We start from the raw sequence: 121,896 nt of genomic DNA on the forward strand, positions 1-121,896 counted from the left end.
AATTAGGGATGGTGGAATAAATGTTGACCTAGCCAATGATGCACATGCCCCATGCACAAATAAAGAAAACCAACCTATTGTATACCACGCATCTCACAAAACATCTCTCAATTATATTTTTTTCTTTGAGCAGTGAGGCAAAGGCAAACGTATTAATTTTACCAAGTCAATAACATAGAGGCGTATCTCCAATCTAAAACTATTTGCTGGCAAATTTCAAATACACAAATAGGGTAATGCATCTAACTAGTTTTAAATGCTTTGGGAACAACTAAACATTTTCAATATGTTTAATCAATCTGTATAGATATGCCATGACTCACATTTAGGACTTGAACATCGGCCCACTGGCTCAAAGGTAGGGGCACTACACTGCACCAAACTTGTTAACAGTTTGTGATTGTTTCACCGTGATCTTAGTACCACAGCTGATAGGCTTTCTGACAACTTTTTTGCGATTGTTATCCTGCTTTGAGCTGTCAGTGTCTTCCAGTTACTTTTGGAGAAGGGACCTAAAGTGAGAGCTTGAAAACAGTGGGAAAATGCATGACCTATTTGAACACTAACTCCTCACACCAATTGAAAATCTTGGTGCATGTACACACAATCTGTGCATGTGCTAAGGCAATCATCATATTTTCAAAATGTGCCTTTTTTCCCTCCTGTGACCCAGGTTAAAAAGAAAGATCCCAGCTTATCCAACCTCTCCTTATAACTAAAAACCTGCAATTCTGGTAACATGCTTGTACTGCAGCTTCTCCTTTGCCAGTACCCATTCAAAAGATCATCTGCATGTGTGTGCAAAGACACCACAACATACAAGCGGTTATGTTCTTAGGATCCTGAACCCTTCCTGTGGACCTAACTCTCACCCACTCCCTTTCTGTCTCCCAGCTCTGCAAAACTAAGTTTGGCTGCAACCTGGTCAATAGGCAGGTGAGTCTGAACCACTCTGTAGCTTACGTTAAATTTATAAAGAAGCTGCCAGCAAAAAAATCCTTCTTGCCATGTCTTGGTCACATTTACAGCTCACTCCAGACCGGAAGACCTGCCAAAGCAGCAGGAAATGTAAGATGATTTTTGAGAAAATTAACTGCTCGAAAATCTCATCCTTCAGAAGGAAGCGAATGTACAGAAATAAAGAATCGCATATTTGTGTAGGAGATGAGGAGTGAGATGCACATAATGTTAGCAGACAGTAGCTCCCATCACAGCTGGTGGAGATCAGACATTAGTTTGACCGCGTAAAAAACACATTGCTGTAATATTTACAGGAAGAAGTGGGAGGGTCTCTGACACTCAGATATGCATTGAGTATTAATTATCAAACAACTGCAATTTTCACCACTGACTGTTTCTAGCAAAGGCCAAGGAGAAATATTCAGCATTGGGCTAATACTAGAAGTTTGCCTGTTGACCCAGTGATAGAAAATGATAAGCTGTTCAATTTGACAGGGAGAACAAAATAAAGTTAGAACAGTGATCAACTGTTGAAAACATTTAGAGAGATTTAAGTATTCTAGTGCAGGGGTCACAAAACATTCGTCTGTTGACACTGCAAATAGGAGACGGTGAGGACTGCAGATGCTGGAAAGTCAGACTCCTCCATAAAGTGTGGAGCTGGAAACTGGCCAAACAGCATCAGAGGAGCAAGGGAGTCGCACTTCAGGTCGAAAGTTCATTCCATATAGGCACCACCCTCTGTGTGAAAAGGTGGTACCTCAGGTTCCTTTTAAATCTTTCCCCTCTCACTGTAAACCTATGCCCCCTAGTTTTGAACTCCCTTTCCCTAGGGAAAATACCTTTGCTATTCACCTGATCAATGCCTCTCATCATTTTATGAACCTCCATAACATTACCCCTCAACCTCCTATGATCCAGGGAAAAAAAGGTCCCAGCTTATCCAACCTCTCCTTATAACTAAAAACCCCCAATCCTGGTAACAGCCTTGTATTCTTTTTTACACCCTATCCATTTAAATAATATCCTTCCTATAATAGGGCAAACAGACCCATTCCTGATGAAAAGGCTTTTGGCCAGAATGTCGATTATCCTGCTCCTCAGATGCTGCCTGACCTGCTGTGCTTTTCCAGCACCACTCGAACCTTGACTCTAATCTCCAGCACCTGCAGTACCCACTTCCGCCTGTACAAAGTACAGTCAGTTCTACTATAACACCTAGTTCTGTTCTTGTGCAACCCCATGTTATAAGAAAATTGCATATTAGCAGCATCATTTAAACTAATAGGGCCAGAATCGCATTATAACCAATATACACTTCAAAGGTTTGTGCTTTAGAAACAGTATCCCCAATTTGTCAATCGTGTTACAGCAAATTCGCATTAACGAAATGCGCGTTATAGCAGAACGACCTGTATTTAAAGTATGGCCTCACAAATGTCCTGTACAGTTACAACATGATGGCCCAACTCCTGTACTCATATCCTTTATTATGACAGGAACTGGACATTACGTAAGGATGTTGTGCTTCAATTGTTTGGAGCATTGGTGAGATCAGATCTCAAAAAGTGTGAAATTTTGGCCTCCATATTTAAGAAAGGATGTAAATACATTGGTAATGGTTCAGAGAAAATTTACTAGATTGGTTGTCTTATGAAGAAAGATTGGGCAGGTTAGGTTTGTCTTCACTGGAGTATATAAGAGCAAGGGGTGATTTGATTGAAGTTCACAAGATCCAGAATGGTCTTTACAATGTGGATGTGGAAAGAATATTTCTCCATGTGTGTGAGAGACCAGAATTAGGCAAGTTTTAAAATTAGGGGTAACCCATTTTGGATCGAGATGGGGGAATTTTTCTCTCACACGGTTTTGTGACTTTGGAACTCTGTTTCAGAAGTGGTGGAGAAGGGTCAGTGACATGGAACACATTCTGATTATTTGATGCAGTGGGTTTCCACGAGTGTAACCTTCTATTGCTAGATGAACACATGGTATTGAGTATTAGGCAATAAATTGAGGCTTTTAACATGGAGGTACCCAGATTCTTGGTAGGCTGGAGAATCAAAGGTTATCGTTGTCACTGGGAAGACGGAATTCGAACACAAACAGATCAGCATTGATTTTATTAAATGATGGAACAGGCTTGAAGGGTAGAATGGCCTAGTTCTGCCTCTAATTTGAATGTTCCTACTCCATAAGATGATGTGGAGATGCTGGAGTTGGACTGGGGTGGACAAGGTCAAAAATCAAACGACACTGGGTGATAGTCTAACAGGTTTATTTGAAATTGCAAGCTTTTGGAGCTCTGCTCCTTCCACAGGCGTAGTTATTTGTGGTACTATCCAAATTTATTTCTTATTTACTACCTTACACTGAGAAGAACTGTAATGTTGAACTTCTAACTATTTTTTAATTTTTCTACTTTTTACCTAGGTACCTTGTCTCTAAGATGGTGCCTTGAATGACGACGTTGTAATCTTTTCACTGTACTCCCGTATCCCTGTACTTGAGTGCCCATGACAATAATTGGCTAATTCTAATTTGAAGTGCAGACAGCTATTTGGAGCATCACTGACATGCATTTTACAGAGTGCTGCTGCTCTTGTGTGCAAAGTGCTCCCTCTACAGTTGTGGCAAGGAAACTCAAAAATGGTGTTAGTCAGGACACATTGAAGACTACCTGGAAGATGAGACAGCCTGTATTACTCCAAATCAGCTCCTTCTGACTCACTCCAGAGGGAATTCCCTTTCAATGCCCTGACTGGAATATGTTCTGATTATTTGGTGCAGTGGGTTTCTCCTATTGCTACCTTCTCTTGCACTAGGCAATAAAATTTGGCTAGGTGAAAGTGAGGACTGCAGATGCTGGAGATTAGAGTTGAGGTGCTGGAAAAGCACAGCAGGTCAAGCAATATCCAAGAAGCAGGAGAGTCGATGATTTGGGCAAAAGCCCTTCATCAGGAATGACGAAGAGCTTTTGCCCGAAATCCTGCTCTTCGGATGCTGCCTGACATATCGTGCTTTTCCAGCACCACACTCTCGAATAAAATTTGGCTTTCTGCCTAATTTTGGAAAAGCAGGGCAGTGAGTGTCAGGTTGAAGGTTGTGGCGTAAGCTTCTCAAATCACTCATCTGGGGTGCTTCATTCTTTTGATGATTTAAAAGATATATTGGTAGAAGTTTTACAGGTAAGTATATTTGCAAAACAGGCCTTTGCAAAAAATAAAAAGGTATGATTTGAGTAGTAGAGAGACTTAATGATTATAAGTTAAAGTTAAATCATGATAAAATTACAGCTTAAAAGTCTGAATAAGAAGGTCAAATATTTGATGATTAAATATAAATACTTCATCAGTCATCACAACACAGTTTGGATCAATGGGAGCATAACTCTCTGTCTGAAATGATCTGCTTCCCAGATGCAGAAAGGAGTGTCATGCTGGAAGGTAGTGGTTTGTCATTATTTCACTTGAAGATCACAGATTACTGCACAAGCACTTAAGCAGTTAAAGCTTTGCTGAGCCATTTGAAACCCTCCTGTCTGCAGCATATATCCATAAAACACCCCCTATGCAAGTGCTAGAGTGCCCTGCCGTGCAGCCAATGTATCCATGGAAACAAAGAGACGGATGCCAGAGTGAGATTTGATAAATACACAAAAGTTGTAGGGAGCACATGATGCTGCTGCTGCCAAACTACAACAAGACAACTGTCAAGGCTTGAAATTAGATTTGAAGTCATGAAAAGGAACATTTCTGTCGGGACTGCTCTGCTTCTCACCATTGCAAGATGAAGTATTCCAGTTTTTGGTGGGGTGGCCTGAACACTGATAAATCACAGCAACAACAGAACACAATGAGAAAAAAAAAACTAAGCAATATCTGAAGGACTTAAGTGCTACATGGGAACATGATATACAGAAAAACATACCTGAGCTCATCGAGGCTTAGAGTAATAGAATCTCAAAAAGACATCCCGCAAAAATGCAGAGTATTTTAACATAAGTAAAAAATGGAATTACATTTAAGGGGAGCTAAGTAAACACATGAAGGACAGAATAACAGAAAGTTCATGCTGGTGGTATTCGATGAGAAGGACTGGGAGGACTCATGTATAGAATATGAACATTAGCACAGAAATTTGATGAGAATGTCTTGTTCTGTTCGTGTGGACTCAATCCAAGTTGAGGTCTCAGCCAATGTGATCCTGTGACTTTTTTATGCAAAGAACGAGAGATTGCAGCGGTCTGAGATGCAGGGAGATCTGGTGCATGAAGCGCAAGAGATTAGTATGCAGATTCAACAAGTACTTGAAAAAGCAAATAAAATATTATTGTGCATTGTGAGGGGAATTAAATATAATAGCAGGCAGTTTATGGTTCAGTTATAAAGGGAATTGGTGAGACTACATTAAGAATTCTGCATACAGTGGTGGTCTCCTTAGATAAGGAAGGATGCAACTGAAATGGAAGGAGTTTAGAGCAGGTTTACTCGGCTAATACCTGGAATGGCCCGTTATCTTATGAGGAAATGTTGGCTAGGTTAGTTTTGTATCTGTTGGAATGCAGAAGGGTAAGATGTGACTTGATTGAAACATATAAGATCCTGAGGGGTGTTGACAGGATAGATGTAGAAAGGAGGCTTCTTGTGGGAGAATCTGCAACTAGGGTCTTTTGTTACAGGGTTTTACTTGCACAATCATGAGTTTGGCTTCAAGATAGACTGCTCCAGAAGGCAATGTCAAGAGCTGTTTTCAGACTCAGGCTTCTTTTGAACTCTATTTATTACATATTCATTCTAACAACTACTATACAAGGTAACCAGAGATATACCAGGGTGTAGTCTTACTACTACATTATTGAAAGATGATTTGCTACCTGTGCTTCTTTCTTCAGTCCAACTTGAGGCTGCCCACACTGTCCTATTTATTTCCAGTGGGAGCAGCTCCATGATACCATTGCAATGCCCGGGACAATATTTCCTCCAAGGTGCCAACTCATTTGTCTGACCAAGACAAAGATAACAGTGAGAAAATTACCTCAGGACTGAAAACCCTTCAACAACAAAGGGAATACTATTAAAAAATAAAAGTTCACCCATTTAAGACAGAGGTGAGAGATTTATTTCTTACAGAGGGTTAAAAGTCTTCAGAATTCTAAAATGCAAAGTCTGGCAGAGGCAGCGTCTTTGAATATTTCAAGGCAGAGGTAGTTAGATTCTCCGTAAATATTGGTTATTGGAGGTAGGTAGAAATGTGGGTAATCAGATGGGTCACAACCTTATTGAATGGCCAAGTAGGTTCAAACAGCCAAGTGGCATCTTCCTTCTCCTTCTTCGTATGTTTACATATAACATGGCCCAGCAACAAACCAGAAAATAACAGATCTTGGCTGCTGTTGGGCTATCAGAGTCAAAAGTGTGGTGCTGGAAAAGCACAGCAGGTCAGGCAGCATCCGAGGAGCAGGGGAATCGCCGTTTTGGGCAAAAGCCCTTTACCAGAAAAGCACAGTCTGACCTGCTGTGCTTTTCCAGCACCACACTCTCGACTCTAATCTCCAGCAGCTGCAATCCTCGCTTTCGCCTAGTTGGGCTATCGGAATCCCCCTAAACACATAACTCATCTGGAAAACGCAGCAAGTGTGGGAAATCACTCCCGATAATTTTGGAGGTCTCTATAAACTGTGATACATTGGCAGAAGATCAGTAACAAAAATGTTCAGTTACATAATACACTTATGGTGATGCGAATATTGGCAGCAAATTCACTGATACATTTTTAAAGTTACAGATTGTAAGGATGAACACATTATAAACCAGGCTTGATGAACAGAGTTCACAATGTGCTGTCCCAATGGCCTATAGTTTTCACCAAGGTTTCTCTAACTCATCAGGGTGGCACAGTGGCTCAGTGGTTAGCACTGCTGCCTCACAGCACCAGGGAACTGAGTTCGATTCCTGCCTCAGGTGACTGTCTGTGTGGGTTTCCTTCCACAATCCAAGGATGTGCAGCCCTGTTAAATTGCCCATAGTGTTAGGTGCATTAGTCAGGGGTAAATATAGGGTAGGGGAATGGGTCTGGGTGACTTAGTCTTTGGAGGGTTGGTGTGGACTTGTTGGGCCGAAGGGCCTGTTTCCATACTGATTATGGTTAATTACTTACAGTGCGTGGAAACAGGCCTTTTGGCCCAACAGGTCCACACCGACCTGCCGAAGTGCGACCCATTCCCCTACATTTACCCCTTCACCTAACACTACGGGCAATTTAGCATGGACAATTCACCTAACCTGCATGTTTTTGGACTTGTGGGAGGAAACCGGAGCACCCGGAGGAAACCCACGCAGACAACGGGGTTAATGTGCAAACTCCACAGTCAGTCACCTGAGGCAGGAATTGAACCTGGGTCTCTGGAACTGTGAGGCAGCAGTGCTAACCACTGTGCCACTGTGCCGCCCAGTATACCTTCATTCATACAACATTTTTTTCTCCATTCAGATAAAATAGATGGTAATTGAAGAAAAAGCACTACAGATAATGGACACAAAGTATGATGAATCCGATGTGGTTGAAACTGGTATCTTTAAATGCAGGTTAATGATTTTCTTTTATTTTAAAAAGTAAGTAACGCTTGAGCATGTTATGAGATATTTTTGAAATCAGTGGCTCTTGAATTCAGACATTCTGATTAGAAATAGAAACACTTATATTGTGCTATGAAACCTTACTTGAAGAACCTGACCTGAATCCAGCACCTTTAACTGCTCAGCCACTTCACACAAGAACAGCAGTCAGCAAGAAGAGCAGCAGTTTTATCCCTGAATCCAGATGTTCCAGATTATTCGTTAAAAAAATCCCCTTCTGAAATACTTTCCCTTCAGTAATAGATTTGAATTTCTTTCCTTTCAAATCGCCCAATAAGCAGCCATCTGTCTTTTTAGAGTCATACAGCATGGAAACAGAGCCTTCGGTTCAACCGGTCCAGGCCGAACATAATCCCAAACTAAACTAGTCCCCCACCTGCCTGCTCCTGGCCCATATCCATCCTAACCTTTCCTATTCATGGATCTATCCAAATGTTTTTTTAAACATTATAATTGTACCCACATCCACCACTTTCTTAGGAAGTTCATTCCACATGCGAACCACCATTTGTGTAAAACATTTGCTTCTCATGTTGTTTATAATCTCTCTCCTCTCACCTTAAAAATGTGCCCCCAGTCTTGAAATCCCTGTTCTTGGGAAAAGACAACTACCACTAACTCTATCCATACCTCTCTTTATTTTAAAAACTAGTATCAGATCCCCTCTCAACCTTTGATGTTCCAGTGAAAATTGACCCAGTCTATCTTGCCTTTCTTTATAACTCAAACCTTCCATACCAGGCAACATCCTGGTAAATCTCTCCTGCTTGATAATATCCTTCTTATAACTGGGCAACCAGAACAGGACACAGTATTCCAGAAGAGGCCTCATCAATGTCCTGTACAATCTCAACATGACTTCCTAACTGCTATACTCAAAGGACTAAGCAATGAAGGCAAACGTGTCAAACACCATTTTAACCACACTGTTATATGTGATGCAAACTTCAAAGATTTATGTACCTGTACTTCTAGGTCCTTCTGTTCTACAACACTACCCAAAGCCCCACAGTTAATTACATAAGCCATTCCCTTGTTCGTAAATCTTGCATTTATCCAGGTTGAACTCCATCTGCCATTTTTAAGCCTATTGACCCATTTGCTCAAGATCCCTTTGTAATCTTAGAGAATCTTCTTCACTATCTACAATGCCACTAATTTTGGTGTCACCTGCAAACTTACTAACCATGCCTTCTATTTTCTCATCCAAATCGTTTATGTAAATGACAAACAAAAGAAGACCCAGAACTGATCCCTACAGAACAACGTTGGTCATAGGCCTCCAGTCTGAAAAGCAACCCTTCACCATTACCCCCTGTCTCCTGCCATTAAGTCAATTATATATCCAATTGAATCCCATGTAACTGAACTTTACTAATAGTTCAACACGTGGAACCTTGTCAAAAGCTTTCCTAAACCAAATAAACAATATTTACTGCTCTGCCATCATCAATCTTTTTGGTAACTACTCAAAAAACTCAATCAAGTTTGTGAGACATGATTTTCCTCACACAAAATCATGCTATCTTTAATCAATTTTTGCCTCTTTAAATGTCAATAAATCCCATCTTTTAAAATCACGTCCAATAATTTACCCACAACCAAAGTCAGACTCACGGATCTATCGTTCCCCGGGTTCTCCTTATAATTTTTTTAAACAAAGGTACAACAGTGGCCACCCTCCAGTCATTAGGCACCTTACCCGTAGGTAAAGATAATGCAAATATTTCTGCAAGAGGTCTCGTAATTTCCTCTCTTACTTACCCCAACGTTTTGGGATACATTAGATCAGGTCCCAGAAATTTATTCACCGTTATATTCTCTAAGATCTCCCAAATTTCCACTGCTGTAACGTGAACTGATTTAAAACATCAGAGTTTATTTCTCTGCAACATCAGAGTTTATTTCTCTGCATTCCCTGGACTCCACTTCTTTCCCCACTGCAAATACTGATATGAAATATTCATTTAATATCTTTCCCATCTCCTGGGGTTCAACACAAAGATGACCTCCTTAATCTTTAAGAGGTCCTATCCTCTCTAAAGTTACCCTCTTGCTCTTAATGTATTTATAGAATCTCTTTGGATTATCCTTAACCTTATCTGCCAATGCTATCTCATATCCCCTCTATGCCTTCCTGATTTCTCTCTGAAAAATGCCCCAACACTCTTTATATTGATTAAGAGATTCAATTGAACCAAGTTGTCTATATCTAGAATAAGATTCTCTTTTATACTTGACTAGAACTTCAATATCTTTATTCATCCATTGTTCCTTAATCTTACCAGCCTTACCCTTCACTCTAACAGGAACGACATTTCTCTGAACTCTCATCATCACATTATTGAATGCCTCCCACTTGTCTGACATCCCTGACCTGTGAACAGTCTACTCCATTATTGAATGCCTCCCACTTGTCTGACATCCCTGACCTGTGAACAGTCTACTCCATTATTGAATGCCTCCCACTTGTCTGACATCCCTGACCTGTGAACAGTCTACTCCATTATTGAATGCCTCCCACTTGTCTGACATCCCTGACCTGTGAACAGTCTACTCCATTATTGAATGCCTCCCACTTGTCTGACATCCCTGACCTGTGAACAGTCTACTCCATTATTGAATGCCTCCCACTTGTCTGACATCCCTGACCTGTGAACAGTCTACTCCATTATTGAATGCCTCCCACTTGTCTGACATCCCTGACCTGTGAACAGTCTACTCCATTATTGAATGCCTCCCACTTGTCTGACATCCCTGACCTGTGAACAGTCTACTCCATTATTGAATGCCTCCCACTTGTCTGACATCCCTGACCTGTGAACAGTCTACTCCATTATTGAATGCCTCCCACTTGTCTGACATCCCTGACCTGTGAACAGTCTACTCCATTATTGAATGCCTCCCACTTGTCTGACATCCCTGACCTGTGAACAGTCTACTCCATTATTGAATGCCTCCCACTTGTCTGACATCCCTGACCTGTGAACAGTCTACTCCATTATTGAATGCCTCCCACTTGTCTGACATCCCTGACCTGTGAACAGTCTACTCCATTATTGAATGCCTCCCACTTGTCTGACATCCCTGACCTGTGAACAGTCTACTCCATTATTGAATGCCTCCCACTTGTCTGACATCCCTGACCTGTGAACAGTCTACTCCAATCAACTTTTGAAAGGTCTTGCCCCATACCCCTAGCATTTGCCTTACTCTCGTTATAAACTTTAACATTTATAGAAGGCTTATCCTTTTCCATAACCATAGAGTTATGATTGCTAGACCCAAAGTGTTCCCCCACTTTTACTTCAGTCACCTGCCCTGCCTTATTGCCTAAAAGAAGGTCTAATTTTGCTCTTTCGCTAGTAGGAGCATCCACATATTGCCGAGAAGCATTTTCTTGAGCACATTCTTCACCATCCAAACCTTTAAAACTCTGGTAGCCCCAGTCAATGTCTGGAAAATTAAATCCCCCATTATTGTAACCATAATATGCTTACATATATGTGAGATCTCCCTGCATATTTGTTTCTCAATTTCCCTCTTACTTTTGGGGGGCCTATAGTACGATCCCATCAAAGTGAACTTTCCTTTCTTATTTATAATTTCCACCCAGATATTTTTATAGAAGATTTTTCAGAAATATCTTCTCTAGTTACAGCAGTAATGTATTCTTTAATCAAAAATGCCACCACTGTCTCCTTTCTTGCTTCCTTTTCTGTCCTTCCTATAGAATTTAAAACCCAGAACATTGAGCTGCCTGTGTTATCCATCTCTTAGCCTAGTTTCTGTAATAGCTATGATGTCCCAATCCCACGTTTTTAAACCTGGCCTGAGCTCATCAGCTTTCCCTGTAAGACTTCTTGCATTGAAATAAAGGCAATTTAGATCTTCAGTTACTTATACTCTAATTCTCTCTTGTTTTTCTTTTATAATTGACGTGCTCTCCTCACATTCAGAACCTTCCTCATCAATCCTTCTGATTACACTGCTACTTCAAATTCCTTCTCTCACCCTCTCTATCAGTAAAAAGTCTTCCTTAATGAAATGAGCAAATCTCCCTACTAATATATTGGTCCCTTGCCAGTTTAGATTAGACCCATCCTTTTTGAACAGGTCTTTTCTGTCCTAAAAGACATTCCAATTTCCAAAATCCTGAATCCCTGAACAATATACCAGCTCTTCAGCCACTGATTAATCTACTTTAACTTTTGGTTCCTTCCCATGCTTGAGTTTGGCATTGGAAGTTGTGGGAAAAGATCTGCCACCTTGCCTACCCACAGCATGGCCACACAGAAAACAGAAAATCAAACCTGTCCAAACCATACAAAGGAACAGCCAGAATGCTTCAGCATTGATGAAACAGGCTGACCAGGGAAACCAGACCTGACCACAGTCACTCGCAGACCGGGGAATACACTTGCCAAGACAACCTGATAATCAGCGTTCTGGACCCGATAAACACAGCTGTCCCAAAGCCCTAATGCAGTCTTGTATCCCAGTGATAACTAAGCCACACAAAGGACAGGTCAGATGGAGAGACACCAGAATACCCCGCTCACAGGAGAGCAACAATGGAAACGCCTTACTGCCAAGAAAAGAGACATTCTCACCGACCCTCAAAGAGAACTGCTGTCTCCCGATCCCATTAAGAATTGATCGATGCTGCCAGATGCTTCATTGTATCTGCATTCAAGATACAATGATAACTGATAACTGCTTTGCGATTATCACCATCGTAACTTGATTACTTGATGATCAAGACCATTGTATTTTCACTATTTTTAATTAGCATCATTGTACTGTATGCCTAGAAAAGCTGGCTTGATTCTCAGCTCAGGGAAGAGAACCCTTGATCTACCTGTACAGACTGTCAGTTCTGTGTCAGCCTAGTCAATTTCTATTCCAGCCATATGGCTTGTAATAAACAGCTTGTCAATTTCACACGATCTGGCTCTTGTGGTCTCTGACAGAAGTAAGCCAGAAATTATTACTTTTAAAGTTCTATTTTTTAATCTTCCATCTAACCTCTTAAATTCACTCTGTACTGTTTTAATCCTTTCCCTTAAAAATGTTATTCCTTCCAATGCGTACAATAATTACTGGCTTCTCAATCTCATCTTTAACAATATGCTTGAAACATTTAGAGATGTCCTTAATCCTAGCACCTGGAAAGCAATAAGCTATCCTAAATTTATGCTCACTGCCACAGAATCTCCTGTCTATGCCCTTGATGGGAGAGTGCCCAATAACAATAATTATATTAAATTGCTTTTTTAAGCGAATCAATTAACCATAACTCTTTCTGATGAGACTTGCATTTTCTTTCAGCTCTTTATTACAAAATCACAGTTCAAAGTAAATACGAAAACACATCTCAATTCACTTACAGAGACTTAGTCTGTCCTCATCGTTGTTGTAGCCATTCGATTTCAATGATAGAATATTTCATCACTTCAATGATTTTCTGGTCAAGGTCAGCATGTTCAACAATATGTTTCAGCAATATTTTCAGCTTATCACTCACTTTTCTAAGTAAATGTGCACAAGATAACAAGTAATGTTCTTTTCATACAATCCACTGGGAACGCTGTACATTATCAGAAAAAGACCTTGAGATCAGAATCTTGTCTGGTGTTAAAGAAAATCCTCAAACACATTTTCTCACGTCTGAATATGTACGTCTAGATTCCTTTTCAGAGACAATGTACTTCAATTTATCTTGTATTCTTGAAATTTAGACACTGTCTCTGCCTCACATACAGAAATTATGCTGAAATGAGAGGTACACAACTAAAAGACAGTGATGTGTGTTTAGAGGGTAAAAGCCTAATTAGTTTATGCTTCAACTCTCATTTCATCCACTGCCTTGAACGTCAACATTAAAAATCACACAACACCAGGTTACAATCCAACAGGCTTATTTGGAAGCACTAGCTTTCAGACCGCTGCTCCTTCATCAGGTGACTATGGAGCAGGATCATAAGACACAGAATTTATTGCAAAAGATCACAGTGTCATGCAACTGGAATGATATATTGTACAAACCTAGATTGCTGTTAAGTCTTTCATCTTGCAGATTTCAATTCATTAATATGTAAATCCCAGAACTTCTTTTAAATCACATTCTTGAGGTAATGTAAGGTTTTATACAAAACAGATGACATCTCAGCTCAGACAATGCATTAAAGGTGTGAGGTTAGAGTCTATCTGTATCCTAATCTTGAGTCAGACTGGCTCTATTTCCAAAGTAGGAATTTATAACATTTATATAATTCTATGTCTTATGATCCTGCTCTACAGCTACCTGATGAAGGAGCAACGCTCTGAAAGCTAGTACTTCCAAATAAATCTGTTGGACTCTAACCTGGTGTTGAGTGATTTTTAACTTTGTCCACCCCATTCTAACACCAGTACCTCCACATCATTGAACTTCAACATATGTCGTTTTGTTATAACACCAACGAATTTGCTGTAACGCGATTAACGAATTGGGGATGCTGTTTCTCCAGCACAAACTTTTAAAACATGTTTAGGCTGTAATGTCAACACAGCGCCAACACTTTAAGCACTAAAGTGGTTTTTCTATAATGCGGGATTGCACAAGAACACAACCATCACGCTGTTGAAGAATTGACTATATTAGGCAAGAATTGTGTGCCCCATTTTCTTGTGGGCATTTTTATGGCTTGCTGATCCATGAAGTAGCATCACTGAATATAGTGTGGCAACTTTTTAATGGTTTTATTCCCAGTTGAGGCCATTAATAGATAATGTTTTACTTTTTCCCTCACTGTGAGATGACAGCTTATTCATTCACATCTGGCAGCACTTAGAGCTCCTTTCTCTTGCTTGAGAGAATGTTTACAAGATTACCTGTTTCATTCTAAAAAAAGACATATCTTCATACATCACAACAGTAGATGCTAAACAAAAATCACTGATTGATTGCACTCATTTCAGATATTTCTCTGCAGTTTGAATGCAGAGCAAGTTTCTGATTTGGGGTCAAGACAGCATTAATAAATCCTATCACCTTAAAATTGTTGCAAGTGATATTTGCAGATTGTTATTTAATAAGGTATCAAATAAAATGGATTAAACCCTCACAGAAAAGACAAAGAAATGTGATGAAGTGTAATATTGCTAATATTGCTGTCATTAACATTGCCATCAGATATTTCTATTTTTAAGCATAATATAATCCCTTTCTGCCATTTTTAATATTTTCATTATCGTGAGAATCCATAAACCAAAACAAGTTATCTTAAATTTAGGAAATAACTGAACAAGATTTCATCTGCTTATAACTTATGCAAGTATAATAATCTACATAAACATAAATGAACATGAAAATTGACAGCTGCTATGAAACTGTAAATTACATATGGAAGAGAAGAGAGAGATTTCAAAGATATTTTATGCACTCCATTCTCCCTGCCATCAATCTCAGCTCCACAGTTCTTATCAGTTTGGATATTTTTTGTGCAGAATCCAAAGATTAGACTTCAAAGACTAGTGAATTCTGCATAGGCAGCAGTCTCTGTGAAAGCAGAGTTTTGTCCATACAGTTTTCCACACTCTGATCTCTGGTGGATTCTTAATTCTCAGCGGGAATTTCTTCGTCCATATTCCCAATTCCTTCGTCTCCGGCGCATCTGCTCCCAGGAGGACCAGTTCCAAAACCGAACAACCCCATATGGCCTCTTTCTTCAAAGACCGCAATTCCCCCCCAGACGTGATCGACGATGCCCTCCACCGCATCTCCTTCACTTCCCACTCCTCTGCCCTTGACCCCCGCCCCTCCAAACGCCACCAGGACAGAACCCCACTGGTCCTCACCTACCACCCGACAAACCTCCATATACATCATACCATCCGTCGTCATTTCCGCCACCTCCAAATGGACCCCACCACCAGGGATATATTTCCCTCTCCTCCCCTATCAGCGTTCTGAAAAGACCACTCCCTCCGTGACTCCCTCATCAGGTCCACACCCCCCACCAACCCAACCTCCACTCTGGCACCTTCCCCTGCAACTTCAAGAAATGCAAAACTTGCACCCACACCTCCCCCCTTACTTCCCTCCAAGGCCCCAAGGGATCCTTCCATATCCACCACAAATTCACCTGCATCTCCACACACATCATTTATTGCATCCGCTGCACCCGATGTGGCCTCCTCTATGTTGGGGAGACAGGCCGCCTACTTGCGGAACGTTTCAGAGAACACCTCTGGGACACCCGGACCAACCAACCCAACCACCCCGTGGCTCAACACTTCAACTCCCCCTCCCACTCCACCAAGGACATGCAGGTCCTTGGACTCCTCCATTGCCAGACCATAGCAACACGACGGTTGGAGGAAGAGCGCCTCATCTTCCGGCTAGGAACCCTCCAACTACAAGGGATGAACTCGGATTTCTCCAGTTTCCTCATTTCCCCTCCCCCCACCTTGTCTCAGTCAAATCCCTTGAACTCAGCACCGCCTTCCTAACCTGCAATCTTCTTCCTGACCTCTCCGCCCCCACCCCCACTCCGGCCTATCACCCTCACCTTGACCTCCTTCCACCTATCGCATTTCCAACGCCCCTCCCCCAACTCCCTCCTCCCTATCTTTTATCTTAGCCTGCTGGACACACATTCCTCATTCCTGAAGAAGGGCTCATGCCCGAAACGTCGATTCTCCTGCTCCTTGGATGCTGCCTGACCTGCTGCGTTTTTCCAGCAACACATTTTCAGCTCTTAATTCTCAGCTCCCATCACTAGAACTGTCTTTGTCTTCTCATGACATGACTGACTCTGGTCATTCTATGATCTGGAAAGGAATGAAACAGCAGCAGCAGTTCTCAACATAATCTCGGACGGCTCAGAATCCAGTTCTTTGACTTAGCCTCTTGACTGACTCCTCTAATTGTAATTTTTCACTTTCTTCTTTCTCTCTCCACCGAATGCCCCCATACTTTAACTTCCTTCCTGTTGATTTTGCTTCCAGGTCATGGGGTTTGCCTAGATTGTATGTCAAATGAAGTAGTATTTATCATTCAAAAATTAAAATCAATCCATTTACAAATGATAGAAACATTTAAAAAGTCCTTTTCAATTGTTAAAAAAAATCACAGTCCCCAAATGATTTAAAGTTATTAAAAATCTTCCTGTTGCTACTGCTTTTGAATCAAAGGCTACTACATTTTTCATACGTTGTATAGTTTTGAAATATTTTTCAGAGGATACAAAATGACATATTTACGTTCTCAACCAGCTAAATTTGATTGTTACATGCTTGAAACAACAATGGATTTTGGTATTTACTTCTAATATAATAATATATACATATACAACTTAGTTCAGACATTCTTGCAGTTCCATCTCCCTAAATCATACTTATTCATTCTACTGGGTGACATAATAACAGTAAGCTACTGACAGTCAGCAATTCTGCTTTATAACGGTTCTCTTAAAAAAGTATTCTTCTCAGTTAAAAATATCAGCTTCTTGTGTGTATTGATTATATCAAGCTTGTAATTGATCAGCAGATGCCTTGTAAGAGATAGGAACTCACTAATTGGAGAAACGACTCAATTGTAATCGCACTGTGCGATATTAGCGCAAAATGTCAAAGTATTCCTATGAATCATTTAGTGGATGGACCATGTTAACAATAGCATAAGGTCATTCATTTCAAATAATTAATTTCTTAAAATGGTGGACAAAGAAATACCAAGAATATGCAAATACAAGAGGAATTAATCGAATTGTGTTAATAATGAACAGATTTGTTCATATCTTGTCAGTATGCAGAGACCTGCTCAGATTCCAAATGTGGATGACCTTCAGTAAACCTAATAATTGAACTAAGGCAGGAACTGTGAATGTCATTTCTTATAAATGGAAGATTGCAATTTTTTTTCAAATTTCTCAAAGATGTACAGTGTAACAGCTATTGTGTTTAAATTTCTATTTCCACTATTTGACGTTATCAACCAATTAGGGTTGTTCAAGTTACATTCAATCAATTCTCTTTTTTTAACATAGAGCTACCTAGAAAGGTGCTCCATTATATAAAGTCCTTCAGCTTGAATGTAGTAGTTGTTCAGATAATAATAACACTGCAATTACATCACAATTGTAACTTTGTTCTTTAGCTTTGGGTACAAAATCCATTAGAAATGACATTCAGTGCTTGATTAACTTAAATGAACAAGACACATTACATGAACTTCACTCAAGGCTCATTAGACAGCACCTCCCAAACTCATGACCTCTATCAGCCAGAAGGACAGGGACAGTAGATATATGGGGACACCTCTACCCGCAAAGTTCCCTCAAAGCAACTCACCATCCCGACTTTCAAGTGTATCGCCATTCCTTCAATGACACTGGATCAAACCCCTGGGCCTCTGATGGTATTTTGGCTGTACCTGCAGCAAATGAACACCATCTCAAGAGCAAGTAGGTCGAAACAATAAATGCTAGCATACCAGAAACACCCATTTTCAATGGATTAATGAAAGAAAACAATCCTTCCCAGAATTAGTCGTCACTCAGCTTATAACCCAGGTAATGTAGAGATTCAAGTATTCAGTCTATTATAATATAAAAGCAAGCAGTGATCAATTTCTGCAATTTACACTAACGTTTATCAGTTTCAAAAAAGCTGATTGGATAGTTTAATAAAAATCTCAATTCTTAAATGGTATGCAGCAAAATAAATTACATGATGAGCTACATTAATATTTGAATCTGGATAACTTGCTTGTCGATGATATTAACATCATTCTCAAGTTGATTAGAGGAATTCAGTATTAAAACTAGCCTAATTAAATGTCAATATCTCACTTTTTAACCTTATTAATAGTGAATTTAGGTATCAGCCACAGCATAAATTTAGATGTAGGTTGGCATTAACCTTTGATAAGGCGACTTTCTTGAAGTTATTTAGAAAGAAAGAAGAGTCTTCTCAAACTGGCAGTTGTGAGCCAGTACATTTTTTTGGAAACATATTTTATTAATCCTATTTCAGTTTATGTTTACTTCAAAGAAAATATAATTGTGTGTAAAAGATGTTTCCGTCTCTTCAGCTTCCCAAGCTCCCTGACTGATCATCAGAATCACTCTAAACATGAACTTGAAGCCTTCTGCAGCTGAAAGAATTCAGATTAATGTACTATTGAAAGCTACAGATGTGGCATGAGATGGCTATAGCTGTAGTAATCACAGTTTAATGGTATTAGTGCTCTTAAACTTCTCAACAACATGAATAAATGTGATTGGAACTTAGGAACGAGCACTTAAAGTAATTTAAAATTTGGATCATTTAGCATTTACGGTTCACGAAAAGGATTACCCAACTCAGTAAAGTCCTCAAGATAGTGGGGGAAATTTGGTGTGTAGTGATCTTTGGGTGTGTGATTTGCGAGGTGGGACGTGCTTATGCTGCTTATGAATAGCGTATAGTTTGATCCCATATATATATTTATTTTATTCATTCATTCATGGGCATTGATGGCTAGGCCAGTATTTATTGCCCATCTGTAATTACTCAGAGGGCAGTCAAGAGTCAATCACATTGCTATGGGTCTGGAGTCATAGATAAGCAGACCAGGTAAGGATGGCAGTTTCCTTCCCTAAAGGACATTAGTAAACATGAATGGGCTTTTCCTGACAATCAGGAATGGATTCATGCTCAATTCCAGATTTTTATTGAATTCAAATTCTACCATCTGCTGTGGTTGATTCGAACCTGGGTCACCAGAATATTACCTGGGTCTCTGCATTAGCAGTCCAGCTATAATACCACCGCTTCCCCTTTACAACCATACTTCCATGGTTACAATCTAGACCAAGCATGTGTCACACTGCTGACTGCTTTTGTATTCAACTGAGAGCTGAGCAATGTTTGCGCATTTTATACTATATAGCAATACTTTCTGTTCTTAAAGATAGTCTGTCCCCCTTAAAGGAAAAATACACTGAAATCTGTGGTTCTGAATGCTATTGTTGCAATTCTAATCGAGGAAAGATGAACATCAAAGCAGAAGGAGCACTCCAGAGTCATAGTAGAAGTACTGAAAGCTTTAGAGGTGGAAATGGATAGGAGGAAGAACACTAGGATTCTGCAGAAAACTATCAGTCTTCAAGAACAACCTTCAGAAAGGATTGGTAACAAGTTGCCAATGAGGTTGTGTTTCAGCATATGGAACCACGTACCAGGCATAAACACCACAATAATCCTAATGAGCGCATACAGATACTCAAGGGTAGTAAATAGATGATCACAAAGTATATTCAACCCATCACAGCACCATCCTTTATTCTGTGTCATACACCTGGCAACATCCCACCCTAATCCATTGCTCACCCAACACCAGTTTCTCTCACTCAGGTCTAACATGGGGTGGCACAGGTTCGAGTCCAGCTACTGTCTGTGTGGAGTTTGCACATTGTCCCTGTATCTGCATGGGTTTTCTCCCACAGTCAGGTGAATTGGCCATGCTAAGTTGCCCATAGTGTAAGGTGCATTAGTCGGAGGGAAATGGGTCTGGGTGGGTTACTCTTCAGAGGGTCGGTGTGGACTGGTTGGGCTGAAGGGCCTGTTTCCACACTCTAGCGAATCTAATCTAAACTAAACATCCAAATACATCACCGCATCCTCAATGCTGCCAGCTTACATATTTGTTGATTCCAAAATTCTTTACTTATTCAGCTGTGATAGACAGGTAATGCTATACAATCTCTAGTATTCTGCACTCTCTTTCTCATGCTGTTGCAGAAAATTGATAAAAATGTAGAAATAACCCAGCAGAAGAAATACTCTATATTTACAGAGTCGAGCCATGAAAATATTATAGAAAGGGTTTACAGGCAATTACTCTGCAGCGGTCATTAGCATTTTGAGGGATGGGGTAACTGTGGTTACTGTTTGGGATATTTCTGATGTTAATGCTTGGTGCACCACCTTGCCTCCTGCAGCTCTGCTAATTGCTTACTGGAGGAAGAAAGGCTCATCTCCTGCCTTGGGACCCTCCAACCACACAGGATCAATGTTGATTTCACCAGTATCCTCATTTCCCTACCTCATCCCACATCTAATTCTCCAACTTGGCACCGCCCTCTTGGACTGTCCTACCTTTCCATCTTTCTTCCCACCTATCGCCTCCACCCTCCGCTCCAGCCTATTACTTTAACCCCCACTTCCATCTACCTATCGCATTTCCAGCTTCTTCCCCCCACTCCGTCCCGTTTAGCTGTCAGCCCCTTGCCCCCCACCCCGTTCCCATTTCCTGATGAGGAGCTTATGCTCAAAACATTGACTCTACTGCTCCTCGGATGCTGCCTGACCGGCTGTGCTTTTCTAGCACTACATGTTTCGACTCTGATCTCCAGCATCTGCAGTCCTCACTTTTCTCCTTATACAACTAGGAACCCCTATCCATTCCTGCTTGTCATCCTCTGTCAAATCCAACGCTGAGGAGCACTGAATGCAATTGTAGTATGCAAAAGAAGCTCACCTCAGAGTAGAAGTTGCAGCTTTCACAGCACGTTCTCCAGTAACATCGGTTCCATTTGAGTGAGGTAAATCCATCTCATAATCTAGGTGGTTGCTTTTCATTACAGGCTCTTAAATATCAACTAATTTTCTAATTTCATTCGAACAACTAACATATCGTGTATCCTCAGATAAAATAATCTTGGACAGCAATTTTAAATGGGTGAGAAACAACTAGTAAAACAGACACCGAAATAAAACCATAAATTGCTGGAATGCTCAACCGATGAGGCTGAACCTGCGGAGAGAGAAACAAAAGTGAAAAACTCAGGCCAATGACCTTGCATCAATAAAGGGAAAACATTATAGCTATACAGTTTTAATTTTGAATCATGGAAAGGAGTAGAGGAGGAGGAATAGGATCAATGAAAGAATGAAGACAGAAAAGATTAAATGACAGAAGGGATAAAGATGCAGGGAAGGTAGGATGTGATGCGACGACAAACAAATAATGGGTTTCGAGACAGTGTAAATGGAAACAGCAGAGTTATTAACAACAGCTACAGTCTGGAAAAGATTGGGACTGTAATTATAACCTGAAATTGTTTAACTCATTACTGGAAGGCTGTAAAAATCTTAACTGAAAGATGAGATGCTGTTCACCAAGTTTTTATCATGTCTCAGGGGATATTTAAGAGGGTAAAGATTAGAGACATCCGAATGGGAGCAGGGTGGAGGATTAAAATAACAAGAGAGCAGAAACCTGGGCCCAAACTGTAGACTGAACATAAGTACTCTTCAAAGCAAATACATTGCTGCTTCACTTACAATTCATTTCTGAGGCCCTCGAAGGTGGGAAGGAAGGAGATTAAGGTTAACAGGAAGGTGCTCTGTGAAGGGGAGAGGCTCCTGGGAAAGTTTGAAAAATGGTCCCATCAGAATGCTAAAAGAAGCACAGAGGGAGAAAGATACGGTTGTTCGTGAAATCACATTACATGTAATGGCTATGACAGAGGGTGATCTATTGTATACAGAGCCCGGCAAGATGGAAGGCAAGGTCGAGGGAATTTTGATCATATTTCTGAGATACAGGAGAAGGGAGGAGAGCAAAAGTGCAGGAAATGGCCTATGCATGTTGGGAATCCTGCCAGTCATGGACCACAAGCTGTTTAATGCAAACTTAGAAAGTTCGAGGTTCACGAGCAGCCTAATACTCACATGTTTAAACCACATTGTGATCAAAGTTCAGCAATAACATATGCTGGGAAGCGCACTTATTTAACAACAATTTGTGGTAAGTAAAATATGCAGTGGCTTATTTGCATCTGCAAAGCTCTTTTCCTTCATAATTTTGGCCCCAAATCCTGGAATACCCTTCCTTAAACTCCTCTGTCTCTCTGCTACTCATTTCCCTTTATTGGACACCTCATGGTCATTTCCATATATGATTAGATTAGGTTAGATTCCCTACAGTGTGGAAGCAGGCCCTTCAGCCCAACAAGTCCACCCAGACCCTATTCCCCTCTGACTAATGCACCTAACACGACAGGCAATTTAGCATCACCAATCCACCTGACCTGCACATCTTCGGACTGTGAGGGGAAACCAGAGCACCTGGAGGAAACCCATGCAGACATAGGGAGAATGTGCAAACTTAGGACCCTGGCGCTGTGAGGCAGCAGTGCTAACCGCTGAGCCATTGTGCTGCCCCATATGGCTTGGTTTCATAATATTCCTGTAAAACACCTTTTAATTTTTATTGTTAAAAGCACTATGCTAACTAGGTTAGCATGAAGTTAGGTAAATTAGGTAAGCACGAAGTTGTTGTTAAGTTGGTCTTAACTTACAGGGAACTTAGTACCCATGATTTCTAACCACAGGTTTTGTGCAAATAGCCTTTCTAATGATAGGTTAAAACACAACTATAAATCTGTTGGATTTTCAAAGGTTGTTTTATAGACAGAGCCAGCCAAAGATTGTCTTGTTTATTTTAAACTTGCCACTTTAAATCTTACAGAATATTGGCCCGATTTACTTGAAGTTATATCATGACACAGACTACTTACTAAGCTTTTAATATACGACCAAAATCCATCATTAGCTCTTCTGTAGAGACAAAGACAGTGCCACTGTGGTGTCAGTTGTTGCTCTATTCAGTTAGTTAAAATTTAATTAACTGGAATATCAATAAAGTGCTGAATGTTAGAAAGCACCAAGGACAAGTGACTATGCAGTAAGATAATGGAATATAATTGATTTCAATACAACAAGCTTTAGTTCATACTGAGAGTCTATGGTTTAGATCAAACAGTTCTTGCTGCTATTTTGCTTGGTCATGGAAAATGTAATGATTTACTCTGTAGTACATGAAACAAAAAAGTAAGCAATTCCTTATTCCCAATGTTGTATAAATACAAAAGGAACATGAGTTAGATTCAGGGTAATTTAAGTACTTACTTATTACAAACAGACTACGATCACTTTACATGAAGTTGGAATTTAAGAGCATTAAATTGATAATCTGTGCCAGTATGCATGAGATCATATTAAAGTAATTTTATCGCAAAGTAATATTATTGCAATTTTCGTAACATTAAACAATGATTAAACCCAAATGAAACCAGAAAATTAGACAACAGGTGCTGGCCAGAAAACAAATCTTAAAGAAAAAAGATAAAAGAAGCAGTCTAAAGGATGATTTGGATTCCTGTTAGGAATCTGAGAATTGAAAATCTACACTTAATGCTTAAAATTACTGAGAATGGAGTCAAAAATTGTTTTGCCTGATTTGAAAATCTAACCGAACAAAGTGGAAAAAAGATCATTAGACCTTAATGCTATAACGTCTTGACAAGTACTATTATGACTGTGTGTGTGGCACATTTGTCAGAAGAACAATATGTAGATTTGGAAACTGTTAAAATAAATTCAATGCGCATGAGCTCGGCTCTGAAGATGATTGTTTAAAATGAATAAACCTAAATAGGCATTTGTAAGATTTGGAAGAGAAAAGAAGAATTATAAGATCAGTTGTTTTGATTAGTTTGAAATATTTGAAAAAATTTGAAAAATTAGGGAAAGCATGTCTTGTTAGATTTCAGAAATAGCATTCCTGCAAACCTAAAAACTTATCTGGACGAGCATGAAATTTCAAAGATTCAAGAAGCAGTAGTTCAGGCAGATAATTGTGATAGTCACACAAACATAAGAACATAGGGATCGGAGTTGGTTATTCAGCTCATCAAGACTGTCCTGCCATTCAATATGACTGTGGTGACAGATAACATCAATTCTGTTTACCACACTATCCCATAACTGTGTATGGCACTTGTAATCAGATATCTATCGATTTCTACCTTAAACATAATCAAAGACTGAGCTTCCAAGACCTCTGTGGTAGAAAATTTCAAAGGTTCATAACCTTTTGAGTGAAGAAGAGTCTTCTAATCTTGGACTGAAGTGGCATCCCCTTTATTATTCTTGCTATATAAGTGTGTTCCCTGCTTCTAGACTCCCTATCTCAAGAAAATATCTTAACTGCATCAACCCTGTCTATATTTTAAAATATTTTATAAATCTCAATGAGATTACCTCTCATTCTTCAAAACTCCAGAGAATAGAGGCCCAGTTTGTCCACTCTCACTTCATAGGTCAGTTCCGCCATCCCAGGGACAGGACTGGTGAACCATCACTGTAATAATAATTCCTGAGGTAAGGATACCAAAACTGCACACAGTGTACCAGATGTGATCTAACCAAGCTCCTATACAATTGAAGAAAGATTTCACTACCCCTTACTCAAATCCTTTTGCAATGATGTTTACATTCCATTAACCTTCCTAATACCTTGCTGCATCTGCATGTTAGCCTTCAGTGATTTGTCAACATCTAGGTTCCTTTGTATATCTCCACTTTCCAAACTCTTACAACTTAAGAACTGTTTTCCTACCAAAACAGATAACCTCCCATTTTTCCACATTATACTCCACCTGCAATGTTCATGCCCATTCATTAACCCTGTCCAAATCTTTATGAGTTGCTTTGCATCTTCCTCATAAAACCCATCCCTACTTAGCTTTCTAGCCCCTACAAATTTGGAAATAATACATTTGGTTCCCAACTTATAGAAACTCTATAGTATGGAAGCAGGCCAGCACCCTATTGAGTCCACACCACTCCTTCATACCCACCCTTCTACCCTATATTTCCCACAGTTAATTCACCTAACCTGCACACTATGGGCAATTTAGTAAGGCCAATCCACCTAACCTGCACACCCCTGGACACTATGGGAAATTTAGCACGGCCAATCCACCTAACCTGCATATCTCTGGACAGTGGGAGGAAACCAGAGTACCTGGAGGAAACCCATGCATAGGGAGAACATGCAAACTTCACACAGACAGTCACCTGAGGATGGAATCATACCCCGGTCTCTGGTGCTGAGAGACAGCAGTGCTAACCACTGAGCTACCAGGCCACCCATTGATATCAAAATAATATAAATCATTGATATCTTTGTGAACAGTTGGAGCCCCAAGTACTGAACCATGCCATACCCCACTAGTGGCAGTCTACTAATGAGAGAATGGCCCATTTAATCCTAAATTAAAAATCACACAACACCAAGTTATAGTCCAACAGGTTAATTTGCAAGCACTAGCATCTCCAAACCATTTGGTCCTGTTCTCTATTTTCTGGCTGTCAGCTCATCATTAATCCATGCCAGGACATTACCTTTTATTCCATGTACTTTAATTTTTCTAACCAACCTGCTGTGGTGGACTTTAAGATGGGAAGAGAAAGATTTAAAACGGGGAAAATGTTTTCACACAGAGGTTGTTTTGTGTGTGGAGTGAACTGCCTGGAGAAGTGATAGAAGCAGATATAGTTACAACATTTAAAAGATATTTAAACAGGTACATGAATAGGAAATATTTAAAGGGACATGGATCAAATGCAGGCAAATGGGACCGGTTTAGTTTGGGAAACTGAGTTAGTATGGACAATTTGGAGCGAAGGGTCTGTTTCCATGCTGTATAACTCTTTGACTCAATGACTCAATTTTCCATTCACAAATTCATTCTCACTGTGCTCAATCAATCATTATCAACAAGGTGGCTATTTATCCCATCCTTTATATGAGACTCTGTCATTTGCCCTACTACTCATGTAAGGTTAGTAGGTCTGTGGTTTCTTGTTTTCTCTTTCACTCCCTTCTTAAATTGTGGGATGACATTTGCTACTTTGCAATCTGCGGGACTCATTCAAGAAGCAATAGAAATTTTGAAGATAACCACCAATGTATCAACTATCTCTCTCGCCACCTCCTTCAACACTACAGGATGCATACCATTAGGTACTGAGGATTTATCAATTTTCAGCCACATTAATTTCTCCAGTACAAATCTCTTACTGATAATAATTTCCTTCAACTTCTTATTCTTCCTCGTCATTTGGATCTCTAGTTCTGGGAGATTTCTAGAATTGTGCTCAGTGTAAACAGACACAAGTTAATCATTTCACTTCTCTATCACTTCTCAACCACTCATTGTAAACTATCCTGACTCTGTCTGTATCAAACCTACATTTGTTTTGACCAAGTGCTTCCTGTTTATATACATATTGATCAGTTTTTACAGTCCATTTCTATTTTTTGTTGTTAGATTGCATTTAAATTCTATTTTTCTTTTCCTTATCAATTCTCAGTCCCCCTTTATTGCATTCAGTTAACCTCCCAATCCCCAGAATTACTGCTATTTCTAGTGACTTTATAAGCCTTTTCTTTTAATCTTATAGGATTTTGAATATATATTTTGTACAGAAATCGTCAGAAGGCATTGGGTAAAATGCCAACTAATGGGTTTGGCAGCAAAGAGGAAGGCCATAGAACAAAAACTGCAGAGACAACATGGATACAAAGTTGGTTGAGTGAGAGAGTTTAGTCAAACAATTATAGTTCAGATTGGAAGAAGGTATGCAAAAGAGGTATTTCCCAGGAGTAGTTTCATCTCTTGACATTAATATACTTACATTGGAGATGTAAACTTGTGTGTGCCAAGCACAATTTTAAAATTCCAGATGACACTGACTTGAAAGCACTGCAAATTGTAAGGAACACCGTGATAGTGAAACCAGTTGAATGGGTTGCATGTAGCAGATGAAATTTACTGCAGAGAAATGTGAAGTGATACATTTTGACAAGTAGATTGAGGAGATACTAAACAAAACAGTATAATTCTGTAGGGGGTGCAGGAACAGAGAGATCTAGGGATACAAACGCTGATCCTCGAAGGTGACAAGTTAGGTTGGAAATGTGGTTAAAAATGCAAATAAGCCCTGGATTAATGAACAGAGGCAGAGGATACAAATGCAAGGAAATAACAATTTATATCTGAGCAGAGCAGGGCTAGAGAAAGACACTTAGAAGAGTGGTTGAGAATCAGGGAGCGCAGATATAAGATGATTGATAACAGAACCAAAGCTGAAATCTTTTTTTAAATAGAGTAGGTGTTTTGGTCTGAAATGCACTCTTTGAAAGGATGGGTAGATGCACACTAAATTATGGCTTTCAAAACATAATCAGACCAGCACCTTGAGAAATAAAATCTTCAAGTTATGGAGATAGAGAGGGAAATCGGTCTAGCTGAATTACTCTTACATGGAGTTGTGGTCTGGACTGACTCATTGATTGCCTGTGTTGCAATGATAACACAAGCTGTTATTAAAAAGAAGCCATCCTTTCCACCATATGATCATAAACCATCATATTTAGTGAGTCAAGTCTGACATTTGCTTATAATTCCTGTTAAGCAAAACTCAAAAACTTTTATTCACTTGTGGGATGTGGATGTTGCTGGCTGGGCCAGCATTTATTGTCTGAGAAGGTGGTGAGCTGCCTTCCTGAATCACTGCAGTCCTGGCACCGTAAGGAATCTGCAATGCTGTTAGGGCATGAATTTCAGGATTTTGACTCAGTGACACTGAAGGAATAGTGACATACTTTCAAGTCAGGATAGTGAATGACTTAGAGAGGTACTTGCAGCTGGTGCTGTTCCCATGTATCTGCTGCCCTTGTCCTATATGGAAGTGGTCATGGGTTTGAAAAGTGAAGTCTAAGGAGCTTTGGTGATGTTTTGCAGTGCATCTTACGCACTGAACACTGCTTCTACTGAACGTTGATGGTGGAGGGAGCAGATGTTATTCCAAATAAATGGGCTGTTTTGTTCTGGATAGTGTCAAGCTTCTTGAATGTTGTTGGAGCTGCACTCATCCAGGAAACTGGATGGCTTTCTTGGCTTGACCCTATATGTGATGGTCAAGCTTTGGGAAGTCAGGAGGTGAGTTACTCACCACAATATTTCTAGCATCTGACCTGCTCTTGCAGCCAATGTATTTACATCGCCAATCCAGTTGAGTTTCTGCTCAGTGGTAATCTCCAGTTATGTTGACAGTTGGGAATTCAGTCATGGTAATGCCATTGAATGTCAAGGGAGGTATTTGGCTTGAATCTAACTGGAGATGATCATTTCCTGACATTTGTTTGGCGCAAATGTCACTTGCCACTTTTCTGCCCAAACCTGAAAATTGTCCAGGTCTCACTGATTTTGAACATTCCATGCTGTACATCTCTTTGACTGCTTCACGGTATGAGAAGTTGTGAATGGTGCTGAATATTATGCAATCATTGGCAAACATCCCCATTACTGACCTAATGATAGCAGAAATGTCATTGATGAAGCAGCTGAAGATGGTTGGGCTAGGACACTACCCTGAGGAACTCATGCAGAGATGTCCTGGAGCTGAGATGACTGACCTCCAACAACCACAACCATCCTCCTTTGTGCCAGGTTTGAAACTAAGCAGTGGAGAGATTTTCCCCAAGACCCATTAACTCCAGTTTTGCGAGGGCTTTTTGATTCCACATATGGTCAAATATGGCCTTGATATCAAGGGCAGTCACACTCACTTCACCTCTGATTTTTGTGTAAAGGAGATATCCTGGCAATTTTCCACACTGTTGGGTAGACGCTAGAGTTGTAGCTGAACTGGAACAACTTGGCTAAGGGTGCAACAAGTTCTGGAATAGAATAGTGTTCAGTAGTATTACCAGAATGTCAGGACCCATATCTATGGTTTTTGCAGTATCCATTGCCTCCAGCCATTTCTTGATATCACATGGAGTGAATTGAATTGGCTGAAGAATTGCTGTTGTCCTCTGGAGGAGGCCGTGATCAATTATCCACACAGCATTTCTGGTTAAAATTTGCTGCAAATGCTTCATCCTTATCTTGTGCACTGATGTGCTGGAATCCCCTATAATTGAGGATAGGGATATTTGTGAAGCCTCCTCCTCCAGTGAGTTGTTTAATTGACCACCACCATTCACAACTGGATGATGCACTTGATCTGATCCATTAGTCATGGGATCGCTTAGCTCTATCACTTGCTGCTTCTGCTCTTTCATACTCAATTAGTCCTGTTTGGTAGCTTCAGATTGGCACCTAAGTTTTAGGTATACACAATGCTGTTCCTGGCATGGCAGGGTCGATGGTAGTGTCAGGTATATGGCAGGCTGTAAGTTTACAAATTGCTTTGCATTGCAATTTGGCTGTAGTCTTTCATGGATGCCCAGGCTTGAGTATTTTAAGTCTGTCCCATTTAGCACATTGATAGTGCCACAAACATGAAGAAAGAAACTCTCAATGTAAAGGTAGGACTTCTGTCTCCACCAGGTTGTGCAGCGGTCACTCTTACTGTTTATTGGCATTGTGTTATACCTATTTCTAAGACTCATCAGTCATGACTAAGCTTATACATTTATTTTACTTAGTCCCGATTCCATCTTCCAAGCATGGTCTCCAGGATCAGTCTCTCTGTTGCTTCTGAAGCACTTTCTCAAGTGTATACAGAACAGATGGTTTATTTTAAAAATATCTGGGCAAGATTTTTTTAAAAAAACATTGTTTTACTGATGGGTTCATTGTCTATAACTAATTGTTCCTGCAAAGATGGAGGCGATTCATGTTTTATCAACTGATGCCTTTTGGGTCATTAGAGACTGATTAAATAGAGAAAATATATATAAGGCAACCCCATTGCACTGGGTGTAGATCAGTAAGCTTCATCTATCAGCAGTTGGGAGAGAGCACATCCCCTAAGACACTACCTGAAAGAGTTTGTATATCTGGGAATTCGGACACACTGGGCGTTCAGTGCAGAGGGGTAGCAGTGCTTTTCCCTTGTTACTTCTTTGGTTTGTAGTTTGGAAGATAGTCTTTGTGGCTTATAGTGCGTAAGGACTATATTCCATAATTACGAGGACCAAGCACCAGGCTCTACATTAATTGAAATGACTTTATATAAAGCAATTTCTAAAAGGTTTAATTTGGAGGAGTAAGTTATGGTAAGAGACTTTAAAGATTTGATGTGCTTGTTTTGCTCGATTTGAGAAGACAGGCACAGTTAAAGAGCCTGTGTGAATGCAAGTGCAGCTCCTGGAAGCCCAGGTTTGGACACTGTGGAGCATCGACAAGGTGGAGAATAACATGGATAGCATGTAACAGAGGTAATTACATCACATAATAAGACTCCACAGGTTGGAAGGGAATAGGTGACCACCAATGCGAGCAAAATGTTTGGGAATGCAATACAGGCTTCTCCACTGACTATTGTCTTGCAAAACAAATATACCACTTTGAATACTGCTGGGATAATAGCCCAAGTATCTCAGAGGAAAGCAGCAACAGCCAAATTCATTGCACCATGATTGCCTCTGCTACATAAAGGAGGAAGGAATGAGTTGGGAATGCAAGAGTAATTGGGTATTCATTTGTAAGGGGTATGAATAAGCTTTTCTGTGGCTGCAAATGTGATTCCAGGATTGTACGTTACCTCCCTGATGTTAGGTTAAAGGATGTCTCATAGTTGACAAAGTAGATAGGCAGGAGGCTGGAAGAACACAGCAAGCCAGGCAGCATCAAGAAGTGCAGAAGTCAACGTTTCAGGTGTAACCCTTCTTCTGGACTGGGGGTGGATGTGGGGGGAGCTGCAGTTAAAGGGGGCGGCAGGGGCAGGGTGGTGGAGTGGGGATAGGTGAAGACAGGAAGAGGGTACCACCTGGAGTAAGTGAAGACTGCAGATGATGGAGATCAGAGCTGAAAATGCATCACTGGAAAAGCGCAGCAGGTCAGGCAGCATCCAAGGAGCAGGAGAATCGACGTTTCGGGCATAAGCCCTTCTTCAGGAACCACCTGGGTAATCAATAGGAGGAATGAATTTGGTTGGTGGCAGGGAGCAGTGGAAGGACGGGGAGGGAATTAGGGGATGGTAAGGGAAGTTTTGCAATTGGAGAACTCAAAATGTTGAGTCTTTCAGGCTGTAGTCTGCCCAGGTGGAAGAGGAGGTGTTTTCCTCCAACTTGTGGTTTGATTCGTTGTGGCAACGGAGGAGTCCAAGGATGGTCATGTCAGAAAGGGAGTGGGAAGGGGATTTGAAATGGCCGGCAACTGGGAGGTCTGGTTGGCCCCTGTAGACCTGGCTGTGATGCTCGGTGAGCCGTTCCCTAGATTTATGTTTGGTGCACCCGATGTAGAGAAGACCACTAGACAAAGGACATTTTGGATGGGGAGGGTAAACAGCTAGTAGCTGTGGTACAAACTGGTACCAACAACATAGGTTTAAACCTAAAGTCTCAGGTCCTAAAAGCAGAATATAAGGAGTTAGGAACTAAGTTAAAAAAAAGGATCTCAAAAGATAGTGCTTTTAGGATTACTATCATTCCACATGCTGTGCAGCATGGTGGCACAGTAGTTAGCACTGCAGAATCACAGCACCAGGGACCCAGCTCAGATTCCAGTTTTGGCCGACTGTATGGAGTTTACAAATTCTCCCTGTGTTTGCATGGGTTTCTGCTGTGTGCTCCAGTTTCCTCCCATAGTTCAAAGATGCGTAGGTTAGGTGAATTACCTATGGTAAACGTGGGGTTATAGGTACACGTGGGGTCTTGATCTGTGTGGGATGCTCTTTGGAGGGTCAGTGCAGACTTGATGGACCAAATGGTCTCTTTCTGCACTGTAGGATTTTATGATTCTATAAAATAGCAGGACATATATTAGATGAATATGTGGCTGAAGTGATGGCGCGATGGGGAGGATTTCAGATTCCTTGGATACTGGGACAGTAAAAACTGAATAGGTTACACTTAGGCAGGAGTGAAACTGATGCCCCACGGGCAGTATTTGCTGGAGGTGGGAGGCTTTAAACTAAAATGGCAGGGGGATGAGAATCTTTGCAATGAGTCAGAGGATGGGGAATCAAGGACAACAACAAATGACAGATAGGAGAATAAGTGATAGGCAGAGACATCAATTTGCCCAAATAGCTTAGGAAGAAAAACTGGATGTTAGGGAGTGAAACCCATGCATTTATGTTATTTTAAAATAGCATTTGTCATTGTCATGTGAATCTCATCATATCAGTGCTGATATGGAGGTGACTTTATGTAACATGGAAAATGAAAAGAAAAGAAAACGTATTTGCCACTGACATTTTTCTCTCAAAATTTACTTCCGGTTTTCACTTCCAACTGACATATTAAAATACCAACCACAAAACATACAAATGTGATTCAATGTTTTACTTTAATATAAAATGCGTTGCACATGAAAATTCCAGAAGCATTTGTATAAAAAGTTATTAAAAAAACCTCAACAGAACAGTGTTATACATATTTACCTAGTATCTTTTTACACAACCCAAAACCTAAATTGCACCTGGTGACTTTTTACATAATAAACATTCCCAAATGGAACAAAAATATCAGAAACAAAGTTTCATCTAATTACAAGCATTCACAGAAAAAAAAATCACATTTTTCACTATGAATAATCATATGTACACAGCTATAAGCAGGTCTCACTTTAAGCTAACATTTGCCAATCCAGGGACCTGAGAGACTTAACACAATATCTACATAGTTAATTCCTGTATAAGTTTGGCCTTGCTTCTCCCACAATTTAAAAACAAAGATAGCTGAATCATCAGAGTACATGAGCATAATCATTCAGCATTAAACAATTACATGAAATGGGGTCACTTTCAATTAGAATCTGTGGCCAGCAAATATTTAAAAATTGTAAGTTCCAGATTTTGTTTTGTGATTATTGCACCTTTCAAGTGTTAGTGCAGCGTAATCAGAAATGTCCCTTAAAATAGTGGCATACTGGGAAATAATGTAAAACCACAGGAAGTATTATAACCCACTTGTCTGTTGGGTCTGCTCAAAATATCTTCAAAATGTCACTCAGTGGACTAATGGGTACACCTGACAATCCGTGCTGGGCAAAATGCACATCAGAGAACTTGGTTAGTTTAGAAGACCGATACGGAAGATGGAATCAGATTTTCATAATTGACCACACAGATAGATAGCGGTAAAGAATGATGTGAAGAAACAAAGATATGAAAAGTATCATTCTACTAAGAATTTGTTGGAAGCTTTCAAGAGTTATTAAAAATACTTTGTTTTGTATTAGCACCACACATCCCCAAATTTTCTTTTTTCTCTGCTGATTTACTTTAGTTTCTTCAAAACAGTGGTTGATAGAGGTAATATTCTGTTCTGGGTGTAGGTTTGCTCGCTGAGCTGGAAGGCTCGTTTTCAGACATTTCATCACCATACCAGGTAACATCTTCAGTGGGTCTCTAAATGAAGCTACCTTCAACCGGAGGCTCACTGATGTTACCTAGTATGGTGCTGAAATGTCTGGAAATGAACCTTCCAGCTTAGTGAGCAAACCTACATCCAGAACCTCCACCTGAGCTACAAATCTTCTCAAAACTCACTAACATTCTGTTATATTTCGCAAGCGCTGCTCTTATGGGTCTAGACAGTAGAATTGGTAATGCACAAAAATATTTTTAACTAGATTCACTGAACATTGACCAGCAGCAGGTAAAGAATATAGAGGCCAACAGATCTTTTTATTTGAAGAGCTACAAAACTTGGAACTGTCTCATACTGAACAAGGCAACACATTTTTCCACTGACAAATACATATGTCAGAAAGCCATGACATGGAGGTGCCAGTGTTGGACTGGGTAGGATAAGGTCAGAAGTCACACGATACCAGATTATAGTCCAACAGATTTATTTGAAATCACAAGCTTTTGGAGAGGTGCGTTCTGAAAGCTTGCGTTTTAAATAAACTTGTTAGACTACAACCTGATATTGTGACTTCTGACTTTGTGAAGAAGGGGTGTGGGTGAAATCCCTTTTCACCTAGAATAGATGGGTTGTGAAAAGTGTTGAGGTGAAAATTTTAAGACGACTGAATTTACTGCTGTGTGCTGGCCAGCTGAAATCATTCTCAGGAAGTCTGAGGGCATTAAAGACATTCTTTAGGACTGAAAAGGCAAATAACAACAAAACAAATAACACTGCACGTTAATGTGGTAAACAAACAGTAAATTGCAGACAAAATGGTCAATTATTCTAAGAGCACATGACTAAGGTAAAAGAGGAAAAAATCTCACAGAATGGTAATGAGGTTTGAAATTATTTCCCAGTATGAAGACAAGTATATTAACTGGCTATTACTTAATGACTAATCTTGCTGTTAGATTGCCAAAAATTATTTTAGTATTGTAGTTATAGTGAAAGACCAGGGAAGCAGAACAAATTGGACAACTTCATTCAAAGAATCATCACTGGCACAATGGGATGACCGACCTTTTGTGTTGTAATTCTACTACTGCTTTAGATCCTAATGGGGAAAGATATGATTTACAATCAACCCAAAATAGGGGATAGGTGAAACTGAAAAAAGTAGGCTAGTATTGAGCTTCAGCACATTAGATTCAGCTGCACAACTGTTCTTGTTCTTGTTCAAAGACAAAGTGAAGAATACAATTTGATATAGCATTGCTCTGCCTTGTTCTGGCTAAGAATGACCTGTTATAAGAATGCATGTTACTGCCATACTCAGTATTGTTTAAGCTACAAACTAAAACATTGGAGGAATAGATAAGATTTAAAAGACTGCAAATACTGGCTAACCAAAATAAAATCAAGAAATGGCAGAATTATACAGCAGGTCTTCAGCATTTGAAAAAATTTTTTTTTAATGTAAAAGCATTTACAGTTTTTATTTCAGGAGTGTGATTCAATTAAGGGCTACAATTAAGCTTTTCCTGCTTTGGAGTTAAAAAGCACCTGACTTTCAACATTTAGCCATTTTAAACATTTTAAAAATGCAATCAAGTGCTTGCACTCATCATTCAAAGCAGGCTTGGAACCTACAATTTAAAAGTTTACTGCAACAAATTGAACTTTTCATAGAAATAAAAATGTTTTATTATAATGAATATGGTCAGATCTTTTTAGTTTTAGGCACAAATTCAAAAACAAATCTAAGGAAAAGTGGAATATAAAATGTTTAAAACAAAAAAACGTCTGGCTTGGGGATACACAATACATTATACTGTAAATGTATCCTTATACACAGGTAAATTACAGCATCACAACTCCAGGATGCATCAAAACTTGCTTCCCATCTCTCTAATAAGGTAAGTTTTTGGTGGAAGGGAAGGGACTAGATTTAATACTAATGTCATATTCAAAACTGTTAATACAGACATTGGTTTAATTATCAAATATAGTATGGTGTAACAGTTTATTACTTCCAAGTGAAAACACCATTTTTGAATATTAGTTTCCCCAATAGTGATCACTTCTGGTTGACAACTACTTTCATTTCACGAACCTACTAGATACAATTCTCACGGATTCTGTATTTCACAATTTAATCTTTCACAAAAAGTCTCAAGTTCCTTTATGCAGTTGCTTGCCTCAGGAGGGATTGGTTCAGTTACTGATGCCTTCCACGTATGTAGGGCCTCCATGGCTCCTTTAGGGTTACTAGGAGCCAGGTCATAAACTGCATAAACTGCTGCTAACTGTACAGGCCATGGAACACCTGAAAACATAGTAATCAGAAACCATGATCACAAACTGTTCAATATAAAACATAGAAAACCTAGTCTCTGTTCAAAATATCCGGTACAGAACAGATTTTCTTCCTTCCAGAATTAGCAACGGCAACTTTGAACAAGATCATTTTCCCGCATTTCATGCTGTAAAACAAAGTCCTGTTAAAGATTAATTAGATGCAGGCACAGAGCATCCAGATACTCCATCAGTTCTACCAAAGGTTGGCTTCAGCACTGTTCAGTCTTACATTCTTTATTAAATCAAATTTAATTTCTAGGTGGTGAAAAGATCTTCCTATTACTTCCCAGCTTTCGATGAACTAGTTTTGATAATTTAAGAACAAAAAAAGGAAACTGAACGTAAGAGCAACAGCAGCAAGGTATCTGACCTAGCCAGCATGCTTTGCAAGTCCAAAAGATTATGGCTTATCTAATTGTGGCCGAGACTCTTGCCTGACTCCATAACTCTTGATTTCTTTGTAGATTAAAAATCCATGCAACATAACCTAAATCTATCATCTCCTCTGGTGTACAGAATTCCAGATTAACAGCCCTGTGAGAAAATACATTTCTCCTCTCAATCTTAAAAATGGGAGATCCCTTTTTTGAAGCAATGCCACGTGGTTCTAGGTTCCCCCAAAAGAGAGAATAAACTTTCAGCATCTACCCTATTGAACCTCCTGAGAATATTATATGTTTCAATAAGATCTCTTCAATCTGCTAATTTCCAATCAACGTAACAAATCACTCCTTAAAAAACAAACCCTTCATCTCACGAATTAACCTAGTGATCCTGCTGTGAACTCCTGCCAACTGAAGCACTTCTTTCCTTAAATAAGGAGAGCGAAACTGAGTGCAATACACTAGTGTGCTCTTACCTTGAGTAGTTACAGCAGCAGGAATTCCCCACTTTAATACTTCAGCCCTCTTGCAATAAAGGCCAACATTCCAAGTGCTTTCCTAATTACCTGCTTTACCTACTTGATACCTTTTCTTTTAATTCGTGCGTGAGGGCACAAGAATCTCTCCATCTATTCAAATAATATTGTGCTTGTCTATTTTTTTCATCAAATTGGACAAACTCTTAATTTTCCCACATTTTATTACAGGTTGGACTAAATTAGGATGATAGATTTCATTCCCTCGAGGACACCAGTGATTTGATTTGATTTATTGTAGTCATAGGTACCTAAGTACAATGAAACGTTTTGTAAGCAGTACAGGTAGTTCATAGCAAACAAGGACATACAGATCATAGGGTGAACTGAAACAGACTGATTGGTGAAAAAGGCCTATGCTAGTTCTCATTGTCAACATTAGTGAGAATAGCTTTATAATCCACATTACTGCCTAATCTTGTTAATCAATATGCTTCCCTTTGCTGACTGTATGCCCTCAAAACTTCTTGTCCTCCTTATATTTGTTTCATTCGCAAATTTGGCTCCAATACAGTTGCTCTTTCATCCACCAGTCTAAAGAAATGCAGGTTAGGTGGATTGACATTGCTAAATTGCCCATAGTGTCCAGCGACGTGCAGACTAGGTGGATTAGCCATGGGAAACGCAGAGTTACAAGGATAGGGCAATGGGGCAGGTCTGGGTGGGATGTACTTCAGATGGTCGATGTGGATTCGATGGGCCGAGTGGCCGGATTCCACACTGTAGGGATCCTATGACTACTTCCTTTCATAAAATGCTTTCTGTTTGACTGTATTATCATTTTCTAAATGGTGCAATGAACAGGTGATACAAATCGAATAAGAACATGACGATGAAATATGAATAACAACAATGTGAACAATTCTATTCATTAGAATGACTAAAAACAAAACACGCAAAATGAAAAACGTAACACAACCTGACTGGGTTTCCTGCACATGAAACCATACTTATATATTTTGCTGCCCTAAGTTGTACGTGAAGAAATTTAAAATTTAAGTCCTGAATTTGGCAAGTTATTGATGAAGTTTTGTTAGCTTGATATTTAAATGTCAGTTATATTCTATCTGATGTGTTCTCCATGATACTGGTAGGGGCGTTAAGTTCACTTTATAATCAATCTTCTCGAATATAAACTTTATTGACCCGTTACCTGATAAATTCTTGTGAAGTACACAATGAAAAGCTTCAATGAAGTGTCTTTATTCAACAACACTCAAGTTTTGTACCACTAATCGCCTTGTTGTATATTAATCTTTACTGTTAGGCTTTTGTGTCTCTCTCTCCAGATCTGGCAATGGGTTTGCCACTGATGTGTAAACTAGAATTATCTGGCAGCTACCCAAATTATGCCCCTTTGCAACTATTTATCAAAATTTGGACTAATTTCCCTAGCTATTACATCTTCAGCCATTGTTTTGATGAATGCAGCTGTAGCACAAGATCTCCTGAAAAGTCTAATTTTCCCTTCAGCCAAAGATTTTAGTTTTTCTTTTTTTTTCCCAGTCATTCTAGATTATGTTTTCTGATTTTCATGATTATAATTGCCTCTCAAACACTGATTTCATGACTTTTTATCTTCTTTTTTTCATGTCATATGGGCATTGCTGGAAATTTTTGCCAATCTCCAAAAGCCACTGAATTAAGTGGTTTGCGAGGCCATTTCAGAATCAAACACCTTGCTGTGGATTTTGAGTCACATGCAGGCTGGACCAAATACGGATGACAGATTTCCTTCCCTAGAGGACAGCAGTGATTTGATTTATTGTAGTCACAGGTTCATAATTCCAGTGAAAAGCTTTGTTTTGTGAGCAGTACAGCAGACCATAGCAAACAAGGACATACAGATCATAGAGTGAACTTAACCAGACTGATTGCTGAAAAAACTCTAATGCCACTTCTCATTGTCAACATTAGTGAGAATAGCTTTATAATCCACATTTATGAATTGAATTTCAATTTCAGCAGGTGCCTTATCAGGACCCACCATCTCGGCACACCTTCCCTGTTTCATCGCTAGGACAAAATTTAACCTGTTCAATCCATCATCGTCTTTCTCGCCCTACTCTAGTCTTTTATTCCATCATTATGAAGGCTAATTCACTTGCCAGCTTCTATTACTGGTCAATGCTCAAGTTTAAGATTTTAACTTCACTTTCTTTACTGACAGCTCAGGTTGACGAAGCATCCCAGAATGTTCTGTTTTTAATCAAATTGATCTCAGACTGAATGCTTTTCATTAGAAAGGATAAAATCTAGTCTGATCTGGAGTAGATAATGAATACATTCTTTCAAAGATAATACGCTCTCATCCTAAATTGATAATAACAGCAGAAACCGAAATTCAACTCTTCTGAGTTGAAATTGCCTTCTGACAGGACAGGAAACGATCCTTGAGAGCTGAGATGGGAAGAAATTTCTTCAGCCAGTGGGTGGTTAATCTGTGGAACTTAGTGCCACAGGAGGGCTGTGGAGGCCAAGACAATGAATGTACTTAAGACAGAGACAGATAGGTTCTTGACTGGTAAGGGAATCAAGGGTTACGGTTAGAAGGCAAGAGAATGGAGTTAACAAACATATCTGCCATAATCGCAGAGTCAATGGGCAGAGTGGTCCAATCCTGCTCCCATATCTCGTACTCTTAAGGACAGTATCAATTCCAGAAAATATTAATTTCTTGGAGGTCTCCATTGAAGAGGCTAATCTTGGGCAAATTGCACGTATTTAGGATCCACAGCCCAGAGTGCAGAATTTATTGGGCATCCAGTTGTAAGGTTTGCAGGTAAGGGGGCCTGCACCATTTCTCAGATGATCTTCTATTCGAATTTACATGTGCTAATGACTTGTTTACAATTTTACATGCATGGGGATGTTCATACATATGAACAAATTAGGAGTACAAATCAGCCACTTCAATAAAGACACGGCTAATTGGATTACTCCACAGTCCTGCACCTTCCCTATCTTCAACGTCACCAACCACCAACCCTGATAGCTCTATGTACATGTTAAAATATTCAAAGACTGCTTCCAATGCCTTTTGACAAAGCGATCTCCAAAAACTCAGGTTTTTGAGGTAAAAGCAAATTCTCAACTCTGTCTTAAACCCCTATTTTTTAAACAGTGACCACAAATTCCATATTCTCCTACAAAAGGAAAAAACTTTTTCTACATCCACATTGTCAACACCCTCAAGACCTTATGTGTTTCAATCAAGTCACTTCTTACTCTTCTAATCTCCAGTAGATACAAGCTCACCCTGTTCATCAAGACAACTCACCCATACCAGGAATGGTCTAGCAAATCTTCTCTGAACTGCTTCCAATGCATTCTTCCTTAAATAAAGTTGACCAATATTACACACTGTCTGTTTTCACTCAGCATCCGTAGTAAAGTGGTGGATGCACTACAGTGTCTGTGGAGGGAGAAACAGAGTTAACATAGAATCCAAAATACTCTCCTTCAGAACCTAGTGCCAAAGAAGAGTTATGTCGGACTCAAAAAGTTAACTCAGCTTCTCTCTCTGCAAATGCTGCCAGACCCGTTGAGCTTGCTGATTTTATTTCAGTTCGCAGTGTTTTGCTTTTACTCTTACTCCTGATGTGGACTCACAAATGCCCTGTATAATTGAAGCATTACCTCCTTACCCTTGTATTTAATTCCCCCTGCAATGAATGGGAACATTCCATTAGCTTACAAATCAACCGTTTGTATTTCATATGAACATACAAATCAGGATCAGGAGTAACCCATTCAGCCCCTTAAGCCTGCTCTGCCATTCAATAAGATCATGACTGATGTGATTGGAACATCAAATCCATATTCCGACCGACACTGATAACCTTTCAATCTCTTGCTTTGCATTAATCTGTCTATTCCTTTCTTCAAGATGTTTAACAACACTCCTTCCACCACCATTTCAGCAAGAGAGTGTTTGAAAAACACTCAATCGGCAGAAGAAAGATTTTGCCTAATCTTTGAACAGTGATCTCAACGTTTCAAGACCCCTCAGGTGGAAATACGTTCTCCATATCTATCCTGTCCAAGACCCTTCAGGATTTTATTTATTTCAATCAAGTTGCTATTTACTCCTCTATCTTCCAGAGATTAGAAGTCTAGTCTGTTGGACTGTTCTTCATAAAACAGCCCTACCTCATTCAAGGTATTAGACTAGTAAATGTTTTCTGAATTGTCTTCCATACAGCTTCCCTTGAATAAGGTGATCGGTATTGTGCACAATACTCCAGATGCAGTCTCACCAGTACCCTTTATAACTGAAGGATAACCTTCCTACCTTTTTATTCTATTCTCCTTGCAATAAATGATAATCTCACTTTAACAAAACTAACAATAAACTACTTGCTATATCTGAAAACAAATCTTTTATGATTCATATACTACTACACTAACGTCCGTCTGAAGCAGAGCTCTGCAATCTCTCAACATTTAGATATTTCCTTACTTTTTCACTCTTATGCCATAACTGCCAATTTTGTATTTTATAACATTATCCTCCATTTACCTGATGTTTGCTTACTCACTTAAGCTATCAATACTCCTTTGTAGCCTTCTTATTTGCTCTTCTCAACCAACCTTTGCACCATGAGCAAATTTAGTAACCATATCTGTGGCCTCTTTATCCAGGCCTTTATACAGATTGTAATGCATTGTGTGCCATAGACATTAGTGCCTTCCACACCTTGCCACCAGAAAATGACCTGTTTATGCCTAGGCTTTTTCCTGTTAGCTATCTAATCTTACATCTATGCCAATATTTTTTCTCCATTTAGTAAGCAATAACCTTTAACATGGCACATTATCAAAGCCTTCTGGAAATCTAAGTACAGTACATGCCACATTTTCCCTTTATCCAAGCACTTGTTTTTGTAAGGAATTTCAATATATTGGTTAACATGGTTTCCTTTTGAAAGAAGCCACATGGTCAGAGTGAAGGAGACTTTTCCAAATTGAGAGAGAGATAGAGTGAGTAAGTAACACTTTGGGCCAAAGTTAAGTCAAAGATAGGTTTACCGTTAAAAAAAGTTTCCAGAGTGAGAGGACAGCAGGAGATGAATTAAGTCATGGATTGAGAGGCTTGTACAACCAAAAATGGAGTGATGTCACAACTGCAGGGAAAGCAGCCAATTAGAAATAGTGACCAAACATGCTTGCTAATCTTCATAGTGAACATTGGGTACTTCGTTTGTGTTTAAACATGTCAATGTTTTTCACTCTTTTTGAGAAATAGTTCATTCAGTTTCATAGCTAGTTCTTTGAGAGTCCAAGAGTAACAAATAGTTTTTAAAATTCAGGATGGCTGATTAGAAAGAAGTGGAGTGTACAACCTATGGTATGTGTGAAGTCATGGACATACTATATGTCCCAGACAAAACATGTGCAGAGACATCACTGTTGTGAACCTATGAGGCATCGACTATGTGGATAGCACATATAAGGAGGTCATTACACTGCAGAATAGAAGTGTACTAGTGGAGAGGGAAATGGATGATTACTACGCAGTCTAGAAAAACCAGTCGGGTAGTGCAAGAGTTCCCAAGTCTATCTTGTTTGCTATTTGTTATTCTACTTTGAAAACCGTTTAGAACCACGGTTCTCAAGGGAGTGCAAACAGAGCCAAGACTATGGCACCATGGGAGAGTCAGCTGCAAAAGGGGAGGAGAAAGGAAAATAGAAGAGCAACAGTTATACAAGATTCCATAGTTGGGAATCAAGCAGGTGATTCCAAGATGGTGTATTGCCCCTCTGGTGCCAGGATCACAGAAATCCTTCTGGGGGCTTTGGGTTGGGGGGTGGGTTGGGTATTAGGCAGAAGTTCTGTTCCACACTGGTACAAACACCATGGTAGGAAAAGGAATAAAAGGTCCTGCAATCAAATCTCGGAGTTAGGAAGGAGATTAAAAACAGTCCCTCAAGTGTCTCAGGATTATACCTAGTACTACCTGTCAGAAGTACGAACCAATACTCTGCAGCTCCAACACTTAAGAAGCTTGACACAATCCAGGGCAAAGCAGCCCACTTGACTGGCAACACATCCACAAACATTCACTCTACCACTGACATTCAGAGGCCTCAGTGTGTCCTACCTTCAATATGCAGTGCAGAGGCTCGCCAAAGGTCCTGAGACAGCAATTTCCACTGTGACCAATGAGAAGGACAAGGCCACCAGATATGTAGGACTACCACCATCTGCAAGATTCCTTCCATGCCATTCACCATCCTGACTTGGAAATATGATTGCTGCTCCTTCACTGTTGCTTGGTCAAAATCCTTCAATTCCCTTCCTGATGGCGTTACGAGTTTACTTACAGCAAATCAAGAAAACAGCTTGCACACCCTCTCAAGGGCAACTAGCAACAGACAATATACGGTGTTCCAGCCAGTGACACCCATGTCCCATTAGTGAATATGCTTGCCCCTTTGATGAGTCTAGAAATGTTGGACAAACTTAAAAATGAGGGTCATGGAACTTTGTTTTAACATGAGGAAGAAGTATTTTACCAGACTTTGGAATTCTCTACCACACAGTCTTCGAGTATGTCTAAGGTAGCGAGTGATAGATTTCTGATTACCTGTAGTGCAGAGAGCTATGGGGGTGGGGTCGGTAAAAGACATTGAAGTGTTAGATTGGCCATGATTATACTGAATGGTGGGGCAGGCTTGATGGGCTGAATGGTTAAGTTCTGTCTTATGTTTTCCTTTCATCAAAACCATATTAATTTGGCCTGATTACCGTAAACATTTGTAAGTACCCAGCTAAACAACTTTAATAACAGTTTCTCTCATCTTTCCCCTATGACATGTGACCCTAACTGGCCTGTTATCTTCTACCCTCCGTCACCCTCCCTTTTATAAGATGTCTAGGAAAGTGTTCCCACCAAGCCCTAACTGAATCTCTTGTGTAGCCAAACAGAGTGGCTGACCCCAAAGTTACTAATGAATATGATTGGCTGGCAGCCTCAGCGATGGTACCTCCACTCACGCGAATGGTGAAAAGTCTTGCGTTCAATCACTGAACAGTTACTTGATAGGTGGGAAGGAATGTGCGATAGTCCTGATCGATGACAGTGTGTTCCCATCAATCTCTATCAGCTTTGACTTTTCCAATGGTGGGATAGAAAAATTGGAAAAATTATGCCCTAAAGTCCTTCTTGCTAAATAAAATGTGAAGGTTTGTCTGCCTTTGGCATCAACCCAGAAAGAATATTGTGCAACAATTCAGTAAACAAGCTCAAATGATTAAAGTGGATTTAAATCTATGACTGATTGATGTAAACTTCACTTTTAACAGTTGGCAAGTGTGTCTATTAACAATTTAGTAAACAACATTTCTGTGCTAAATACAAAATGCGGTGGAGTAGTGTTAGCAATTCGGAACCCAAGGCTAATGTTCTAGGGGCATGAATATGAATTCCATACATGTCAGCTGGTGGAATTTGAATTCAATAAAAATCTGGAAATGTATAAAAGCTAGTCTAATGGTGACCATGTAACCACCATCGACTGTCATAAGTACCCAACCTTGTTCACTAATACTCTTTAGGGAAATAGATTGGTCAGTCTAACCCAGTTTGGTCGACATGTGACACCAGATGTGCAGCAATGCGGCCAATACTTAATTGTTCTCTGGTCAAGTAAGGATGGGCAATAAATGACGACAAAGCCAGACACATGACAGAGAAAGGTAAAAAGTCTCAAAGTCAAGTGTTTATTAAGATGCAAAATTTAAGCAACAAGTTCCTTTGACCGAAATATATGTGGACACTTACCTTCTTGAAAAGCCTGCTGGAGAAACTGGTTAATCACTGCAGCCATGTTTCTTACAGCAACTAAAGATTCTTTCTTCAGTCCTTGCTGCCCCAGGTGTCCTTTTAATTAAATAAAACCCAGTAAAATATAAATATTTATATTCTATACTGTCTTACAGAACACATAATACTGAATACTTTAATGGGCAAAACTGATTCAGAATAGTCACTTATCTTAACCCCATTCTCCTGCCAAGAACCTCTTAAATATATTGGTCCTATTTCTGACTTACAAAAATGCAAACATTGCAATTCCCCTCAGCAATGAGGATGCGCATCTGTTTCAGAGCAGAACCAGCAGGCACACAGGAGTGGATGGCCCACTCCAATAGTGATGAACCCAATGAAACAGAGCAAAGTGTCAACACAGGACCATCATTCACTATAATAACCTAGCAGTGGCGTTGGCCTGCCAGCTCTAAACATACATTGTATTGCTGCAACATACTATAGTTATTCATACTGAAATGGACACAAATAAATGTAAACAATAGCAGTCAACTTTGTTAAAAATCATACAACACCAGGTTATAGTCCAACAGGTTTAATTGGAAGCACACTAGCTTTCGGACCGCCGTTTAACCACCTGATGAACCAGTGAGGGGATTTTTTTAGATACCTAAAATGCACTTTAAATTCACTACAAATGCAGTTCAAATAGTAATAGTGATTACAAATGTTCATTGCTACAAAGTGCAAGAAAACTCTGAGGATGTTGGAAATGTGGACAGAAAAGCAAATGGTGGAAGTACTCAGGACGGACAGCATCCTTGGAGAAAGAGTCTAAATACCAGGTTATGATCTTTATCAGTAAAGAACAGTACAGCTCATCAGCAAAAGAAAATTTAGAGATTTAGAGTTCATCAGGTGGTTAAACGGCGCTCCGAAAGCTAGTGTGCTTCCAGTTAAACCTGTTGGACTATAACCTGGTGTTGTGTGATTTTTAACAAAGTTGACTGCTATTGTTTACATTTATTTCTGTCCATTTCAGTATGAATAACTATAGTATGTTGCAGCAATACAATGTGTGTTTAGAGCTGGCAGGCCAACGCCACTGCTAGGTTATTATAGTGAATGATGGTCCTGTGTTGACACTCTGCTCTGTTTCATTGGGTTCATGTGCAAATGGAAAGACAAGGCAGGAAAGGAGTGAGAGAAGGAAATAACTGAAAGGAAGGCTTTTGATAGGAGTTGCAATGAGGAGAGGCTAAATAACAAGAAAAGGTGGTAGTGCAAGGAAAGAAATGGGGTTGTAATGCAGATATAAACAAAAAGATGGGTCTGGAGGAAATTGTGAATGCAATACCAGATTAATTGCCATCATTTGCTTGGCACAGCAATAATGATGCTGAACTCAATGCTAAGGTTGGAAGGTTATGGTTTTACCATCACTCTTGTCCCATGACAAAGGGCTCCCCTTTGTTCCTTCCTTTCACAATCTCTTCCATACTCCACCTGCCTCTAATCTGTTTTATCACTAAGTTCATCCAGTTCTGATGAAATGTCTTTGCTCTCAACCTGATCTGTTTAGAGTTTCCAGTATTTCCATTGTTGATTTAAGAGCAACAGAACACAGCTAACAATTGCAGTCTAGTTTGGATATCCTAAATAAAAACACTCAAATTTTTCCAAATTGCATGAAAGAAAATGGAAACATTAGGCTTAATAAAAATCAAGTTCAAGTGTGCTCTTTATGGAAATAAATATTCAAAGCTCCTTGCTTATTAATTATTCTCAACAGCAGATGAAATCAATAAAATGTATAAAAGACCATAGACACAGGAGCAGAATTAGGCCATTTGGCCCATCAAGTCTGCTCCTCCATTCAACCATGCCTGATATGCCCCTCCTCCTGCCTTTTCCCTTGAACCCTTTACTAATCAAGACCCTATCTCTAAAGCAAAATCTGAAAGAACTTCAGATGCTGCAAATCAGAAACCAAAACAGAAATTGCTGGAAAAGTTCAGCTGGTCTGGCAGTTTACAGTTAACATTTCAGGTCAAGTGATCTTTCCTCAGGACTTGTTCTGAGGAAGAGACATTCAACCAGAAACATTAACACTGATTTCTCTCTGCAAATGTTGCTAGATCTGCTGAGCTTTTTCAAGAACTTATCTATCTCGTTTTAAATACACTCATTGACTTGGCCGCCAACAGCATTGTGACAATGAATTCAACAGATTAATCACCAACTGAATGAAGGAATTCCTCCTCTTCTCAGTTCCAAAGGGTCATCCTTTCATTCTGAGGCTGTGCCCTCAGGTCCTAATCTCTCCTCCTAGTGAAGGCATCTTCTCCACATCCACTCTATCCAGGTCTGTCAGTAATCTTTAAGTTACAATTGGATCCCTTCTTGTCCTTCCAAACTCCATCGGGAGGATATTGTGAAACTTGAAAGGGTTCAGAAAAGATTTACAAGGATGTTGCCAGAGGTGGAGGAATTGAGGTATGGGGAGAGGCTGAATAGGCTGGGGCTGTTTTCCCTGGAGTATCAAGAGGCTGAGGGGTGACCTTATGGAGGTTTACACAATTATGAGGGGCAGGGATAGGGTAAATAGGCAAGGTTTTTTTCCCTGGGGTGGGGGAATGCAGAACTAGAGGGCATAGGTTTATGGTGAGAGGGGAAAGATATAAAATGGACATAAGGGGCAACCTTTTTACACAGAGGGTGGTTTGGATTAGATTAGATTCCCTCCAGTATGGAAACAGGCCCAACATGCCCACACCGACCCTCTGAATAGTAACCCACCCAGACCCATTCCCCTACCTGATATTTATCCCTGACTAATGCACCTTACACTATGGGCAATTTAGCATGGCCAATTCCCCTGACCCGCACATCTTTGGATTGTGGGAGGAAACTGGAGCACCCAGAGGAAACCCATGCAAACACAGGGAGAATGTGCAAACTCCACACAGACAGTCACCCAAGGTGGGCATCGAACCCAGGGCCCTGGCGCTGTGAGGCTAATCAGTGTGCCACCGTACACATCGTGCGTATATGGATTGAGCTGCCAAAGGAAGTGGTGGAGGCTGGTTCAATTATAGCATTTAAAAGGCACCTGGATGGGCATATGCATAGGAAGGGTTGAGAGAGATATGGGTCAAGTGCTGGAAAATGGGACAACATCAGGTTAGGATATCTGGTCGGCATGGAAGAGTTGGACCAAAGGGTCTGTTTCTGTGCTGTGTTTGTCTATGACTATGACTGGGTGCCTATGCACACCCAGAGTCCTCGACTGTTCCTCGTATGACAAACCCTTCATCTCTGGGAACATTCTTGCAAACCTCTTCTGGACTACCGCCAATGCCAGCACATCCTTCCTTAAGTATGGGACCCAAAACTGCTCACAATACTCCAAATACAGTCTGACCAGAGCTGTATACAGCCTCAGCAGTACATCTCTGCTCTTACATTCTAGCCCTCTCAAAATGATTGGTAGCATTGCATTTTCCTTCCTAATTGCAATTGAACTGGTATGTGAGAGTCATGAGCTAGGACTCCCAAGTCCCTCCTGTGTTCAGATTTCAAAATCTTTCCCCATTTAGAAAATAGGTGACACCTCCGTTCGTTTGTCAAAAGTGTATGACCTCACACTTTTCCACACTGTATTCCATCTGAGACTTCTTTGTCCACTCTCCTAGCTGGTCCAAATCCTTTTGCAACCTGCTTACTTCCTCAACACTACCTGCCCGTCAATCTGTCTTTTGTGTGTTATCTGCAAACTTAGCAACAATGCCCTCAGTTCCTTCATCCACATCACAACATGCAACATGAATGCTTGTGGTCCCAACACAGACCACTTCAGAAGACTACTAGTCATTGGCTGCATTCCAGAAAAAAGATCCCTTTACCCCTTCTCTGTCTTCTACCAGTCAGCCAATTCTCTAACCATGACAGTACCTTGCCCTTAACACCATGGAGCTCTTGTCTTACCTAAGAACCTCCTGTGTGGCACCTTGTCAAAGGCCTTTTGAAATTCCAAATAGATCATGCCCACAGGCTCTCCTTTGTATAATTTGCTCGTTACCTCCTCAAACGAATTCTAAGAGATTTGAATCAGTCTTATTTTACCTTTCACTTCCAAGTAATCTGCAATCTCATCCTTAATATTGGACTGTAAAAATCTTACTAACTACTGAGGTCAGGCTAACCAGCCGATAGTTTCTTGCCTTCTGACTTGATCTGTTCTTAAACAGGGGTGTTACATTAGCCATTTTCCAATCCTCTAGAATGATCTCTGACTCCAGTGATTCCTGAAAAAAAAATCACCATTTTTGTCTCTACAATCACCTCAACTATCTCCTTCAGAACTCTGGAGTTTCGTCCATCTGGTCCAGATGATTTATCCACCTTCTAACCTTTCAGCTTCCCAACACCTTCTCCTTAGTGATAGCCACTACACTTACTCTGCCCCTTGAAGTTCTGATATGCTACTGAGCCTTCCACCATGAAAACTGTTGCAAAGTACCTATTCATTTCCTCTGCCATTTCTTGGTTCCCCAACCTCATCTTTCAGTGGTGCAGTCTTGCCTCTCTCTTACCTTTTACATACCTACAAAAACTCTTGAAATCTTGCATTTTACTAGCCAGCTTACTCTCATATTTCATCTTCTACTTTCAGCCCTCAATTTTGTTTTAAGTTATCCTCTGCTAGCTTTTAAAGGCTTGCCAATCCTTTGACTACCAGTAATCTAATCACATTGGATACCTTTCCTTTTGCTTTTTTGCTGTCTTTGACTTCTCTTGTCAGCCATGGTTACCTCTTCGTCCCCTTAGTATGCTGCTGCTTCCTTTTGATGGATCTCTGGTGTGCCTCCTCAGGAACCCCTGCCATTGCTGCTCCACCAACTTGCTTACTGGGCTTTCTTTCCAACTCTGGCCAGCACCTCATTCATACCTTTGTAGTTACCTTTAATCAATTTTGATACCGTTACATCTGATTTCAGCTTCTCCCCTCAAACTGCGGGGTGAATTGATCATTTACCCGCAAGGGTTCCTTCATCTTCAGCTCCCTAACAAAGTCCGCTTCATTACACATCACCAAATCTAGCACTGCCTGTTTCCCAGTGTACTCTACCACAAGCTGAGCCAAAGAATCATTTGGTGAACTGTCCACAAATTCTTCTCTTGAGATCTGCTACCAGCCTGATTTTCCCAGTCCACCTGCATATTGAAATCCCCCAAGAGTATTGCCATAGAAAAGACATGTAAGAGAGGTACTATGTCCTGAGTTATTTTCTTCCCCATGTCCTGACTGGTGTTAGGAGGCCTGTACACAATTCCAATCAGACTGTTTTCTCCTTTATGGTTCCTCAACTCTACTCACAGATTCTATGCCTTCTAACTCTATATCACTTCTTGCTATTGACTTAATTTTATTTTTCTTACTAACTGCCCCCTCTGTCCATCTGCCTCCCTTTCGAAAGAATGTTTATCCTTGGATATTTAGTTCTTTGCCCTGATTCCATTACAACCACGACTCTGTGATACCCACAATATTGTACCTGCCAATTTCAACCTGCGCTACAACCTCATTTATCTTGTTTTGTTTGCTCTACGCATTTAAGTACAACACCCTCAGCTCTGAGTTGACTGTCTCCCTTCTTATAGCTATCCCCTACCTGCTGTGTCTGAAGTTAGATTTCTGAACTTTTCAGTTTTTTCCATCCTATTACTGGTTATGGAAACAGTCTCAGAATGAAGGGATAACCTTTTGGAACTGAGAAGAGGAGGAATTTCTTCATTCAGATGGTGGTTAACCTGTTGAATTCATTGTCACAGAACACTGTGGGAGGCCAAGTCAATGAGTGTATTTAAGACCGAGATAGATAAGTTCTTGGAAAAGCTCAGCTGAGCCGTCCCCCCTTTAACTACTTCCATAATGCAACTGACTCTTTAATCTTGTTGGCCTATGCCAATTTGCTCTTGGCTCAGTTAATACTCCAGAGATTATCACCTGTTCGGTTCTGCTTTTTAATTTAGCTCCAAGATGCTCATATTTCCTCAGAAGAGCCTCTTTCCACTTTTACTGTTGGTATCTACGTGGACCATGACAACTGTAGCTTGGCCTAACCACTCCAAAGTCCTCTACAGCCCAGATGAGATTTCCTGAACCCAGGCAGGCAACACAGCCTGCAGGACTATTGATTATGGCCACAGAGAACTGTCTATCCCCCTGACTATACTAACCTTGATTACAATTACATTTCTCTTTTCTCCATCCTCTTGAATGGCTCCTTGTACCATGGTGCTATGGTCAGATTGTTCATCCTCCCTATAGCCCCACTCCCAAACACACAGGGAGCAACAATCTCAAACCTGTTGGACAAGCTCAAAGGCTAAGGCTCCTTCAGCACTATCTACCTGCCTCATATGTAGTCACACCCTTCGGCCCCTGACCGAATTTGAGGTAATTTAAGGGGTGTGACTCCCTTCTGAAACACAGCATCCAGATAACTCTCCCACTTCCTGATATGTCGGTGCTTGAAGTTCAGACTCTTGAAGAGTCCTGGGCCTGGCATTTCCATTATATGGTTCTTGATTTGTTTTTTTTTAAATTTTGTATTGGCTTTTTCGTTTGTAGCTTGTAAATATTTCCCCTATTTACCTTCAACTGCAAGAGGTTGATATAGACACAATTAGTAGCTGTTGCCAACCAATGAAATTACAATTTACACTGTTTTGTGCTCGGCCCCTAATCCTGGTCTTCAATTTTATCCTGTTAAAAAATGCTTACAAGCTAAAAACACAAGCAAAAGCACCCCTTGCCCTCTGCATGACTTCCCATGCTGTATCCAAATTTCATGAATTATATATTCACTCGGGTAGAGTCTCATTCTGGAAGAGATTTCTCCTTCATGACCATGCAAAACATACAGGACAACCAGTTCTAGATCGTGTTTGTTTTACTATTTAAATTACTTTCCTTTTGGATTTGAGAAAAAAAAGTTCCTTTGTGTGAATGACAACTTTTGAAAATGGGTTGGATGTTTTTCTTTGTTAAAAAAAGATTCCCAAATTAATCTGATAACCTCAATAGGGAATTAAGAAAAAATTACAGTATATTTAAAAAGATTGCCATAACCTACAGCCCCACAAAATAAATTTGATGCAAAAACAAGATATATGCTGCATAACAAAAGAAGAGTGAAGCTTAAACTTTCAATTTTACATAATTTTTACTTCATAAAATCAGAAAGTTGCCAATGTGGCATTACCTGTAGCTCATAATTCACAGAATCTTCAACTAAGTAAAGTATAGTTTTCCATAATCAAATTAATTACCAATAAGTCTCATGACGCCTGCCACTGTAGCATCTGGAACATTTGGCATATTTGCTTGTCCTCTTCTGCGTTTCATCCATTTATCCATTACAGGCCACACCTCTGTCCTAAAAGAAAAAAAATAGCAGAGAAATCAACAATAATCAAACAAAAAAAAAAGAGAATGTACATTATAAACAATCCACCAAAATGATAGCAAAACAGCACTTTACTGAGAAATACTACCGAAGAAAAGCATTTCACTTCTGATATATTTGCTATCTCACTGGATTGGAAGTAGAGTGAAAGATTAATTATCGAGGAGAAAGTGAGGACTGCAGATGCTGGAGATCAGAGCTGAAAATGTGTTGCTGGAAAAGCGCAGCAGGTCAGGCAGCATCCAAGGAACAGGAGAAATTCCTGAAGAAGGGCTTATGCCCGAAACGTCGATTCTCCTGTTCCTTGGATGCTGCCTGACCTGCTGCGCTTTTCCAGCAACACATTTTCAGCTGTGAAAGATTAATTATAGCATGCAAAAGGAAATGTCAGTGCTGCACGCCCCACTAACTGCTCTTAATTTTCTAATGGTCATTTGAGAGATTGGGGATCAGCCTCAAATATCAATTAAAAGCGTCATAGCCTTTGGATGATTCTGTACTGCGATAAAATTTTGGTTTGACAAGCAAGGCAATTTTGAGTGCATTTCAGAAAACGTGGTTCTTAATTTGATGCAGCCATGTGACTATAGCCTTCAACATGCTAATAAAATATTAGAATTATTGTTTAAACTGGCTCGTGCTGGTTATGTCTCTGGTTACGACTTTGAAAACTTTCTATGTTCACTGACTAGCAATCAAACTTGAACCACAGCTTATTTTAATCCCACTCAAGCCTGAGGCTGAGGATAATGTTAGCATCTAACTGAATTATCTAACTGTTCAGCTCAGTTATAAACTCAGATATGAAACAAACCGTACCTGGCCTTTCATAGTAATCAGTGTCATGCTGTATATGTTAACTCACCACGATCTTCATTGCCTCGAAGACCAAGGGCAGCAGATGCATGGGAATATCACCCAAAAGTCCCCCTCTAATTCTCCAGCACCCTGACTTGGAGTTATTTCATCATCCATTGGTATCGCTGGGTTAAAAATCCTGGAATTCCCTTCCTAACAATGTTGCGGCAATACCTACATTCCAAGTATTGCTGTAGTTCAAGATTTACCACTACTACTTCCAGGGTAATTACGAGTGGGCAATAAATGCTGGCCCAGATTGTGAATCCCCATCCCATGAACAGATAAAAAAAATTGATCCATCAAAGACATGAAATTATGCACACATTCAAATCATTTAAATGGTCATTTTAGAATCAAGCATATCTCTGAATTACCTTATGAAACTGTTGTGTGTCCATGACCACGGCTGTTGAGAACACAGCAAATCTATCGCGTAAATCAGCTCCCACATATCATCGTTGAAATCCATGCCGTATTCATTACTTGTTTGGAATCCCACTTTAGGACTCTGCTGCATGGCAATAAGGAAACTCGAAACCAAAGGACTAATATCTAGGGGTGGATTCTGAAAAATTAAATAAGTACATATGTGAATTAAATCTCTCTGCTTGTTGAAGATGCAGCTTCTTCAACGATCTCCAAAGAAAGTGGACAGATCAGTGTGATTTCATCTGGCAACTGAATTCTAATAAACAGGTGAGGTAAAATTTTTCACTTTCTGCTGCGAGAACACTGAAAAGATCATTTGTGGTTTCCCTCCGCTTTAATTATAAAAATGAGATTGTAATTTTGTGAAGGGAAAGGAGGAGGAACTCATCTAATATGTACTAGAAGCTTTCTTCATTTATGCATTTCGACCTCAGCAAGGAGAGAAGCAGTGCTGGCTTTAATTCTGGAGAAAGAGTAAAGAAGTCTACATTCACTAGACAATACTGTTGGGAATAAAGGAGGAGGCGGTAGTCATTTTGCATTGGATAAAAATAAGGCACTTCAGAGATTGGTTGTCTTCAAAAGGGAAAAAAAAATCACCTGAACCAGATGGGATGCAACCCATTTGTGGCAGCATAGTCAAAATCTCCTTAGATATACAACATAGAACATTACAGCGCAGTACAGGCCCTTTGGTCCTCGAGATTGTGCCAACCTAGGAAACCAATCTGAAGCCCAGCTAACCTACACGATTCCATTTTCATCCATATGTCTATCCAATGATCATTTAAATCCTCTTAATGTTCGTGAGTCCACTATTGTTGCAGGCAGGGCATTCCATGCCCTTGCTACTCTTGACTCAAACGTCACTCAGTAATTCAACAAACCAAACTTCGTTTATTCATTAAACGGAACAAACTTCATGCATTCATTCAATGATTCAAACTTCATTCATTAATTCACTGACTCAATCTTCACTCATTCGTTCAATGAATCAAACTGTGTTCATTCATTCGTTGAAGCACACATTCATTCAAAGGGGATAACATTTGCTACCCTCCAGTCTTCTGGCACTATTCCTGTAGACAATGACGACATTAAGACCAAAGCCAAAGGCTTGGCAATCTCCTCCCTGACTTCTCAGAGAACCCTAGGATAAATCCCATCCGGCCCAGGGGACTTATCTCATTTTTACACTTTGCAGAATTGCTAATACCTCCTCCTCATGAACCTCTAGTCAAATAGCCTGTATCTCAGTATTCTCCTTAACCACTGCCTTTTTCCTGTGGGAATACTGACAGAAAATGTTCATTTAGTGCCTATCCTATTCTCTTCAGGCTCCACACACAACTTCCCACTACTGTCCTTGACTGGCTCTAATCTTACTCTAGTCATTCTTTTATTCCTGACATACCTACAGAAAGCTTTAGGGTTTTCCTTGATCCTACCTGCCAAAGACTTTTCATGTCCCACTTGACTCTCCTTAGCTCCCTCTTTTGGCCTTTCCTGATTAACTTGTAATTCTCATGTGCCCGAACTGAGCCTTCACGTCTCATCTTTACATAAGCCTCCATCTTCCTCTTGACAAGAGTTTCAACTTCTTTAGTAAACCATGGTTCCCTCACTCAACTACTTCTTCCCTGCTTGACAGGTCCATACTCAAGGACACACAGGTGGACATATAGAACTGGTGCTGGAGAGCTAATGGATTCCAAATGTTACATCCCTCTTCAAAAATAGGAGATTATGTGTACCTGTCAACTGTGAACCAATTTGCTTAAACATCAATATGGAGGAAATTTTTAACAGGCAACAAATGAAGACACAGTAAACTATCAGTTAGAAAAGCAAGATTACAGCTCTTATTGATATAATGACCTACACAGCATATTTTCAAAATTAACAGATGTCAAATTCATAAATAAAGATGCAGTAAACAGACTTCAGAAGGACACTGAAAAATGAAAAGAAACAGGCAGATGAGAATATGCCTCAATATGTTACAGAAATGATTTTTTTTGTAATGTGTCAGGGAAAATGGCAAGTATCATATGATGGAATCTTCTCACTGATTTCAGAAATTTATAAGCACTTAGTCTGATTGACCTCAATGCCTGACAAAAGTGTGTCTATAAAACCATTCACTCCTACACTGTCCCCTCCACCTATCCCATTTAGACTGTGACAAAATGTCAAAGTAACTGTACCTTTTCCCAATTGAGGTACGCACTCAAACAATTCAGAACATCTCCTTTGGCACGTTGCTTGGCAACAGCTTGCATAGCTTTATTGACTGGTCCTTGCGTAGAAAATATGTTCTGCCAAACACTCAGAATGAGCAGCAACAATTTGCTTGAATCTGGAAAATCTGGAAAAAAAATAACTTTATCAAATAGAAAATCTGGTACATGCTGCAATATAAATATTTGACCTATCCACATGTGAAATGCAGAATTGCAAAGAAAAAGAATATTTTCAGCTGGAATGAAACAAAACAGAATTACATACTGCAAAATTCAGTGTAATATCTGAAGAGGCACTATTTTGGACACCATTTTCACACTTCACAAAGTTGAATTTAAAAACATGAATTATTTCTTGTGAATTATTTTTGATACTATTTGAAATGTACTGTAGTCTCAAATAAGAAAGACTGAGGCACCTGGTTAAAAAGAAAACGTCAAAATTTCAATCTTTGATCATACAAACATTCTGCTTCGGTTTAGAGTTACTCATCTACATTTGGAGATTGCTTGCATTTGTTACAGGGAAAGATATTTAGTGTTCATGAATTTCACCTCACATCAATGTGGTTGCAATGTTGTATTTTGACTTCAATGATGGTCTGCTAGTCTCTTGATCTCTAAAATGCGCTGCCTTGTCAGCATACAATAAGGTATGTTCTCCTGTCTGATGTCATGACTATGAGTCAGAACCCCAAGTTACCAAGCCAACGTTTCATGTGTACTTCCAACATTCGTTTTTGGAAAAACGTGTGCTGATACAGCCAAAAATGGTATATGGAAATTAATGGATATTAGAGAGGGATCCATGGAATTTTAGATTTATGCATCCAGAGAAGACTTCAAAGCCCTTCTCAACAATAAGCAAAGTCATGCAGATTTTGTCCCAATCTGCAGGCAGATTTTGCATTTTGAAGAATACACAAGGACAGGGACTAAAAAGTCAGGTTCAACTTTACTGGGGTGATGCTAGTGGGACTGAATGTGTAGATTAGATTAGATTCCCTACAGTGCAGAAACAGACCCTTTGGCCAAACAAGTCCAGATCGACCCTCCAAAGAGTAACCCACCCAGACCCATTTCCCTCTGACTAATGCACCTAGCACAATGGTCAATTTGTCATGGCCAATTCACATGACCTGCACATCTTTGGAATGTGGGAGGAAACTGGAGCACCCGGATGAAACCCATGCAGACACGGGGAGAATGTACAAATTCCACACAGTCAGTCACCCGAACCTTGGACCCTGTTCCTTTGAGGCAGCAGTGCTAACCAGAGAGTTACTGTGCTGCCCATAAGCCTGCATTCCAGCATGAGCATACTGTCCAGGTCACAGTTGAAGAACTAGTGACCCAAGTGTACATTGCAATACGACAGTGTCTCACCGAGTGACAGAAGTCAGCTAACTAGCAACCAGACAAGACGAAGACCTTGAGCAAAAACAGAAGCTGCTGGAAAAGCTCAGCAGGTCTGGCAGCATTTGTGAAGGAAAATCAAAGCTAATGTTTCAGGTCCAGTGACCCTTGCTCAGAATGGACGGGGAAAGGTAAGTTTCTCAGTCTGAGGAAGGGTCACTGGATCAGAAACATTAACTCTGATTTTTCCTTGCAGATACTGCCAAAACTGCTGAGCTTTTCCAGCAATTCCTGTTTTTGTATTGGATTTAAACTATCTGCAGTTCTTTGGGTTTTTATAAAGAAGACCTTCCAATTCTCTGTGCTACAAATCAGTTTAAAAAAAACTAATTGAGACAGCAGAACTTCAGTCAGACCATAAAATCTTCAGTTGTGAAACCAATCGTTTGCCTACCAATGTCGACGTTACCTATAGGACCTGCAACAACTACTGCCTCAAAAACCAAAGTGCTTGGAAACACTACCACTGACATCCCCTCCAATTCACTCAGCAAAATGCCATGGGACTATATTGCCATTCTCTAAACTGTCGTTGGGTTAAAATCCTGGAAAGGGTGATAAATGCCAGGCTTGTCAGCAATGCCTGCATCTCAAGGAGGAAAATGAAAATGCACTTATTAAGTGAAGATTTTACTCAGTGAAGGCTATCGGTTTAATATCAGGAACTACAATTTCACTAGGAGATCCAGAACAACACATTCTATTGGTTTATGTAATTTAGACTCAAACTTACCTTCTTTTAAGATATTATAGGAGAGGATACGAGCTCTTTCGAGATCTCCTTGTTGTCGGCAGATTGCAACATAAACTCGAGAAAGTGCCTGAAGACAGTTACCATCCAGGGTCATTTGCTCAACCTTCAGTTTCTTGAGAATAGCCATCATTAAAGCTTCTGTTAATTCCTATTGTCAACAAGTGAAGAGATTACTGCATCAACAATCACCAATAAACTACATTTCAAAGAACCCGTACCATAGAAATAAGTCATTTGTCCTAATTGGTTAATATCATTATAAATACTTCACGACAGCCCCCTCTTCCCCGAATTGCCTTTTAATTAACATGGTCTTTTATCTTCCATTGATGTGCACAGGCAGATTACACGTATGACCCCATTAAACAGTTTTATGCAGCCACAATGGTTGTGCACTTACACCCAAGCAGCTAAGAGATAACACTTCCTTGATCAGAATCAAAACCATGCAATCTGGTCCAGCAATTAAAAGAATAAGCAGGTATGACCCCATCACAGTACCTTTACCACCGAAAGTGAAAAGCTGGCCTTAGTTGTCTCCACAAAGGGCAACTGGAATCCCTACCACTACTGAAGAACAAAATTCAAACTGCCTCCATCCACATTACAAATATGTCTATCAACTGCTACTTTCCCACAACATGGAAGAAAATGTTGATATAACCATTAGAAAATATCCCTTCTCAGCGCATCTGTTGATCTTGTGCATATATAAAAAAAATTCAGGCTTGGTAGCAGCTCTGGCACCTTAAAGAAAATTGGGATATAAACTGTTTAACAAGAACAAAATTGGACTTGGACATGTCTCCCCCCACCTCTACAAACGGATGATAATACTTTTCATTTCAAACTGCCCAATTGGAAAATCAGTTTGGTCATCAGGAAGGTGAGCTCCCTCCAACATTTAGTTACCCTCCCCATTTCCTTTCCCTGCTTCCTCCTCTTCTCCTGAGCTCAGTTCATTCTGCTCCTCCACCCAATCACCATCTCTTTCACTCTCCTCTTGTCACCTTCCACATTCCTCCTCTTGTCCACTGTTCATCTTCTCCCATGTACATTGCTTGCTATGCACCTTTCCTTGTCCAGTTACTCCTCCATCCAGTTCTCCTCCAATTATGCACTTGGTCTTGGTCGCCTGTGCGCAATGTTCCAGGAGTTCAAACAGTGGTTCAATTACTTCAATTATATGAACAGAGAATGGTTGAACAATATTTGCTGAATAATTATGTTAACCTGTCAACACCATTTTAATCTTTATTAAAGTCACCCAGTATTTTTCTGTCTGAGGCTGAGGTTTCAGCAGAATGTTGGAAAGGTGTTGCCTTTGGACTCTTTCCCAATCAGAACACTCATTTGAGGAAAAGATTTCTCAACCACAACACAGAATCCATACAGATTCAAAACAGGACTTGCTGAAAAGCAATCAAGATTGAAAATTTAGAGCAGTGAGGCATCTGTAGGATCCCTGTCATCAAGTCCAACTGAGGTCAACTAACCCAGTACAGATTAAGGTCTGAACGTTAACATTTTCTGATATTTTAGACATAGTCTCCATTCACAATATATTTTTTGATTGGATTCCATATAGTGTGGAAACAGGCCCTTCAGCCCAACCAGTCCACACCAACCATCCGAAGGGTAACCTACCTAGACAAATTTCCCTCTGACTAATGCACCTAACACTATGGACAATTTAGCATGGCCAATTCACCTGAACTGCACATCTTTGGACTGTGGGAGGAAACTGGAGCACCCAGATGAAACCCATGCAGACATGGGGAGAACGTGCAAACTCCAGACAGTCACCAGAGGCTGGAATTGAACCTGGGACTCTGGTGCTGTGAGGCAGCAGTGCTAACCACTGAGCCACCATGCCACCCCATATTTTGGTAGAAATATATTTACAGGGACTACGTCTTTCTGCAGCTTCCTTACAGTTGCAAAATAATTCACTTTATTCTATTACTCACCTTGATTGACGTGATTGATTTCCTTTCAATTTCTCAAAATGGAGCAGAAAAAAAAACCAAGGAGCAGTAATTCCTTGTGAAATTATTACTGTCTGGCCCTTTGAAATTCAAACAGGCTCATACAAGGACCAAAAAGGTGTATTTAGCAACCATTAAAACTGCAAGCCATACGTTTTAAACACAGAAACTTGCCTAGATTCAGATTCTGACTCAGACTGGTTTATCTTCTTTCATTTAACTGGTTGCTCCTCCGTACTATTACTCAGTTGCTGGATAATTATCCTGGTAGATGGAATCTAACATCTAATCCATTAGGGTTGCCTCCATTGAAAGTACAAGAAGTTTATGTGCCACATGGAGTTAAAATGATATTAGTATTTAAAATTGTAATGATAGTTTCCTACAAAAGAAAATTGATGGCCAGATTAACAATATCTGTACGAAAAAAAATATCCTGGAAAGCATACAGTGTGTTAATCATGTACTGGGAACAGCAGTGTTTATCTCCACGTGATGAAATGAAAACCTGGGTTGTGAAATTCCTAAAGAAAGGATTGTACTTGCTGCCTTCACTTACATTCCACAATGAATGCCCTTTTACTCTCATGGTTGCTCCCAGGCACAGTTTCTAATAACATTTCATTGTGCATCACAGAGTGATTTTTATGGCAGTTATCAGGAGCAAAAGATGCCATTCTTAACAGCCTTCAGGATTCCAACTTTCAAGCCACTACTAGTATACCAATCCCAATCATCCAGACCCCTCCAAATCATGGAGACGTTGCTGCAAGTGAAGAGGGTACTGACAGGATAATCCAAAACACTAAAAAAAAGACAGTGTATTTTCAACCACATGCATCTTTTGCACCCTGTCGCCATGCAATTCAGTTATTAGAAGACTCACCTCAGCAGGAATGCTGCTAACCTTCTAAGTACACACTCCCTTCCTTCACAATATCATGTTTCTTGCCATTGTGGTAAGGTTCCATGAAGTCTATTTGTTGACTTCAGTGATTAGCCAAGTTTGAGCAGCATCAGTTTCGAGATTGAGAGCTGGAGGCTGAACTACAGACACTGGGGATGCCTAAAGGAGGGTGAAGGTTACCTGGATTTTTTGTACCACGAGGCAGTCACACCTCACAGGACATAGTAGTCTGATACAGTCAGTGGTTAGGCACAGGAGGATATGACTGCAAGTGAGACAGGTTGTTGGGGGGGGGGGGAAAGAGGAGCGGGGGAGGTGGTGGGGAGAGAAGTGGCTTCCAGTTTGTGGTGCACTGACGACACCAACATTGGGAAAAGTGGGATCTGTACCTATGGGCAGAGCACATCTGAACTATACTGGGACTGGGGGACTGGTATATTTGCGAGCTGTGTAACTAGGGAACTAGAGTGGGTTTTAAACTAGAAAATGGGGTCAAATGCCCAAATGTGGGATGTTCTGGTCCATTAAAGAGTGGGAAAATGCAACAGAGGAAAGAATTAATGTGGGAAATGATAACCAGACAATGACAGGTAAGTACAGAGAATGCAGATCTAAAAGCTTATCAACAGATATGGTTAGTGATCACGACAATAATAAAACAATCAAACTTACAGCATTATACTTGAATCTATGCAGCACTTGAAACAAAACAGATGAACTAGCAGAAAGAAATTTAGATAACTAAGTTTGATCTAGTGGCCATAAATGACCTAGATTGGGACCCGAATATTGAATGGTACGAGACATTTAGGAAAGACTGTTATCTAGGAAAACGTGGAGGAGTAGTTTTATTCATGAAAGATGACATTAGCAGATAGAAAAGAAAGAAATTATCTTAATTTAGGAAACCAGGATATAGAAGCAGTCTAGGTAGAGATGAGGAATGATAAGGCAAGCAGACAGTTGGGAGAGTTGTGTATAGGCTTTTTAACAGTAATTATATGGTAGTCCAGGTTATCAAGGAGCAATCATAGGAACTGGTCAAAAGGGTACATTCACATAGATTGGAAAACCAGATGGGAAGAGGAGGAGGAGGAATGCACTGAATGTTTTTGGGACTATTTCTTAGATCAGCATGTTATGGTGCTAACCAGAGAGCAGGCTGGCTTTGATCAATGAGATAAGGATTTATTATTGACCTCAATGAAAATGCTCGTTTAGCAATGACCATAATACGACTGAACTTTACATACAGTTTAAGGAAAAGAAATGTAGGTCCAAGATTACTATTTTGAATTTAAATAAAGACAATTATCAGTGCTGCGAAAGCTAGTGTTTTCAAATAAACCTGTTGGACTATAACCTGGTTGTGCGATTTTTAACTTTGTACACCCCAGTCCAACACCGGCATCTCCTATTCAGAGCTAAGGAAAGTAACTGGCAATTTCAATTAAGGGATAAATCAATAGAGATACAATGGCACACTTTTCGAAGGATATTTCAAAAAACACAGAACAGATTCATTCTAACAAGCAGAAAAAACTCTAAGAGATAGGCACACCATCCGTGGTTAACTAAAAAAAAGGATAATATCAGACTCAAAGACAACAACTATGCAAAGATATGCATAAGGTCTAAAGATTAAACAGTATTATAAAAAGAAATTGGTGGAAAATTAATAAGGAGGAAAAAAAACCTAAAGTTTGAAGGTTGGCCAAAAAATACAATTTCTTCAGATATTCAATAAATGAAAACAGTTGTTCAAGTAAGTATTGGTCCTCTAGAAAGAGTGTGAGAATTCGTAATAGAAGATAAAGAGATGGCAGACAAACTGAATAGGTAGCTTAAGTCAAACTTTACTAGAGTGGAAGCAATCAACTTCTGGAAATAGCTGTAAATGAGAAAGGTAAGGGAGGGAAGAATTCAATAAAATTCGAAATATCAAGTAAGTAGCACTGACTAAATCGTCAGAACTACGAATGGACAAGTGCTTCGTCCCTGATGGATTTCATCTTAGAATCTTAAAAGAAGTAGCTAGTGAAATAGTTGATGTGTTAGCTTTAATTTTCCTATACTCATTAAATTCAGGGAAGATCCTTTAGGAAGGAAATAGCTAATATTAACTCCTTTACTCAAAGACAGAGGGATGCAGAAAGCAGGAAACTACAGGCCAATTAACATAATGTATTAGTTCGAAACTTTTACTAAAGACCAACTAACAGGGCACTTGGATAAACTCACGGTAATCAGGCAGAGTCAACATGGTTTGGTCAAAGCACAATTATGTTTAAGTGAGTGGGCAGAGATCTGGCAAATGGAATTCAATATGGAGAACTGTGAACTTGTCCATTTTGGCAGAAAGAATAAAAAGGACCATTTTATTTAAATGGTAACAAGTTGCAGGGTTCTGAGATACAATGAGATTTGGGCGTCCCAATGCACAAATCTCAGGGGGTTAGCATGCAGGTAATCAGGAAAGCTAATAGAATATGATGCTTTACTAGGAGAAGAACCGAATGCAAAAGTAGGAATGCAGTGCTTCTGTTGTGAGACTGCATCTGAAGTACAGTACAGGTCATCGTACATAGGAAAGATGTTAATGCATTGTAAACAGTTCAGAGAAGGTTTGCTTGACTAACACTGCCTTCTCAGGAAAGGCAAGACAGGCTAGCCCTGTATCTGCTGGAGTTTAGAAGGCTCTTCAAATTTAAACATAAGATCCTAAGGAGACCTGACTGGGTGGATGTTGAAAGTATGTTTCCTCATTTGAGAGAATCTGAAACTAGGGGTCATTGTTTAAATAATAAGGGGGTGCCCCTTATTTCAAGAAAAGAGATGAGGAAACATTATTTCTCTCAGAGAGTTGACAGTCTTTGGAATTCCCTTCCTCAAAATTCAGAATCCATATACTTTTAAAGCAGAGGGAGATAGAATCTTGATTACCAAGGGGATGAAAGGTTATTGGTGTATGCAAAAATGCAGAGTTGAAATTACAATCAGGTCAGCCATGATCTTATTGAATGGTGAAACATGTCTGAAGCAGGCTTGAAGTGCCAGATGGCCCGTTCTTATTTTTTATTTGTATGTTGTCAAACTTATTGCTTTACTTTAACATTCTAAACTGCCATTTTGTTCAATTCTTTGAATGAGCTTTGTCTCTGAGCTTTTAGTTTTAATTATAGATTCTCAGCTAAGATGCTAACCTGCTTTTTCCCTTTAAACATACTAACAGATCTAACTTTTGCTTCACTTTTAAACTTTCATTCTTATTTTTCATCTTGATTCTATCATCTAACCGCTTTGAAAGTTTCATCTTTTGCAGACTTCTAGCTACTGAAAATATCTAATTTTCAAAATTTCTGATTCACCAGTGACACCTTAAATATATTACCATAGATCAAATTTCGTAAAAACCAGTAAAAAGCTAGCTTTATTGCCCAGACAGAAACATAAGGATTAGATGTTAACTGATGAGTAAGTTTTATGTAAAAAAACAATGCAATCAGTTTACGCATTGATCTTTTGTTTATACAGCCATTCTCACTGAATGATCCTATGATACAGTTATGTTGAGCTAGTTTACATTTTATTAACATCATATGCTGCTGAAATCTAGATTATCAATGAAATGTTAATCACCAAGATGCTTGGTATTCGTTTCTGAATTCTAACATTTGCAGTTTTATACTATTTGCCAAGCTTCAATCTCTTTAGCCTGGCTGCCATCTGCTGGAGCAATTCTGAATTAATTATCGAGTTATCTATGCTGTAGTTTCATTTATCAGCTGTTTATCCAGAGAAATACAATCCTTCAATTGAAAACTATTTATAATGTTATTTTGTGCTTTAACTTCATTTTCACCCTATTCTTCTGTTATTAAGAAGTCACTAGTCCCTTAAGTTTGATCAATTGGCTTTGGGTATTTTGCAAAACAATCATAATTCAACATCGAGTCTTGACATTGCCACCAGCAGAATCTTCTGCTTTGCACAGTTCAAGGTCCCGTCATATAAAGGGCGTGGAAGACAATTAGCCTATCTAGCTTAATTTTCCACAGAAATCCCATCAATAAATCTAACTAGTTTTTAATTAAATATGTTATAAATTTTGCTGAAGTCTCCTCAAATGAGATTATTTCAGAGTAAAAGAGTCTGAATTTTTTGTAACTTTTCTTCCTGATCCTTGTCACTTTGACACTGGAGATCAGCTGTATCACATTGAGCTCAGTGTTCCGCTTGCTTTTCTGACCAGAAAAGAATGCAGTCCTCAAACTATTATTTGAGCAGGGCAAACTGAAACTTCAACATAATTGTCTTAGAATTGTACTCTACTGATTTGACAATAATATTATTCTGCTCATTTCACTGATCCATATGCCAGCAATGGCTGGTTGAGCCTATGAACACTTCCATAATCAGTTTCTCCTTAAACAAGTCAGACAATTCATTGAAAATGCATGAATTTTTATTCAGTAACTGAAAAATTAAAGTTTAAGAAACATTTATATACGATTGACTAGCTAGTTTTTCGGTTTTAAAATATTTTCTGCTTGCTTTTAGAATTTGGTTTCTTGAAATAAAAATATTCGTTCTTTAAAAAAAAGGGCAAGCTTTATTTTCGGTGTATCAGAATGAACTAAAATGTAGAATTTTAAATTTAGGAATGGTTGAAAATTTGTGGCAGACTAACAGTACTTACCAAAAAAAAAAGAAAGTACATGACAATACAAATGTCTGGCACAATGGACCAAGGAAATTTATTTAAAATCAGTAATAACTATTCAGCCATGCAACAGAATCATAGATGTATTTTGAGATAAAACAATAAATAAAAGGATGCTACTTTGGTTTTGCAATGGACTAATGTAGACATCACTTTTGTAAGGCATTTCCATTGAAGAGTTTAACTTTTGAAAGACAAAGAAGGAGAAAGACAGAGAAAGACAAAGAAAAATAAATCAGAAAAGAATGCTATTATAACTCTTAAATCACATCCTCAGAATATATGATAAAGTAGTTCAAACAATAAATTATGTTTGTAATGTAGTTGCTGTTATACAAACAAAAATAGCAACGAGTTTGTGCGCAAAATCCCACAGCTAGTGAACTGAATTAGTCAATTGCTTTCAGCGATAATATAGTGAATTATTTGAGATGTAGATAGTTACAACCACACAATAAATTTGGTACTCAGAGGTACTTTTCGATATCCTTACCTTTTTGCATCATTGACAGTCATCCTAGAATATTTTAATACCATATATTGTATGTTAAATTACTACCATAAAAACAACTGAAACCCACACACAAAGAAAATTAGAGTCACACATGCTTACCTTATTACCACTCAATTCACAAATCACTTCCTTTTCCTCATCACGTAATACTGGAATATGAGGAATATTCCCAACAAATACATGACTGCGAATAACAGGCAGTAGGTCAAAGCAGGACTTGGTAATTTTCATTAAGGCACTAGCTAAAGCCTCTTCACTTGAATTAATAGATTCAAGAGGCTGGGAGAAACGTTGAGCTTTATATCCAGCTTTTTGTTCCATTAGCCCATTGCAAAGTGGTTTGGTTGTGTCAATAACACTTACAGTCGAGGACTCTTGTGATATGATTAAATCAGTAGTACTATCGCCATTTTGACAACTGTTGTCTACTTTCACTCGTTTAGCTTTTCCTGACCCATCATCATCTGCATTTCTTTTGGCACCCTTTTGGTCTTTTTTAGGCCTATCCACAGTACTTAACACAACAGCAACAGCTGGCTGTTGCTGCTCTAAATCCTTCTCATATCCATCAGGCTTTGAGCCTTCAGATCTTGAATTACTTCCCGCTTTAACAAATGCAGTTGCAGAAGAATTAATTGCTTTGAACCCCATGATTTGGTTCACTGCTCCTGCTTGGTTCTCACTATCTGTGGGGCCACGAATGCTGAGTTGAACATTTCCACGGAGAATGTTCAAAGTTCTTGCACGGGCAGACAGGTTGGGATACATAGCATCCAAAATTTTTACAGAGTTCTCTTGAGGTAAAGCTGAACTCCCAGATGTTGATGCAGACTGAGGTAGTCTCCCAGGCACAGGTACAGCATGTTTTGGGGTTGCAGTGCAAAACTGTAATGGAGAAGACTGGATTCGTTCATGTCTTCCAAATTCTAATGGGGATGGTGACTGCATCAAAGGAGACTTCTGTTGGGTATAATCCAAAGGAGGAGAAACTGAAGCAGCCTTTGTAGTCTCTTTAGAAGGTGAAGCCAAATCATCCACAGGAGAACATACAGACACTGTACTAGATGTTGTAATAAGAGGGGATATCGGTTTTGCAGCTCTTACACCTCTTGGTGGTGTAGCTACGAGTGGTGGCAATAATGGTGGCAAAGGTTCTCCCATTTCTAACATGACTCGATGAATTTCCTGTGTACACAATGCTGGCGCAGAAGTGTCGGCACTGGCTTGTACAGGAGGATTGTTCAAATTTGAACTTCTTCTGTTTCTTCTTAAAACAGCACGACTTTTGCAGGTGGACTGCACATTCGATTTTTGTAAAACATCCTCTGGTTGCACATCTCCATCACCTTCAGCCAAACTTCGCGGCATTCTTCTACCTAATTGTACTTTTTTGGTTTTTGCAGTCTTTTTAGAAGTATGCTCACATTCTGAAGTTCCAAATGATTCCATAGCCACTGAATTGTCAACTGTACTTTCAAATAATGCCTCCGTATCATGTGAAGCCACTGTGTAAATGGATCTGCGATGGTCTGAAGGAACATCTGGAAGTGATGGATTCCACAAATCACAATAATTAGAATGTTGTTTTGCATTTGGTGTTCCTACTTTACTTGCTTCAACAATATCTGTCTGAGGAGCAGCCTTAAGATCACTGCTAGTGTAAAGCACAGTTTGTGAACCAACACACATTAATTCAGTTTGTGTTGAACTGTCTACTGTTTGAACAAGATGTACATGACCAGAGGTTCCCTCCGTAGGTGTATTTGTAGAATTATTCACTGTTTTTACATTTGAGATGCAATTTGACATTTTGTGTACAATTCCAGTGGTATTCTTGTCTGTTTGTAAGCCATCCTTCTCTTTCATGTCATTGTCTTTATCAAAACAAATGTCAGAAGAGTTTCTCAATTTCTCCACAATCTCTGGATCATTTTGCAGATGATTGTTTTCCAAACATTTATTTTCTATACGTGCACATCCTAACAACGTGTCAGTGTTGGTGCTCGATTCCAAAAGAGGTTCATTCTCACGATTCTTTAGAGTAGGGGTATCTAAATCTAGAGCTGAAACTCCATATTTTCTTGACACAGTATTATCCCCATGTTTGTCACCTTCCGAATTCAAATCATTTTCTTTGACTGCTGGAGTATGACGGATGTCTTGTGAAAAATCTTTATCCAAAGTTACTGGCTCAGTTTTACTCTCAATAGGGTCAGGATGAATAGCCACTTGATCTTCCTTAGCATTTGTTACGCTTTCAATTTTACAAATAGTTTCAGTACCTTCTGATACACAGACGGAAGAAAAAGGCACTTTGTCACATTGAACTGTAACATGGTCATTAACAGAAAAGGTGAGGTGTTCAGCTTCAAGTTTCTGATTCACAATCTGAGCTTCGATGTCATGAGACAAGCTTTCACGCATGCTAACATCAGCTGTGGTGTCTAGTTCAACGGCCTTTTGATTAATGGCTTCTTGCTTTTCTTCCTCGGGAGTTAGAATCTTTGAATGCCATTGCTTTCTTTTGATTTTTCTAACCAACACTGAGACTTCTGCCTCAGAGTTCTGCAGATTCATCTCACAAATTTGAGTTGAGTCTGTGCTAGATTCTTGATTGCTTATCTCTCCCATGTGACATTCTTTTTCATTTTCCACAACTTTGTCTTCTTCTTCATTCCATTGGTCAACTGCAGTTTCACAAACAAGGTCTTCTACACTTTGAGCATCTCCAGTTGATTCTGATCCTGGGGAAAGGAAATTCGGCTTTTCAGATTTGCTGGAGATTCCCATAAAAGTACAATCTGAGAGTTTGTCCTCAGCAAGATCAGTCAAAACAGAAGAACAATCTGACTCGAGGGGTGAAGGTGCTTCACTAGTTTTGGTAATCATGCCATCTTCCTCTATTATGGACTTGGTTTCGGATTCTTCAATGGAAGACTGCACCGAAATCAATGTGCATTCAATAAATGCTGATCCGTTGGAACTACCTTCCTCCAGGTCCACAATGTGTGTTGAAAGATAGTCTTTGCTTTGATCCTGTGTAACACCAGATATCTCAGAACTGTCAAACTCAAAAAATGGTGAAGGCAGCTCTCTCATTTTAAGATAATCTTGACCACTTGCCGTGGTCTCCACTTCAGTCATCCGAGTACTGAATGGTACCAAGGTTGGTGTACACGTATTGTTGGTTACATCAGATGTAGAATTATTCAATTCTACTTCTTCCATTTCCATATCTGTACTGCAAATGGAACTCTCATGAGTGACATCAGAGCAGTCAGACTCACACGAAGACACCTCATTGAGTTTGCTGAAACTGTCTTTCTCTTTTATTATATAGGATGATTTGGCCTGCTGAATAAATTCAGGCTCTGAAAGTACTACAGGTTCATTGTTAGGGCTGTCAAAGGCAGAAGCTGTGGAATCTAAGGCTTTTACCACCACATGTTCAGTGCCAAAATGGTCCTTGGACCTGTCCTGAGCTATGACAGAATTGTCAAACTTGCCAACTACTCCAGTCTCTTGTATTCTGTCAATCTCCTTATGTTCCTTTGCATCCAACTCTTCAGTGTCACTGGACACAGAAGTCGGTCTGCCTTCGTCTTTTTGATTATGTGATGTTAGACCAACAGAATTGATATTTATTTCGTTGTCCGATGGAGAAAAATGGTTCTTTGCCTTATCCTGGGATATACTGGTTTCTGTGGGACACTCAAAATCTGCTAGCGATGATACTGCCTGTATTTGATCTTTTGCAGCAAGTTCATTAGGTGTTTGCTCAGAATCAGTGACTGACATTGAAGTCAGTATGCATTTATCTTTGTGATTAGACATGGAACCATCCAAAGTAACTTCCTCCAGCACTGCACACCCTGTAGCAGTGCAGTTCTCAGACATGTGCTGAGAAACATCAATTTCTTCAGAACAGCAAGTCTCAGCTGATGGGGTTTTCTCCTCCATTTTGTTAAGATTTTGTTCTGCTGTCAGTGAGTTTGTTTGAGAAAGTTCCACATCAGTTGGCTGCAACAAAATCTGTGAGCATTCACCCTTTTGCCTGTCAAGTGTAAAGCTATTGCAATTCCTTTCCTCCACCTCCATGTCCTCTGCAGGAATACATTCGTCAGAGTTACTCTGAGCAACACTGTCAACTTCTGTATTGTTCAGCTGTGAAAATGGTATTTCTTTGTCCCCTGTGCTAACACCAATTTGCTTCTTTGTCATGCATTCTGATGTGGCGTGCTCCATATCAGTGGCCAGCACTGAAGTTACTATGCATTCACTTCTTTGATTGTGACATGTAAGACTATTACAATTAAATTCTGGCACCTCCATTGCTTCACATGTTGTTTCTAACTGTCCACGAGCAAGGGCTTCGTCTGACACAAGCTGTTTCTTGTCCACCTCTTTAACACCAGTTTCTACGCCATATTCTTCTCTACTGCATGGCTGCGTCTTTTCAAATTCTGGTTCCACTGTTTCAAGATTAGATTCTACTGAAACCACGGTGTTTTCTGAACTTTCTCTATCATCACCCCTCTCCACATCAGCATTGCAATTGTATTGCGGAGTTGTGGTGTCATTTTTAGCAACAGGGACAGAATCAACATCACACAGTTCTGGATTTCTGGTCACATCACAGTTCTCTGGAGTTTCCTCAAATGAGGACTGAACTTCAGCGCCGTTCTCATTTCCACACTGAGCAGCTTCGACAATCAAAGAGGAGTCTGAAAATTCAGCTTCTACTTCAGCTTTTGTTGAACATTGCTCATTCAGATCATCAATTTCTGCCTCAGAACAATCCATTTTTTCTGCAGGTAACTCTTCACACACACTTACAGAAATGCCTGCTTTCATCATGGATGCCTGATCAGTTGTCAGCACCTTGGTGCATCCAGAATTATCAACTTGATCAGTCTCTGCTACACTTTCACTGCAGCTCCTTCCAGGAAGATTAATATCTTCATCGTCGCTTGAATCGGTAATATCGCCAAACAGGATTTGCTGCAGAAGAGAAAGAATATTTTATTTACGTTTTTCTGATTTTTTTTAAGCAGTCTGAACAAAACAAAAACAAACCACTATGACATTACTTTTACAGTGTTTTAAAAGAAGTCAAATAAATTAAGCTGTCTTAATATCTGATTTAGTAACTGAGTTAGAGAGACAAGGAAAATTCTAAGGTAAGTGCTGAGTTTCAAATTTCAATTGGGACATTAGTTGGAATGCTACAATTCACTTAGTGTTTCAGAGTTCAGGAAAGTTAAAGACTCCCACATTATCATGTATCACACAGTTGTTGAAATGCATTAACATGGGAGTAGGGGAAATGGAGCCAGACATGTCCTTAGCATGAACACAAATCGTTTCTTGGGCTAGGACTTGGAGAATGCTCACTACACTGAGCAGTTAACTGTTTCAAGGAAGAGTAAGGGGCAAAACTAGTAAAAGGAAATGAAGCTTGTCCCAGGTGAAATTTCTTAGAGACATTGACACTTACAAGATTTTAAAATCACAACTAACATTAAGAACATAGCTCGTAGCAGGAGTAGGCAATTCAGCTTCTCACCCTGCTCCGCCATTTAATACAACTATGGCTCGGCTCGTCTTGGCCTCAACTCCACTTTGCTGCCTATTCCCCATGACCCCTCAACCCATTACTAAGTTAAAACCTATCGCTTCCACAGCCTTATTCAGTCTCCCAGCACTCAGGTTTCATTTTTGATTAATTTAGGTATATCTTGACACTTTACCACTTCCAATTTTTTACTCAGAATCTCAGATACTATTCGACTTATTCTTTGACAAACGCTACATAGATTCCAATAGGTTTTTTTATGCCCTCAATGCACTAATCAGCACGGCAGGTCATTTTTCTCTTTCAGTTTGTGCTGAACTGCTGGTTCTCTGCCTTCTTGTGAAACTTGCAGCATGCAATGGCATACAAATACCATGCCTTCTAGAAGATCACAGTAAATACAAATATTGGTTGTCAAAATACATTGACTTATATTAAGTTATAAAACCTAACTAACCAGTAACTGATTTCTCCTAACAGCAATGCCAATATGAAAAAAGGAGATATTCTAATTATTTAATGCTTAGCACAAAAGGACTGGTACTTGGTTAAGAAAACAAATCAAATATCTTTATTTTCTCTACTAAAACATCTTGGATGAAATGGAACAGGATTTAGTTCGAGTGTGATGCTGAAAAAGCACAGCCACTCGGGCAGCATCTGAGGAGCAGGAGAATTGACATTCCTGATGAATGAGGCATCCCTGATGAAGGGCTCTTGCCTGAAATGTCGATTCTCCTGCTCCTCGGATGCTGCCTGACGTGTTGTGCTTTTCCAGCACCACACTCTTGACTCTGATCTCCAGTATCTGCAGTTCTTACTTTCTCATAGGATTCAGTTCCTGTATGGCTACAAAACATTTTTCTTGCATAATATCAAATCTAAACATAATTGAAAGTAGGGGATCATTATATTTCTGAGATATTGCTTCAGACAACAGATGCAATGTTTTAGATGCTAAACTAATCTGCCAGTTTAAGAACTTCCTACAGACAAATAAATAAATGAGATATAAGGGTCGATGGTTACACACTGCAGAAATCAAAGAAATGGCTTGTATACTTTTGCTGTAGGTCAGCATCAGTTTTTTTTTCTCTTTAGGGTGGTACATCTAATTTTACATTAAGAACCCTGAGGTTTCAGTAGTACGTCTATCAGCAGTTTTTTTTTAAACCTGGGTGAATTCCCAAATTAGTTTCATGACTATTGACCAGTGATTACTTCATCTGAGCTATTGGATCAGGGAGGTAAGCGAGCAAAGGATGAACTGATTATAATGGAGTCCCAAAGCTTCACAGATATGGTCTGCAGGGAAACAGCCTTCCTTAATGATGGGAGAGAACTGCTACAGAGAAGGTAGTGTGGATGGAAACAGCTGAGGTAACTACAAGTGTCGTGTTGGCTAATAGATACAATGCCAGAAGTGATTCAACGACCTAAGGACAGGAAAGATGGACAGAATGGCACATCACACAAAACTCTTCCCTCTTGCTCAATAACCCACTATTGCTTTCACTGGCGCAGTCTAGAGATCTACGCACCCACACTTAACAAAAGCCCTCTTTCAAAAGCTCTTATCACTGATTACCATTTTAAAACGTGTACTGTATTTTGTGAAAGGGCCTTCTCACAGCACACAGTAATGCAGATAAAGCTAAATTGCTCCCAAACCCAGTTACTGCTTCAGATATTGTACCCTTAGTTGTCTATGAGCACTGGTTCAATGTGATAAAATGTTACAGAATCTTACAGTACCAGAAGAGACCCCTCAGGTCGTCAAGTCTGCTCGGACAAAAACTTACTCCAAATCTATACTTGAACCATGAGCCAATCGCGTTGAATGCCATGACATTGTAAGTGGCCTTCCAAGTACTTTCTCAAGGTTGTGAGGTTTCCCACCTTAATTAACCTCCCAGCTATTGCATTCCAGATTCCCACAACCCTCTGGAGTGAAAAGAGTTTTCATTAAACCCCCTCTAAATATCCTGCCTTTTAACTTAAAATTATAACACCTTGTCACTGACCTTTCAACTAAAGGAAGAGCTGCTTTCTAATTTCCCTGTCCATACCGCTCATAATCTCATACAACCTCAATCAGGTCCTGCTTCAGCCTTCTCTGCTCCAAAGAAAACAACCAGAGTTTAATAGCCTCCCTTTATAGCTCAAGTGTATCATCCAAGGCAACATCCTGATGAATCTCCTTTGATGTCCTCCTTGGTCCTCTTTGATAATGCAAGTGCCTATTCCATATTCTTCACAGTTTTAACTTTTCTGGCTGCACTGTTTTAAGATTAGATGCCATTGAAACAACAGTGTTGTTGGAATTTTCTGTAATATCATTTCAAATATCTCCACCGTAATTCAGCTGTTGCATTGGTGGATTGGTGGGTGCAGGAAGGAAACTAACAATCTACATTCTGGAATACATGTACACTGATTCCGCCCAAACAGCGGGGACTTTGTTAAATAAAATCTACAAGACTAGGATTGTTTGAGTTGTTAGGTAAGGGCAAAGAGAGATTGCACAGCAAAGATGGATAAATGAAATTGAGACATAGATTAGCTATGATATAACGTATCAGTCAAATAAACTAGAGTTTGAATGCCCTTTCGACGTGGGTAGGACTTTATTCCGATGGCTTTTTTTGTGAAAAATAAAGTCATACATTGCTTATATTACATTGTTCGTAGAAAACAATACTAGTGTTCCAACAATTATTCAGTGAAGCTCCCTAAATATCAACTTCAGCATAAACTCGGTTTTAAAAGAAACACTTCCCACTCTCCTGAGTTATTATTATTCGTTCCCATCCAACTCACTTACTGGGTTCTACGTGTGGAATTATTACTTTAATTCCCATGAGTACTGAGTTTTGGAAGTCACCTTGTTCTCTGGTTTGATTGTCACCAAAAACTGGTTAAAAAAAAGGAAACCTTAACCCCACCTTCCTGGCTGGATTTAAGGCAAGGTATCAAAATATAAGGATGGTGTGCAAGTGTACTTAATCATTCATTATCTCAACCACTTTTAAATTTTCTCCAGACTATCACAGAGAACAAATCGAATGGTAATTCCCTGTTGTACCTCAGTCTTATCCAAATAACCTTGGTGTTAATTATGTTAGCTACAATGAAATATTTATTACTGTTCTCTAATGTTCTGCAACCTGGAAGCACAATGACCCAAAACAGCATTGTGCAAAACCAATGAGATATTAATAAAATATTTGATAAAACAATAAAATTAAGTTTTCTATGACAACTAACATTGTGTTTAGACCTGCCTTTTTAGATGAAGGAGAACATGGCAACGGAGACAGTTGAGGAGGAAGAGGTTCAGTCCAATCAAGTATTTCTTGCAGCTGCCGGCTTAAAGCATCTTGCTCATCATCATCACCGTCATCGCTATCAATTTCACTACTTGAAGTGTTTGCACTGTCAGTAGGATCTTTGTGTTGAGTTAGCTCTATAGTTTTGTCATCATAGAAGGCACTGTCACCATTGCTCTTCAGTCCTTCATCAGCCAAACTCTCATCCATCTTTGAGAAATTGTTTTCTTCTTGGTTGCACTCCAATTGACATGGGAGTGAAGATGTTGGCAGCTCTGAAGTTTCCATTGGACTGCTGTGACTTGGGTTACTTAGACTACTTCTAAGCATCTTAGTTTTTTTCTGCGAAGGTCCTCTCTTGCCTATACCAGGTTAGATTGGAGAAAACGTTAAACATACTCAAACAGTTGAGCTTTACCTTTTAAAAATGCGCCGTCATAAGAATTCAAGAATTCGGAGCAAAATTAGCATTTAAGCTTTTTGCTTAACAGTAGCGAATACATGACATAACTGTATCCTCCAAGCCAGCAAGCAAGTGGAAAATATGATGGAATACAGTTGGACGGAAATTGTAGATTGGGTGGAAGAATTTTCAAGTACTGATATGGGAAACGTTCAATTCATTTATGAGATGTGGATGTCACTGGCTGGGCAAGCATTTACTGCCTCTTCCAGCTGCCGTTGAGAAGGGAGCTGTGACCTGCTTTCTTGAATTACCGCAGTCCATGTGCTGTGTGTAGACCCACAATACCAAGAGCTAGGGAGTTCCGGATTTTTTAGTGACACTGAAGGACAGCAATACATTTCCAAGTCTAGGTGGCGAGTGGCTTGGAAGGGAACCTGCAAGTGGTGATATTCCCACCTTAGAGGAAATGAATGTTTTGCATATTGTGCTGATCAAATGGTTGTTTTGTCCTGGATGGTATCAAGCTTGTTGAGTGTTATTAGAGCTGCAAATGGTGAGTATTCTACTATATCCCCGACTTATGCCTTGTAGATGGTGGACGCGTTTGGGGAGGGGAATTACTTGCTGCAAGATTCCTAGCCTCTGACTTGCTCTGTAGCCACTTTGCTTAAATAGCTAGTTCAGTTTTGTTTCTGGTCAATGTTAATTCTGAAGACGATGAAGTCATTTGATGCAAAGCAATGCTGCTTAGATTCACTCTAGTTAGAGATGGTAACTGTTTGGCATTTGTCTGGCATGGATGTTACTTTCCATTTGTCAGCCCAAACCTGGATAATGTCCCAGTCTCGACGCATTTGGGCACGGACTGCTTCAGTATCTGAGTCACGAGTAGTGCTGGACATTGTGCAATCATCAACAAATATCTCTACTTCTGACTTTTTAATGAAGCATTTGGAAATTGTTGCTTGGATGGTTGTTTACATATCCTAATACAAACTGGGAAAGCAATACTGTAGAATGGGGGAAAGAGTTTTCTTGAGTGCTTGGGAGTATTTTCACGATCAGTGCATTTCATCCTATGAGAATGAATGGATTGCTGGATTTAGTTCTGAGTGGAACGCTCTTGGAAAAGTTGGAATTAAAGAATGACAGACAAAACAACATCAGAACATTCTGCTACTATTAAAGAAGAGATGGTTTTCGTACATTGCCCTAACTTATTCCTTGCGGGAACAATGAAAGTCAGAATTTTATGCATGAGTACAGAGGGGAAAAGACAAGATATATATGGATATTGCAGGGATGAAGGTCATTGTTTACAAGGAGAGACTGATGATATTCTCCTTAAAGAGAAGTATGGTTTTGATAGCTGGAAATGTTCAAACTTATTCAGGGTCTTGACAGAACTGATAGAGAAAAACTGCTCTCTTGGATGGACACGTTAAGAACTAAAAGACACACACACTAAAGATGAAAGGCAAAGAGAAGACAATTTTAATATTGATTGTGTTCTCAGATTTGCAATGCACTGAGAGGGTGGTGATGGCAGATTCAATTGTGGCTTTCAAAAGGGAAGTGGATAAGCATCAATAGCGTGCAGTTTTAGAGAGAATGAGTGAGAGAGTGGGTCTAGCTGGATTGCTCTTGCCAGACAGCTCTGTGGAATTGAGGGGCTAAATGGTCTACTTCTGTGTTGTTACCATTCTTTAAAAAGGTTCATACTGTTGCTTTTACATTAAATAGCAGAGTCAAACAATCCAAATTAGTTGCACCGTACCTGGGCTCTTGTTTGGCTTCTCTTGTACATTGGGCTTCTCAATACACTTCCATATTTCTTCGAGTAACACTTTTACTTTATCTATGGATACAATCAACAGTAAACAGATAGTCACCAAGTTGGACTTATAAAATGGGAAAGAGGAGATCAAGCATTCATTTATGAATATTTGGTGAAGTTTTTTCAATGGTTGCTTCATGCAAGCATCTTTCCTGCCAATAGTACATAGTGAAAAAAGTTAAAGGACCTGGTTGTCTGAACATTCACTATTAGGATAGAATAATTAGCAGAACATTCTAACAGTAGACAGTTTCCAATGTATATATTTCTTTTCCCAAGGGATGTCGGTGTCACTATCCAAGCCAGCGTTTGTTGTCTACCCCTAGCAGTCTTCAAGAAGGTGGTGATGAGCAGTCTACTTCAACCACTGCAGACCATGTGGTATGACTTTTGTGTAGCAGTTTGGTATACCTGAATGGCTTGCCAGGCCACATCAAAGAGCACTTAAGTGTCAACCACTTTGCTGTGGTGTGGAATCATGTCATACTTACTTTTTGTCGTCTTTACAAGTTTCCTTCCTGTAAGCACTTCAGTGAAGTAGACAGTTATTTAATAAAAGTGTTCATTATGGATTGTCAACATTCAATTCTAGATTTAGTGACTACATTTATTAATTCACCTGCTGATAGCCTCCAGAGTTTCTTTTATATATTTGGGTAATTAAAGCATTTTGGAAAAAAGAAAGTAAAAAAAAATCCACATCAATAACTTTGTTTTAAAAAACACTGTTGGATGAGGGCCTCGCTGGCTTTATTACCCAGAGGGCAGTTAAGAGTCAACCATATTTCTATGGATCTGGAGTCACACACAGACCAGACTAGGTATGATTTCCTTCTCTAAAGTGAACCAAATGTGTCAGTCATTTTTCTGAGGAAAAAAGAAGCCAAAACAACACCCTCAATTCAATTATTTTTCGTGATTTTTGTGAAACATCCATTTAAATACATATCCTGATCACTTTCCAATTATCACCTGATGCATCAAAATATTTTAAATATTTCCTGATTATCCAGATAAAATATAGCATGTTCAACATGTAATTAAATATAATCAACAAGTTCACGCTATATGCATCTTAGGACACCTTTATCTGTCCCAGAAATTTCTTTCTTTAAAAGAAAATCTCAGCATTTAAATAAGTAGAGATGCAGATCATCAATGCAAGAAAGGCAGATTTACTGAGACATAATTAAAAAATGCACCCCCTCAGAGGGGTATTGGGGCAGTGACTGGCATGTTGGCTCTCTCTCCATTTAAAAGAAAGGGGCCCTCTTGTGGCTCACTGGTAGTGTCCCTACCCCTCAACCAGGAGGCAGGGGTTCAAGTCCAACCTGCTCCAGAGATATGTAATAACATCTCTGAACAGGCTCATTAGAAAATCAGAAAATTAAAAAAGGTGCACAAAATTTACTGAGTTGCTGATTTACTTACTTGTGTCAATTCTTGTTGCAACATCCTGCAGGACATTCTGTGTCTGTGCATCTTTCAGAACTAGAAGATATCATATTAAATTGTAAAAACATGCACTTGTGTACAAATAGTAAATAAAAGTCATCACAATAAAAAGTGTGAAATTTACCTTTTATACCATTCTTCTGCTGAAGTGTCAACTTTTCCTGTTGATTTGGAAAAAAAATAATCAACCTCAAAAATAATGAAGTACTAACCTTTTATATACAAAGAAGTTGCCCTATAACTTAGTTAAAAATGCCAAGAACTTAGCATAATTTTTGGATAAGTACATGAGTAGGAAAGATTTGGAGGGATAAGAGTTAGGAGCAGGCAGGCGGGACTAGTATAATTTGGGATTATGGTCAGCATGGACTGGTTGGACTGAAGGGTCTGTTTCTTTGCTGTATGACTCTATGACAATGTTGTGGCATCCCATTATTCCCGGTCTTCCTGCATATTGTTGCCAGCAGCAAATTTACAGATTTAATCGTATTTTAACACATTACTCATTAAGTGAACTTACTGTCTGTTGATGTTACATTTACTGAAAATCATAACAGTTGCTTAGAATTGCTGTAAAACATCAGATTTTGCCTAAGTTTCTTGATTTGTTCTCATCAGGACAATTCCCAAGAAATACTGACAAAAGAAAACCAAACATTTTATACTGTATGAGAAGAAAATGCTGTTTGGTTGGCAAGCAGATTCTGATTGGAAGAGGTGCTTCCATAATGACAACCTACAGTTAGAAAACAACATTTATGGTTCAAGCACACTTGTCCTAATTTTTGTTTCTCCATTCTCAAACCCCAAACACTGACATCTAATTGAAATAAAGAGTCATTTGATTTGAAGCATAGTTGATACTAATGGAAACTTATGTTTAAAATATTCAGACTAAATGAAGACTGTGCAATGAAGACTGACTTAGAAACGATAAAAAGTGAAGACGGGGATAGAGTCATAGTCATAGAGATGGACAGCATGGAAACAGACCCTTCGGTCCAACCTGTCCATGCCGACCAGATATCCCAACCCAATCTAGTCCCACCTGCCAGCACCCGGCCATATTCCTCCAAACCCTTCCTATTCATATACCCATCCAAATTCCTCTTAAATGTTGCAATTGTACCAGCCTCCACCACATCCTCTGGCAACTCATTCCATAAACGTACAATCCTCTGCGTGAAAAAGTTGCCCCTTAGGTGTCTTTTATATCTTTCCCCTCTCACCCTAAACCTATGCCCTCTAATTCTGGACTCCCCCACCCCAGTGAACAGATTTTGCCTATTTATCCTATCCATGCCCCTCATAATTTTGTAAACCTCTAAGGTCACCCCTTTTCTGAACCCTTTCAAGTTTCACAACATCTTTCACCCCATCCCCCACACCCCCACCCCCCCACCTTACCTGTTTAAATCCTCCCAAACAGTTCTAGCAAATTTCTCTGCTAGTATGTTAGTCCCCTTCCAATTTAGGTGCAATCCGTCCTTCTTGTACAGGTCACTTCTAATCCAAAAGAGATTCCAATGATCCAAAAATGTGAATCCTTCTCCCATACACCAGTTCTTCAGCCATGCAATCATCTATTCTATCCTCCCATTCCTGCCCTCAGTAACTTGTAGCACTGGGAGTAATCCAGATATTACTACTCTTGAGGACCTCCTTTTTAAAGTTCTGCCTAACTCTCTGTTATCTCCCTTCAGAGTTTCAACCTTTTCCCTTCCAATATGTCATTGGTTCCAATGTGGACAATGACCTCTTGCTGGCTCCTCTCCCCTGTGAGAACATTCTGCACCCTCTCTGAGACATCCTTGATCCTGGCACCAAGGAAACAACACACCATTCTGCTTTTTCTCTGCTGGCCACAGAAACGTCTGTCTGTACCTCTGACTACAGAATCCCCGAACACAACTGATCTCTTGGAAGCTGACATGCATTGGAGCCAGTCTCAATGCCAGAAACTTGGCTGTTCGTGCTACATTCCCCTGAGAATCCATCACCCCTACATTTTCCAAACCGCATTCCTGCTTGAAATGGGTATATCCATAAAAGATTCCTGCCCTAGGTGCCGATCTCTCTCACCCTTCCTGGATATGTGGGATTTAGCATTGTTCTCTACTTTAGGGTGAAAAAACCATAAATATCATACAATTTCCATTTATGTGATGTGTTTTGTGACCAAGATGTTTCAATTTGCTTCACAGCCAATGAATTGGCTTTCAAATCACAGTTTCTGTAATTTATAGCATAGGAGGAAGCCATTTGGCCTATCATGTCAGCTCTCCATGAAACAATCCAATCAGTCCCATACCTCAACAATATCCTGGAGTCTTGCCAGTTTTTGTTGTTTTCAAGGACCACCCAACATCCTTTTCAAATCATTGATCTGCTTCCTCCACTCTCATGGGAAACAAGTTTCAGGCCATTACCACTTTCTGTACAAAAGTGCTCTTCTACACTTTTCTCCTGTAGTTCTTGCCCAAATCTCAAAGCAACGTTCCTATTCCTGTGTATAAGCTTTTGAGAACAGTTTTGCTTTGTCTACTTTATCCAAATCTGTCATAAATTTGTATATAGTCTATCAAATCTCTCTTCAATGCCTTTTTCTCTATGGTGAATAATCCTAGCTTTGCCAATCTAATCTTCTGTTTAAATACTCCCTTCCTGGAAAGGTTGTGCTAAATCTCTTCTGCAGCTTCTCAAGGATACAGACATCCTTCCTTATCAGTGGTGACCAGACTGGATCAATACTCGTGTTGTGGGCTGCCTAACCAAAGCTTCAAAAGTTCAGCATTATTTCCAGTTTTTGAACTCAATGTATCTATTTGCGAATCCCTCAATCACATATACTTTAGCAAACATACTCTAGATACATTCTGCTACCTTCAAAGTTCTGCTTACATGCATGACCACAGCATCTCCTGCCTGTTCCTCTGTTCCTGCTCTCTTTAAATTTATGCCATTAAAAGTATGCTCCTTCTCTATCCCTTCTGTCAGAAAGCATTATCTCACAATCTTTGTATTAAATTCGATCTGCCACCTGTTTGCCCATTCTACTGACCTATGTCCTACCGCGTTTGATTAGTATTTTCCCAACTGTTTGCCACTCTTCATAGTTTGATATTCACTGGCAAAACTTGAAATTTAGAATTTCAATACTTAACTCCCCAAGTCATTTCTGTGTATCAAAACAGCAGTGTTCCCAGTACTGACACTTGGACAGCATAACTCTCTACAATCACCCACTCTGAAAAACAACGATCTTGCATGACTTACTGTGTACTGCTCTTAAGCCAGTTTAAGTTGACACTGAACTCCTATTCCATGAGCCACAATTTTGTTCATCAACATTCTGCATTGTATTTTGTTAAATGCTTCCTTAAATACATGCAGACAACATCCATTGCAGTCCCTTCATCAACTGCTATGACTTTTTTAAAAATTTCAGTGAGATTAGGCAAATGTGATATGCCTTTTGTCAATCCATGCATGCACTCCTTAGTTAACTAAACCTCTCCAAGCATCTGTCAACTTTATCTCCCTGATTGTTTCTAATGTTGTTACCCACATGATGTTAAACTAATTAGCCTGTACTTGCTATAGTGAGGAGAGTCTTTGCAATTGTCTTTCTCAAAAAGGTAGTGGGAACACAATCCTTGAATACTTATAAGGCAGAGAGAGATACATTTCTGATAATCAAGGGGTTGAAAGGGTATTAGGATTAGGCAGAAATGCGGAGTGATTAAACCAGCCATTACTGAATGGCAGAGTAGGCTCAAGGGATGGCAAGGGCTGCTTCTGCTCCTAGCTTGTACATACTTTAGAGGTTCTGCACTGTGTTTTTTACATGACATGCAAATTTTGAAATCAAAATCCAAATCATTTATGCATATATTAATTGTATGTGAAAAAGCAAAGTCCTAACACTAAATCCTGTGGAACTTTACAAGTCTGTTGTTACCTCTCCTTTTGTCATGGCTACCATTATTTATCAGATTCCACCTTCTTAGAAAATACTGATACAAAGTACTCAATAAGAACTACAGCCTTGCGGTGTGCCTTTTGCCAGTCAAAGCATTCACTTCTAATCACTTATTGTTTACATGTCTTTAGATGATTTTTTGGTTCACTTTTATGTTGACTTCTATTTTTGCTAGTCTTATTTTTCTCTTCACTTCCTTTCCCAATCTGCAGTATTCAATTATATTCTTACTTGAAGTCCTTATCTGGTATCTATCAAGCATCTTCTTCTTGTTTCATCGTATTATCTCTCTCCCTTTATCAATCAAAGAGCCCTAGCTTTGGATCCACTACATTTAGTTAAAACCTTTTCCTTCCCATTTTAATTATTCCTCTTTTAATTTAGCCATTCCACTTGAGATTATTACGCATTCTTCTGTCTTACTATTGAAACTTTATGATACAATGATTGTTCTTACTCATGTTCCCCAGACACTTGTCCACTTTCTCCAACTAGAAAAAAAGTATTTCTGCATCTGACAATGCAGCGTTAGGTGTGTTAAGAGCACATTATCAAGGAAGTCTTCCCGAAGTCGTCTATATTCACAATTGTGATATCGACAAATTCTGAAAACAACTTCTGCAGTCTATGGACCCAGAGACAGCAACAAGATAAAGGAGGTGCTGTTTGAAAATATTGGCTGAGATCCAAATAAACAGGGCCAAAGCAACACGAGAACTTCCTTCCCTGCTGTTTTTTTAGATTGTGCCATGGATTTATAAAAATACATCTGAACATGCAGATTTGACACTGAGATATAATGCTTCATCCAGATAGGAACTGCTCAAAGCAGCTGGGATGCAAACATTCAGGATCTGATTTCAGTTCTGCTCCAGAGAAAATCTCAAGGCCACTCTACAGAGTGCAAGAAAGCAAGTACACTTCAGTGAGTAGAACAATAAAAAAAAGGGATGACCGAGCTTTCTCAAAACTTTAAAAATCAAACAACATTTTGGTGAGATTATAAAATGAAGGAGTTTCTTGCATGAATTACTGCTATTTTAAAAAAATTATTTTCATTCCCAAAATTTGATGCTCCCCCTCTTATTTTGCGTCTAAAATCAATGAGTAAAACTCTTCACTGGTAGTGAAATTTCTTAAAATAGGCTCTACTTTTCTGGAATCTAAAATTATTTGAATTATACCTGAGTTTTCTTCAGATTTCTTTCTAATGTTGTTTTCTCTCTTTTCAATTGCTTTATTTCTGCATTTTGTTTTGCTGTTGTTTCTTGATTAGAAAGAAAAGGACAAAGTTTATAATCAGACAGTCAAATGAGAAATCCCAAGTAGTATTCATATTTGAACTAAGCCATAAGAATGTTTTTGTTGACACATTATTCTATTTAGTAAAACAATAATATTCACTTGAAATGCTCATAGAGTTGTAAAACACCAGTAGCTCAAACAAGAAGCAATGCTTTCTGCTCTGAGCACTTACATTTCAACAATCAACGATGGCCTCCTTTGCTATCTGCCGGGGGGGGGGGGGGGGGGGGGGGGGGGGTCGTCACAGCATTTTAAAAAAGAATTCCAGCTGCAAATGGATGCTATCTTTTTATTAAACTACAGACTAAAACTTAATTGGCTTCAGTTATTTGAGGGCCAGGTTTGGGATTCATAATCTATCTGCTTTGGTTCTAGTTGAAGGGGGACAGTGAGTAAATTGGGCACCTTTGCCCAATTGCAGTGTGCAGCCAAGTATTACAGAATACGATGGCACTCAAAAGAATGCAGCAGGGCAGAGCATCAGTTAGCCTACCAGATAACCTCTTCTCATGTCCAAGTTGGCAGCTTCTGCTCTATCTTCTTGTCATGCTGCAGATCCATCGGTGTATCTGTGTGGACAGGTCACTAAGCCCAATGCTCTCCCTGTCACAGTGTAACATTTTTTGGACTTCCATGAATTCACATAATATCGTCCAAGACATTTCCAGACACTTTGAAATGGTAATAGTTCTTAAAAATAACTACCTGTAATTTGGATTTATAGTCTTTTAAGGAACATTAGTGGAGGGCCCACCTTGCATCTCTCTGCCTGTCAGATGCACATTGATGGAGGAATACATTGTCTGGGCCTGGATGGTTTAAATTTGGTTGGTTACATGACATCAGAGTAGCATTAATTTAAAGGCTTCTGATGCATGCAAGAGGGTCCTTTCTCGAAAGGAATACTGCACTGCCATAAAGGAAGGTGTTGATATGTATCACAGTCAGCAAAGCAGCACTGGACCTCCAGATTTTGGATATGATTCTCATCCAAAATAAGCTTTCAACAGAGGTTTGCAGTGAGCTTTTATCAATATAATGGAGTATTACATGGCAAAATACAAGATTTGAAATGTAGCAACCGCCTACAATGTTTGCAACTTGAGCCATTAGATTATCGTATCGTTTGGTTCCTGAGTACAAAGTGCCAGAAAGCAAACAAATACGCTTGAAAAAGAGAATCGTGCATTTTGTGGTCAGTTACCTTCCAGTCTTTTTACCCGACTTTCCAACTTCTTCTTCCTAAAGTACATGGTTAAGAAAAACAAAAATCATATAAAAAATATCGGGCAAGCACTAAAACAAAACCACATTAACAATGATAAAACTCTGCACTTACGCAGCATCATTTCTTGCCTGTTCTTGCTGCAATTCATTAAACTCTAAATGGGTCTGTTGGTACATCTTGATGGAACTCTACAAAGAAAACCAACAATGACAAAAGTGCATTAGACATCTCAAAGCGTTTTGTTTCTTAAATGGGGGAAAATGGACACAGTCTCTGATGATAAATAGATTTCGATTTCATTTTCTATTAAATGAGATTTGGTTTTCTTCTATGGACAGGTTAAACGCATTAAAATAAGGGTAAATATAATCTCAAAATAACAATCTCTCAAACATCTCATATACATTTAATATATTATAAATTTAAAAAACAATAAGATTGAGTCATGAGCATGTACTTCAGGGAAAAAGTGTCACAGGACATTTCTATTTTATTGTCAAGAGGCCATTATGTCTAAGACTGTATTACCCGCTTTTCTTCCAGTTCCACCCTCATGGCATCCATTTCTTCCTTGCATTTTTCCAGAGGTGCAAATTTCTGCAACAACTCATCCAGTTGATCTCGAAGCGTTTTACAATCCCTGCAGTCAAGTAGTAACATTAAAAAAAAAGCAACATTTAGATGGAAACATTTGAGAATGGGGTGAAATGAGACTGTGAATTAAAAAGAAACTGCAACACTAGCAGGACTCTGATTAACTACTGTCAACGTAATACGCCAGTTTGAATGCAAGGCTATGTTGAATGGAACAATACTGAAGTTCCTTTTAAAAAGCACAAAACTGCAGATGTTGGATGTTTGAAATTTTAAAAAAATGCTGCAAAACACAACCAATCAGGAGAATCCATGTAGAAAAAAAAGTTAGATGTTCTGAATTAAAAGGTTGCAGATCTGAAACATGAACACTGCTGGTCTCTCTACGCGAATGCTGGCAGACTGGAGTTTTCTCTGTTCCTATTTTTCAAGCTCTTTTACTCTTCTGAGTTAGTTGAATAGAGTTAAAATGGGTATAACTGAATTATACATGGGGATGTGAAGATCAGAGAAGTTCTCACTCCTGTTATGTATTCAGTGATCCCCATCGGATAGTATGAGTAAATTATCCTGGGTGGAGGAATGACCAATCAGATTCTGTGATTAAATTGCTCACTGTCAGAGACTCAAGAGTCAGAGAAATGTACAGCATGGAAACAGACCCTTCGGTCCAACCCATCCATGCCAACCAGATTCCCAACTAGATTGGTCCAACCAATCTAGTCCCACCTGTCAGCACCCGGCCCATATCGCTCCAAACCCTTCCTATTCATAAACCCATCCAAATGCCTTTTAAATGTTGCAATTGTACCAGCCTCCATCACTTCCTTTGGCAGCTCATTCCATACACGTACCACCCTCTGTGTGAAGAAGTTGTCCTTTAGGTCTCTTTTATATCTTTCCCCTCTAGTTCTGGACCCCCCCACCCCAGGGAAAAGACTTTGTCTATTTATCCTATCCATGCCCCTCAATTTTGCAAACCTCTATAAGGAAAACAGCTCCAGCCTGTTCAGCCTCTCCCCATAGCTCAAATCCTCCAACCCTGGCAACATCCTTGTAAATCTTTTCTGTACCCTTTCAAGTTTCACAACATCTTTCCGATAGGAAGGAGACCAGAATTGCACGCAATATTCCAACAGTGGCCTAACCAATGTCCTGTACAGCCGCAACATGACCTCCCAACTCCTGTACTCAATACTCTGACCAATAAAGGAAAGCATACCAAACGCCTTCTTCACTATCCTATCTACCTGCGACTCCACTTTCAAGGAGCTATGAACCTGCACTCCAAGGTCTCTTTGTTCAGCAACACTCACTAGGACCTTACCATTAATCCTAATGAAGGACTTTTGCCCGAAACGTCGATTTCGAAGCTACTTGGATGCTGCCTGAACTGCTGTGCTCTTCCAGCACCACTAATCCAGAACCTTACCATTAAGTGTATAAGTCCTGCTAAGATTTGCTTTCCCAAAATGCGGCACCTCGCATTTATCTGAATTAAACTCCATCTGCCACTTCTCAGCTCACTGACCCATCTGATCAAGATCCTGCCAATCCAATATATTCTGCACAATTTCATTCATTAAATTACAAACTACTTGGATTAGACAGTGAAGTGCACCAACAAACAAAGAATTACCAAGAACAGCCAACATCTGCAGAAATGGAAGAGGAACATAAAATCTGACAAAGACTTTTTCTCTTTAAGTAATATGATCTTCCTATAACAAGTTTCTCAATCCTCAGGTCAGAGGATTACATATTTGATCTTATTTCATGAAATTAAAAATAATGAAATTGATACAGGCAAGTAATAACTCCTTGTAATTCTATTTCCTTTCAGAATTCAAATAAAGAAATGCTTGCACTAATGATAAGGTCTCAGTTTGTTGACTGAGACATAATTGTTGGGAGGTCAACAAAAATTTATTTTGTCTATGAACTACAATAGATGAATGAACAGAAATGCTTAAAAAGTTATTCATGGTAATTACATCAAGCAGAAAACAAAACTGGAAATCAACCCTCTTAACTATGCAACATCATATTAAACAAGAACTGAAAAATAACATGTTGTCTCACCTTTCTGTTTTTTGAAGCTGTAATAATTTATTAAGGAAAACAAGGGCAAATCTTTCAAACAGTAACTCAGTTGAAAAGAAGCTGATGAATGCTAAAATCAGTGAACAACGTGCCGCAGTATTTTGTTAGGTGATCTTATTCTCATGAATCATTTGACATCAGAAAGATTTACAAGTTGGAAGTATTTTGTACCATTTTTAATATGATTTTCAACAATTTGTGAATATTGCGCTGGCAATGTAGTTCAAAGTGAAATAAGAGATAAGATTTCTACCTTGGACACGTATCACATCCAAAATGTAAGACGTTTTGCAGGGAGACTTCATACCACCAGACACCGCTCCCCACCCTCCCCCTCCGCCGGCCAAATAAGTTCTCACGCAAACGTATTTGTGCATTGACAGACAAAATCTGCCATGAATCATTGTAACTGGACAGCATTTTGTATTTTTCATAATTTGCTTTAAAAGATTTTATTCAAACTGTTAAATGTGGCAATTTGGTTAAATTTGATTATGAAAATAACATTTTGATTATAATGTAAATCCATCATTTCCAAACAATCCAATACTAAATTACTTAAATTCAATTGAGTAGTGACTAATTTACCCAGGGGTGTGACTAATATAGTGGGCAGGCTGCTTTCCCAGCACAAAATCTTTAAAGCAGCACAAAGATTCCACAACCACAGTGAATGCAAATTGCACATTAAGTCCGCCAGACAAAACAAAGAGAGCATTTAAGTGGAAACTCCAGTCTCTATTTTTTCCAACACTCTCTCAATTCTTCAAAAAGGTTATTTTTATTTGTTATACAACCATAGCAAGTGAGAATGCTACACTAAAAGAACACACTGTTGAATTAGAATCTGAAAAATTCTAAAGCAAAGACATGGGGAGTAGAAAATGACTAATAACTGGATAGTTCCAGTGATCAAAAATACAAAGTGGGGCTCTACCTTGTTACTGCTCATACAATTAATTACATTTATTCACATTCAAGGGAAGAAAAACAATCACTCTCTCTAGGAAGCTACCAGTTCACCTTTGGCACCAGCTCTGGAAGGTATTCACTTACTTCCACTTGCCCTTGACTAAAATATATTTCCTTCTGAGAAAGTACCCTGAACCCCAATTTCTGTCAAGGATTCCAATGTCCCTCTGTAAAAGAAAAATCCAAATCTGCTACTTTGAAGATGATCCTAAAAGCTGCCAACTTAACCCAATGTAACTAGAAATATGTTGAGAGCAATTTTAAAAGCGAATTGTACTAAGGAAAATAGCAGTCTCAGATAGCCAATAGCATACTCTGCTGTTTATGTTTTCTGTGGTTCTGTTGTGGTCAGAATACAGCAACTCATCAACTGCTATAGTACATCAGGTTGATCAAAGTGATATATCACAACTGACAAAGTATACTTGTGAATTGTCTATCGACATTTCAAAACTTAAGAGACAATAAATCATATCCATCCATTCCCAAATCTCCAAATTTTATTTCTATACATGATAAATTATTTTGCCAAAGCTGCCACAGTGGAGTTTCAGCATTTAAAGGTTCAAATATGATATTACGTTTACCCTTCGCTCCTCAAAATCTAATAGTTAGGAGAAGCTTCTTTAATCAGAAGGATGAAACAGGGACTTTCGTCAGTTGAGGCGATAGCATTGATCATTTAAGGGAAGCTAGATAATTAAATAGCAAATTAAAAAACCCAGAAGATTAAACAGAGGGAGGCCCATTTGAAGTCTGCCTTTCACACTCTATTCAACCTGATTTTCCTCTCTGCTTTGGCCGAGAATATCATATAGAGTCATAGAGATGTACAGCTTGGAAACAGACCCTTTGGCGCAACCCACATAATTTATCTCTCCACTTTGGAGGCTTCCTGCCTCTATCCCTGATGAAGGGCTTTTGCCTGAAATGTCGATTTTCCTGCTCCTCAGATGCTGCCTGACCTGCTGTGCTTTTCCACCACCACTCTGATCTAAACTCTGGTTTCCAGCATCTGCAGTCCTCACCATTGCCCTTCGGTCCAACCCGTCCATGCCGACCAGATATCCCAACCCAATCTAGTCTCACCTGCCAGCTCATATCCTTCCAATCCCTTCCTATTCATATACCCATCTAAATGCCTCTTAAATATTGCAATTGTACCAGCCTCCACCACTTCCTCTGGCAGCATATTCCACACACATACTACCCACTGCGTGAAAAAGTTGCCCCTTAGTTCTCTTTTAGATCTTTAAATGAGACTGACAATTAAACAATAAAACTTGATGCAAAATAGGATTTAAGAGAGAGGCAATAGAAAACAGGAATTCAAATTTCTGAAATAATTTTACAAATCAAAGAGTACGACTACTAGTATGGTTGTCTTGTATGAATAAAGGATATCATCACATTTTTTCTGGTATTCTGTCAGAACGTGGCTGAAAAGAGAAAAGCAACATCGCAATGTTATAAAAAATATTTCCACCAGTCGATCAACAACATTTGTATTTATATGATATATTTAATCCAGTGAAATATACAAGAATATTTCACAGAAATGTTCACATTAAAATAAGACAGAATCACAAAGAGATATTGGGCCAAATGGGCAAAACCTTGGACAAGGAGAATTTTGAAAGAGGAAAATAAGGTGGAGAGTTTCAGGGAGGGAATTACAGAATTTAAATACTTGACAATCAAAACTGTGACCACGCATGATGGACTAAATAAAATCAGAAATGCAACAAAGGCAAAAATTACAAAAGTTCAAGGATCATAATTTTTAAATTGAGACACTACAAGATTAAAAGTCAATGTAGGTCAATAGGCTTGATGGATGAACAGACCATGTTTGATACAGTCTTACAGTACTTCACATTGATGCAGAATAAAAGAGGGACAGTCGCCAGAAGTGTGCTTAAATAGTTACGTGCAGAGATAATAAAGACGTAGCAAGGGTACCAGCCGATGGGTCAAGGATAGTCATATGTTACAAACAGAGGTGAAGTAGGAGCTCTTGATGATCTGTTGCATATACTCTGAAGTTCATCTCTGTGTCAAATATGTCAAATGATCCTACACTGTTTCAGCCTTAGATTGTAGCTAAGGACAGAGAGGAGTTAGCAGGTTGGGAAACAAATCTGTGATGAAGACAACAATGGCTTCAGTTTCCCCTCATTTTTAGCAGGAAATCTCTGCTCATCTAGAACTGGATATTGCACAAGCAGTATGACAATTCAAAGAGAGGGGAGCGATCAAGGGAAGCGGTAGCAATTTAGATGTCAGCAACATAGACATGAAACCTAATTTTTTTTTGAATTGAGGTCAATGAGGTAGTGTTTAGATAAGAAACAGGAGGGGTGATAAGGATAGATCCTTAGGACTTTCAATATGCAAAGGTGTGGGGATTAGAAGAGAAGCTGCAGAACACTTCTCTGGCTATGAATGGATTGAAAAAAGTGGAATCAAAAAGGTGGGCAACTAATGAAAGGCATTGGAAGAGAATGGGATAGTCAACCCGGTCAAAGCCAACAGACCATCAAGCAGGATGCACAATAGCTTACTCTGATTGCAGTTATATTTGACCAGGGCTAAGAACTGTCTGACATAGTGCAGGTCACAAAATTGTAAACATGGAGACAAACATTTGAAACTTGACGGGATATTAAAGAATCTTGAAGATTTTCTGAGAACAAAGTCACAGCAAAATACATTAACTGATAACAAAACTGACCGATATACTTACTCTGTATCAATGATTTTTTGTTTCAGTGCTATTAATGCAGTTACATATTCATTTAAATTCTGAAATATAAACAGAAGTTAAAAGATTAATTTGCAGAAAATATAGGAAAGCATTTTAACACTACAAACTATCTTCCTTTTGTCACATAAATGTAATCAATTTCGGTGTTACTTTAGTCTAATTTGGTTAAATAAACCCTTTCACCAGTAATAAATCCATAGTTCACCATATGTAACCTACTCATAATGACTCCAGTATGACTTCTCAGGATTAAACAAAGCATCTGCAGTGATACTTTTGCAAAAAAAAAAGTGGACAAAGGTTGTAAACCTGGGTGCATTCACAGCTCATTTCTGTATCAGAATTTTAAATGGTACCAAGCACCAACCTCAACACCAATCATCAGTTGCTCTTCCTGAAAAACAAAGTCAGGACTGCAACTCCACTACTGCTTTCTACTCCGCTCCATTGGAAAATGTACATTTGTAAATGTCAGATGAAGAGGAGTTGACTATGTTTAACTTCTATACATAGTTACTCTAACAGCAGGCACTGAGAGTCTGCGATCAGACATGAAAAAGAGAGTCACTTTAGGGTGTTTAAACTTTGTAGAACTGTAAAAGGTGAAAGTAAAGTCACTACAGTCCTACTGGATCAGGGGGCTGCTCTCCTGTCAGAGAGAGACAACTGGTGGTGGTTCGAGAGATTGAGAAGGAGAATCCTCCATGGTAACCTCAATCATCGTGGGGATTGAACTCTCCCTGTTGGCATCATTCTGCATCACAAACAGGCCACTCAGCCAACTGAACTAACCGACCCTCTATAAAAACTGGAAATACTTAGCAGATCTGGTAACATCAGTGGAGATTGGGCAGTCATGACTATTTCTACCCACCTTGATGCTACTTGATCAGTTGAGATTTTCCAGGGATTTCTTTCAAAAATGCCAGACAATTCTAAAAGTACGTTTGTATTAAACGTCCAGTAGTAAAGTGACACCTGATATCAGTGTAGAGTGCCAGGAGCACTATATAGTTGTGCACAAGCCAACAATTGCAGAATATTCCTGCAGTTTTTTTTAAGGTAAATTAATTTCAAACATAGTCATTTCTTGAGGGCTGACGTTTTACATTATTTATGCTAAACTAGAAATACTATAAGAAGTAAATATTTAATAAAGCTTCTGAGCATGCTTCTGGCTCAGCAGAAATGCAAGATGGAAGACTAAAATGAATAAACTACCCAGCATTCAGGGAAATGTAGGGTCAGCCTGCAGACTTAATATGTGAACACATTCAAAACTAACTGCGCATTATCAGGGAACACATCTATTGTTAACAGACAGTTAATTGCTACTGATCAGGAGAAGTGGGTCTGTAAAAAAACTGCATAGCATAAATTCTACCTTCCCCCCCGCCCTCCCATTACAGATGCTTTGATATTCCTCAATGTTAACCCCCAGCGCTTCAGCCCAATATTGGCTATTTGAGCCACATCCCACAAGTGAGAAAATGGAAATATTTAGATATTTAATGTTGACAATACAATTGTACCAAGATCTAACACTCCTATTTTGTGAAATGCTGCTACTTAGGTTATACAAGAATCTTTGGCAAGCATGTGAATACTGGACATATGTCAGCATCTGAAAAGAATCTGGAGACATTGAATCAAACACCCAAGTAAAATTATTGTTGGGGCAGAACTTATTGTGATCCAATTATATCAAACTGCAAGTGGAGAGTATAATGTCCATTGATGTGCAGTTGCCTTAGTAGGGAAAAAGTTTAGAGGGGCCATAGGCTAATGAAAGAATACACAAGAGGATGTCTGAATATTTGCTGAACTCAAAACACAGAGTTATATAGCAGTTATATGTGCATGGTGTAACATCTAGATTGAAGTCAAAAACATTTACATGAGCAGCAATACTATACACATTAAGGGAGGAGGCCAGATGTCCTGACACAGAAGTCATTAATTGGAGTTCAGGATTTTGGGGATATTTGAAAATGAGAGAAGATGTATTTGATTGGACAGTTGTTGTGGAAAATGTGTGTTATGGGGTTAAAAGAAATATTAAAAGCACCATAAAAGAAATGGAATTGTCATTTCAGGGTAGCAAATGAGTTAGAATAGTTATTCAGGTGGCATCTGTAAGAAGCAATTACTTTTTAAAAGTACAACACTCAGAAAAGAACAGTGGAAAGAAGTGATGGCCAAAACTTTTCAATGACAGCAACAGCAACAGCCTCTGATTCAGGAAACTTCACTGATATGCCTCAAGACCCTTACTAAGTCCGAATGTACGCACATCTGCAGTCCTCATGTGACAAGTTTAAACTTACAATTGCTGGTCTTACCGTGCCTGATTGTTGTTCCTCCCCCAAACCCTCTCCAGGATCAACTTCCGGAATTCCTGGCTCCTGTCCAGCCAATGTCAGAAGAATCAACATTAGTGTTTTAGTGTGAGGTGGGTCACATGCTGTTTGTGTGTTGGGTTGGGAGTGGGAGAGGTGTTGACAAGTGATAGGGGTCTGCATTGTTGGGGAGGAGGGGTGCAGACAACACTATTGGGTGGGGGTGAGGTTGAGGGCGGGGTTAAGGGATGATAGTCAGGTGTTTACACTGTCATTCATGAGGGGTTTTGCAGTATCAGGATTGACAATTTCATTTAATGAAAGTCAATCAATTGGAAACAGACCTTAAGGTGTGTGGATGCACTGGAGTTACACTGGATATCTGAATGCCTGACTGTATTTGACTCTTCAACTCTGTTGGTGTGAGTGTTGGAAGGTACAGATTAAATTGGCAATTCAGCAGATTAAATTACTGTCAGCATCAGATCAGTGTCAAGTGCTCCTGCTCCAACAGTGTCCTGAAGATCAGGCTCGATGTTCAATAAAGCAACACAGGGGAGTAATAAAACAACACAGTGATGGCATGCATAAAAAGAAACAATAAAGCTGTAAATTGTCTGGGTGAAAGAAGGACAGGTGGGAATAACAGCAGCACCAGTGATGTTGTGTCGTTAAGTCTAAGCAAACATCGAGTTTTCTCATTTGAAACGTTACTGCAGTTAATACAGCAGACTAGAAACTTACCATAACTTTCAAAATACAAAAGAAGTCAAATAAGAAGCTGCAAACATCCTGAATGACACTGTGTGTCACTGGAGGGTTCCCCAAAACATTCCAAATTATTGCTTTTATTTACTTAACTTTTTAAATATGCATGAGACAGAGACAAAAGTGTCACACTTAGAAACGTGACAGACAATAAACCTAAGCTTGACATTCAATTTTCATTAAATGGAATATATTTGGTAAACTGGTGCAATATTAGTACAAGGAACATTGCTTTATAAATTCCTGTATCATGTAAACCTGTCACTAATCAAAGAAATCTAAAAATTTTAATCTTATCAAAATCCATTCTATTCTACTGCAAGTATTGTAATATAAACTTAAAAATGCATATGATTCAAAAAATTAACAAGAGTCAAAACACAGGAAGCAAAAACCAGTGTACTTCACAAGCAATATTCAAATTATAAATTTGAGATAACTGAAATAAACCATTTCAACGTCATCTGTAGTTTACAATGTCACGGAACAAATCTGATTTAACAGCAGACTATGTAACTATTCCCGACACATTTTGTTTTTGCGCTGCTCCATTTCCAGAAGATATATTTTGCTGCTAATAATGTTTTTAGTTTGTTAAAGCAAAGAATGAAGCTACTTGGTCCACAATACATTTGCCACCTTAAAATGAATGATCCTAGTTTTCCTGGTCCTGTCACAGAAATGATCGTTCTCAGAGAACTTGGTTAGCTCAGTTAGCTGGACGGCTGGTGTGCGATGCAGACTGATGTCAACAGTGCAGGTTCATTTACTGCACTGGCAGAGGTTACCTTGAAGATCCTACCTTCTCAACCTTGCCCCTCTCTATTGGCGTGGTGAGCTTCAGCTCAAACCCAACACTTGTTGTCTCTAATATGAGGGGGCAACCCTATGGTCCTCTGGGAAGTGACTTTACCTTTTTACCATCCTAGAAAACATTCTTAAATACAGTGCCCAGAGGTTGTCACAATACTCCAGTTGAGGCATTACCAAGGTTTTTACAAAAGGTTTAGCACAACTTGTTTGCTTTTGTTTACTATCTGTAATTATAAAGCTCATACTTCTATATTTTAGAAACAGCTTTACAAATTTGTTTGTCACCTTCGAAGATCTGTATGCTTCAGCAGCCGGAGGATTTTGTGGAAAAGCAGTACTGCATCCAACACTGGGCCAGAAGAGTCAGAGAGTCATAGAGATGTACAGCATAGAAACAAGCCCTTCGGTCCAACCCGTCCAGATATCCCAACCCAATCTAGTCCCACCTGCCAGCGCGCAGCCCACATCCCTCCAAACCCTTCCTATTCATATAACCATCCAGGTGCCTTTTAAATGTTGCAATTATACCAGCCTCCACCACTTCCTCTGGTAGCTCATTCCATACACATACTACCCCCAGTCAAAAAGTTGCCCCTCTCACCCTAGTTCTGGACTCCCCACCCCAGGGAAAAGACTTTGCCTATTTATCCTATCCATGCCCCTCATGATTTTTATAAACTTCTAGAAGGTCACATCTCAGCTTCCAATGCTCCAGGGAAAACTGGAGCCTGTTCAGCCTCTCCCTGTAGCTCAAATCCTCCAACCCTGGCAACATCCTTGTAAATCTTTACTGAACCCTTTTAAGTTTCACAACATTTTTCCGATAGGAAGGAGACCAGAATCGCATACAATATTCCAAAAGTGGCCTAACCAATGTCCTGTACAGCCACAACATGACCTCTCAGTTCCTATTAGTATACTCTGACCAATAAATGAAAGCATACCAAACGCCTTCTTCACTATCCTTTCTACCTGCGACTCCACTTTCAAGGAGCTAGAGACCTTGGAGTGCAAGGTCTCTTTGTTCAGCAACACTCCCTACGATCTTACCATTAAATGTATAAGCCCTGCTAAGATTTGCTTTCCCAAAATGCAGCACCTCGCATTTATCTAAATTAAACTCCATCTGCCACTTCTCAGCCCATTGGCCCATCTGATCAAGATCCCATTATAATCTGAGGTAACCTTCTTTGCTGTCCACTACACCTCCAATTTTGGTGTCATCTGCAATCTTACTAACTATACCTCTTATCCTCACATCCAAATCATTTATGTAAATGACAAAAAGTAGAGGACCCAGCACCAATCCTTGTGGCACTCCACTGGTCACAGGCCTCCAGTTTGAAAAACAACCCTCCACCACCACCCTCTGTCTTCTACCTTTGAGCCAGTTCTGTATCCAATTGGCTTGTTGTCCCTGTATCCCGTGAGATCTAACCTTGCTAACCAGTCTCCCATGGGGAACCTTGTCGAACGCCTTACTGAAGTCCATATGGATCCCATCTACTGCTCTGCCCTCATCAATCTTCTTTGTTACTTCTTCAAAAAACTCAATCAAGTTTGAGAGACCCGATTTCCCTGTGGTCTATAGTTCCCTGGCTTGTCTTTACCAGCCTTCTTAAACAGTGGCACCACATTAGCTAACCTCCAGTCTTCTGGCATCTCACCTGTGACTACCGATGATACAAATATCTTATCAAGAGGCCCAACAATCACTTCCCTAGCTTCCCACAGAGTTCTCGGGTACACCCGATCAGGTCCTGGGGAATTATCCACTTTTATGCATTTCAAGACATCCAGCACTTCCTCCTCTGTAATATGAACATTTTACAATTTCCCTACATTCTATATCTTCCACGTCCTTTTCCACAGTAAACACTGATGCAAAATACTCATTTAGTATCGTCCCCACAAAGGCCGCCTTGCTGATCTTTGAGGGGCCCTATTCTCTCCTTCATTACCCTTTTGTCTTTAATTTATTTGTAAAAACCCTTTGGATTCTCCTTAACTCTATTTGCCAACGATATTTCATGTCCCCTTTTTGCCCTCTTGATTTCCCTCAGTATACTCTAAGGATTTACTTGATCTATCCTGTCTATACCCGTCATATGCTTCCTTCTTTTCCTTAACGAAACCCTCAATGTCTTTAGACATCCAGCATTCCCTACACCTACCAGCCTTTCCTTTCACCCTAACAGGACTTTACTTTCTCTAGATTCTAGTTTACTCATTTCTGAAGGATTCCCGTCTTCTGCGCTCAGTCAGCTTTTGAAAGTTCTTGCCTAATACCATCAAAATTGGCCTTTCCCCAATTTAGAACTTCAACTTTTAGTTCTGGTCTATCCTTTTCCATCACTACTTTAAAAGGCCCAGCCTTCAAGCCCCATCTGCTCCAGAGGTGTGTCATAACATATTTGATCAGATTAAAAATACCGAGAGGAGTCACCAAGTCGTTTACTTTCTGCACTCCATTTTAAATAGTGCAATTTAGTTCATAATACCTTTCCTCATTCTCCCTTCCAGGGAAGTATTTACCTGAAGTTCTTTATAGATGCAACACAAAATAAGAAACAATGAATTGCACAAGATTTCAGACAACAGAGATGAAAAATTTAACAACTGTACATTTGAAACAGAAAATCAGCAAAATATTTCACTAAATCTCTACTGTGCAAAGTCATCAAGTAGATGGTCTACAGCCCAGTTTAAAACCAAGAAAATGATTCATTCTGATGAAATGTCACAATACCCAAAACACTGACTCTGCTTTCTCTCCACAGAAGCCAGCAGACCTGATGAGTTTCTCCACCAATTTCTGTTTTATTGCACCCCGGTTTATTTGATGGTCTACAAAGCCAGCTTCCCCCATCAGGCCTACAGCACACCCTTAAAGCTAATCTGCCAGCCTGGTTCACGGACAGGAGCTGGAATTTTTCCCAAAACCGGCACAGTTCTAACAGATAGGGTGGTCCTGGCTGAACAAGGGGCAGAAATTTTGACTCCATTATGTATACACAAGAGTTTCCTAAACTTTAAGGACAAGTCACATTAAAAAAAAATCGACATGAATCAAATTGAGATGTTGAGAATATGGGATAGGGCACCCAACTGTTTGGAACACAGAAGAGATTGCATAGCCAGATGAGTGTAAGAGATGATAGGATAAAGTTTGAAAGGGTACTGAAGTAGTTATAGAGGCAGTGAGCAGCAAATTTATGAAGTGTTATTCCCAGATCATGTATTTTTCTTTCAAGCCATGTGAAGATTTGATAACCGGTTAATTGATGTCGAGATAATTTATTAAAGCAAATTGTTTCTAAAGTAATTGACTTTATGTCTGCCACTGTACAACATGCAGATCTATCTTTAATGATGTCAATTGATAACAATGATTTAAAACACAAGGCTTCACAGTTCCACAAACTGAACAGTCCTCATGCAGAGTGATAACATCCAATAATTCTAAGTGTCTACCATTAATTAAATCACCCAGCTTCACGAACTCAAGGCTTAGGTTCCCCACAGGTACTTTATGTAAAACAGGGTGGCAAGCATTATCTGCAAATCCAGACTTTTCCTCAGCAATCAGAAAGAATGCAATTAATTACAAACATCACTTAAGCCACTTGCGGGCGGCACGGTGGCACAGTGGTTAGCACTGCTGCCTCACAGCGCCAGAGACCCGGGTTCAATTCCCGCCTCAGGCGACTGACTGTGTGGAGTTTGCACATTCTCCCCGTGTCTGCGTGGGTTTCCTCCGGGTGCTCCGGTTTCCTCCCACAGTCCAAAGATGTGCACGTCAGGTGAATTGGCCATGCTAAATTGCCCGTAGTGTTAGGTAAGGGGTAGATGTAGGGGTATGGGTGCGTTGCGCTTCGGCGGGGCGGTGTGGACTTGTTGGGCCGAAGGGCCTGTTTCCACACTGTAAGTAATCTAATCTAATCTAATCCATCGCAAAAATGTGTTTTTGCAATCTTGCCTCAAATATGTAGGATACCTGTTGTCTTCCTTACCAGACTCTAGATGATTATATTGGGAAAAGACAATAGGTGAAAACTTACAGAGCAGATTGTCACATGTCGGAGTCCACTATTTTTGGCAGCTTCACAAAGGCCCAAATCTTCCAAAATTAACATTTAAGTCAGCATTGGGACTCAATGGAATTCTTGGCACTCAGACACGGTTGCAGAAATTGCCCAAGAAGTTTACAGTTAAAATATACTGATTCACACTGTCGATGACACTAGATTTTATGTTGGTTTCAACGCTGGTGACTTGGGCTAGCTATGCAGAACTTACCTGGATAGTTACCTGGGAAATGTTATGCTGGTTCATCAGTGATATAATTCAATAATTACTAGATCTAACTCTCTCTCCTACCACCACTTCATGACCAAATGACTGACAACTGCCTGCTCCCAGCGCACCACTTACTGACCTATCCACCCACTGCAAGACCCAAACAGAGCACTGAATGTTGTACTCCAATATGCCTCATTCCACTTGAAATGCTGCCCTGACCCATTGCTGCTGCAGCCAGGATGGAATGTCCTGACTGAAAAAGTGAGAAAAGGTCATGGCAAAAAAAAAATCTTTGCAGCCAACAACAATGAGCCAAATATTGGCAGTGACTGGAAGATCTGAACTCACGTCTATGGCAGTCAACTCATTTGGATCAGAGTACAACAATTAGGTTTAACAAAACACTCTCCAATAGCATTTTTATATACCATAGAAAGTGCTTAAGTTCCCTCCTGCACAATAATCACTACAGATTAAAACCAGAGCGCAACTTCCAATCAGAAAAGTTGAAGACAAATTTAGCTGACACTTCAGTCCTGAGAAAATGCTGAACAGAGTTGTTGTGATTTCAGAAGTATATTAAAATAAAGCTGTCATAATCTTTCTTACGAGTAGATGAGTGTGACTTACATACATTTCCAGAGTCCAGCTTTCTTTACCCTTCAAATTGCTGTCATACCACAAATCAGTGAATTCACTCTCAACTATTATTTTCACCTCTTATTTGTTTTCAAACTTCACTTCAACCAGCTGTTATGACTAACCTCAATACAGGTGCTGTTATTAAAAAGAGCACTTGTGCAAACAAATCTGAATGACATAAGTTTTTGTTATAAACTTAAAAGATGCGCTTAAATTTTGATGACAACTACTAAACTGCATCAGTTTTAAATCTCTCAGTCAGCCAGTCAACTCCTATAAGTAACTAATCCAACACAACGGCCCAGTAAATGTGACAAAATACAGGGAAAATGTAAATATTTCAAGGGAAATGAGTGAGTTTGTTAAAATTATTTGATACAATGAAACTCCTTTAAATATATTTGATGATACGTTGAACGTATTTATCTTGCTACTTAAGAAATAACATATATTTCTGCACCATCTTTCACAATCTCAATGCCCCGAAACACCTTGTAGTCAATGAGATATTACTGAATTAGTTGCCATTGTACTGGTAGCTAATTCACATCCACAGAGATGAAAGAAATGACCAGATTATCTGCGTTCTCAGTACCGACTTCAGTAAGTGGACAAACACTGGTTTGGCAACTTGGGAGAAATCTCCTGCTATTCATCAAAATGGCACCAAATGATCTTTCATGTCCACCCAAGGTGGCAATTGGGAACTTGATTTAACATTACACCTCCAACAGTACAGTCCTCCCTCAACATTACAGCTAAATGTACATGCTGCTGAGGTGACTCTCAGTGTCAGAGCCGTTCAGCAATCCAATGTGTCTGCATCGACCAGACAACCCAATCTAACTAGTCCCATTTGCCACTGTTTAGTCTGTATTGCTCTAAACTTTTCCCATTCATAAGTCCATCCAGATGCCTTTTAAATGTTGTAATTATAGCAGTCTCCACCACTTCCTCTGGCTGTTAATCCATACACACACCACCCTCCACATTAAAAAAGTTGCTCCTTAGGTCCTTTTCCCCCTCTCAGTTTTAACCCATGCCCTCTAGCTTCAGACTCCCCCACTCTAGGAAAAGACCTTGGCTATGCACCCTATCTATGCTCCTCACGATTTTGGAAATGTCTCTAAGGTCACCCCTCAGCCTCCGATTCTCCAGAGAAAAAAGCCCCAGCCTATTCTGCATCTCATATAACTCAAACTCTGCAGTCCCACCAACATCCTTGTAAATCTTTTCTGCAGGCTCTCTAGTTTATCAATATCCTTCCAGGGTGACCAGGATTATAAGCAGTAGTCTAAAAGTGACCTAAACATTTTTAGTGTATAACAGCAACATGACCTTCCAGCTCGTTTACTAAATGTTCTGACCAATGAAGACAAGTGTACTAAACATCATCTTCACTACAGTCTACCTGTAATTCCACTTTCAGGGAACTATGCATCTGCATTCCTAGGTCTCTAGAAGGCTTATGCCCGAAACGTCGATTCTCCTTCTCCATTTGATGTTGCCTGACCTGCTGCGCTTTTCCAGCAACACATTTGATTATGAATGGCTGTGCATAACATGCTGATAATTCCAAGATGGATTTGCACAAAAACTTTGCATTTCAATAACCTGAAAGAAATAATACTTAGTAAAATTTTCACTAACTGGCAGTGTAACTATCAGAATGATCCACAAAACAGAATCTTCTACCTCCCTTTGATAAAACAAATACAATAATTCTACGTACTTTATGCAAAATATTTCTCCTTGAATACTATATAAATCTACTGCAATAAATTATTTCTTATCCCACGCTTAACTGAATTGAAAGAAAAATGTTGATAAACAACATTACCGAAGGGGATTTGTGGTCTCAGTTGTGGTTCAATAACACTACACTCAGATGATCTCCTGGCTGCTAAAACTCCCCACTACAGACAAGGTTTGAAAGTCTTACATCCACCATTTTGTCTCTTATTTCTGCTATCATCTTTCATCTTTTTTGTTGACCTGTCCTAGCCTGGTTCACCATCACCTCTCTTACTCTTGCCCTCACCTTTTTTTTTCATATTTTCCAATCAACCTGTGCAGAGTTGTTATTAAATGCTAGAGCAGCTGGGACTTGAACACAGATCACCTGCCCACCAAGTAGGGATACTACCACTGGACCTTCTGTTCTTACCTTAGCCTGGGGATGGTTCTTCAGCTGCACCTGCATTCAAGTCCTATGCTCCATCTTGTGGCAGAGATTGGTTGGTGCAAGTAATTCAGGCGAGCTGATGTCTGCACTGACCAAATTTGCCACTAGATGGTGCTTGGTCAATTTAAAAGTGCCTTTGACAGTCATAGAGATGTACAACATGGAAACAGACCCTTCGGTCTAACTTGCCCATGCTGACCAGATATCCTAAGTTAATCTAGGCCCATTTAGTAACATGTGACCCATAACTCTCTACACCTTTCTTATTCATATACAACATTTAAAAGACACGGGTAATGTACCAGCCTCCATCCTCTGGCAGCTCATTACATACACGCACCACCTTCTGCATGAAAAAGTTGCCCCTTAGATCCCTTTCAAATCTATCACCTCTCACCCTAAACCTATGCCCTCTAGTTCTGGGCTCCCCAAACCTAGGGCAAAGACCTTGCCTATTCACCTTATCCATGTCACTTGTGACTTTATAAACCTCTATCAGGTCACCACTCAGCCTCCGACACTCCAGGGAAAACAGCCCCAGCCCGTTCAACCTCTCCCTATAGCTCAAATTCTCCAACCCTGGCAACATCCTTGTAAATGTTTTCTGAACCCTTTCAAGTTTCACAACAGCCTTCCTATACCAGAGACCAGAACTGCACACAATATTCAGAAAGTGGTCCAACCAATGTCCTGTACAGCCACAACAAAGACCTCCCACCCCTATACTCAATGCTCTACCCAATAAATGAAAGCATCTCAAACACCTTCTTCACCATCTTATCTACCTGGGACTCCACTTTCAAGGAACTATGAACTGCACTCTCTTTGTTCAGCAACTCCCCAGGACCTTACCATTAGATGTATACGTCCTGTCCTGATTTGCATTTCCAAAATACAGCATCTCACATTTATCTAAATTATACTCCATCTGCCACTGCTCAGCCCATTAGCCCATCTGATCAAGATCCTGTTGTACTCTGAGATAAGGTGATCTTGGTTCAAGATCTGAGGTACTTCTTCGCTGTTCACTCTCTCTTCAATTTTGGTGTCATCTGCAAGTTTATTAACTATACCTCCTATGCTCACATCCAAATCATTTATATAAATGACAAAAAGCAGTGGACCCAACACCAATCCTATTGACACACCACTGGTCACAGGCCTCCAGTCTGTGTGATAGGTGAAATGTCTTTTAGCTTGATAAAGGTATCCTGTGTATTATACCTTTAAGCCAGTTAGTCAAATGGTTAGTTCTCCCTGTATTTCATGTGATCTAACCTTGCCAGCCAGTGCACCATGAGGAACCTTGTTGAACGCCCTTATTGAGGTTCATACAGATCATGTCTACCATTCTGGCCTTCTCAATCCTCTTCATTACTTCTTCAAAAAAAAAACTCAATCAACTTAGTGAGACATGATTTCCCATGCAAAAAGCCATATTGACTATTCCTAATCAGTCCTTGCCTTTCCCAATATGAATAAATCTTTTGAATTGTTACAACCTATTACACTATATATGGTATTTTTTGTGTAGAGATGTACAACTTTGCACATTACTTCAGCTAGGAATGTATAATACTGCACATTTTTGGCATAGCACTTCAGCAGTCATTGACCAGGGAAGAGAAGTCTAAAAGTAATCTAACCTGACATGAACATCGATTCCTGTGGGAACCTACTTAAAATTGCGACTTTCACCAATACAATCACAAGTTTAAGTGAGGGTGCCCTATACTATCCAAGATCAGATGCTCATTGTTTGGCAAGTGGTCTCTGATTAACCAAAATGTTGCTATAGAAAGTGCACTATGGAAAATGTTACCCCAAACTTTTGTTTAAATTTTTAAAAAGGTAACTCAACTTTGGTTTTGACAATATCATGGAGAATGCATCAACAAACAAACAGTTTTCCAATTAAAACTGAAAAGGTGCTATGCCTGGACAAGTTTCTTTCGTCTGCAAAGTATCAAGAACTGGTAATGAATACATTAAGTTTTGATAAAATCAATGAGCAATATTGCAAGGTCAAATGATCATCCTAAATTGGTTGTTAGCTTGGTTCTTGGCTCATGTGGGATTGTTCATTTCATCCTGGACCCTATGTTCTGAATTTTGCAAGGCTGATCAAGTATAGGGTGTAGGTTTGCTCGCTGTGCTGTAGGTTTGATATCCAGACGTTTCATTACCTGGATAGGTAACATCATCAGTGGCGACCTCCAAGTGAAGCGAGGCTGTTGTCTCCTGCTTTCTATTTATATGTTTGTCCTGGATGGGGTTCCTGGGGTTTGTGGCGATGTCATTTCCTGTTCGTATGTGTTTGTTTATGGCGTTGTGGTTGGAGTGCCGGTGCTCTAGGAATTCTCTGGCATGTCTTTGCTTAGCCTGTCTCAGGATAGATGTGTTGTCCCAGTCGAAATGGTGATTTTTTTCCCCTCCGTGTGCAGGGCTACGAGAATAGAGGGTCGTATCTTTTTGTGGCTAGCTGGTGTTCGTGTATCCTGGTGACTAACTTACTTCCTGTTTGTCCCACGTCAAGTATGATCAAAGCTTTACCAACTATGAACGGAAGATTCAAGTTATTCAATATGATTAACCGGTCATTGGGATATATGTTTTATTTACCCGCCATCACGCCTGTGCTGAAATTCATGTACCACATTACTAAGTTGTTCAGTGGTAAAAAAGTGCCAACTCTATCTCAAATTCCCACAAAAGAATAAGGTGTCCCTTAAATTTCATCAACTGGTGAAGCTAGCCATTATAGATATTTTCTAAACAACTTGCTTAAAGAGGTTATTTATTATACAACCCTGGAGCAAGTGGAAAAGCTAAGCATTACACACTGCTACTATGCAATAATATCAAGATGCCTCCATCAAGCCAAGAAGACATTTCACCTATTACACAAATGAGGCATTTGGTATTTGAATTTCAGTGGCAGTGTAATGCCAGGTATGAAAGTTGTACACCCAATGACTGGTGGGTCACATCAAACAGCACATCTCTTTAGGATGTCTCTGCATGGTACAAGATATTAAAAGCATCCTCAATAATCAAGGGGCCCAAGTGGGACGAAGAAAAAAAAATTATAATGATCACTATTAAAAAAAAAGGAAAACTAATAGGGACCTGATGGGTTACACACTAGAATTTTAAAGGAAGCAGCCACAAAACTAGTGAATGTAATGGTAGCAATCTTCCAAGAATCCTTCGGTTCAGGAAAAGTGGCAGAGAATTGGAAAGCTGCTAATGTAACACCTCTACTCAATCAAGGGAAGACAACAAAAATATCAAATAACTATAGGCCAGTCAATTTAATGTGACATTGGGAAAATGTTACATTCTATTAGAAAGAATATAACAGAACATTTAAAAATACATCATAAAATCAAGCAGAGTCAAACAAGTACTTTATTAGCATGGATAAAAGACTGGCTAATAAAAGCTAGACAATTGGGACAAAAGGGGCATTTTCAAAATGGCAACTTGTAACAAGAGTGCCACAGGGATCAGTGCTGGGGCAGAATTATTTACAACATATATCAATGACTTAGATGAAGGAAGTGAACGAGCTGTTGCCAAGTTTGTAGATGACTCAAAATAGGCGCAACTTCAAGTAGTGAGGATAACACAGACTACAGTGGGAAATATTGACAGGTTAAGAGAATTGTCAAAAACTTGGTAGATGGGAAAGTATAAAGTTATGCATTTTTCCAAGAAAAATAGAACAGCTAAATATTTTTTAAATGGGGAAAGCAGCAGGAAATTGCAGCACAGAAATATGTGGGACCCCTGTGCATAAATCACAAAAACCTAGCAGCCAAGTTCATTGAATAATAGGAAAGACCAATTGATCTTTTGCCATTATTTCATAGAATATAGAACATAGAAAAGTACAGCATAGAACAGGCCCTTTGGCTGAAGATGTTGTGCCGTGGATTAATCCTAATGTAAAATAAAATAACTTAACCTACGCACCCCTCAAAGGGAATGCAGTGTAAAAATAGGAAGTCTTGTTAAAACTCTATAAGGAACAGGAATACCGTGAACAGTAGGGTCCCCTATTTAAGCAAAACTCTACTGGCATGAGAGGTGATCTAGACAAGGTTCACTGCGCAGATCCCATATCTGGAGACATCTTCCTATTCGAAAAAGTGAAGTAAGTTGGGCTTGTACTCGTCACCGCTGAGAACAATGAGAACAGCCCTTGTTGAAACACAGAGGTTCTTACGGACTTGACAGGCAGATGTCAGAAAGTCTATGACCAAAGGGCATAATGTCAGAACAAGTGGTCACCTATTTAAGACAGAGGGGAGGATGGTAGAAAAAGTATCAGGCAGTAACCAACCTATAGAATTATTTACTGCATAGAGGCTGGATGGTTGCGTATACTCAAGGATAACACAGACATTTTAAGTCGGTAAGGGACTCAAGGGTTTGGTGAGCAGGTAGGAAAGTAGAATTGAGGATTATTGGATCAGCCATGATCTTAGACAAGACTGTACTTGCTGAATAGACTACTTCTGCTCCTACATCTTACTGTCTGAAGACAATTCCAAACCCTTACCACCCTCAGTGTCACCGAATGAAAACCTTCAAAGCATTGTGTTCCTCCTTCACGTGGACTGCAGCAGTCCACAGTACCTTCAAAAAAAAGGGAGCAAATCCTGGAAATTCTAGTGATGATAACGTCCATACATATATGAGCTTATAAACAAACTCTGGTAAAAATATGATGCACTCCTTCCAAAATCCTTGTTAAAATGCCTTTAAAATGTCCTTAAAATGTGGTATCCAGAACTGCTCAAAATACTATAGGTCTGGTTTAATCAGGGCATTGTAGGGTTGAGGGATAACTTCTGCCCCATTTTCAAGGAGATATAAACTATCACTGCCCTCAATTTAATATAATTTTTATTTTGTTTTTGAACTTATAAATGCAATACTAACTGATACAAAATAGCAAAGCATATTGAATTTCAGGCATAAATTACTCAAGGATACCAATTATTTCTAACACGAGACATATCTGAAAATATTTATAAAATAAAATTTTAAGTTATACACGATCAGTACTTTTCAAAGATACTCCGGAAGCTAGTGTGCTTCCGATTAGCACTATCACCCGATGAAGGAGCGTCGCTCCAAAAGTTAGTGTGCTTCCAATTAAACCTGTTGGACTATAACCTGGTGTTGTGTGATTTTTAACTTTGTACACCCCAGTCCAACACCGGCATCTCCAAATTATTTCAAAGATAAGCAGTCAGAAGAAGGCATTATGATAGAGTTCTAGAAAGTGATAAATAGTTTCACATACTTCTATGTTTTCAGAGAGTCAGGTCAAACACTTTACTGTTGGATACATAGACAATTACCAGGAAATACACAAGCCATCTTTTGAATTATATATGGCTTGTAGATCTAAAAAAAACAATTTAAAAATGACAATTATACTTATTTTTTTAAAAATCCAGTGCAAAGGACGCACAAAGTATGGAAGTGGAAACAATGCAGCTTACAGAAAAATCTAAGTGCACATATTCTCTTTGTATCATAATCTTAAACAGTAAAATAAGTTGTATACCATGCACACTATAAAGCTCTATGACAATACAGTTATAATTTAATGTTAAATTACTCTGTATTGCAAACTATAATTTATCATAAGGCAATAGTTGCTTTAGAATTGAAAATTCAAGTACTACACTAGGAAGCTGAACACAAAGAAAGATTAAACTTCTATGCTTCACAGTTGGAAGTGTTTCTCTGAGGTGGTTATGAAAGATCACACAACACAACTCAAAACAGAATACTAAGATCTCTTGGGCACCCAGGTCAAGACTTACGGCTCAATGGTCATCACTAAAATTGATGATCTGGTCATGACCATATTTTTTGTTTAAACCAGACCTTGCAGCGTGCAAATTGCATGTCACTTTCCCTTCATGGCAGTAACGAATGCCCTGCAAGGGACTCAACTCACTGATTGTAAAGCATTTTGAGACAGAGGACACAGACGTCCCGAATCTCGACCCGTCACACCTGCGCTCGCCTTGAGTTTAACAGATCGCTTTGCACGAAAAGTGCGATCGTCTTGTGTATGCAGTAATCCACATCGCAAGCCACCGCGCTCCCACACGGCACGGCTCAGTGAGAACCTGTCACTCCCTGTTGGCGTCCCAGACCCGGGGCTTTAATCAGAATCTGTTCACCCAAATTCTAATCGGTAACGGGCAATAACAACAACGCATTGGCCACGCTGTTGTCGACCACGATTACAGGTTAGCGCATCCCTTTGTTATGATTCGCTGCTGTATTTTAGTTTGTGGTCTGTGGGACACATTACCCCCTTCTTCATCCAAACGGTTCCCCCTTCCAGTCCGGTGTCCCTTTATATCACAGTCCGGTGGTCTCCGGGGGGGGGGGGGGGTAATGGTGGTGTTTCAGTCCCGACGCCCATACACCCGGCCTCCTGCCCCGCTCTTCCTTGTTTGTTGTCTGGTTCCAGCCCCCCCCCCGGGCCCCGGGCCCCGGGCCCCGGGCCCCGGGCCCCGGGGTGAGGTTGATCCGGGGGGGGGGGGGGGGGGTCACGGACAATGAGCCGCACGCACTGACCTGCTGCAAGGTGTCGCAGTTCACGCAGGAAGCTGAGCCCGCGGTCACAGCGTCGGCCGCCACCTCCGCCGCCTGTGAACGGGACTCTCCGGGCATCATGTTCCCAGGGAGCGGCTGCACTCGGCCCCTCACTCCCCACTCGGGCCCCGCAACGACGCCATTCTCTTCCCCCCCCCCGCCCACCCCACGGCCGCCTTCCTGCCCTCCTACTCTGTCGCACAGCTGATGACGCACTTGCACGCGACAACAGCCAGGCCGGACCCCAGCTCCCACTCACACCCGACCGTTGGGGGGGTAGGGCGGGTAGGCCGCTGAACTCCAGCGGGCCTTCGATGAGCCCAGAGCCAGCCGGCCACCGCAGATCGTCACAGAAGGTAGAGCGGGTCACCCACCCCACCTTCATCCAGACAGAGAGAGAGAGAGAGAGAAAACACACACAGGAATACGGTATATCAAACACGGCAGCTGCAGAGACAGCTTCTGCGTATCTGCTCAGGTCCCCGTTCCTCACAAGATAGTGAATCAGAATATTATTACTCCAGGATCAGAGTTACTCCAGATCAAGATCAGAATTACTCCAGATCAAGATCAGAATTACTCCAGGATCAAGATCAGAGTTACTCCAGGATCAAGATCAGAGTTACTCCAGGATCAGAGTTACTCCAGGATCAGAGTTACTCCAGGATCAAGATCAGAATTACTCCAGGATCAAGATCAGAGTTACTCCAGGATCAAGTTACTCCAGGATCAGAGTTACTCCAGGATCAAGATCAGAATTACTCCAGGATCAGAGTTACTCCAGGATCAAGATCAGAATTACTCCAGGATCAGAGTTACTCCAGGATCAAGATCAGAGTTACTCCAGGATCAAGATCAGAGTTACTCCAGGATCAAGAGAGTTACTCCAGGATCAGAGTTACTCCAGGATCAAGATCAGAATTACTCTAAGATCAGAGTTACTCCAGGATCAAGATCAGAATTACTCCAGGATCAAGATCAGAATTACTCCAGGATCAAGATCAGAGTTACTCCAGGATCAGAGTTACTCCAGGATCAGAATTACTCTAGGATCAAGATCATAGTTACTCCAGGATCAGAATTACTCCAGGATCAAGATCAGAGTTACTCCAGGAACAGAATTACTCCAGGATCAAGATCAGAGTTACTCCAGGATCAGAGTTACTCCAGGATCAGAGTTACTCCAGGATCAGAATTTCTCTAGAATCAGAATTACTTCAGAATTAGAATTACTCCAGTTTCAAGATCAGAATTACTCCAGGAACAGAATTACTCCAGGATCAAGATCAGAGTTACTCCAGGATCAGAGTTACTCCAGGATCAGAATTACTCCAGGATCAGAATTTCTCTAGAATCAGAATTACTTCAGAATTAGAATTATTCCAGTTTCAAGATCAGAATTACTCCAGGATCAGAGTTACTTCGGGATCAGAATTACTCCAGGAACAGAATTACTCCAGGATCAGAGTTACTTCAGGTTCAAAATTACTCCAGTTTCAAGAACAGAATTACTACAGGATTAGAATTATTCCAGTTTCAAGATCATAATTACTCCAGGATCAGAATTACTTCAGGATCAGGATTACTCCAGATTATAATTACATCAGGAACAAAATATTCCAGTATCAGGATTAGAATTGCTCCAGATCAAAATAACTTTGGGATCAGAATCACTCCAATATCTGGAGTAATTCTAATCCAGATCAGAATCAAAATTTAGTTCCTCTAGATCAGAATTACTTCAGGATCAGAGTTACTCCAGTATCAGAGTTTCTACAGACCAGAATCACTTCAGGATCATGTTTCCTCCAAGCTCAGATTCATTCCAGATCAGAGTTACTCCAAATCAGAATAACTCCAGGAGTTATGCTAGGATTAGAATAATTCCAAATCAGAATTAGTGAAACAGGTGGGTTTTTACAGGCAATCCAAATTTTAATCATCAGCAATACTGTTCCTTGATTTTTATTGCATGTTTAATTAATTAATTAAAATTGTTGTAATGGTGTGATTTGAACTGTTGTCTGCTGAACATTGGTTCAAGCCAGTGGGGGTGACATGGGGGCATAGTGGTTAGCACTGGGTTCGAAACCAGCTTTGAATAACTGCCTGTGCAGAGTTTGTACAGTCTCCTCGTGTCTGCATGGGTTTCTGTCCGGTTTCCTCCTACAGTCCAAAGATATGCAGGTTAGTGAGATTGGCCATGCTAAATTGCCCATAGTGTCCAGTGATATGTAGACTAGGTGGATTAACCATGGGGAATGCAGGGTTATGGGGATGGGGTGGGCCTGTGTGGAATGCTGTTCAGAGGGTCAGTGTAAACTTGATTGGCCAAATGTCCTGTAGCTGCACTGTAAGGATTCTAAGCCTGTGGGTTATTAGTCCAGCAGTATTATTACTTTGGTTAAAATCCTGTGTTCAAGACTGAATGTGTAGGCAGGCCTGAAAATGGGAGAAACATCTGTACAGGGTTGGATTGGATTTGCTCGTCAGTTACACTTTTCGCAGCTGATTGCATGGACTACATCAGGAACGTTTTATGGACAAGAAGGCTGGAACATCTACCTCTTATCAGGACTTTAGGGGCTTTGAAAGACAGCTGGACAGCATTTCAATCTCTGCATCATTCAGCCTCTGCTAATTCACTCCGACCCACTCCTTGAGATGTCAGAAACCAGGCCGAATGTGGGACCATGCTATGGTGATGCCCTCTTGGAGGTTCCGCTCGAGGCTGTCTAGTAGAGAAAGAAAATTAAGGATGTCTTCCTAACTCATGAAGGTAGACTGGACATATCTGTCTGCAGACACCAGCACCCAAGTGCAGCCCGAGAGAATCTGAAACAAAATGAATGATCTTGCCAGAATATGTACCACTATCATGACCCTCTCTCTGTATCTGAGATAGTCTTGCTCCTGCAGAGGGCTGATAGACACAAGATTGATTGTCATTAGATGCCTCATGTACATTGAATGTCTGTTACTGCAATTACCAGTTTGCATTGCTTGCTCCACTCCTGTCATTGTTCACATTTAAAACACAAGGAGATGCAGCACAAAATAGCTCATACATCATCAGTTCATTGACTATTCATCAAAACTAGGGGAACGTACACATCTGATAATTGTACATCAAACACTGGCATGGGACAAGGCCATAACCATAAACGATTCTTTTGGGATGAAAACCTTATAGGTATATGTCACACACATCATATAATGCTTTGTTATTTTTCATCAACTGCAGGTCAGATGACACTTACTCTTTCACTCAACTGTTTAAGACTTAACATGCCCCATACCAGAGTTTTCTCACTAATAACACACAGCTCTGGGGATTGACATCTCTATCTATTTCTATAAGAGTCATGATTTGGAGATGCTGGTTTTGGACTGGGGTGTACAAAGTTAAAAATCACACAACACCAGGTTATAGTCCAACAGGTTTAATTGGAAGCACACTAGCTTTCGGAGCGACGTTCCTTCATCAGGTGGTAGCGGAGGGCTCAATCCTAACACACAGAATTTATAGCAAATTAAATTGCTAGTGTGCTTCCAATTAAACCTGTTGGACTATAACCTGGTGTTGTGTGATTTTTAACTTTATTTCTATAAAAGCACAGTTAAGAGTTTATCCAACCAAGCCTACGTGTCAATGCTTCTGCTGGAGAAGAACATGCACAGTAGAAGAACTTTCACAGACCTGGATGTGGGGACAGGAGTATATCTGAATAAACCTGCTGACCCCCTTTGAGGAGGACGCTGCTGAACTGTCAGGAGAACAAGGGAAATGCACCTTTGCTGAAGTAGAGATTCGATGTCTGGAACTGTCTGATAAAACCTTCAATCTGCTTCTCCCAAATGCACTTTATTCATTCATGGGGTGTCGGCATCAGTGGCCAGGCTAGCATTTATGTCCCATCCTGAATTGCCCACAGGGCAGTTAAGAGCCAACCACTTTGCTGTGGGTCTGGAATCACATGTAGGCCAGACCAGCTAAGGATGGCAGTTTCCTTCCCTAAAGGACATTAGTGAACCTGATGTTTTTCTGACAATTGCCAATTGCCAGTAGTCATCATTAGACTCTTAATTTCAGATTTTTATTGAATTCTAGTCCCATTATCTGCATCTCCAGAGCATTACCTGGGTCTGTAGATTAAAAGTCCAGCAAGAATAACACTAGACCATTGCCTCCACTATCAAGCCCCACCATCTGAAGGAAACATTAGGTAAGGGTGGTGGCTCATGATATTAAGAATTTGTTGCATTTTACTATGGAACTTACAGTTTCCACTCCCAAGTCAGAGCTAAAATATGGAAGAGCCCCAGGCTCATGCCTATCAGCCCCTGAAAGTACATCTTTGAGGAGGAGCAGTCATGAACCTTAAAGAAGGTCGAGCAGCATGGAGACATTCACATCAATGGGTATCTAGATTAGATTCAAGGTCATATTCTGGTGAGCACAACACTGAAAAGAGCTTGCAGCTAGAGGAGAAAAAGAAAGCAGCAGAGGCCACTGATGGAGCAGAAGTAGGTCACCTGGCCCTTCAAGCCTGCTCTACCATTCAATAAGATCATGGCTGATTTTATCGTGGATTCAACTCCACTTATCCGCACTCTCACCGTATCCCTTAATTCATTCGTTGTAAAAAAAATCAATCTTAGCTTTAAAAACATTTACTGAAGTAGTGTCAACTAGTTCACAACCCTCTGGGTGAAGAAGTTCCTTCTCAATTCAGTCCTGAATATGCTCCCTCTAATCTTAAGGCTCTCTTGTTTCACCTGCCAATGGAAACATCCTACTACTGGATTAGTGGTGCTGGAAGAGCACAGCAGTTCAGGCAGCATCCAACGAGCAGCGAAATCAACGTTTTGGGCAAAAGCCCTTCATCAGGAATAAAGGCAGTGAGCCTGAAGCATGGAGAGATAAGCTAGAGGAGGGTGGGGGTGGGGAGAGAGTAGCATAGAGTACAATGGGTGAGTGGGGGAGGAGATGAAGGTGATAGGTCAAGGAGGAGAGGGTGGAGTGGATAGGTGGAAAAGAAGATAGGCATCCTGTCTACTTCAATCTTATTTATTCCCTTCATAGTTTTATATCTATATATAAGATACTCCCTCATTCTGAATTCCAATGAATATAATCTCAGTCTATTCAGTCTCTCCTCATAAGGCAACCCCCTAACCTCTGGAATTAACCTAGTGGACCTCCTCTGCACCCCCTCCAGTGGCTAGTGTATCCTTTCTCAAGTAAGGAGACCAAAAATGCACACAGTACTCCAGGTATGGCCTCACCAGCACCTTGTATAACTGCAACATAATCTCCCTGCTTTTAAAGCCAATCCCTTTAGCAATGAAGGACAAAATTCCATTTTCCTTCCTAATTACTCGTTGCACCGGCAAACTAACCCTCTGTGACTCATGCACAAGGACACCCAGGTCTCTGCATTGTAGGATGATGCAATTGTTTTTTTACCATTCAAGTAATAATCCTTTTTACTAATACTCCTACAAAAAATGGATGACTTCACATTTATTAACATTGTATTCCATTGGCCAGATCTTTCCCCACTCACTTAAAGTATGTGTTCCTCTGCAAAGTGTCACAGTGTTCTGCATACTTTGCTCTTCACTTATCGTAGTGTCATCTGCAAACTTTGACACACCACACATGGTCCCTAACTCCAAGTCATCAATATAAATTGTGAATAATTGGAGTACCAACACTGATTCCTGAGGCACACCACTAGTTACTGATTGCCAGCCAGAATAGCACTCATTTATTCCCATACTTTGCTTCCTGTTCGTCAACCAATCCTCTAATCATGCTAATACTTTACCCCGAACACCATGCATCTTTATCTTATGCATCAGCCTCTTGTGCAGCACCTTGTTGAAGGCCTTTTGGAAATCTAGTTACATCACATCCACTTGGTCCCCATTGTCTACCTTGTTCGTAACATTTTCATAGAATTCCATAAGATTTGTTCAGCATGACCTGCCCTTCATGAACCCATGCAACATTTGCCCAATGGGACAATTTCTATCAAGATGCCTTGCTATTTCTTCCTTGATAGTAGACTCAAGCATCTTCCCCACGACAGAGATCAAGCTAACTGGCCTATAATTCCACATCTTTTGTCTAACTCCCTTTTTAAACAGTGGTGTCTCATTTGCTGTTTTCCAATCAGCTGGGACTGCCCCAGAGTCCAACAAAATTTTGGAAAATTACCACTTGCTATTTCACCCACCAGCTCTTTTAGTACCCTGGGATACATTCCGTCAGGGCCAGGAGATGTGTCTATCCTTAGCTCCATTAGCTTGTCCACTTCTGTGATAAATAGATATTGTTCTCAGGTCCTCACCTACCTTTGTCTCCTTGTCAATTACTGGCACGTTATTAGTGCCCTCCACTGTGGAGACCAATACAAAATTAAATGGCCTCAGCCATTTAATAATATCTCATAGCTAAATGTCCCTTCTCATCCTCTAAAGGACCAACGTTTACTTTAATCACTTTTTTTTCATTTTAGAAACAGAGGAACCTTGGTTATCCAATACCAATTATCCAAAAATCGGATTATCTGAAGGAGATCTCGAGGTCCTGATGGAAACATTGCATCAAAGACATGTTTCCAACAGGGATTGCGTCTTTTGTTTGCAGTGATTAAACAGGCGCCGTCTCCTAATGACTGTCTGCCCGCCCTCTCTCTCCCCACACTTTCCCTGGAGTTCTACAGAGGGGTGTACCCTAAACTCCCCCCCCCCCCAGATAATCTCTCTAACATTGTCCTGTGTAGGGCAAAGGTGGAACCTGTCAAAACGTTGCAGTAAAATGTGTGTGTGGCTGTGCTTGCGTGTGTGTATATGTGTGTGTGTGCTATTCCGAGACTTACCCCACAAAGGCAACTGCAGCAGTCCTGTTGGTGTCCAGTCCAGCTGCCTTGGAGAGTGGGTGGGTGTGTACAGGCTTGGGTGGGTGGGCGGGGGTCAGTGTTGGATGGGGTTGGGGGCGGGGGGCACGGTGTTGGGGCAGGGGGCGATGTTGGATGGGGTTGGGGCGGGGGGCAGTGTTGGATGGGGTTGGGGGCGATGTTGGACAGCGTAGGGAGTGGGGGGCGGTGTTGGACGGGGTTGGGGGCGGGGACAGTGTTGCGGGCAGGGGACGGGGTTGGGGGCAGGCGCAGTGTTGGACGGGGTTGGGGGTGGGGGGGTGATGTTGGACGGCATTGGGGTGGGGAGCGTGGTGTTGGGGACAGGGAGCGGTGTTGGATGGGGTTGGGGACGGGGGACAGTGTTGGATGGGGTTGGGGCGATATTGGATGGAGTTGGGGCAGGGGGCGGTGTTGGACGGGGTTGGGGACAGGGGACAGTGTTGGACAGGGTTGGGGGTGGGGGGCACGGTGTTGGAGGCAGGGGGCGGTGTTGGACGGGGTTAGGAGTGGGGGGCAGTGTTGGACGGAGTTGGGGGCAGGGGGGTGATGTTGGACGGTGTTGGGGGTGGGGGGCGCAGTGTTAGGGGCAGGGAGCGGTGTTGGACAGGGTTAGGGGTGGGGGCAGTGTTGGACGAAGTTGGGGGCAGGGGGGTGATGTTGGACAGTGTTGGGGGTGGGGGGGGCGCAGTGTTGGGGGCAGGGAGCGGTGTTGGATGGGGTTGGGGCGGGGGACAGTGTTAGATGGGGTTGGGGGCGGGGGGGTGAGGTTGGACGGCGTTGGGGGTGGGGGGTTGTTGGATGGGGTTGGGGGTGGGGGACAGTGTTGAATGGGGGTGGGGTGGATGTTGGACGGCGTTGGGGGTGGGGGGGCGGTATTGGATGGGGTTGGGGGCAATGTTGCATGGGGTTGGGGGGGGTTGGAAGAGGTTGGGGGCAGGGAGCCGGAGTTGGGGGTTTTTTGGACGGTGTGGGGGGAATAGGGGCAGTTTTGGATGGGGTTGGGGCAGGGTGGTGATGTTGAACGGGGTTGTGTGTGGGGTCTCGCGTGCTGTGTGCTGCTGCAGTCTCCAGAACAGGGAGCAGACTTAAAAGCTCCGAGCCCCAGAGGAAAGGCATTTGATCGATTAACCGAATAATCGATTGTCTGAATGAAATAGTGTCCGCCCATCATGTTCGGATAATCGAGATTCCCCTGTATTTATAGAAACTTTTGCTATCTGTCTTTATATTCTGCGCTTGGTTTTTCTCATGTTCTACCTTACTTTTCTTTATAGCTCTTTTTGTGGCTTTCTGTTGACCTTTAAAGTTTTCCTAATCTTATAGTTTCAAACTGTTCTTGGCCACTTTGTATGCTTTCTCTTTCAATTTGATAGCCTCCCTTATTTCCTTAGACGCCCGTGGCAGATTGCCCCCTTTTCCTACAGTCCTTCCTTTTCACTGGAATATACTTTTGCTGAACACTTTGAAAAATTCCTTTGAAAATCCTCCACTGCTGGACAACTGTCCCACCACAAAATCTTTGTTGCCAGTCTACTTTAGCCAAGTCCTCCCTCATTCTATTGTAGCCTCCCTTGTTTAAGCAGAGGACAGTGGTATTGGATTTATCTTCACACTCTCCATCTGTATTCTAAATTCAACCATACTGTGATCACTCCTTCCGAGAGGATCCCTAACAATGAGGTCATTAATTATTCCTGTCTCATTACACAGGACCAGATCAATGATAGCTTGCTCCCTTGTTTGTCTCATTACACACTGTTCAAGAAGACTTTCACAGATACACTCAAGGAACTCCTCCTCCGGGCTACCCTGACTGACAAATCAATATGAAGCTTGCTGAACTGCTGGGAAACATGCTCCTGCTGCGCCCAGTACAAATGATGAGCCTGTAGACTTTGTCATTAGTGAGCTATTATGTGTAGACTGCAGTGGAGTGTAGCAACCGATCTGCTTAAAAGGTGAAGGTGATACCACTGCACACCAATGAAGAGGAGCAACAGATTGCTTCCCATGGATTGTTATCTCAGGACACTCCAAAAGTGACCTGTTACATGACCTCTGCCAGGAAACAAAACACCTCTGTCAAGGCCAGCTAAGGAGGTTTCACCTCCATTTGTGCAAGTAACCTCAAGCAGACTGGAGCTCCCCAGGCTTCAGGTGACAAGAAGTCGCTCACCAAACTGTCTTGAGGCAAGCCAGCTAAGCAGGTGACAGGCTTTCTCAAGTTCACTTAAAAATACACACTGTTCAAGTGGCACCAAACCTAGTGCTAGGAAATGAAACATTAAACAAAGTCTAAATCATTTTGGGTGCATGTATCAACCTTTTTCACAAATTGACACTTGGCAAGCAAATGGGGCACTTTGTACATTAGCCCTATGGTCTGTTTCTGTCCATCACGACATCTAATTTATGTTTTCTCTCAAAACAACCTTAAGCGTGCTAATGACAGCGCACACTCACAGTGCATCATATACAACAGAGCAAAGAGTGCTGTGTTATAAATAGAATAAAACATCTGGATGGTGAAATTTACGCTAGAAATTTGGATTTTGAAGTCATAGAGTTGTACAGCATGGAAATCAATGCTTTGGTCCAACTTGTCCCTGCCGATCAAATATCCTAAATTAATCTAGTCCCATTTTCCAGTGTTTGGCCCATATCCCTATAAACTCTTGCTATTCATGTAGCCATCCAGATGCCTTTTAAATGTTGTAATTGTATCAGCCTCCACCACTTCCTCTGGCAGCTCATTCCATATAAACACCACCCTCTGCATGCACAAGTTGCCCCTTAGGTTCCTCTTAAATCTTTTCCCCTCTCACCTTAAACTTATGCCCTCTAGTTTTGGACTCCGTTACCCTGGGGAAAAGACCTTGGTTATTCATCCTATCCAAGTCCTTCATGCTTTTATACTTTTTGATAAGGTCACCCCTCAGACTCCAATGCTGCCGGGAATATAGCCTCAGTCTATTCAGCTTATAACCCATACCGTCTAACCCAGGAAACATCCTTGAAAAATCTTTTCTGCACCCTTTCAAGTTTAACAACACCTTTTTTATAGCAGGGAGAACAGAATTGAATGCAATGTACCTATAGACTTTGTCCAAGTATTCCAAGAGTAGCCTCACCAATGTCCTGTACAGCTGCAACATGAGCTCCCAACACCTGTGTTCAAAGCACTGACCAATGAAGGCAAGACCAAACACCTTCTTCACTATCCTGACTACCTGTGAAACCACCTCCAAGGAACTATGAACCTACACCCCAAGATCCCTTTGTTTGCCAATACTCCCCAAGGCTCTACCATTAAGTGTATAAGTCCTGCCCTGATTTGCCAAAATACAACACCTCACATTTATCAAAATTAAACTTCATCTGCCATTCCTTAGCCATCTGATCAAGGACCTGTTGTACTCAGAGTTAATCACTTTCACTGTCCACTACACCACTAATTTTCAATTAGCCCGTCTACAACTAAATCATCATAAATGAATGCCTATGATTCAGTTGGGTGGACAGCTGGTGATGCCCCAGATTATTCATGAGCAATGGCTTGTTGTGTTTTCTACTGTTGCTTACACAACATTGTGCAGCAGTGAGGAACACAGCTCTAGGAAGAGGAACGTGATGAATGCTCAACCTTTTCAGAAGAGGGGAAGGATAACAACTGAAGTAACAGGCCAGAATCGAATAACAGAACTGTGCGATCAAATTACTGGTGAATAAATAAGAAATGTGACAATGTAACATTGTAATAAGCACCTGAATCTGTCATCTTTCATCAACTATGTGATGATACCCCAGTATTTTGAGCTGAGCTAGAAGCTTGTCTCTGTCCTGACTACTCACATGAATGTGACCAATGTTTCTCTGATTGTGAGACTGCAAAGTTGTATCAAAGACAGTCCCGTCTGTACTGGTCAGTGCAGGAACTGACTTGGTCATCAGGAGATGAGGACAGCACATGGGCTTTTGAAAAGGTTTGGGCAGGGGCAAGGAGTCAGATATGTAAGTGCAGTGAGCAGAATCCTCACTACTCTGTCCCCTTTCTCCATCTTCCTTCTTATGACACCCATAGATCCCTGCTAGCCAAGACCAGTAAGCTGTGTATGGTCAGGAAGGAGTGAGACATAGCCCGAGATAAATTGAAGCCTGGGACCCAGCATAAAAGAGAGTGTGTCATCACAGGAAAACGATAAGTTCATTGATTGGTATTGGCTACTAATTTGATTGTCTATTATATTTTACTTTCAGATTGAAGGTAAAAAGAGAAAATAATTACAAATTAAAAGACCAATAGGAGCTTTTTAAAAATGAAATTAACAGCTAACTAAAAATAGAAAAGCAGGACCAGGCAATGTGTTGTACCTGCAAGATGTGGGACCTAGTGGACCCCATTGTGGTTCATAGTGACCACATCTGTAGCAAGTGTTGGTTGCTTGAGGAACTCCGGCTCAGAGTTGACAAGCCGCTGTCTGAGCTTAGAACACTGATATATCAGGAGAGTGGAGTTTTACATAGATGCTGTGTTTCAGGAGGCAATCATACCCCTTAAATGAACTTGAAATTGGTCTGTGGTTAGGGATAGGAGGATGTGACCATGAGGGAGGCAGATAGAGGGATCTAGGGTAAAGGAAACGCAGCCGTTGAGTTTACCTGAGATTACTGCTCTCTGTTTGGATGAGAGTTGGGGCTGCAGGGAGGATAAGCAAACTGACCATAACGCCATGGTGCAGAGGGCCATTCAAGAAGGTGGAGGAAAGATAAATGTAGTTGCAGTTGGGGATTGTATAGTCAGGGAAATAGTCATTGTTCCCTGTACCAGGATCAAGAGTCCTGAAAGTTGTGTTTCCTACCTGGTGTGTGGGCTCAGGCTATCTCAGTGGGGGGGGGGAAAATCCAGTTGTGGCTGTCCACGTAAGTACTGATGATATAGGTAGAAGGAGGAAAGAGGTTTTGCTGAGGGAGTATGAGCAGCTTGGGGTGAAATGTAAATGGAAAACCAAAGGGGTAACTATCACTGGATTACTACCAGAGCCAGAGCTCCACAGCTTAAAGAGGTAAGAGCGTGGCTCAAAGATTGGTATAGGAGAAATGGGTTAGAATTTATGGGATATTGCATCAGGACCAGGGGAAGGAGGAAGCAGTTTCAATGGGATGGGTTCCATCTGAATCCTGCTGGTTGGGGTGAGGAGGGCTGTGAGGTGGGTGTTGGGATGGGTGGAGGTTGGGATGGGGGTATTGGTTGGTGGTGTTCCACAGAGGTTGCTAAAATTTCCAGAACAAGTAATAGGACAGAGAAAATGAAAAGATCCAAGAATTCAGAAACTTCAGGCACAGCAGATGAGCGAACAACTATGAGGGGAAGGGGGGGGGGGGGGGCAGTCAAAACAGGACTGAGTGTCATATACTTAAATGCACATAGTATATGAAACAAGATAAATGAACTTTTTGCATCAATTGAAGTTGGCAAGTATGATGTGGATATTGCAGAAATGTGGTTGCAAGGGGATCAGGGCTGGGAATTAATTATCCAAGGATTTTCATCCTATCGACAGGTGAGGCAGATGGGCAGGCTCACATGTCAGTAAGAAATGAAATTATGACTCTAAGTAATGTAAAGTTGGGA

At 40.2% G+C, this 121,896-nt stretch overlaps 1 protein-coding gene across 2 annotated transcripts; it reads right to left on the reverse strand.

Moving 5' to 3' along the window:
• Positions 1-32,709: 32,709 nt before the first annotated feature.
• On the reverse strand, positions 32,710-109,478 carry ice1 (KIAA0947-like (H. sapiens)). Of its 2 annotated transcripts, XM_072575153.1 has the most exons (20): positions 109,318-109,478; positions 93,996-94,058; positions 91,633-91,691; positions 90,290-90,325; positions 87,894-87,911; positions 85,746-85,857; positions 85,329-85,405; positions 85,194-85,231; positions 83,869-83,951; positions 78,827-78,863; positions 78,679-78,738; positions 77,188-77,268; positions 74,960-75,366; positions 66,200-71,101; positions 57,948-58,116; positions 55,763-55,923; positions 53,501-53,691; positions 52,129-52,235; positions 44,803-44,901; positions 32,710-36,064 (listed from the first exon to the last, which is right to left on the reverse strand). In XM_072575153.1, exons 1-20 carry the CDS (start codon positions 109,414-109,416, stop codon positions 35,868-35,870), a joined length of 6,996 nt encoding a protein of 2,331 aa, XP_072431254.1. In that variant the 5' UTR covers positions 109,417-109,478; the 3' UTR covers positions 32,710-35,867. The 2 variants fall into 2 exon arrangements, with proteins under 2 accessions (XP_072431254.1, XP_072431255.1); XM_072575154.1 differs by lacking the exon at positions 93,996-94,058 and having other exon boundaries at positions 109,318-109,477.
• Positions 109,479-121,896: the final 12,418 nt, after the last annotated feature.

The sequence above is a fragment of the Chiloscyllium punctatum genome, chromosome 8 (assembly GCF_047496795.1).
Source record: "Chiloscyllium punctatum isolate Juve2018m chromosome 8, sChiPun1.3, whole genome shotgun sequence".
NCBI lineage: Eukaryota > Metazoa > Chordata > Chondrichthyes > Orectolobiformes > Hemiscylliidae > Chiloscyllium > Chiloscyllium punctatum.

What these genes read in the sequence shown, in the direction of transcription:
- ice1 (XM_072575153.1), bottom strand. Translation starts at nt 109,416, where the DNA reads ATGATGCCCGGAGAGTCCCGTTCACAGGCGGCGGAGGTGGCGGCCGAC. An exon ending in GTGAATTGAGTGGTAATAAG is followed by an intron (nt 58,117 to 66,199) that starts GTAAGCATGTGT and finishes TGTTGACAATAG; the next exon opens with GAATTAACAGAAGCTTTAAT. An exon ending in CTATAATATCTTAAAAGAAG is followed by an intron (nt 55,924 to 57,947) that starts GTAAGTTTGAGT and finishes TTTTTTTTCCAG; the next exon opens with ATTTTCCAGATTCAAGCAAA.